This window comes from Physella acuta, unplaced genomic scaffold (assembly GCF_028476545.2).
Source record: "Physella acuta isolate Inbredline_101_S28 unplaced genomic scaffold, ASM2847654v3 ptg001046l, whole genome shotgun sequence".
In the NCBI taxonomy this organism is placed as follows: Eukaryota; Metazoa; Mollusca; class Gastropoda; family Physidae; genus Physella; species Physella acuta.
This window is the reverse complement of record NW_026732563.1, coordinates 60,803-168,697: the sequence shown is the minus strand read 5'-3', so window position 1 is coordinate 168,697 and position 107,895 is coordinate 60,803. Positions and strand designations below refer to the sequence as shown.

Sequence of the window (107,895 nt, the reverse complement as noted above, 5' to 3'; positions counted from 1 at the left end):
CTTTGTTGCTTTAAGTTGCTTTGTTGGGTTGTTGAAAACCCAAACTACTACATGAGGTTTTTTTTTTTTAGTAATAGAATTTCTACCTCACTGTCTTGTTGAAACCTAAGAATAGATAGTAGAGAATGTCCTTATATGAATATTTAAAGATTGCAAGTAAAAATTGTGCTGTCTCTAGAAGTGTTATTATCCTGCATGTAAAACAGGACAGCCAGGCTTTGTTACTAGTGCTTGTGACTCTTCCTTTGTGACAAGGCTGTGTTTATTGATTTCAAGTTTTGTTGAAGAAAAATGTCGGTGAAATGATCAAAGTTAATAAGTACATAATTAGCTAGGTTTTTTTTTTTTTTTGTTGTTACTGCGATCGGTTGTTTCTTGTTTTTCAAACAATTGTTGATAATTCTTGGATGGTGCTAACAAAGTTAGGTGGTACTGCTGGAGGCTGATTGGTTGGGTGCTACTGTACACTAAATTCTTCGGAGCAGCTAGACGAGAACGGATTCAATCAAATACAAATATTTTCTGTCATTGTTTTATGAGCGTAACCTGAAAATGTATTCACCATGTGTTTGACAAAATCTTATTTGAAAGAAGTTCTTGTGGCAGTGTTATGGCAGTGATTCTAGCTTGTACAGTCTTTAAAGAAAGAACTTGGTGGACGTCCACCTCCCATCATTGTATATAGTTATCAATTGGTTACTCATATTGCAATTATGATTTTGCTGGTCAAAATTATAACCCATAATTTTCTGTTGATTGTTGATGTAGCATTTTTTTTTTCTTTGATGGTCAGTTTGTTATTCATTACATTCTCTTTAGCCAGGCATTGTTGGATTGTTTCATATTGTTGATGCTCCTTGTTTTTTATCTACCTAGCCACTATATTTGTGCCAGTCTTCAAACCATTTTTTGCCTTAAACTTTAGAGACTGGCTGAATGAGGTCCTGGCTTCCTTTTTGTTTTCCCCAAGCTGAGGTTTGAACTCTTACCCTGTGGCTATTGCAGCCAGAGGCTGTGCCATATGAATGACTGAAATGTTTGAGTGCTGGTAGTTGCATTGTACTCCAGACAGACAGCAACCCCTTCACTATACTAGAAGTGGGTTCATGCTTTATTTATTTTCACTATAAAGATGTTACTGGGTGCGGTTGTGCCCCTTTTGTTTGTGTTTGTAAATATCTTTAGCACCATAAGATGAACAAACTATCTGTATACATATATAAATACATATAAACTAATACTCAACTTTAGAATGATGTGACACACCAGGTACTCTAGTGCTGTTATGAGAATATTTATAACCCTTGTGTCCATGCTGTCTTGTATTTATTGGTTGTCTCCCCTGTCCCCTATCCCACACTGCTGCTACTACTGATGGTCAGTGTTATTATTCCAGTGACTTATTTTTGTATAGTGTATTGGGTTCTTATATCATATTTATTCCTTTTTTTTTAGTCCTATAACTCTGGTTGGGTTTGTGAGTGTGCTTGTTTTGTTTTTACTGCCACAAAAATTTCTCTGCTAGAAAAAAACTAGTAGCTTTCTGTTAGGGAGAAGCTAATAGCTTGTTGCTCTAGAGAAGCTAGTAGCTTTTTGCTAGAGGGAAGCTAGTAAGAGATGTGGCATAGAAACAGTACAAACAAGATATTTAATGCTATTTAAAATTGATTGAAATCAAGATATGTGCAAGCTCAGTGAAAATATTGTTGTGAGATGATTAGATCTGTGACTTATGTTCATCTTAATTAGAATTGCTCAATGCAATATTTTTTGTTACATTTTGTTTACACACCATCTGTTAGTTTTTTTATAGGGGTGGGGGTAAGCTTTTAAAGAACAGAAAATATAACTTCATAAGGTCATAAGATAAAATACTAATGATAAGTGGTGATTTTTTTTTTCAATGATAAAACACTTAGTCGTCTAAAAGTTTTTAATGTGGTACTGTCTGAAGGATATTATATAGTTCCTCAGACATCCCTAGGAAGTTGTAATGAGACATTGGGTTCAGAATGTCCAACATTTAAGATTCACTAGAAACATAATGTATTTATATTTTGTATAATAAAAATAACATTAATTGAATCTAAAGTCAGTGTTTATTTTTGTCTGTTAAGTAATGGTCAAGACAGATGTGATTTTGAAACCTGTTTATTGTTGAGAAAAATAATGAAATCTGTGCTTTTTATATTATCACAAGTGGAGGAAATTCTGTTAATGTGGAATATAGTGTAGGTATTTAACATTGATTAGATATATCAAAATGTGTTATGGTTTAAACATTAATGCAACATATCTATACACAAGACGGGTGCTGTAGCCTATTGGTAGAGCATGAGACTTCTAACCTGAAAGTCTAGAGTTTGAATTCAGGTTCAAGTCTCACCCAGCTCTGAAAGGTACATAATTCAATTTAGGGAAAGTAAAGGCGGCTGGGCATAATGCTGACCACACTATCCCTTCATATGCCAAAGTCATGGACCTTCAGGTTCAAAAAGGGAACCTTACTTAAATTACGCATATGGTATACCTTTTTAATAAGAAGACAGAGCATTGTTGATAAAGCAGGATATTTTTCCTCTTAAAGCTTTGCTAGTTATCAACACGGGACAAGATTCAAACAAAATGCTGCTGACAGCCTAGTCTCTAACCATCACAGTTGCTATGGAAGGAAAAATAAAAATATGAAATACATGTTGATACACAACAATCTTCCACACTTAAATTTTGTTTTATGTTGAAGCCTGACTGCTGTGAGCATCCAGTATAAGCTTAGCACACATTCATAATGAAATTAACCAGATACTTTAAACCTGTATATTACTTTAATATAACCAATAATTGTGCAGTTATATAATGAATTACAATATTAAAAAATACATACTTTAATTTTCAACAATTGTAAGCAATGTTATTATTGAACAATTTTATTTAGCCTGCCAGATCTAGAGACACAGTTGAAAGAACAAAAGTAAGGCAGACTTCAAAGAATTTAAGGCTCCCTTGTTTAATTTTATTTTTTATTCAACTGGAATGGTCACAAAGGCTTAGAGTTGGAAGAGAGATCAACGTTAATTAATTAAAAGGACAATTTTAAGAATACTCAGCAGGATGCAACAGTGGTATCAGGTAACTAATGCTGGAAAGTAATTAGGACTGGAACAAGTAACTAGGACTGGAACAAGTAACTTGGGCTGGAACAAGTAACTAGGACTGGAACAAGTAACTTGGGCTGGAACAAGTAACTAGGACTGGAACAAGTAACTTGGGCTGGAACAAGTAACTAGGACTGGAACAAGTAACTTGGACTGGAACAAGGGCCTAGACAGTCTAAGATTACAGTGCTAGTTAATATCAGCATGAAGAGGATGGAAGCATTGCTACACATTCCCCACAACAAATCATCACAGGAGATCAGTGTAAATTGAGCAGCAGCCTTCACAATTGATAGAGACAAGGGAAATTTGTGTTGATAAAAAAAACTTGTAAAAATGTTTTAGGTGGAAGTTGAAAAAGTAGGGAAGTTGCCAATAAATCAAGAAATAGAAGTGTAAAAACTATAAAAAGTAAACACATTAGTAAAAACTTGTTTAAAAACTGAGTTACCATTAATTTAAGAAATTAATGATAAACAATGTGTTTTTTTCTTGTTAATTTTAGTAACAAGAAAGTTTACTCTTTCTGTAGATTGTTTTTTCTTCTAGGTTACATTAAACTACATTTCATACATTTCTAAATGTGACTTCATTAACATTTGGTCAGAGTTAAAAACAAAAAGTTAAAACAAAATTATTTGTTATAAATACACAATAACTGAATAAAAGTAAATAATATTTTTATGGAATAAGATGGGCATTAGTAAAGAATAATAACAAAAAAAATAATATTAACAGTAATTGCACTATGCTAATTATTGCTCTACTAGAAGCAACAAATTCATTAATAAAGGTCAAACATTATGCCAAATAAAGGGGAATTAAAAATCACACATTGAAAATGGTACAAAAACAGTAAAACAAAAGTACCTTGTTTTTTAGTTGTGTTGGGAGGTGTTAGTGCTAGAAAACCCCCGCCCCACATGCTTAAATGACTCCCAAAATGAAATTATAGCATATTTTACACATATAGGCCTAATATGTGTATATGTGTATAAGTAAATGTGTATATTTATTTATATATATATATATATATATATATATATATATATATATATATATATATATATATATATATATATATATATATATATATATATATATATATATATATATATATATATATATATATATATATATATATATATATATATATATATATATATATATATATATATATATATATATATATATATATATATATATATATATATATATATATATATATATATATATATATATATATATATATATATATATATATATATATATATATATATATATATATATATATATATATATATATATATATATATATATATATATATATATATATATATATATATATATATATATATATATATATATATATATATATATATATATATATATATATATATATATATATATATATATATATATATATATATATATATATATATATATATATATATATATATATATATATATATATATATATATATATATATATATATATATATATATATATATATATATATATATATATATATATATAAAAACATAGGCCTACATATATTAATGTAAACCACTGTATACAACCACAAATTATCAAACATAAATGGCTTCTAAAAAAACTAGATTTCAAAATAACCTTTTAATGTTATTAAAAAAAGTGTGGAAATAGTGTTGCATGCACATTTTGTAACAGAAACAGGCTTTAAAAGTCTTAAAGGCTTTAGACACTCTTTTCAAACGGTAGAGCTATCCTAATATTTACAACCAAAATACCAATATTAAAAGTACATTTTTGTAATTATGCATATTTCAACACTAACATTTGTAGAAACCCAGTATGCCATTTTGGCCCACTCTGAACCCTACAGTGAAAGATAACTCCAAATTAGCCTAATAAAATAACTTTGTATTCTCCCAGAACAAATACAAAGGTTTAAAATCAATAATTGTAAGTCACTTTGGTACAGGAGTTAAATTGAGAATTTTAAAAATGTAAACAGGTTATTCAACAGAACAATACATTTTAAACATTTTTTTTTTTAAATACTGATTTTTTTTTTGAATTGGCACAAGTAAAAGCAATACAAATTTACAAGTATGTTGTAAGCGTTGTATAAAACCCCAATTGAAACGTTTTTAAAATTAGTAGAGTTGTAAAGATGTGAAAAATTATAAGTACCATAGCTTTTTATTGGATACAGTAGAAAGTAAATTATTTGGGATTTTAAAAAGGATTTCCTTATGTCTACCGAATTGACACTAGTGTGTAGAAAAAGTGGAATCTAGACAGAAGAAAATTCATTCAGCAAACCTTGTTTGTATAGTTCAATGTAAAAGTATAACAAATATTACATACATATATTTGTTTACATACATATATATATAAATATATGTATGTTTTTAAGGTATACATATCAAGATAATTTCAGTAGTTAACAAAGTTTTACAGCAATGTTAACAACATGTTGAGAAACAACCATGCACTTGGGTTCAGCCATTGTCTACCTTTTATTATAGCCTTACTCAACTGTTATTTTAAAACTGTTTCTTATTTTTTGCATAAATCTGATATTTTAATTTCAAAACTATCTAGACTGCAAGACTTCTGAAAGGAACATTTTTCACATAGACTCCACAAACATGACAAGAAACTTTCCTCGTAACATTTTCACAAGGCCTCCACAAAAATGACGGGAAACATTCCTCGTTTACCATTGAGTCGCCCCCACCTCCAGTTGCCCCTTGTGTCGGCTATTTCCTCCATCTCCACCACATCTCCTTCCTAAACAAATCCGCAGAAAAAAATTTGACATCAATATTGAAATAAAAGATACTAATAAAAGTAAGGAACTAGATTAGAATTTTAGCAGCCTTCCTGGAAAAATCCACAGGAAAACTTTGACATCAGTATTGAAATAAAAGACACTATTAAAAGAAAGGAACTAGGTTAGTTTTAGCAGCCGTTTACATGAAGTACTCACCTTAATTGTCAGATCATCATCATTTTCTCCATTAAAGTCATGGATGACACGCCCATAAAGTTTTTCTTTCACAACAGGTTCTATAGAGAGATATTTACATACTGAATTATTCTTCAAAATTTTAAACCAAAAGAGGACGTGATTTACTCATTACATAAAATAAATTTTTTTTCATCTGGCAGTTTTTACTTTAATTAAGGTCCTTCTTAAAAATTTTCAACCAAATAGAAAATATTTGCTTCATAGTTTGACTAGAGTATAAAATCTGGCAAGATTTCAGATTTCAGTTTTACTATTCCACTTTTAGTAAACAAAAAACAAGTTAAAACCTGTACCTGGTACTGGCTCCACATGGTCAGGGTCAATGACCTCCTCAGCCACACATCTAAGAGGAAACATGCCCTCCTTTTTACCCAGCCTGCCCCTGGCCCAATCCTCCCCCACAAATTCCAGAATCTCAATTCTGTCTCCAACCTTAAATGGCAGGTCCCCCAGAGGTGGGTCGAGGTAATCAGAGATCCCACGGCAGTAGCCCAAAGTTGTCTGAGGAAATGAGTGACATGTATAATTTTACTTGGCTAAGCTAAGTGTTAAAACAATACAGTGATTGACAGCTTAAACAATTTCACTGTCAACTTAGCTATTGTTAAAAAAATTAAATAAAAATTTAAAACACATACCAGCAACACACACAAATTTCATTTGAAATGTACAAATAAACTATTACTATAAGCATATTTTTAAAAACAGAGAAAAAAAGAAACAAAAGAATACAATACAAATAATTAAAAAACTATGAGTGAACCTGCTTTATGCTAGGGACACAGTATCACAAATGGCTTTAAGCCAGTGAACCACTGGCACATATAGCTGTAAGCTAGAAACACACTATCACATATGGCTGTAAGGTAGAGACACACTATCACATATGGCTTTAAGCCAGTAAACTACCAGCACATATAGCTGCAAGCCAGCACATTTAGCTTTAAGCCAGCACATATAGCTGTAAGCCAGCACATATAGCTGTAAGCCAGCACATACAGCTGTAAGCCAGCACATACAGCTGTAAGCCAGCACATATAGCTGTAAGCCAGCACATATAGCTGTAAGCCAGCACATACAGCTGTAAGCAAGCACATATAGCTGTAAGCCAGCATATATAGCTGTAAGCCAGCACATATAGCTGTAAGCCAGCATATATAACACTTACCTCCTTAGACTTGAGAACAAACACAGGGCCCTCCACCTCCTCCTCCACCGTCTCCACTTGTTTCTCCTCAGGTTTCCTAGGCAACGGCTGACTGCCAGTTTGTCCCTCACCTTTTTTCTGAGGTAGATTTTCTCTCGTCTTGACAGCAGCGCCAGACTGCTTCATTAGTGGGAGGTTTGGTGGAACATGGGAGACAAACGATGCTGGGAACTGGCCTTTTTTACCATGACACTCCCCATAGAGCCACTCCACATTGATCAGATTCAAAATGTTGATTGTGTCCCCTGCCTATAAATATAAAATGGTTTTTAAATTTTGTTTATATTTCAAATTAAAATGGAGCCAAAAGAAATAAGGCATGAACTGTTTTTATTTCAAAAAAAAACAAACAAATATAGCATTTTATTTTTTAATTTAAAAAGTTGAAAAAAAAAGTCTACAAATGATCTGATTGACGAGTATTAAATAACAATCACCAATAGTTCTAAAATTGAATCCAAAAGTTTCTTTAATACCTGGAATGTTAGTTCTCCTTCTTCCCCATCAAAATCAAATATGGCCGTCCCTTGAGCGGAGAAAACATCCTCACCAACGCAGCCGTCAGCTGGCAGATCCTCAATGATCTCCACAAAGGATGATGGGAAGATTCCCTGACGACCTCTGACCTCTCCCCTCAGCCACTCTGTGCCCACACGAGACTGTAGCTGTACGACGTCTCCATCTTCTAGAGCCAGCTCTCCTTCACCATCACCTAGTACAAAGTTAGTTGGGTCATGATCAGCGGAAAATATCGTTAAGGAAATCAATACTTTAATTATATCATATGTATTCAGAGAATCACATGTGAGTGGAAAGTGTATGACATGTGAATGACCTGTAAATCACCTCTTTATGACTTATGAATGACCTGTGTATAACATAAATTACCTGTTTATGACATGTGTTTGACAAAAAAATAAACTATGTACGACATGTGTATGATGTGAATGACCCATGTACAACTTCTAAAAGAAATAATATTGACTTATAAGTTAATTTTTGACAGAAAAACAAAGCAAAAAAATATATATATTCAGTATTATATTTTACACTCATCAAATCAACAAAAACTAGTTTGTAAAAAAAAAATGACCAAACCTTCAAAGTCAAATCTGGCCCTACACCTCGGCCCCTCCACTGTGTCACCATCAGTTTTGTTCTCATCAACAGATATTGGCCAGTCCTCTAAAGCATCTTTCCAGCTTGCTCCTTGTGCCCCCTGTTTTCATCAGTTCAAAACTTAATGAGATTTTTCCAGGGAGGCTACTTTTGTCTTATATTCAAGGGAGGCTACTTTGACTAACATTTAAAAAACCGTTTTCAGCCAAATTTTCTAAAATAAATAAATAAATATATGAAATCCTCACCTCAACTGGAATTTCACGCTTAACCTCAATAAAATTGGCAGGAAACAGGCCTTCCTGATCACCACATTTACCAACTAACCAATGTTCGTCTTCTTTCCTCACCAGCAATATTGTCTCCCCTGCCTGATAAAAAGTTAAAAACTTTAGTGACAAAATTTAGCAATAACCAGTTCCTAACTTCAAAGATATTAATTGATTAAGTCAGTATCAATTTTCAAATTTTTTCAAAATGCTGTTTTAAATAGCAGTGTATGTAGTAGAAAGTGAGAGATTAGACATCAAAGGCTGGAGACTTCATTAAGACTTGGAACACAACATGATTTTTATTCTATAGCTTTTCAACAACACAGCTTGATGGAAGAGCCCTGGTGTGATACTAAAGTCATGAGCTGTACAGAATCACATAATAAATGATAGTGAAGACTGAAAGGTTCAACAATTCCCACATGCTTTGTATGTTAATTATCAACTAAACATAGTTTGTAATTTAATAATTAACATTACAAATTTTAGATATCAATAATAAAGGAAAAAAGTTATAATGTTAACTATTAACAAAACAAACTTTAAATGTAATTAATGAATGTAACCATCTTTGCATGCTGGTTGTCAATGAAACATGGTTGATGTGCTGACCTTGAAACTAAGCTCATCTGGCTGGTGTGCTGTGTAGCCGTGTAGTGCCACCCCATGTGGGTAGGGCAGCATGTAGTGATACAGTGGGTGGCCAGGACTGGGTCGGGGAGGTAACTTAAGCTGCTCTAAAAACATAATCATCTTAGTATCCTGCAAGTATTCTTGACTTCTAATACAACTAAAATAAGCATACAAATTCTCAGATTTAAATTAAATTTACCCAGGTCTAAATTAAATAAGCAAAAAAAATTATCTAATTCTAAAAACAAGCAGAAAAAAAAATTCTCAGCATTCAGCAAATTTTTTTAATAAAACAAAAATGAGCATGAACATTCTGAAATTTAAATTAACATTAACCCAGGTCTAAAGTAAATTACTGATTAAATTATTTAATTTTAAAAATGCGAAAACAAACTTGTAGGTTTCTGCTCTGTTGATGGTTTTACTGGACCAGTAGCAGGTTTAGCTGGGGCAGTTGATGGTTTAACAGGGGCAGTTTCTGGTTGAGCGGCAGCAGTTTCAGGTTTAACAGGAAGAGATTCTGAAGGGTTAACAGGCAGAGCTTCCCTGGGTTTAACAGAAGTTTCGGGTTTAACAGGAACATTTGCTGGTTTCACTGGACCAGTTGCCGGTCTACCTGGTGTTTCAGTAGGTCTAACCGGTGCAGCCGCTGGTTTAGCCGGTGCATTCGCTGGTTTAACCAGAGGAGTTTCCTCATGGAATGTGTGACTACAAAGTTCAAAACGTACGTCAATTTTAATTTCAGAAAAAAATTAAAATATTTTAAAGAGCTGAAATATATACACCTTAAAATGGATTTACAAAAACAATTAAATTAAATTTGAGGCCAATTAGGCAACAAAACCACAGGTTACCTGTCTGTTTTTTGTTGACCATTGTCAGCGTCAGATGAGAAATTTGATGAAACATTTTCACTTGCTGGGTGGTCCAATGGCTTGTTTGGAATAGCTGGGCCTAAAATTTAAAAAGATGAGCCTAAAATTTGAATAGATAAGCCTAAAATTTGAATAGATGAGCCTAAAATTTGAATAGATAAGCCTAAAATTTGAATAGATGAGCCTAAAATTTGAATAGATAAGACTAAAACAGAAAAATAAGTAAATATAACCTTAGATAATAATTTTTTTTATTTCTTAAGTAATAATTAATATCACTGTTACTTTTTTATTTTATTTTTGCCAAAGGTGTCAGTTCATGTCAATATTTAAAGGGAAAAAACACTTTGTGAATTTTCTTTTTTAAACAAATGAAAAATGATTTTGTCAGGGAATTCAACTTAAAGTTCTGACAAATATCAGCCTCACCGTATGAAGTAGGTGTTACAGGTGGTTGTTTACTGGTTGGTGATTGCTTGGATATTGACCTGTGGAACAATAAAAAATATACCAAACTAATAAAAGTTTTTTAATTTTAAGAAGTAATATAATTATATTTTTTATTAATTATCAACTATTTTAAGACTGTTATTAATTATATAATTTTTTTAGGATAACCAAAAACTAAATCCAAGTTTGGCTACAAATTAAACATTTGGCTACAAATTAAACATTACACACCCACTTATATCCTCATGAGAGTTGCCAGTTTGGGTCTCTGTTGGTGTGTCTGCTGTAGGTTTGGCCAGAGATTTATGAGGCCCACCAATGATTGTGATAGGTCTCTTAGGTGCAACGGTAGGAGCTGACGACTCCGATACTTTCTGGCTCTGCTCTGTATGGGCTATCATTGTTACAGGGCGCTTAGCTGGAACAGGCGGGTTTCTAGAATGTTCTTCAGTTTGTTCAAATTTGGCCAGGAAAGCTCCGGAAATAGGTTTTGGTTTTATTGGTGGAGGGCTTTGGTCTGGTTCATCATGGGAGATTGAGTTCCTTCCCTTGGTTCTAAGAATAACCTGAGATTCTTCAGAGAGGGAGGTGGGATCACCCTTGCTATCTGGACTAATTGACACACCATTTGTTTTTGTGTCTTCTGTTGGTACTGTGGGCTTCAGCTTGACTTTGAAAGGAGGTTCAGTTGGTGGAGCTTCTTGAACAGGTTCAGGGTGTGTAGGTTTGCTGATTTTGGCGTAGATTGGTGTCGTATCAACATACTGGTCAGCTTTATGTGGAGGTGACGTTTCAGTATCTTTGCTGGGTAGTTGTGTGGGTGTCTTGTGTACAGCTGTAGGGGAGGCCGATGGTCTTTTTGGTCTGGGTGGGGGTTCTAAAGATGACGGAAGGGGCTTGGGTGGAGGTTTGGCGTGTACGTCAGGGGAGGTAACTGTTATTTCTGTTTTGGCTTCTGGGCTAGGCTGTACTTCTGAATCAGTGCTGGAAGTTATTTTGTTTCGTGGACGCGGGGATGGAACAGGTGAAACTTTTTTATCAGCAGCAGTAGAGTTGTCTGCATCACTTGCTCTGGAGGACCTAGCTCTGGGAACTGGGACAGCGGTTGCCGTGGTAACGTGGGCGGCTTGTACAGAGGGTGCTGAGGCAGGTAGTGGAGGCTTTGGGCGGCTCGGAGGTGTTGGACTCTCAGCTGAGGAATGATCTATTAAAAAACACAATTTTATTTTTAGACTAACTGTTCTTGAAACATCTTTTGGTCTAAACACTTAAGTTAATAAAGTCTATGCTATAATATTTTTTTTGACAACTAACCAACATTTAATAACTAGAAAATAAAAATTATTATCTAAGTAATTATAACTATTAACTATTAAAAAAATTGATTTATATGACTAATCGGAAAAGCTTTTTAAATCTGGCAATTCTTTGGTTTCAGTGTTTTGATTTCTAAGCAGCAGTTTAAAGATTTTTCATTCTGTACCAATGTAAAATTAGTTATGATATGCTTGAGCCCCATACAACCGTATAGAATAGTTGTAGAGAGCCATGTGTAACTAGAGATCACGTATGGCCCTACGTTCACAGAAAAACAAATTTTAATGTGAAACACTAGCCTGGTGTTGTCTGTACGTTTGACTGTGGTCGTATAATCGTGGGCCGCGCAGGTCTGGGTGGCACAGCTGAGAGATTGGCATTAGCGTCCAGCGCTTTGGTGTCCTCCGGCTGGCTACTGGCTGGAATAATCATGGAAGGTCTGGCTGGCTTAGGGGGAGGAACTGGGTCATCATTATGTGGAGAGTTGCCTGTCCCTGAAAGAATAATACTTTTCACTTATAAAAAAGTCTATACCCTTATGATACATTTTTTTGTACATTTTTTAAATTTAATATAATTTTGTGCTAATGCATTTAAAAAGTTTTTTTCATGCAAATCTTGATCCTCAAATTAAAACTACAGTTACATCAAGCTTGTTCAATACTATCATCAAATTTCTCTCAAAAACCCATATCTAGTTCTCATGCCTTCAAGATATTATTGTCATATCATTAAAATAATATTTGATCTTTTGAATTAGTCCCTGAAAATTGAGTTTTCAAATATAATTAGTATACATCCAAAAAAGCATTTCAAACATGCATTACTAATTTGTTTATGTCGAAATGTTTACATTCCTTAATATAAGGCTGTTAACAAACAAATGCAGGTAGCAATGTTAATGAAAAAGCAGCAGTTAAAAATTGGTCATGATGAAAATAACATGACATACTTCCATCTAAAGAGATAATGCATGCCAGATAGTCAAAGAAAGCCAAATTTAATTTTGACAGGATATATATGCTGCCAGCATGCAGTGTTGCCATGGTTACCTTGGGCTTGCTGCTGTGGCTTATACATTGCAGGTCGCTGTGGTTTGGGTGGGGCAACCCTCTCACATGGAGGAGCCACCGGGGCATCTAACAAGGTTGGCATCAAATCGGAAACATTTTACTCTAATAATCATTTCACTTGGAATTTACAAACTTAATACTCTAATAATCATTTCACTTGGAATTTACAAACTCAATACTCTGATAATCATTTCACTTAAAATTTACAAACTAAACACACATTTCTAAATGTATCAATGTCTAAATTATATGTTAAAACTGGAAAACTTTTTCAAATTGATTCAAAGTCCTAAAAGAATTTTAAAAACTAAATAATACATTGTTTGCTGTCTTATTTAAATAAAATATATTTTAGTAACTTTACCAGAATTCACAGCTTTAATTGCATCACTTCCTGTTCCAGTAGTGGCAGCAGACACTGGTGTGGAAACAGTGCCTCCACCTTTTAGGTCTCGAAATCCTATTTCACTCATTGGACGAGCATCCACAACAGTGATTTCCAATTTCCTGTAAATTATATTGGGTGATAAGAAAGAAAACACCTAAACACCTTTAAGTATTCACTAAAACTGTGTAAAAATTAACATAATTCAGCATACAATAAATCACTCAAAATCAACAATTTGGCTCAATTTCTGAAATAACTAGATTTATCAAAGTATTAAGAGCCACGCAGCAAAAGGAAGTTTTTTTTATATGTTCCTGAAATCTGCATACATGAATTAAAAGAAGTTTATAATTATTTATAATCACAAAGGAAATACAAAAGTTATATATAAAATTAAAACTACATGTAATCCCATTCAATAATTATTATTTTTTAACTCTTTACCAGTGTTGTAGTTTTGATAAGTTAATGACAGAGAAAGCTGAAACCTCTTTTATATAAAGCTTTCAAAACTTTTCTTTTTTGTCTATACAATGTGTCATCAGTATTAGTCATAACAGCCACTTGAGAATTTGAAAGTTAAGTGAAGAAAATTTCATCTTGAAGAGAGGGGAAAAAAACATATCAAACCTTTTTCCTGTAGCAGCAACTGATGGTTTAACTTTAACAGAATTTCTAGATCCATTTCCTGAAGGTAATGTTGGTTGGTGTTCAGGCTCTGTCAAACAATTGTAAAAACATTGAACAACATTCTAGATGGAACAATTAAGATTATGGGGGAAAATTAATTTATCGGCCTCTTTATGATATAATTATGGGACAGTGTGGTCGGGTGGTAGAGCTCATGACTTCTAACCTAAAGTCACCTGGAGAATGTCCCTGAGTTCAACCAGCTCTGATAGTTACTTGACACACATTAGGGAAAATAAAGAGCAGAGCACACCATCACTTCAAATGCTGGGGTCAAGAAACAGATGAACTCTACTTCATCTGTACTATGGATCATCAGATCTCAAGGGGAAAATACTTACTTTATGTTATGCTTAGTTGATACTTTCTAGTACAATATTAGAGAAAGGAAAAAATTCCCCATGTATCCAAAATAATATGCAGGCTAATTACCTATCAACTGAAAAAAACAAGACAACTAAACGCACTATCAAAAAAATGGTTACCTGTTTTGACAGTTTTGACAGGATCACTTGGTCTTTGGACAGGGGGCGGGGGTCGAGCCACAGGTGGTGCTGGGCGCTGTGGTGCTTGTGTGGCTGGTTTGTCATTATTACCATCTTAAGATACAGCACAAGTATACATTTTACATAATATTTGAACTGATAGCATTTCATGAAATTTACTATAGTATGAAGGTTATATTTTTACACTTTTACATGAAGGCAAACTAAAAATATTTTTCTTAGAGCAAAGCTTCTTTATACCAAGTGTTTTCAAAAATCCAAATCTAATTTTTTAAACTGTATAAGCCAATATATATAAAAAATCAGGAAATTGATTTAGTTTTTAATTCAAGTGCAAGAACTTTCCACAAAAAATCTGTAGGCCCTATTTCTAATGTAAGTTTGCCAATCTTAAATAGTACAGAATGGACATCATTTATTTTGTGTACTTTATAGTCTTGCATTAAAATAATAACAAGATTTACTGAGACCAGCTGTATTTTCATTCATCACAGTTTGAACCTTTCCCCCACCCTTCCCCTCCCCAAAGATGAAGCTGGGTACATAATAGAGCCCAATTCAAATACGTGACTTGACTAGACAAGTCTTCTAACAACTATTATTAAAATAATTTTAAATAACAAACTAAAGACTAGTAAAGTATAAATTGAGTAGGCCTAATATTTTATGAATATTATTTATTTTATTAGTAATAAGGTCCTATTAAATTAAACTATCAATAAATCATTTGGCTGGTTTAGCCTGCTAGGCCCTAGGCCTGTAGGTAGCCAGAGTGAAAGAGGACAGAAAATCAGCGAACTGGCGAACTGCAACATCACAGAATAAGATTGATGACTTAAAACTTTGACTTCATCACAACTTAAGAATATATATCTAGATCTAATCTAGAATGTATCTGAATCTACCTGTTGGTGCTTTGGATACCGGTCTTATAACGGTAGGTTTGGTCCTATTTCTAGCAGGAGGAAGTGGGGCTCCTCCCACATTTTCGTTGTCACTGTCCCCCATGACTTCGAAATGGGCGGCTATTTCTTACCACAAATACCTAATAAAGTTAAATTCATTATAAAATAATGTGGCATTTTTTTTTTAGGTATAATCAATTTTATTTTAGTTAGAGTGCTAAATCTAACGTCATTTTTAAATGTTCCAAGGAATTAGTCACAATTGGGTTATTTTTTGTTTTTGTTGAAATGTTGATAGATGCGTTTCCTTAAGTAATAGGTGACAGAGTCAGCAGTTCAAAAACATCATTGCCGCACAAAACATTCGCTTAATAATAATAATTATTATTATTATTTAAACTCCTGTCGGTCGTCAGTATGTACGCCTATATAAACTACCTGGTCTTAATCGTTTCTTTAGCTCTGCCATGTTAGATTTATTAACGATTAGCCACATTAGTTCTTTAGCGTGATATAAAATGTGGTCGTGTTTGGTTAACTTATAAACTAAAAGTTGTTTAATTGGTTATCTTCATAATCTTTTCGTGAAGCATATAAATATAAAGCTCAAATATGAAGCGTGCAAACATTCAGAAAACATGAACTGTGCAGGTCAAGGCAACAGACAAACGTGGACCATCCATGACGTCATCCACATAGAAGTGAGAGGATTCGTACTTTTGTGACGAGGTCACGAAGTGTGAGGAGTCAGAATGTGTGACGTCACAGTTTTGGCTTATTAATTAGGCTAACCAAGTATGTTTCGACAGAGCTTGAACACATTATTTAAAACTGCCATTAGCAATTGACACATAAAGACTTAACATGAACATCAATGTATGATGGGCTACACAAGCTTTAGAACATTGTGTATTACACAAACATTAACACATTATACATCATGTATTATTATATCACTAACATTAACACATCATGTATTATTATTACACTAACATTTGCACACCGTGTATTACACAAACTTAAAATGTTAGCTCATGATATATAACACTAACCTCAGCACACAGTGTATTATACTAATAAATGTCATGATGTATTACACTATGTAGCACATGATGTAACGCTCTAACTTTAGCACATGATGTATAACCACATACCGATCCGAAAACATCATTGGATGGTGTGAACTTTGAACCACAGCTTGAGCACACGAAACTGGGTCAACCTCAAGGTCGTGATCCGAGCCAACAAATCGAACATGATCAAGCACAAGTTAAGTCGTGACCTTTAAACCCAGTTAATTTGTTGCTTTATTTTGTAAGTCTTCCTGGTGTCGTAGGCCTGTAGCCAATGTGTTGTTGTTACAGCATGACAAATGGCAACAGTACGGCAGTGAATGATGGAACCATCACTTCTACCCACACAATCACTGGAATCTTTTCAAACTAAGTCCAAACACCATCTCCAAATATAGCAGAGTTTCTTTCAGGCATCTTGTTGGGATACACTCCCCCCCCCCCATTACTCCGTCGAACGTCCTTATAATTCAAATAGGAAAAAAAAAATATTTTACCAGTGTCCGCCCTCTCCTGGAAATTTAACCAGAGTTTCTTCCAGGCATCTCTTCGGGGGGGGGGGGGGGGGGGGAAAGCCCCGCCAAAAAATTTTTACCGCCCCCCCCCCCCCGAACGAAATGAAATTTATATAATTTATATAGAAAATATATACTTTTAACAGTGTCCGCCCCCCCGAAGAAAGTTTACCGCCCCCCCCCCCCGAAGATTTCAAGTGCCCCCCCGGAGAAAAAAGTCTGGAAGAAACACTGAATTTAACTTCGCCCCCTCCTCCGAACTTTTCAAGTATCACTCCCTCCCTCAAAGAAAAATGTCTGAAAGAAACACTGGATGACATGTTATTAGAAAAATTGGAAATGGAAGCCGTTTCAGAAGTATTTGGGGGGGGGGTGGCGCTGGATCATGGTGTGTCATGTATTCAGGACGAGACTAGATTTATATTTCTACCTTATAACTAGAAATTGTTAATATTTTACCAGCTCAGTGAGCCCATATCATAACAATGGATTTAATGTATACTGTTAACTAAAATGTATACTGTTTATTAAAATAACATTTTTTTAATTGCAGGTTTAATTAAATCAAAATGAGCTAGAACCAAACAAGACACATGTTACTACATTACGTGATTCTCAATATCATATTTTGTTCTATGTCATTTTGTTCTACCTCCAATCGTTCTATGTTCTATATCATATTGTTCTACCTCTGATTGCTATATATCCTATGTTCTATGACCAGTATGTAATTTAAAGAACAGAAAGCGTTCATTTGGAAAGATTTATTATTTCATTCTTTGCCTTTAAACCACCTTTATACAAGGTATCCAGAACAAACAAATAATTATCCCACCAGTAGTATTGTTATGGAACAAATCATGGAATGTTTCATTAATTGAAAGGTTGTCGTCATTGAATTTGTAATCCATACATGTATAGCACCTGCTTCTGTATTGTTATTCAGCACGATTTAATTTAGAACAGGTTATAATTCTTTAACATAGGGCCTACATGCGTGCACAAAAACAAAATCTGTGGATTTTCTCAAGTGTAAAATGTTTTGTATGATAATATGGCAGAGCAAGATTGTTAAAACGAAAATATTTGGTCTCTAGTCTGTACGGCATCCCTTGGTCCACCCAGCTCTGATGGATACCTGACCATAGGACGTCACTGAGTCCACTCAGTTCTAATGGGTACCTGACCGTAGGACGTCACTGAGTCCACTCAGTTCTAATGGGTACCTGAACGTAGGACGTCACTGAGTCCACTCAGTTCTAATTGGTACCTGAACGTAGGAGGTCCCAGAGATTTTGCAGTAAAATTTTCAAATGCGTTATAGCTATTGTTTTGGGTGTTTTGGTCAAAGTAATGGTTAATAGAGATTGTTAAAGATGGGGACAGGACATTTAATTGTTTTTTTTTTACAAAAAGTAAAGTTTCCCCTTCGGACCTAATGATCCATAGAGCAGATGAAGTAGAGTTCATCTGTTTCTTGACCACGGCATGTAAGACTGTAGTGTGGTCAGCACTATGCCCTTTACTTTCCCTAACGTGAGTTCGGTACCCATCAGAGTTGGTTGGTCTCAGGGTCGTTCGACTCACTGATTGGCTTCAATATATATATATATATATATATATATATATATATATATATATATATATATATATATATATATATATATATATATATATATATATATATATATATATATATATATATATATATATACACAACATATAATGTTCCATTTTACCACCCCCACCAATTTCCCCTCTAAGCTGCGCGGTTGCGCGGCCGCGCAGCAGTTTTGAACTGCCGCGCGGGGATTTTGTAAAATAAATATATCATTGTATAAGACTTTTAGAACACTGCGCACAGAAAATACATTTTGCACATTAGCTTTTCCCCCTTAGAGGGTACATTGACCCCCACCACATATAATGGTGCTACATTGTAAACAGCTCATACATAAATAGTTTCACTTAAAAATATGTGTTTTAACCGACTTTAAATTACTGAGCACATACTTTATTAAACTATAACGTAATGACATTTTAAACGAGGCAGTTTCACATCAAGCGATTCTGATTTGTTTTTGTCATCGTTTTGTAACATCAAGCATTCAAGGTTTACGTTTTAAGTCATTAAGTCATTAATATTTTAAGTGGTGGTAAGATCTCGCTAAGATGATGTAATGGGGAGGTGGGGGGGGGGGGCAATCTTGTAGATCATGAAAGGTATAAATACGCAATCTGCAATCAGTGTTTCTTCCAGAATTTTTTTCTCGGGGGGGAGGGGCACTTGAAATGTTCAAATTTATGGGGGGGGGGGGGGTGGACTAAAATGTCCAGGGGGGGGGGGGGACGGACTGGGGAGGTGGGAGCAAAGAGGTGCCGGGGAAAGACTCTGAACGCAAAGCTGTGGTAGAACCTCATTGTTTCATAAAACTCTGTATCCTATATGCACGTGGCGTGTTAGAGGGGAATTGACACATTGATATGTGAGTATCTACGTGGACAAAAACATGTTAACAGGGGCAAGCTTACAGAAAATCAATACAAAAAACTACGTAAGGGGACCTAATTCAAGGGAAATAACCACAAATAATAACGATTTTTACATGGGAGACGGGGGAGGGTATCAATGAAAATAATACGGGATCAATACGTTTGATGAAGTAATAAAATGAAAGGTTTATTTGGTCCGATACTTTTTTAATTCATTTTTTTAAATTTTAACAGCTCTTTCAAAGTTTTACAGTATAGATTGAGAGAGACTATTTTGAAATCTGAACTAGCCAGGTATTTGTTGCAGTTATAGGTTTGTCTCGTAAACCTGTCCGATTGCCATTAAAAATGGTAACCGGAAAGGAAACGGCATACGTTATTGCGAATTATGTTGATGGAATAGTTTGATGAGGTTTTTTTTCTGAATAAAACATAAAGAAAAATGAACACACCAGCTGTCATACCTATTTAGGGATTAGAAATAGTATCTAGTTAGCCAACATTTTTTTTTACCCCTTCGCTAAACTAAAGCAATGCGTGATGATAACTATTTTCGAATATAGGCTACCGTTTGCATCAAATTTACGTTTCTGTGTAAACACGGCGTATACCTACTATCAGTGTTTCTTTCAGGCCCCCTTGTCCCTTCCCGAAGCGCACACCCCTCCGAACAAAATATAATTTATCTAGAAAAATTTACTTCTACCAGTGTCCGCCCCCCCCCCCCCCCCCCCCCCCAAGTTTCAAGTGACCCCCGGAGAAAAAGTCTGAAAGAAATAGTTAACGATAGAGTAAAAAAAACTACATTAATTTGATCAGCTAAACGCCTAAAGCTGAAATGTCTGTTTTTAAGAAAACCTAGGAATCGGAGCAAAAAAATAAATATAAGTCACGCGTGCTATTTTACTGATCATTAGTACTTAAACAACTTAATAGGTACACATATGTTGATTGTCTTCGATATAAAAATCATATAGAGATGTCTATTTTATAAACACAGTCCAAAACAATAATTTTCCTCAAAATTTACACATTTTAGCCCCCCCCCCCCCCCCCACCCCCACCTCATTCCCAAAATAAAACTCGCGGGCAGCGTAACAATTAGTAACAAATTGACTAAAGTTACGCCGCTGATGCAAACAAATGATAAAGGAATCAGGTGGAAGAGCCGTGTCTGATAGCCCACCTGTTACTGGGGGAAGAGAGGGTAGTGTGGTGTTCGGGTTTGAGGCTATGGGAACTGTGGATTGGGAGTTCTGAGGAGCTGGGACAGACGTTCTCTTCAACGGTAGGGATGTGTGCATGTTGATTCTTTTCAACGGTAGTGATTTGCGTGTGTTTATTCTTTTCAACGGTAGTGATGTGTGTATGTTGATTCTTTTCAACGGTAGTGATGTGTGTATGTTGATTCTTTTCAACGGTAGTGATGTGTGTATGTTGATTATTTTCAACGGTAGTGATGTGTGTATGTTGATTCTTTTCAACGGTAGTGATGTGTGTATGTTGATTCTTTTCAACGGTAGTGATGTGTGCAAGTTGATTCTTTTCAACGGTAGGGATGTGTGCAAGTTGATTCTTTTCAACGGTAGTGATGTGTGCAAGTTAATTATATGTGTATGTTGATTATTTTCAACGGTAGTGATATGTGTATGTTGATTATTTCAGCTGTAAGGGTGTGGCGTGTTGATTATTTTCAACGGTAGTGGTGTTTGCATGTTGGTACTTTTCAAAGGTGTTAATGATATGTGTATGTTGATTATTTCAACGGTAGGGGTGTGTGCATGTTGATTCTTTTCAAACTCAGTGATGTGTGTATGTTGGTTCTTTTTAAAGATTTTAATGATATGTGTATGTTGATTGTTTCAACGGTAGTGATGTGTGTATGTTGATTCTTTTCATGGTAGTGATGTGTGTATGTTGATTCCTTTCAACGGTAGTGATGTGTGTATGTTGATTATTTTCAACGGTAGTGATATGCGTATGTTGATTCTTTTCAACGGTAGTGATGTGTATATGTTGATTCTTTTCAAATTAGTTAATGATATGTGTATGTTATTTTCATCGGTAGTGATGTTTGTATGTTGATTCTTTTCAAAGGTGTTAATGTTGATTCTTTTCAACGGTAGTGATTTGTGTATGATTATTCTCTTTAATGTTGTTTAGGCCCTGTGTGCGCTTGTTAATTCTTTTGAAATGTGTTGATATAAGTATACTGATTATTTTAAACGGTATTTGGGTGTGCATGTTGATTATCTTAAATGGTATTGATGTAAGTTGATTATATTTAACAGTATTGGTGTGTGCATGTTGATAGTCTTCAACTGCTTTAAAGTAAACGAGCCGACCCGCGGCATATCATACGCCGCTATTTAGTTGTTTTTTCTACTTTTCAGTAATTCATAATTTGTGAATTCGACAGCACCAATGCTGCCACTGAAAATATCTGCTTTAAAACACTATCAGTAGGTCGTTAAGGACGATACTATCCCCACCCTCCTATCTCCCAACCCCTACCCTACACCCCTCTCCCCCGTGAAAGCAGCCTCCTCTTAGTTACCTCCCCTGTTTAAAATCGTTTCAAACTAAATTATCTGCCCCTAATAGCCGCACTAAACCCGGCTCTACGAAGGTAAACATTTAGCGTGAACCACAGCTCACCAGACCTAGTCGGGGCGGGGGTGGTAAGGAGCGCGCTTACAGCTTGTTTTATAGCGTCTCCCAGAAGAGAATTATATATATATATAGATTAAAGAAGATGAAGTAGAGTTCATCTGTTTATTGACTCGGCATATGAAGGGATGGTGTGGTCAGCACTATGCCACCTTCACCAACGGGATTCAGGTACCCATATGAGCTGGATGGACAGGGAAGTCTTACAGTCACAAGTCTGAACCGAGATCCGAACTCGAAAGACTTGGGCAAGCAGCCGAATGTTCTACCATTCGACCACGCCGAAATTGAAATGCCATTGTTGATTACTTTCAATGTTAAAGATGCTTATATTGATTCTATACTGACACTGGTTGCGTAATGGCAGGACGTAATTGACCGAGAAACCATTGTGTACTTATTACAAATAGTTGTTTAACACATCAATTAGCACAGACGGGTGTCGTACGACAAGGAAGAGGGGGGGGGGGGGGAAGGTTATTAGATCATTGGGTAAAATTGTAACCGACCTATGTTAAATACACCATGTAAGCAGAGTGACGCCATCTGAGAAGGTGGCACAAAATGAAATACATGAAATAGCGTATTGTAGCTGTATTGTACATCGCAGGGTTTCTTTCATACATATGGTAGGGGTGGGGATTTGAAAATCTCGGAGGGGGAATAAATAAGAATGGATAGAGTAGGCATATATACTTTTTGTTTATGGTTAGATTATATATTTTCTGTTTAAATTCAACATTTCTTCTACTTTGTCCTGAGGAAGGGGGACGGTAGACACGCTCTGCCCCCCCCCCCCCCCCCCCCCCACAGAGATGCGCGAAAGAAACACTCAGTGGCCATCATGACGAAGTAACTGATCGCTGCTAAATTATGTTAATTAAGTTTAAGCTAAACCATAATGAGTATGAGCGGTGTTAAAAGTAAAGGGTCTTTCCTTTCCATACGTAGAGTTGGGTACGGTAGGGTACCCATCAGAGCTGAGTTTAATCGTGGACGTCCGGACTCGGGACTTAAGGGCTAGTAGTGGTTCGCTCTCTTGAACGGTGTCACTCATGTGTCATGAGTATGGCCCCCACCCCACTCTCCCGTCCTTAGACGTGTCGAGGAGGGGCGGGGCTGTTGTGGAGCTGGACAGTGCAAATTCTCTGAACAGTTTGAACTGTTGATTTAGCCGGTTTTAGTTTTTTAGCACAGTAAAATCTTACGTGCCAGATATTTGAAAGTTAATTATTGTTAAATATAGATTTTATTGTTATTATTCACAACGCCCACTATAAAAATTTATAATTACACATATTTTGAGTCAGTCGCAATACAGCATACAACCATTAGTTATCTCTCACACAACAATACAATACACATTAAATTGTTTTTCTTTTTAACCTCACATGAAAAGATAACAAAATCTATTTTAATTGTTATAAATATATATTTATTTAGTGTAGACTATAACTGAGCAAATTAAGATAGTAAATAATTTAGACTTTACATTAAATTATAAATTACATGGTGTTTTTTTTAATTATCAGTATCAAAGCATTTGAAAAATAAATAATTTGATATTTAATATTCATGATATAATGTTTCAATTATTTTTTCATCACATAAAAAGATTATCACAGAAGCATTATATCAAATATACTTTCGATAAACATTTTACAACAAAATTACAATCATACATTTTCAAGCTAAACAACAGACATAAAAAGGTCGCTTACACTTCAGCTTATATTATTATTATAAGGTTCTTATAAATCAATGGACTTGCACCTAGCCCATCTATCTTTATATAAAATAGGGTGTAAAATTTTAATATACAAAAATTCAATTTAAAATTCCATAAGTAAGTCAACAAATGTTATACAGTCAATACAGATAAAACACAAGAAACGTGAAAACTACTGAATAAATAAATTAGAAATGATTAACTAGTTTCCATATTTTAAAGTTTCTAGACATCAGCCTATAGATGGGGCAGTAGAAACTCTGCCATTGTCATCAACAAACACCCTCACTCTGTCAGTTCTATAGTCAGCTGTCACCATAGCTCCCATCGGAACACGATGTACCTGTGTATTCACAATTATGGAAATTTCAAGCTGCTTACACAAGCTGAGCTACAAAACAAGTCAAAACATTGAATACCTACTTATACAGCAGAGCCCCACATTAAACTATTGATTCCCTGTTTATGCAGTTGGACCTCTAGAGTTACACAATGAATCTCTATTTATAACAATTCATATTGTGTAATACCTATGTATACATTTCAATACCATTTCAATACACAAGACTCAAGTTATATACAGCTGAACTACACGTGAACAACTGTATGTCTTACATCTTGAAAAACAATATAAATTCACAGATTGAAACATAGGAACAACAACCAACTTACTGTTACATCTGGTCTATCATTCTTAATTTTTTCTGCAGCTTCTTCAAATGTCTGTAAATGTACAGCTCACTTATATATATATATATATATATATATATATATATATATATATATATATATATATATATATATATATATATATATATTTCTATATATTTCTATATATATTTATTTATTTTTATATATATATTTATATATATTTTACTTATATATATATATATACAATTATATACAATTATATATATATATATATATATATATATATATATATATATATATATATATATATATATATATATATATATATATATATATATATATATATATATATATATCACATTGTTAGGTAGCACTGAGACTTAATAGTAGAAGTATAACACAAAAAAACAGTAATCAATAATCTTTTCACAGCAGATGTAAAACAAACACAGCTAAATAGAACATAATAAGCAAGTAGTTAGTTACGCTCGACATAGATATTCTAGACAGGTGTGTTTTTTACAAAGTGGAAGCATACATATTAAATTTTCAACCTGTTGGTTTCTGTTTTTCCTGAACTACAATGTAAGGAATGGTGTTCTTATACAAGTATTTTATTATTTAGAATTGAAAATTATAAATAATATTAATTAGTTTCATTTAATGGCTATTCATTATTCTTGCTAAACTTTATTTCTTGTTTAAAAACCATAGAGTTTGGTACTATAATGTTATTTTTACTAAACAATTATGATGTTGATTTAGAGGCAACAATATAGGATTGTACTAATTATACCTTTCCTGTAAGTTCTGGCCATGTCTGAGATTGTTGGTCAAGATCACAGTTATCACTCAGCATTTTTTTCAGTTCTGATTTAAAATATGCCTAAACATAAAGAAAAGAGGTGGGCATTGTTTTAAATATTTAAATTTTATTTTAATTAGGCTTATGAATAAAATTTGTACTGATATTAATAGAAATTAGGGGATCTGTATGTTAGCTTATACCAGTGCTCCTCTACGGTAACAAAAAATGGTGCAATGCCATCACAAACATCCACTAGATTTCCCATCTCCCTCAACCTGTGGTATAATTTAAACTACCGCCGAACAACATATTTCCCCAGGGAGAGCCACTTGCCCTCTCCAGGTATGATGAACACCATGTTTCCCCCGGGCTACATACTCAGCAATAGCCCTCCCTACGCGAAATCACATTCTCCAGCTCTAAAAGCGAAGATGAAGTAACTATGCCGATGATGGAAGGAATGACACATTACCAGGCGGCTTATATTATAGATATATGTTATGTATACACACACATATATTATCTATCTATATGATTTCACAAATATTTCAATCAATAAATAGATCATTTTTGTTATAAATTTGAATTATAGAGTAAGTAAAATCAGAATTTAGTGTTATATAACAAATAGTTAAACAGTTTAGAGTCTTAGTCTTAGATTAAATTAATTTAAAAATATTCCATCTTCTAACTCAGGGGTCTCCAAACCAGGGTTTCTTCCAGGCATCTCTTCGGGGGCCCGAAACATTTTTACCACCCCCCCCCCCTAACGAAATTAAATTTATATAATTTATATAGAAAATATATACTTTTAACAGTGTCCGTCCCCCCGAAGAAAGTCTACTGCCCCCCCCCCCCCCCCGGAGAAAAAAGTCTGGAAGAAACACTGCTCCAAACTTTTCAGTTCGAGGGCCGCATTAACTATCAAATTTCAGTTCGGGGGCCAGTTTCTTCCAGGCATGTAGTGATTTTTCTGGGCAAAGTTCCTCAGCCATCACCAACAAACGTTTTTTCAGTGGAATGCGGCCCGCAGTTTGGAGACCCCTGTTCTAACTAAAGAGCGTAGTGGCGTAGTGTTACACTGTTAGAGGTTTTTATTTTACCTATTAAAAACGTACATTTAAAATACATCATAAAAGTATTAATTGCCTTTGTTTTAGTAGATTCTATTACTATCGACGATAAATTCAAATACTCAACAGCCTTTCTATTGTGAATGTCAAAAACTAACCTTACGATCCCTAACCCCTTAAGGATTAAACCGAATATTACTAATCATTGACGGTCTTTGGTCTGAAAAAAAAAGTCACGATTTCTGTTTTTTTTTTTTTTTTTGGCTTTATATTGGAAGAACTGGCAATACACAACACCCCTTTCTTTTAGTTAGGGCCTTGAGGAATCCGTTTTGGCCTTCAGTTGCGTTATTGGCAGTGGCTGTGGGGGGAGAAATTAGATCTAGATCTGTATGATTTAAGAATGCATCAGTCCCAACTAGATTTAATATTTAATAAATAATACGCTAATCGTAATCAATGATTAAGCCTCCTTTAACAAGATCTAGAATTAACTTTATATTAAACATTTTACCGTGGTTTTTTGATCGATTACCAGGTAAAATAGTTTACTTATTGCCAAACTAGACGTACCCTGGTATATTTTTCAATGTTCGCGATTGTTTGGCCTAGTCCTACTACTTTTATTTAGTAACAAGATTTTTGTCTGCTAAACGAACCTTGTTTCTTACTCTAAATAGCTCTACTAATAAACAAAAAAACTAATACTAATAAACTACTAGATCTATTTGTCTTTAACTAGATCTGTCAACATGTGAAAAGTTATTATATTTATAAGCTTTGGGATATTACACTTTTATTCGGGGTTTGTCTCAAAATAGGAAATCTGAGTTTGCTTTGCTAATTGATAAATTATTTCGCCTGGAGTAGTAAGTTGGGATGCAAAATTTTAATTTTACATTTCAAGGGGAAGTTACTTGTGGAAGTGCGTGTCATGTTGCGAAGGCCTCTGGCCTTGCTTTTATTTTTAGTCTTTGACGACAAAAAAAAATTAATTGTTCTTGTTATGACTCCCGACCTGTCATCGTATGTATTATGTGTAGTATAGTATTATGTAGAACTAGATCTAGATCTATAATCTATGCTATTAGTAATTAATTTCGTGTAAAGTATTCACTGGTCACTAGGTGACTAGATCTAGGAATCTAGAATCTAGATCTAGATCTAGAATCTAGTATTTTCAAAATCAAAGTAGGCCTATTTATATTAATTTTGTGTAACAGGTAACAGTGACATGTCATATTTATTTGACATTTATTCCTAGATCTAGATCTAGATTCTAGCTAGATAGATCTAGATCTAACTCTAGATCTATTTAAAATTCTAAATAGGGCCTAGGCCTAAAATCTAGATTATTTTATTTAGAAATCTAGATCTAGTCATTTTTACTAGGCCTACTCCTACCTATCAATTTATTAATTTAATTTTTAATTTCTAAAAATCTAGTTCTAGACTCTAGTAAACAAGTTGAACTAGTCTAGATCTAGATTCTAGTTCACTGTTCCTCATTATAGAGTTACGCTCATCATATTGATAATAATTTAATAAAAGTCAAAAGAGTAGGCCAGGTCCTTAAAAAAATTCCATTGTTTAAAAAAAAGTTTAATTCATATATTTAATTCTATACTATCTAGACTCTAGATCTAGTCTAGTCTAAAATCTAGATTTCAAGTCAAGTCACTAGGCCCCTATACTCCTATACTTTTAAGTTTTTACTATTTAAGAGTAGATCTCATCTATATTATATTATAGGCTAATTATAGTCCTACATTATATAATATATAGATCTAGGCTATATGGCATATGGAATTATTATAGGCCTACTTATTAGGGAAAAGGGTAATCTTATAGGCTGCGGCTATTCGTACTTCACTACGAATAGCCCTCAGAAGACTATTTGTAGTGAAGTACCAATAGCCTTCAGAAGGCTATTTGTACACTGACCAATCAGAGCGAGGCATCCCCCCCTCCCTTAAACATTTGGCTAGGTTTGTACTTAGGTCCTAGCTGTAATTACATTAACTAGAGTCTAGAGTCTTTAGACTACAATTATTGAATTATTATGTATTAATTAGGCCTATATATAATTATTATAAAATAATTAAATTTAAATAAATTATGTAGGTCTATATTAAAATATATAGAAAAGATATAGATATCTAAAGATAATTCAGTATTACTATACTGTAACTATCGATAAGAATGGGGGTCTGGCATTTGCGATAATAGTATTAGGGAGGTAGAAATCGCCTTAAAATCTTAAGGATTACCCCTAACAGCTTTTACACAACACGCAAAGGTAGTGATAAAACTTTTGTCTTCTTGAAGTGCATGTTTAGTAACTGAATGTATTATAAGCTGTTGATCAAAAGTAGTTTTAAATTATGTAGTATTTTTTGTTGTTTGTAATAAAAACATGTATCAATACAAGAGATGTTGACCCAGATCAGTTGATTTTTATTATTTTTTATATAAAGCAGCTTTTTGTTTACTACACGTACAAGGTAGCCATGTTATTTGTCTCTTAGATCTGATAGATATTGTACCATTTCATTTGTTCTGTTTACTGTTAAATTCTTAAACTGTTTTTTGTTATGTTAAATAAAAGTTTGATTTGTTTGCTACTATCCAAAGCTTTAATAGCTGCCTCCAATTCTTTGTAGCTGTCAAAACAGCTACTGAAGGCAAAATGATTAAAAAATCATGACGTAGGCTACATCGTGTAGCAAACTTTCTTGTCGAGTGTGCGGCTCTAGACTAGAAAGGTTTAAACTGGGAGGGATTTTACACTGCTTTGATCGGTCAGTGTACGGATACGTTCCGATAATCTGATTGGTCAGTGTACAAATACCTACCGATAATCTGATTGGTCAGTGTACAAATAGCCTCCGTAGCTATTTGTACTTCACTACAAATAGCCCTCTGAAGGCTATTCGTAGTGAAGTACGAATAGACACTCTCATCTTATAAATTATAATCTAGGCCTATCTTTTAGGTTTTTTATTAAAATAAAATTTAAAATGATAGGCCTGCCTATATTATTTATTTATATCTTCCAGGAGTAAAATCAGTTTTATCAAGTGATGTTTAAATAATATAGCCTTAAGAAAAACTGCCTATCCTTAGTTAACTGATTGTCTGATACTGATAGCATATTTTTTACCAAGTCTTCTTAGTCTTCCATCATCTGTTTCGTGTTTTACACTTTAGCCTATGTTTTATGTGTAGGCTACTCATTTTGTGTTTATTTTTTTGTAAAATCTAAATATTTTTTAAATTTCTAAAATAGGTGTGTATGAAGTTAACAAAGTGAGTACCATCTACTCTGCTGACTCAGCACAAAAAATCTTTAGCCTTAAGAGGCTTTAAACAAAGAAACAACAGAGCAGGATAATGGCTTTGTAGCAGCCTAAGTGGAATATAAAATTGTGTACAAACTATAGGATATCCACAAAGCAAACATCATGACAAGAAAAGAAAACTGTTTTATTTTTCTGCTGGCTGTGTGTTGGGGAACAGCACTGTGTTTTGAAAGTTCATTAACAGACACACTAGCACAACAATACAATAACTATGGCCCTAGTAGAGAACTTTTACACGTCGAGGATGACTCCAACAGTAAAGAAGAAAAGGGAAAAGATTCATCTCACATGGAAAAGGTAAAGTGTAATTTTTTGAAATCAGCATTTCCTGTATTAGAAAGGTCAAGCTTTTGCCAAATATTCCTGCATAACCTTGTTGATTGGACACCAATTTAATTATTTATTTATAAGTTTGTCTATTGAAAGCTTACAAACTTAATGTTTATGAATAAATTATAGTATTTTTATTCAATATTCCTATGTCTTAGTTGTTTGTTTTTTTTAATTTTATGTAAAATGTTTCATAATGTCTAAAAACTTGCATGCAATAGTGAATGTGTAACTAACATTGTACATACAAGATGTAGATAAAACTATTGCTTGTTCCTAAAGCACTATTTGATCACGCTGTTAATGTCTCCAATAATGAGGTTTTTGTTTATACTCTCTAGACAGAAGAATCTTTGCCATCTATAAAGAAGATGAGTAAAGAGAAGCAAGGCTTCACTCATGGTTTTATAGCATCTCTCTCTGTCATTGTGGTATCTGAACTGGGGGACAAAACATTTTTCATCGCAGCCATCATGGCCATGACACATTCCAGAGTGACTGTCCTAATGGGGGCCCTTGGCGCTCTGTTTTTTATGACTTTTTTGTCAGGTGGGTTTAAAAAAAGTTTGTAAAAGGGTAAAGATTTTTGGAAGGGATTATATAGACTAAAGCTCATGTTTTTTTTACATATGCTCATTTGTTTAGTGTTAATATACTGTTAATTTTTTTTTTCATATACCAGCAATGGTCGGATATGCTACTACTGTGATCCCAAGGGCTTTAACTTACTATGTATCATCTGCTCTTTTTGCTGTATTTGGCCTGAAAATGTTAAGAGAAGGTATCCACATTTTTAATATGCTTCTTACTTGTAAATTTAAAAATTCGTAGCTTTTATAAATTATTCTTCATGTAAATTTCAATATTTTAAAACAAGTTTTCAATGAAACAATTAGGTTGGTACATGTCTGAAGACGAGGGTAAAGAGGAATATGAGGAGGTGCAGGCTGATCTCAAGAGGAGAGAAGATGAGGTAATTCTCTCGCTTTCTTATGACATTTTGCTACTCTAAGGATCCAGTTACTGTTTGACTTTTTTTGTGTCCCAATCAAGAGTTTCTTTATTAAAAAGTTTGTTTCCATTTGTAGGTCTTTATTTTTTAAATTTGGATTAAGGAAACAGGTTTTCTGATTTGTATCCTTTTAATCCCAGAATCCAGTAGGGTGATTAGGATCTCATGAATATTCATGTATTTCAGTTACTTGCACAAATGGTTGAAGAAGAGGAAAAAAAAGTGATTGTTTATTATTTTTTTTATGTTTTTTTAAAACTTTGAACATAATTTAATATTGGTGCTACAACTTAAGGCTTGGGTCTTGCTTTTATACAGCAGCTATATATGTTTTGACAATTCAGGTCACTAGTTTCTTCTATTACTGAAAATAATTTTTTCAAGGCTTAACTTTCAAATGTTTAGCTATAATGCTTCTGTTCTCATAAACACATTTACCTATCCAAGAACTCTTATTCACGCTTAATTTTCCTTATTTATTTACAAAGAAACACTTTTTGTAGAAAAATAGGGTTGTTTTTGTTTTTTTTTTTTAATAACTATTTTTGCTTTTAAAATGGCCAATAAAAAAGTATAGGTTGCAGAATTCTTAATTTTAAAAATTCAAACTTGGTATTTTTCTGATATCATCGGATATTTGTGGAATTTAAGTAGGGCATGTTGGCTTAACTTTGGCTGTTTGCTAGCTTCAATTTGACTATGTACTAACATTTGTGGAGTTATGCAGTTTGGTTAAGAGGGACTTCAAATACAATGACAAATTATCTTCAGATTTTATAACTTGCTCTACTTGACTTGAAGATGTACTTACATGTAATCTGTACATACATAAAACTTTGTAACTTGTTTAAGGTCTCTTCATTTTATGAAAACTTTGTGCGATTGTAGAACAGTAACTTTGTATTTACATTTTTTGTGACTTTTTTCTTGCATCATTTGTAGGTTAAATAATTATTTTTTCACATCACTGTCTTACAGTAAAAGTTTCATTGCCTTATAAAATGTTCAAACCCAAACCTTGAGTTCCTCTGTTTTCCTGTTCATTCATTGTTAACTTTTAGTTTGTTATTATGTTAGTCACTTAGTTAGCAATCTTATTTTCTTCTTTAAGTTACTGTTCAATATTTGTATTTAAGTTTTTGACATTTTATATAGTGCAACTGTGTTTTTGTTTTGTTTTTTCAACCATTTCTTTTAACTTTTTCATTAATTTATTCATTTAGTATAAGAAGTAACAGGTCAATTGTTTTGTTGACTATGATCTATACATAGCATTGCTTTTGTATAAACTTGGTGTTTATCCCTTTTGGCCTTCTGATCTTGTAGATAGAGAAACAAAATCTACCAACTCAGGACATTGAAACAGGAATCATTCGAAGTCCAGGAAGGAGATTTTTTTCTGGCCTCCTGTCCACAGTGTTTCTCCAGTCTCTGACGCTAACATTTCTTGCTGAGTGGGGAGACAGATCACAAATTGCCACCATCATTCTAGGGGCTAGGGAGGTCAGTTTCAAGTTTGAATAAAAGATATTACATTTTTTAAATTAAAAATATTTGTAAGTATAACTTCTCTTGATAGAAAATAATAGATTGGTTCAAAATTCTTATTCATCTGTACTTATTTAAATGAAAGTTTTAAAAAGTTATATTTTAGATTTTACTTAAACAGAATCTTTATTAATTATTTTACACAATATAATAATTTTTTATATTTTTTATACAGGATGTATTTGGAGTTATGCTAGGGGGTTGTCTTGGTCATTTTCTGTGTACAGGTCTAGCTGTTATGGGTGGGAGGTTCATCGCTCAAAGGATATCTGTTCGAACAGGTAACATTTTTAGCGCAATTTCCATTCTGGAGAATTGCGTTTATTAACTCGTCATTTCTGGGAATGGATGGATGGATGGATGAATGAATGAATGGATGAATGTGTGTCCGGGCTTTAAGTCGTATCTCCTCCTCAACGAAGCAATATCGATGACTAGTTCCAAAAGCAATTATGTTAAGCAAGTTACGAGAATGAGCATAGGCCATAAAAATTCCGGGTTTCTTTCATGTATTTCCCGTAAAAGCCAAAAAACCTCAAAAAAATGCAGTTTTTGGCCCATATCTCGGCAACCAGACCACTTAGCGACTTGAAACATGTACCAATCGATTCCTGCCATAATTTAGAACAATATTGCCGAAGAAAGTTTTCAAAAATATCCTCTCGTTTGGTCACAAATTTTAAAATTACATAAACACCTACAAACCGATCGCTCTTCTAGCTTGAACGCACCCCATCATTATACGTCAGAGCTATTTTTAGATAACATAAGGAAATTGCGCATAAATGTCACTAGACTTTTTTAATTAACTTGCGCGCCTACTGAACGTGATGGCGCAGCCATGGAACGCGATGACGCATCTATTGAACGTGATGACGTGTGTGGTGTGGTTGTATATACATGCCGGAAGTAGAGATCTATCATCTTAATGATTATCATGTTGATAATCAAGTTCAACTAACCAATGGTTTTAATAACCCTGCTCTTGATTTCAAGGTGCTTAGTTTAGTTAGTAGTTAGGTTTATTTAATAAAAAACGTTTTAATAACTAACCAATGGTTTTACTAACCCTGCTCTTGATTTACGCTACGACAGAGCTATTTTTAGATAACATAAGGAAATTGCGCTAAAATTGTCACTAGACTTTTTAATTAACTTGTTTTTAAAACTAAAGTTATGTTTTCTATTTTTTTTTATACCATCTTATTTTTTTAAACTAATCCATGCCAATTTTTTTTCGTGTTCCAGTGACTCTTATAGGTGGGGTGGTTTTCTTGTTATTTGCCTTGTCTGCTTTTTGGATTGGTCCTGGTACGTAGAAGAATCTGTTGCGCTTTAATCAAAGCCTTGTTGACGTCATCATCTGCATATAAGCTCACCTTGTATCTCTACTGGTGGCACTAGTGTTGAACAAACCATAGATAGGCTACACGTCTCTCATATTGAGGTATTGGTTGTTACTTAGCTTGGCATGTGGCTGTTTCAATGTCTTATGTAGCCTGTAGATATATGAGTCTGGTTAATAAATCTGAAGGCTTTTTTGTTCATTATAAGATTTTGTTTAAGACAAAATGAAACTGTTTGTGTGCATACATATTTCCAAAATAATTTATTTGTAAAAAAAATTAGCCTTTGGATGTGTTCTGTGAATTAATTTTGAGAATTGTCCTTAGAACATTGTTAATTTCAAGATATTTATACTTTATGAGGTTTAGTCAAAGAAAAAAAATTACTGAATGTTCATCAATGGAATTAGGTGTATCAATTCATTATAAGACACCTTAGCCAGTGCATGGTGTCATTGTATGCATACACATATACATTTTTACTGACAGCTGTGTGTATATTATGTTTTGTCATTTCTAACTCTGAGCTTAAGCATATATTTTATCTACTTAGCTGTTCTTACATTATAGTGACTAAGCTCTCTATGTACATTTTATAGAAACATCATTTTATTTACATCATGGTAAAGATAAAGCTGTTTGGAAATTTTACAAACTTTCTACCACTTAAAAACTTGACCCCACAGAATTTTTTGATAAACATGTCAGCATTGAGTTCTCTGTCATGTATGTAAGCTGCTTGTGTTGTCAAATTTGAATGTTTGGGATCATTTGTGTGGCTTAAAAGTTTGTCATGTTTATAAGCTGCTTGTCTTGAAAAATTGAATGTTTGGGATCATATGTGACTAAATAATTTGTTCTCTATCATGTTTATAAGCTGATTGTCTTGTCTTAAAAAATTGAATGTTTGGGATCATGTGTCACTAAATAGTTTGTTTTCTGTCTATTTGTAATCTGCTTGTCTTGTCGAAAAATTGATTGTTTGTATATAACTTGTCTTATTCACAATAGGTGCTTGAGATGGTGGTGTAAAGTTGTGTGATTCTGTAATTTGAAATAATTTGAAAATATATATGAACACTGTCTTGTCATTAAATTTTCCTAATGGCATGGTAAACTACAGTGTCAAGTTGGGATTTATCAAGGTCTTTTGTTGTAACATATCAGCTGATTTTTTTTTGGTTTGACTACGTTAATGAAAAAATCTGGGAATAAGCAATTTAATTTATATAAAAATACCAACCAAAAATTGAGATAATAAAATTACTGAAATTGAACACATTTTCTGGAATTCCTTATTTGTAATTAAAGAGATGATAATGTGTGATATGTGCATGTATATTGTTTTCTTGTCATTTGTATTAGCATTGCGTAACAGCTTTCGAGATGCTGTTCACCAAATCTATCCTCATGATAATAACAGAATGTACACCTTTTTTTATCACTGGGGTGATAATCACAGTTTAAACTAAATAAAATTTCTTTTTAGGAAGACTAAGTATATAACCAAAATTCAGAAAATCAAATAGTTTCTGCAAGCAATTGTTTATTTAAAGTTAACAATTTCATCTTTATTTGATGCTAATACTCTAGGATAGTTCATATAAACTTTAACAAGTCTACAGAATATAGGCAAATTTTGATTAAGCTTTAATTGTTAAAGATTAACTAGGAGTGAAAACCATATCTTAGAAAGGGACATTGGTTTAGAACTATGATTATCAGCCTAGGTAGGAAAGGTAAATACTTATGTAAATAGATAAGCTGGATCCATTTCATATAATAATTGACCAAGCTTTATACAAATTAGCCAGTGTCAACTTTAAAGTAAGTTCTGTCATTGTGTTTTGTGTTGAAAACTGGAATGGTAACTGCAGTCTACAAAATGCTAGAATGTTAGTCGTGTGTATGAAATTATCAGACAACTGTTTTACATAACTTTCTAATTCAGATATGTTGTTTTCATACTAATAGCCTGCAGCAGCTAATAAATAGAAAATAAAACTATAATTTGTTTAATTTAGATAACCAAAATTTCTTTAATTACAGTAAAAAGCAGTCAAATAATATTATCTGACTTATTGACTATAGAGTATTGAATTTTCCAAAGTAAAATATTTGCAATTTTTTAAAAATTGTTGTTGTATACATTTGATATAAAATAACATATAGCTGCTTCTGTATTATTTTTTTAAAAAGGCATTTACTCTTAAAAATTGCTCTCTAGTCCACACCACAATGCTACTGTTTGTTGGGGCGACTGTTTATTTACACCATTTCTATTAATTCTACAGATAAATGTATGATTATAAATTTGTGCTAATTAGTGAATGAGTCTTTCATTATCATTCCATCATCATCAAGTAGAACAGATCAGGGGGGTCCAACCTGCGGTCATTAACAGGTTGGACTGCCCTGATTAAATCATGAAATGGTGTACTTCTGTCCTGGTGATTTCACTACTGTTATCAACTAAAGTAATAAACTTAACATTCTTAAAATTCTTTCCGGATTCCTTTTTTTTTTGCCAATTTTTTTTTGTTGTTGCAATTTCCATTTGACTTTAGTTGGTTTGTTTACTTGAGTAACCACCCCCTCACATTTAAGCATGTGACCTTTCAGATTCTAATGACCTCTTGACATTTGCCTTGTACACAGTGTTCCAACTGTTTATCACCCCCTAATCTATGCTGTAGATAGGCTGTATACACAAGTGGTCCAAAAGCAATGTGTGTTAAAGGGACTAATCTCTTGATTGATAGCACTGTCACAAACATCAGGGCACCTACTTTAGTATTTATCAATTGATTTTTTTCTTGCCCTGATTTGTAAGCACTACCAGGTACTGGTATACCTTGACACAATTAAGTAAACATTACAGGGAGGTAACCAGGTATAACATTCCTGAATCAAGATGTGAACTGGTGTACAGCCAGTTGTTTCTACAGCTGCCTTAGTTTACACAGCCCATGTGGCTTCCACAGCTAATATGGTTTCTCAACTGACGTGGTTAACCCCGCTGATGTGGTTTCTACCTTAGATGTGGTTTACAATTATACAGCTGATGTGCTTTCCTTAGGGGATGTAATTTCCACAATGGATGTGGCTTACACAGCTGATGTAGTTATACCTTACCTTGACATACACAAACCTAAAGACTATATTCAGATAACCAAATCAATGGACCAGTCACCTAATAGGATATCTGAAAAGCATTTGATCAACAATTGTTGCTCTGAATACTTATGACAAATATACCAAACATCACAAGATGAGCAATAGAATTTACAAAATTTATTTGTAAAAAAAATAATTTTTGGAGCACTTTTTAAAAAAAAAAGGTTACATTTTCCTGACTGGAAGAAGGTAGTATTTGAAACAGATGAACAAAATGACAAACAAAATACTGAAATTTGGTTACTTTTAATTTTTTCATACAAATGTTCTAGAACAATTTTAATCAAATTAACAACCTAAAATTGAACATTCTAAATGTACTAATGCTTTAGACTTTTCACAAACTTTGTTTTAACAAATGTATTGAGACCAGGACAGACCACATTGCCAAAAAAAAAAAAAAAACAAGACCATTATTCTAAACAGAATTTTAACATTTTTTAACCAGATTTTATATAATTTAAGCCTGTTAACTACCACCTTTTTAACAAATACTGATAATAAAACATTTTTTTGGGTCAGTTGACTAATTAATTTAAATATGTATCCAATAATATATACTATTAACCCTTTGAACCTGACAATTAAAGTTACTTTAAACAATACTTAGAGAAAAATTGATAACATTTGCTGTCAGATATTTGTAATAAAACTTAAGGGAGATGGGCGAAGGAACCTAAGTTTAATTTTTTTTAGCCACAATCAAATGACCATTAAATGCTTGTGGTTCAAAGGGTCAATAGAAGAGCTAGATCTAGACTGCACATATTTATTCAAGCATTTCAATATTGTCATTTTTTTAAAAAACATTTTGCACTTAAAAACAAAAATGAGTTTTCTTTCTTGACACACACGGAATGGAAAATATAAAACAGTAGACCAGAAATCAAAATAAATGGTGTAACAAGTTTTTTTAAACAATGACACAATCAAGTAGAAAAAATAGTTAAATAATTACCAAAGAGGATTGATTTTTTTTTAATGAAAAAAATGAACTGTTTACTGAGACGTGAACTGTAAGCAATTAATACAACGTCCTGAGCTGTGCTATATAAACATATCAATGCCTGCGATTAAGACAATTATTTACACAAGGTGATTCTTACCAAGATCATATGTTGCACCTCTTATCTAAATTATTAGAATCAAAACACTAAACATTTGTATGTAATCTTGTCTGGTTAAAGTTTAATGCCTAGAGAGACAGTGTTGAAAAAAATAAATGCAACAGTATAAGAGCAAGGGAAATTAATCTGCATTAAACACAGGTATTTTAAACTAAACCATATATTTCTGACACTATACCAAAAATGTGAACAGGGCAGAAAATAACTGCACACCTAGAAGAAATAAAGAATAAACGTTTATCGTATGGCACCTACTGCATAACACTGAAAGGTTATATTTTTAGCTAAAGCCTTATTAGCTACACTATAATTTTGTCTTTACATGCAAGCTTCCAAAACCCTATATACTGCAATAATATATTAGCAAATACTTACACATTAATGAAATTCTAATTTAAAATAACAATGATCATCTATTGGTACCTTGTGGAAAAATAAGTGCCTATGACTGTTCACCGGATCTCAAAATCTTAACACTCCATAACTAAATATTGTTATGATGTCACAACTAAATCTGTTGTTACTACATTTTTAACCTTCATACACGTAGACTACTTAGACAAGCCTGGCCAAGCTGTACAGATGGGATGTGAACCATTAAATCCTCTTAATTACTAATTGTATTCAATTTGTCAACTTAAATAAAATGCTTACAAATAGGAACTAGAGGTTTTTTTTTACTTTTTAAATAAGTATTAAAAATTCATTTAAAACAAAGTCAAATAAATAACAGTACTATAAATGTAGTATTCCAATACAATTCATACAGTAGCACAGCGCAACACAAATCCAAACTGTGCATGCAGCATTTCCAAGTAGACAATAAGCTCAGTCAATACAACATATTACTGTAGAAAATAACTTCAAAATATTCAATCCTGTATTTCGGTTTTTAAAAATTGTAGAAGTTAATGTTATTAATGATAAAGTGAAATAGTTTCAAAAATAGATAATTAGTAGTGCCTAGTTTCCAGATAGCAACAGACTACGTAGTTCTTATTTCATATTGGATGGCCAGGAAAAAGATCTTGAGATTCTTGACAAACTGAAAGCTTAGATTTCAACACTACCTCAGGATTGATATGTGTTCTCTGAAAAGGGATAAACCACCTGTACAAATGAATACAAATCCTGGTCCCTTTTCTCAGAAGACTTACTTTTTCACATTCATCTATTCACACCACTTCATGTATTGTACAAACATTTAAATACAGCATAAATGAAACCAGTATCTGGTCTAGTTTTAAATAAAGACTGGATAAACAGCTGATTCTATCAAAGTTTTTTTCTTTCTTCTTGTAACTAGCGAGGCTAGTCTATATCCATCTCCTGCTCTGGCTCTTTAGGCCCATCAGTTGCTGTTGTGGCTGGCTGTTGCTGGTCACCCTCACTGTTGTTTTGATCTCCGTCAGACTTGTTCCCACTCTTATCTTTGGGTTTCTTCTCTTCTTTGGGTGGATCCACTTTAGGTTTGGGTTTGTTCATTATGGGCAGACACGTGTTTTCCAATATCTGATTCACAAAAATTGTTTAAATTAAATTATGGAGGCTTGTTTACAGTGAGAAATAAATCTTTAAAATACAATTTTTAATGGCAAACTAGATGTTTTTTACTAAGATAGATTAAATTAAACACTTATGAAATTCCTAAAACAAGAAATATTAAGTTCGACAAACATTAAACAATTTATGTTGCTTGCACACATTAATTACTGATCTCCTGATGTAAAATATTGGTACACTTTCTATTTCTGGACCCAGAAGAGAAATCTAATCATAGTGTGTTAAAAGTTGTACAGAAATTATTTAAAAAAAAAAATCAAACCTGTTTTTCTGCCCGAACTTGTGCTGCTAAAACAACGGGGTTTTCATGAGGCTTAAGCTGAGCCATCTGTGTGATGCGGTGACCAAACCAGTTTGATTTTTCTGTCCAAAGCTTCTCTACTTTGTCTACATCTGCCTTCTCAATGTGGTCATATTTTTCATCCTGCAAACATTCAAAAATAATTTCAGATGCCTAAAATTTCTACATGAGGAAGCGACTAGTCTTTCTAGTTACAAGCTTCATTAAGATTAAACAACTTGCAATTAAAAAAAAAAAAATGTATCAAAGAAATAATAACATTACAGATTATATACTTGTAATGCATCCTACTAGGGAGACCAAAAAGTTCTATTCACCAGCTATTTCATTATTCAATCACAAGTTTATTTTTAAAAATCTATGAATTGTTAAAAAATCAACTTTAAATAATTTTATAATTGAAATGTTTCCAAAATGAAAACTAGTTGTTTACATTCAGAAGGTAAGAATAAACAACTTACTTTCTGTGCCCACTGGTCTAAAAATTTTCTGATCTGTTGTAACGTAGAACCCATTTCATCCTTGGCAACAGGCCACTCCTGGGCTTCTCTATACCTGTCAACCACAGGCTGACCAAGTTTCTGAAAGATACAAAATATCAGTTTTAAAACTGTCGCTAAGTGACTAAACATTTTATTGCTTATACAATTTACTCAGCTTAGTTTAACCAAATCTGTTTCATGTTTATCAAGAAGAGCACAGATGAACGCAAGATATCCATTTGTCATATCAATTAACCAATTCAATAATACTTCGTTAACAAACAAGCAAATTGAATAGACATTTGTCATCAGCTTATTAGTAATAATTAAAAACAAAGATTTTCTTACATGTGAGGTAGAGAAAATATGGAAGATAAATAGCATAACCAATAAACTATAGTAAATAACATAACAAAATAATTAACATGTATAAATAACTACAATACATACTTTGAGTTCTGCTAGTTTGTCTAAGTAGACTTGTTTGTTTTGATCTTCCCCATCTTCATACAACCAGTTTTCTGTGTCTTCTAGTTTGAGGGAAAATTGACTGCGGTCCTGTGCAACATTAGGATTGAACAATTTAAATGCCATCTTACACTGTTCTATCTCATATAATTAAATCTTTAAATAAAATTATATAGGCCAAATAAAATTTGATGGAACATGTCAAACTACTTACATCTTCTGTAATGTAGTTTTCATAAACAGCATACAGCTTGTCTCTCATCTCATAAACATATTCCTCAACAGCATTTTTGGAATCTGCCCTTTCTTTTTCATGTTTATCTTGCATTACCATATCATTCTGCAAACAAAGAAACACCACATTGTTTAAATATGTGATTGTTTTTGGCGGATGGATGAGAAAAAAATTATTATCATTTTCATGCGCATTAATTTTTAAGAACTGAAACATTTCTCTGCATTTCATTTCACTATCACTAGAAATTCTCTCAAATAAAATGCTATAAAAATGTTTATTTGATAAGAAGGCCGTGGTGTAGCCTTAGGACAGATTTTGGAAGAAAATAAATTGCATAAAATTACAAAATACTGAACTCACCAGTCCATTAAAATTAACAATTTGGAAGTCTATCTCATACAATGATTTTCATCTTTTTTTTTTTTTTTTCATTTCCTGAATTTAAAAAAAAAACTTACTTCTTGTTCCATCAGTCTATTGATGACTTCTTTAGACAGCTGGAACACATTAGCGTCAATGGGGAGATCAATTGTTTTCACTGTCTTCTTGGTCTTTTTGGGTGCTTTCTTATCAGCAACATCCTGAAGAATAAAGTTTAAGTTTTTAAGACAGTTTCTCTGCCTAATTTTCTCCTTGTATCCCATGAGGCCTCTGTGGAGAGAGTGGTACTCTGCATTTTCCACTTTGTTTTTAATCCTCTTTGGCCTATAGGAGCCATTCATCCTCCTACAATACTTAGCTTCTCCTGGCTAGTAGAAATGCAAGATAAATCACAAGGGAATGGATATACAAATGCCCTTTCTACTGATGTCATTAGTTTTCAAAAGACAACTTATGAAAAACCAAACAAACTCAAGTGTTGCTGGTGTATGGTAAAATGTTAAATGAATGTGATTACATTTAACAGTTTAAAAACTTGAAGAAATTTATGAAAAAATAATCGTGAACAGTGATGACAGAACCAAGGTAATCCAGCCATATGTAGAATCTACCAACTTAAATGTTTATTCAACAAAGGTATGAATTAATGCTTGGATAGCATGTAATGAAATACTCACAGAATTGGGAGTATCAGCTGCTTTCTCTTGTGTTTGTTCTTGATTTTCCTCAACATTTTGCTGTTCACTTGAAGATGATTGGTCCATTTCAGTTGGGCTCTATAGCAAGAAAAATACATATAATGCTGAACTACTCATTCAGATTTATATTAGTCAAAAACCTTATCAACATCGCGTGAACAAACAACCTGTGAACAACCCACACACACAAAATGTTGTACACTGATGCAGGTCTACTTTAACTCACCTGCTCTCCATTAACCACAGCATCACCGTTGTTGGCTTCTTTCTTTTTAGCATCTTCATCCACCTCCATGCTGTCTTTAACCTCATCCCCATCCTCTGTACCATCCAGCTTCTCATACATGCTAGCAGACACAACATTAAATAAGCCATGGGCATTTATTCGGACTTTAACTTTCACTTTAGAGCTGTCACCATTGGCTTGTGAGGAGACATTGTTTATTTTAAACACTCCTGGGGAAGTAAACAATCATGATTTACCACATTGTACACATTAATTAATTAAATTTTTATAATCATTTGTTACTTTTAAAAATGCTAGGACAGGGCAGTATTGTAAGTTTCTTTGACAGCATTCCCTGCAAGAATTATAGCTTCAATAAGGCCTGCTGTCTGCATTATCAAAAATACTAAACATTTGTAACTAAACATGAACAACAAATTACTCACCAATTTCAGAATTAGGATATGGAATGCCACTGTGATTAGAATAAGTTGCAGTCAAAGTAAATGGCTCCTTTCTATAAAATGTTAGCATCTTGGAGAAGGGAACGGCATGAAACTTTGAAAACACTTCCAGGGAACTGTGAACAAGTTGTGGAATAAAAATGTTTAGTTGGAAAAGTTGATAAGCTAACTTAAATGCCACACATCAACATCATATGTAACTTCAAATAACCTACCTATCCTCATCCATCTGACCCTGTGGTTGCCAGTATAAAGTGACAGGAAAGGGTTGACAGTCTGTGATATTGAAATCTCTCACTCTAAATGTTGGTGACAAGATTGCACACTGTTGAAAAAAAAACATCTTGTTAGTGACATGATCCCAATGGTTCTTTCAACCACTGCTAACAAGGCAAACAAGTTGCCATCAAGGCACAGCTTTATTGCTGGCAAGGCCAACAACTCACTATCAGAGCGTACAACCACAGCTGACAAGGCCAACAACTCACTATCAGAGCATACAACCACAGCTGACAAGGCCAACAACTCAATATCAGAGCATACAACCACTGCTGACAAGGCCAGCAACTCACTATCAGAGCATACAACCACAATTGACTAGGGTAATAAATCATCATCGTGGCATGCACCCACTACTGACAATGCCAACAACCACTGCTTACAAGGCCCACAACTCACTATCAGAGCATACAACCACCACTACAGACAAGGGTAACAACTCACTATCAGAGCATACAACCACCACTACAGACAAGGGTAACAACTCACCATTAGGGCACAGCCACGAGCCACAGCTTCATCAGCATTCAGTGTTGTGCTGGGTTCCTTGCTGAAAACTTTTTGGACCAAAGCTTTGAAAGCTGGCACTCTGGAGGCCCCACCAATGATTTCAACTGAAGCTACATCTGATGGTTTAAGTTCTGAAAAATCAAAAGGTTAAGTTTTAATATTGTTGCTTTGCATAAAATATATTATGGCTCTTTTTGAAATGATGTGACTAGGGTAAATTTAACTCTTTCGTAATGGAATAAAGTTTGAAACCTAACAGGAAGCAGTGCAGCTAACTAGTCCATGATGATTACCAGAAAACAATATTTGAACTTACTAGCATTGTCAAGGACAGCTTGCAGTGTGTTTTCTATTCTCTGGAACAAAGGTGCAGCCAATTCCTCAAATTGTGCCCTGATGGTAAAAAAATGAAACATGCAAAATGAGATAAGAACTTAATAACCATAACATTGTCCATTCATACATTTCTTAATTATTTTAAACAGGTTTTTTCAAGTATTACATTACTTATCAAAAGATGCATATTAGAGTAGGGAAGTTAAACATAAACATACCTGTCCATGCTACCATGAACATCTTTATCATCCATAAAACATTCAATGTTGAGTGGGATGGGCTGGACATTTGCACTCATCAGCTTCTTCAACTTCTCACACTCTTGGGTCAGCCTTATGTAAGCTTTGGCCTTTGATTTGGGGTCAACCTTGTACTTTTTCTTAAACTCCTCACTCATGTAATCAACAATCAGCTCGTCTAAATCTTTTCCTCCCACTGCATGGTCAAACGATGTGGCCAATACCTGGGTTAAAAAAAAATTTTAAAATCAATCCCTAGTTCTAGCCTTTTTACACATGTAATAAAATACTAATAAGAAAACTAAAATACATGATGAAAATAAATCATCTATATATATATAATTCTCTTCTGGGAGCCGTTAGAAAACAAGCTGCAAGCACGCGCCTTGCAGTCCCCTCTCTTCCTCTCTATCGCTACCACCTCTCCCCCCCCTCACATGGTCAGGTGAGTTATAGTTCACGCTAAATGTTTAGTTTGGTGACGGCTATTAGGGGCAGATAATTCAGTTTGAAACTATTTTAAGCTTAGAGGAGGTAACTAAGAGGAGGCTGCTTTCGCGGGGGGGGGGGGGGGGGGAATAGGGGTTTAGTGTTTTAAAGCAAATATTTTCCGTGGCAGCATTGGTACTGTCGAATTCACACATTATGAATTACTGAAAAGTAGAAAAAACAACTAAATAGCGGCGTATGATACACAGCGGGTCGGCTCGTACTTTATATTGATTTATAAAAGTTCTCATGACTTATTTCATTATCAGAAATTAGAAGAAAATTTAAGTATAGTAACATAAATGAAGACTGGCTGCCACAAAAAAATATGAAGATGAAAGACCTTTAGTTTTCCTTTGTTGAATGCACATGCAGAGACTTGAAGAGATGAATGCCCAAAGTCTACAAACACAACATTCCGAGGCTTCTCTGTTTCAGCTGGAAGGTCTGTCTTGTAAATACCATATGAAAGGGCAACTGAAAAATAAATGGTTTACACAATTAAGGAAAAAAAATTCAATAAAAAATACGAAACTGATATATTTTAAAATTGAAGCTGGGTATTTTACTGAAACAAAATTAGTACATTAAATACAAAAATTTTACCAGCTGTAGTGTCATTAAGAATTCTCAGACAGTTCAGTCCAGCAAGCTGACAGGCATCTAATAATGCTCTCCTCTCAACATCAGTAAAGAATACAGGAACCTGAAATACATTGTAAAGAACATTTTTAGATCTCATAGCTTTATTTTCATTTCATTGGGGAAAAAAACTGTAATCTTATGGAAAAGTTAATTTTATAGATATAAAAGCGATACATCTTTAAAAAATTGAGACTTACAGAGACAACAACATCCACAACTTTGGTCTTGAGGTTGCTCTCAGCAGTAAACTTGAGTTTGTTCAGGAGCATACTAGTCAATTGGGTTGCTGAAAATTCATGGTTTTTACCCAGATACGACATCTAAGAAGAGAAAAAATATATCACATTTATTATTGCAAGAAGAGGATACAGTTGGAGATGATTTTTTAATCTTAACAAAGAAGTAAACAATCTTAAATTTTATGCAAACTTAAGACAAACTGCATGGTTAGAAAAACATAAGCATCTAAACTAGTTATACATAATGATTTCATGAAACTATTATAGCTTAAGATAATGTATTAAAAATGATTAAAAATACAAACCTGAAATACAACATTTCCATTACTATCTTTTGATAACTCATTAGGCTTGAAGCTTTTCTGCAATTCTGACTGTACTAAAGGATCGTCAAACTTGCGACCCAAAACTCTCTTAAAGCCACAGGCAGTATTTTTGAAGTTTGTAACAGCCTGTTGCTTGGCAGCTACACCAATTACTCTGCTTTTATCCCCAAGTGAAACATAAGACCTAGAAGAAAATATTAAATTAATAAAGGCTAATAATAGTTTGTGAGAACAAAAATGGTGGTTGCTTGAAATAATGTTCCCAGTTCATGCTGATGTAAAAATGTGGATCACATGTACAAAATTGTAAGTTACTTACGGTGTACATCTGTCACTGTATTCATTTGCAATAGTTTCAATGCCACCAGCTCGTGCTACTCCTATATAGCAGGAATAGGTACCAAGGTCTATACCGACCACAGACATTTTTTACTCAATATTTTATTCTAAAATAGAAAATTAAACGAATTCATTAGTTTTGTTAACATAACAATTAAACATAATTTTAATATTACAGCATTGTAACCAGTATGAATTTCTTATTGGCATGTACATGATAAATTATTACTCATGCCACTAAGAGATTGTAGGTATCAATCATTCACTATCATTTTTTAACTTGCTAAACATCCACTACTAAAAGTAGGCCAAATAAATTAGCCTACATTACACAATGCCTTATCAACAAAGCTAATAAATTCAAACTATTTAGTACAGATTGTTTTAAGGATTTGGATAAATTGAAATTACAACTGGTTTGTTTAAAAGAGAGGATAACATGAATGATTTAGCCTAACTATTAACTAGTGATGATTAAGTAAAAGATCTGGCATTTCCTAGGTTAGCTTGTACTTTTTCTTATTGAGGACTCTTAAAAAAATAGCAGCAGGACAACACATCGTTTTTTTAATATTATTTTGCTGGTAGAACTATTAGGTCAGGGCTATGATGATGGTGAGGCCTGTTACCAGAGTTAAACCGTGGAGAGTACTATTTCACAATCTGTATATAGGTGGGTATGTATTGTATTATTTATTCTCACTGAAGTTTTAGGTTAGAATTGGGATATACGGGTAACAATAACTGGTAACTTACTACCCAATAAATATGAATAAAAACTATAAAATAAAGACCAAGAGTATGTGCTAGTCTAGGGTAGTACAATGTTAGCAAAAAATGTACACTCCACCAATAAAAGTTAAGGGGGTCATTCATCTCTCTAGTAATAGTGTAGTCTCATAATTTAAAAGTAATAAAAGTAAAAACTTCCATTGACTCTCTATAGTTTAATATTGGATGATTGTAGTAGATAGCATTATTTATGTCTGATAAAAGACTCTTCTGAAATTAGGTGTGTTAGGTTGTTGTAGTATTGTAATCTTGTCTAGTTCTATTGATAGAAATTAGTTTTAGGTGTTAGGCTCCTAGCCAGTCCTAGCACATAGTAAGACTAGGGTTGGGGTTATGGTAAGCATTGACATCAAATACCAGTAATGTAACACCCCTTTTCGAAGAAGATTCTATCATCGGACACTGGTATACAAGAAATTTCCCCAAGTAAGTACTCCAATAGACCAAGTCTACTCTAAACTCTATCTATGCTACCAGCAAATACTGCAAATGGATAGCTCGATGTCCCTTCATTGCCTTCAACTTCAGATGGTGAGTCAACAGTAGTCAACACTAATATGTCATTTGTAACTCTCTACTCTAGACTCTCTAGCTAGATCTACCTATCTAGACTAGATCTAGATTTGCCCTCAGCTGTAATCTAGAAGTTAGTTTAAGTTTAGCTATCAGTTTATTTATCACCATATTATTAGAATTAGAGATCTCTAGATCTAGATCAGTGAACTGAACACTGAATGTCGTCTCCACTCTCCAGCATGCCTGAAAAGAAGTGAAGACTGACAACGCAATAAAAATTAAATTATTAAAATTAAATTAAATAGGCCTACAAAGAGAATAAAACCCACTAAAACTAAACAAAAACGGTTTGTTCAACGCATAAATTGCGTAGACTAAATAATAAATACTCACCTTGTAATGTAAAAATCTTATGTGAATACTGATTGACAAAGTCGAAAATTGGTTGTTAACTTTCGTTAAGTCGCGTTTGGTAATCTGCCGGTGTAAAAGAGCGATGTGCTAATAAACTATGTGTGTGAAATTTCTAGAACACGCGTGAACGGTAGGATCAGCACAACGCCTTCATTAATGTGTGATCGGTGTAATTCTAATTTTTTATTCCGGAATAAAAGTTCCTATTAAAATGAATTTTCCAGAAGCAACACATAAGGCTAGATTTACATATAGATCTAGATCCGAGTGATCGGAGTGAACTGCTAGAATCTAATAGGCCTAATGTGATAAAATTTAAAAATGTAATCGTAAAATAAAAATGTATAGGAAAAAAGTCACAGAAAAAAAAACTCACAAGAAAAAAACTCACAAGAAAAAAGTCTCAGAAAAAAGTCACAGGAAATAAGTCACAGGAAATAAAGTCAGTGTAAAAAAAGAAATCACAAAGTGTATTTGCATGGAGTTTGTTGATACTTTTGTGTATCAATTATTCAGAAAGTGAAAAATTAACATACAATTAATTAAATTCAATATAATCATTATATGTGTGTGTGTGTGTGCGCGCGCACAAGTTATATTCATATCGTTTGAATTCCATTATAATATTTAATTGAGTTAAGTAGAATGTAATAAAAATGTTCCAACTTACTCAGTTTGTTTCCATCTTGTTTAAAAAAAATGCTTCTTTCCACCGTGTTTTTTAAAAATGCTTCTTTAAAATTAGCGTGAAACTGCAGGAAGATATAGATTCTATTTAATATTATTTGCTATCCTCAACTTATCGGAACAATAGTTTAACCACCTTTACAGACCACATTTAGATCTACCTCGCTCATTACATAATAAAACATAGGTTTGGAAAAAAAAGCCGACATTAGAAAAGAAAGTCAACAATGCACGAGGTGGCCGACCGAGGAAAGGCCTACGTCAAAAGGCATACAAAACACAATAAAGTACAGACTTTAGACCCAGCGATCCATTAGACATATGAAGTAGATTCATTTATTTCTTGACCTCTGCATGTGAAGGGATGATGTGGTCCAGAGGCGTGGCGAGGGCGGGGCGGGGGTGCGGGCCGCACCAGATGACACCATGGCAAAAAGTTGCAAAATGTAAAGAAGAAAACTGCTTTTTTTGCCAGTTCCATTAATGATTAATGAAAGTTAACTAGTCTTTTAAGTACAAATCGATAATTATTACAAGTGGGTGGGGTGACACCATGATGTGAACGTGCTAACTTTAGAGAAAATAATGCAACATCCTACAACATCGTTACTATTAAGTCGGCAGTATCTAAAGCTTATAAACATACATGTACGCGTATGTGGCATATATTTAAATATAGACCTATGTATAGGCCTACCGACACATGCATACACATATATATATATATATATATATATATATATATATATATATATATATATATATATATATATATATATATATACTTTGTTTCTTTTGGGTTGTGACACCACAAAGTGCCGCACCGGGTAACACCCGACCTAAGCGACTTCCTTGATGTGGTCAGCACTATGCCCATCAGCCATTCCTTTTCCTAACTTGAGTTGGGTACCCATCAGAGCTAGGTGGACTCAATTCAGGGATGTTCTGCGGACTTAAACCCTGATTCAAAATCGAGACTTTCGGGTTATCGGTCTGCGCTCTACTGCTAGACCACGCCATCCCCACAATGATGTGCCGAACCTTTTTTTATGATTATTTTTCTACTGGGTATTCAAATAAAAATAGAACAAAATTTGTGGATGATATGTAAATTATTGTATAAAATGTTTATGTATTAAGAAGATAAAAGTGATGTTATTATCATTATAAATTAACAATAAGTTTTTTAAAGTTTATAAATATGTTACTAAAAATGCACCACCCAAATTTTACAATTCTCAAGAAGTAAATCAAAATATTTCCATCGGAACATTTTTGTTACTTTTTTCTGTAACTTTATTTCTGTAATTTTTTTCCCCAATTAAATGTTTTCCTTGTGACTTTTTTCTAGCAACAAACATACTTTTTTTCGGTAATCTTTTTGCCTGTGTTTTTTTCCGTTTACATTAAAAAGCACCAAATAACCGAAAATGCTGCGAATTAACAGATTTGATACAATCCACTATTTAACATAACATTATTGATTGAATTGGTACAAAATAAAATCAACAAATTGTCTTTTATTTAATTGGCTCAACACTCTCCTTTAAAAAAAACAAGTTAATAAAAAGTCTAGTGACAATTTAAGCGCAATTTCCTTAAGTTATCCATAACAATTTTAAATCGAGATAAATCATATATTCAGCAAATAAATAATGCAACACTAGTAGTTTTAATAATTCAAAACAAAATAGAAAAAATATTTATTAACGAGATTGACAAAAAAATGAATTTTTATCCTCCACGAAGCTTGATTTGCATGACGATCGGCTTGTGATCGGTAAAATATGCCACGTAGATGCGGCAGGAAAGCTTATAACTGTAGTGTATTATGTATAATGTAATTTTTTTTAAAATTTGTGACCGAACGAAAGGATATTTTTGAAAACTTTCTTCGGCAATATTGTTCTAAATTATGGCAGAAATCGATTGGTAAATGTTTCAAGTCGCTAAGTGGGCCAAAAACTGCATTTTTTCGAGGTTTTTTGGCTTTCACGGGAAATCCAAGAAGGAATTCCGGGAATTTTTTGGCCCAGAATCATCCTCGGAACTTGCTTAACATATTTGCTTTTGGAACTAGTCCTCGATATTGCTTCGTTGAGGAGGAGATACGACTTAAAGCTGCGGACACACATCCATCCATCCACCCAGAAATAACGAATTAATAATCGCAATTGTCAGTATGGAAATTGCGCTAAAAACCGGTTATTTCCCTTTCCTGCATAGATATACACCTTTTGCTTCTAGATCTTACTGCTTTACTAAAAGGCTGATCTGAAGTTTAAACGCTTGTTCTTAATAACCAAAATCGCCTGCCAAGCTATCAAAAATATGTTTGTAATGTTGGTGTAATGAAAATAATTGATTTTTATATTTACAAATGTTGAAATGTGCTGTAGCACTAACCTTCATGTCATCGCCAGTTGACTGATATTGGGCAGTTGCTGAAATCAAAATAATAAATAAAATTGGCATTAGGCTATTGACTATCGATAGTACCATTGCTATCAAAGCATCAGGGTTGTACCGTACGGTCCTAGGTTGTACTATGATTCAGAGACTCAACACTGTTAAGGGACATCAAAATAGAAAAATTTCCATTTGGTCATGTCAGTGTTTCATTCAGATATTTTCTCCACTAGGGTGTGTGTGTGGGGGGGGGGGGGGGGCTTGAAACTTTTGGGACAATGGTTAAAGTAAGCCTATACGTTTTTTTTTTAAATTTCAATATAATTTTTTTTTCTTTTTCGCCAAGAAGACCGTGGACATGCTCCGGAAAGAGAGGGGGGGGGGCGCTAAGACACCTCCTCCCCCCCCCCCCCCCCCGGAGAGATACCAGAAAGACAGTCTGTGTTCTTCATATATTTAGTTTAGTTGGTGAGCTTCGAATTTTCTGCGGTCGACGAAACCCAAGAGCGTACACCGAGCAAATGACTGACGGGACGACACAAAATAAAACGTGTTATATCACAAATAAGATTTATGATCTATCGCTTGCTTCCTATTCGTTATTGAATGGAATGTTTTTGAAGCTAGTTTTGAAAAACCATAATATTTAGCATGGATGTCCACTAGGGGGGGGGAGGTGGTACGTTCAAAGTGGACTCATTGATGGCGGGGGGTGGGGGGGGGGTAGTAGTTCGTTCAGACACGACTTCACGTTTTTTGCGATGATTCAAAATATTTTTTGAGGATATTACAGATAGGTATCATAAGTTTGTGCAACAGAAATTGGGCTATATTGTAAAGTAAAACAGACAGTTCGTGGTAAAATACCATTATAGAAGACAGCAGTGGCGTAGCGAGGTCGGGTGTCACCCGGTGCGGCACTTAATGGTGTCACCCCCCCCCCCCCCCAGAGGCGTAGCGACCCTTCCCGGGGACAAACTTTCAAATTTTCGATTTGCACCTCCCCCCCCTCAAACTTTCGATTTGCACCCCCCCTCAAGTTTTTCTCTATATATTTTGCTATTTTTTTGCCTTGGTGTCACCCCCCTAAATGGTGTCACCCGGTGCGGTCCGCACCCCCCGCCCCCCTCGCTACGCCCCTGGAATACAGTTAGACACAAATGCCCACTTTCATAATTTATGGTATTGGTCATAATTTGAATGGATCTCGAAAAGCCTGCAGAAAAGGAAATGGACATTCATGAGCCAGTTTTATCTATTATATCTATAGATCTATATGTGTAAGCGAATTTATGTATGTGTATCTGTGGGTTGGTCTTTTATGTACTACTTCACCGTTCCTCCGATCGCCATGAAACTTGGAAAGTTGTTAACAACACTCCTGGGGAGGTTTCTGTCGTAAATAAAATGTAAATATTAGCTCGCAATGGGTCCATATCGGAGCCCAAAATCTTTTGAAATCTAAAAGGAAGTAACCAAGCTTATATTATTTGACAAAAAAAAAATAATTGAAAAAATAAATTCGGTTGTTTCCCTTTGTCCATTAAAATACACCGCTTAACAAAAACTAAAATTTATTAAGGGCTGGATTTGTTTCACTGCTTCATTTTACTCGGGGGAGTGGGGGGAGGGGGGGCTAAGTTAAATATTATCAGAGGCGTAGCGAGGGGGAAGCGGGGGGGGGGGGGGTGGACCGCACCGGGTGACACCATTCAGGGGGGTGACACCAAGGCAAAAATAGCAAAATATATAGAGAAAAATAAAATTTGAGGGGGGGGGGGTGCAAATCGAAAGTTTGAGGGAGGTGCAAATCGAAAATTTGACCCCGGGAAAAGTCGCTATGCCTCTGGGGGGTGACACCATTAAGTGCCGCAGCGGGTGACGCCCGACCTCGCTACGCCACTGAATATTATATATATACAAGTGCGAGATGCCTGAAAGAAGGTAGAGTGTGTTGGCGACCCGACTTACTCCGCGGCTATCTAAGCACATGATTTACCCTCGTCCTACTTCGCCTTCCTTTGCCGATTTTGCTATATAGTACTGTAATGTATTATGTATAATTTAATTTTTTTTAAATTTTGTGACCGAACGAAAGGATATTTTTGAAAACTTTCTTCGGCAATATTGTTCTAAATTATGACAGGAATCGATTGGTAAATGTTTCAAGTAGCTAAGTGGTCTGGTTGCCGAGATATGGGCCAAAAACTGCATTTTTTCGAGGTTTTTTGGCTTTTCCGGGAAATCCAGGAAGGAATTCCGGGAATTTTTTGGCCCACTATCATCCTCGGAACTTGCTTAACATTTTTGCTTTGAAACTAGTCCTCGATATTGCTTCGTTGAGGAGGAGATACGACTTAAAGCTGCGGACATCTATCCATCCATCCATACAGAAATGACGGGTTAATAAACGCAATTCTCCAGAATGGAAATTGCGCTAAAAATCAAGATTTTTGCAAATTTCGACGTTTTACAGCTCCCTGAGTCGGAAAAACATAGTTTTGCAATCTTGTCCGTATGTCTCTCTGTGTGTGTGTAAACACTATAACTTGAGTACCGTTACAGCTAGGTTGATGAAATTTCATATATAAGTATTATATCAAAATCGTAGATCCGTAACAACTTTTGAGCGATTTCCGATAACCGGAAGTGGAACTTTTTCTACTTTGAATTTTTCAAAAGCCTATAACTTGAGTACTATTTCAGATAAATAAATGAAATTTCACGTGTAAGTAAAAGATCTAATTCTCTGCCTTTTATCAAATTTTGAGTAATTTCTGTTGATTGGAAGTAGTAATTTTCGCTATTTCCGATTTCTAAAAAAATGTGAATTTATTAAGTACTAATAATATCCTGCACCATTATGCACATTTTATTTGGCGTTCCCTTGTTGTGCAATTCTTTTTTCTACGAGATTTTATTCTATTTTAAAACGTTCAAGTATTTAAAATGGATTAAAATCATGTCTATATCCCGAGTTGCCATCCCCTGTTGTTTCATAAAAGAATGTTCGAGAAAGTTTAGGGGAGATCACTCCCGGTTTATTAAAAATTGTATGTGCATTCAAAAGTTTATTCTTAAAAACTAAAAAAAAAAAACTTTTGGCTAGCACTTAATCTCGCGGTAACCACTTTTTGTTATTAAATACGTTGTCAGAGATGAATGTAAGCCTTATATGTTTGGAGATAATTTTGAACGAATCTTTTGCAATGGGAGTGGGTGAAAGTTAAGTAAAAGCTTAAAAGAAAGTTAGCATTTATCCAGGTAATGCTAGGGGTCAATACACAAACATGTGCATCTCGCTTTATAAAACGATTTACATTCCCCATCCCCCAAAAATAATCACTAAGCAGAGTTTCTTCCAGGCATCTCTTCGGTGGGGGGGGGGGGGGGAGAGGGGGCTCTGCCCCGAAGAAAGTCTACCGCCCCCCCCCCCCCCCCCCCCCCGAACGAGATGGGTTTTATATAGTAAACATACACTTTTACTAGTATCCGTCCCCCCGAAAATGTTGACCCCCCCCCGAAAATGTCAAGTGCCCCCCCCCCCCCCCGGAGAAAAAAGTCTGGAAGAAACACTGTCACTAAGTATATAGCCTACACGGGATGTTTTGATCACATTTCATTGTAATTTACTAAGAAAGATATTTAAACAAAAACCGCGAAATTACTGCAACACAAATCAGTTTGTACCATTATTTTTTTAAATCTTAAGTCCAAACTCCCCTACCCCTAGGAGTGTTAGGAGTCGTATATGGACAACCCTTTGTCTCTGTTGCTTCGGGTGACTGTGAAGTTTGAGCTTTTCTCATGAGAAAGTGAACTCCAGAGGTTCTTCGTTTTCGTACATGTATTGTTAGGGGGAATTTACATGACGCAAGGCTACTAGCTTATGTTCTTGCTTTTTGTCCACTGATCTTATGGCTCTAGGTAAAGTCTTTCCCATTTGCAACAACACAGGAAGGCTATTTCAAGAATTTCTGCCTCCATAGAGCGACCATTCATCATGAAACTTTGATTGGCTGACAATCTACACATTTTTAAAGACCGAATTAAGACATAGAATATAGATTTAAAATTGGACATATACTTTTTTTTCCACTATGTAGTGCTTTTATTAGCCACGCAATTGTAACAGAATCTCCAGCACCCATGAGTGGCGGGCATATTTCTTCCATTAAAAATAAATTGCCAACTTTCCGAGCCGCACATTTATGTGTGATAAGGTTGGGGGTGCAAGATGCAGCTGCCGCCCTATGATGAAGAGGGGATGCACAGTAGAGAAACATAATCTTTGATTTGACTTTCCAGTTATTATATTTACATTTATTATCCAATCAACAAGTTGTTTTTGCATTTAGCTTTAAATACCTTATTTGTACTTAAATATTACGACCTATTGAACAGGGAAACTATTTCGAGGCTTACACCGTAGAGATATTCCGGACAAAATAAATAATGACCAGCAAAATATTTTATGAGCTAAATGTTATTTAAATATCTTTGTATTGTATTTTATTTTCAAATAGCAAAATAGCATTTTAAAACTATATAAAATCAATCTTACAAATTATTTACAAAATAGATTTTATTTAGTGCGGTCCTAAACTTGTTTTGATGCGGCGCGTTCTTTGAAAATATGGCATTGAAAGTAAATTGTATGTGGCGATGTATTGAAAATGCTGCACTATTCACTGTCGTATAATAAAGGAGTCGTATTATTCATATTACAAATATACAATTGAATTTTTAAAAATCCACTCAACACAAAAATGAATGGATTATCGGAGAGAATCGAGGTAAATTGTAGCTTAATCATTTCAGAATTAAAAAAAAAATGTCGGACTGGTCAGGGGGAGGTAACTTATCAATAAAAACAAGCTTAAACATGTTATTGAACAAAAATGGCTTGTTGACATTAGTTACAAATTTATGGTTCAAAGATGTTGGGATATTTTAGAATAACAAAATGACAGAGGACATTTATTTAAAACAAGAAAAGGATTCCTTATCTTTGGATGTAAGTACGTTTTTTAGTACATTCAACATAAAAGAAATTGTGATCATGGCGAAGACTAGTGGAGCCTGGAGAGTTACTGTACTGTGTCTGATACTGAAGGCCTAGCCTGCTCAATAGTACTATTAATAAAATTATTATTTGTAGATCTACTAGTCAATAGTAAACTGAAAAATTATGTTTATTATATATCAAACTGTTTACTGTGCAAACCCTGAGTCAGTCACTGACTAGTTTTAATTAGGCAGATTCTAGTCGGAATAAGATACGCATGCGATACGCATGCGCAATGGAGAGAAACTACAACTTGCCTTAGCTGCAATGTTTTCGATGGTACTGCGCATGCGAGTGTTTACAACCGCAGAACCCTAACACCAACCCTAATCCTATCCTTAACCCTATCCCTAATCCTAGCCCTAATCCTATCCCTAACCCTAGCCCTAATCCTCCCTAACCCTATCCCTCATTCTAGCCCTAACCCTAGCCATAGGTCACTGCGCATGCGCAGAACTATCTTTTGCCGACTAAATGGAGACGTTGGGGAGAAAAATCTTCTTCCGAGTAGACACTTCGTTTTAATTATTAGGCTATTAATATTATTAGGTCACTTTAGGCAGGGCTTTAGGCGTGACTTTAGGTCTTAGGACCTTAGGATAATAGGCCATTATACTAGGCCGTAGGCCCTGTATAATTATTAAGCCTATTTTAATGTGCTCTGAAATCCTCTTGTAAAATTTTAATTTTTTTATTTTAAATAATTTCAAGCATTGTATCTTTTTATGTTATGGAAGTAAATGGCAGAGTATATATTTATATTTTGGAATTGCTTTTATCTCTTTTTGGTATTGTATTTCAGGACTACCAAGTTCTCAACCTTCTTGGAAAAGGAGGATTCGCCTGTGTCTACAGGGCACGATCCATTAGAACTGGAATGGAAGTAGCAATTAAAATGGTGACTACAATTTCACATTTAAAAAAAAATTATAATAACCGTTAAACTGATTTCTTTATAAAATTACTTCAGCTTCCCAACAATTGCAAATCATACAGATTTTATTTCTTTGCTTACTAGATTGACAAAAAGCAGATGAAAGCAGCAGACTTCATCAATCGAGTTAAAAAAGAGGTTGAGATTCATTCCAGACTCAAGCATCCATCTGTATTAGAGGTATGAACTGGCAAACAATTTTTTCTAATGGAAATTATTTTCCTATTGAAAAAAGAAAAAATAAATAAAATGTTAATTATAGCTGTGTTTTTGCTTTTAACTTTTATAATTCATACTTTTCTTTTCTTGTCAACATTATTTGATGCTAATTTTGTGTATAGCATACCAATAATTAACATTGCTTTTGTATACTTCTTTGGCCCACCCAAACAGCATTCACATAGAGTAAATTGATAATAGAAATTTGTCCATGTTTTAAAAAATGTTCTGTTTGTATTTCAGCGTTTCTTGTCAACATTATTTTATGCTAATTTTGTGTATAGCATACCAATAATTAACATTGCTTTTGTATACCTCTTTGGCCCATCCAAACAGCATTCACATAGAGTAAATTGATAATAGAAATTTGTCCATGTTTTAAAAAATGTTCTGTTTGTATTTCAGCGTTTCTTGTCAACATTATTTTATGCTAATTTTGTGTATAGCATACCAATAATTAACATTGCTTTTGTATACCTCTTTGGCCCATCCAAACAGCATTCACATAGAGTAAATTGATAATAGAAATTTGTCCATGTTTTAAAAAATGTTCTGTTTGTATTTCAGCGTTTCTTGTCAACATTATTTTATGCTAATTTTGTGTATAGCATACCAATAATTAACATTGCTTTTGTATACCTCTTTGGCCCACCCAAACAGCATTCACATAGAGTAAATTGATAATAGAAATTTGTCCATGTTTTAAAAAATGTTCTGTTTGTATTTCAGCTGTATAACTTTTTTGAAGACGCTAACTATGTATACCTAGTGCTTGAAATGTGTCATAACGGTGAGCTCCAGCGCTACCTTCATTCTAACGGGACAGCTTTTTCTGAGGAGGAAGCAAGAAAGTTTATGCGACAGATAGTTGAAGGAATAATGTACCTTCACTCCCATGGAATAGTTCATAGAGATCTGTCCCTATCTAATATTTTACTGACTAAAGATATGAATTTGGTATGTAGTAGTTTAATATTCTCATCTTTTATTTATGTTACGGGTCAGTTGTAATTCTAGATTATTCTATCTTATTCTTATCTATCATTTACTAAGATTACATTAGTGCGCCGAAGATTAACTAAGCAATAAACTTCAGTAACCAGTTATCTCATTGCTGCAACATCCAGTTATCTCATTAAGCATTGCTGCAACATGTTGTGTATTTGAGTGACTTTTTGAAAACTTACAGAAAATTGCAGACTTTGGATTGGCAACCCAACTACAGAGCCCTGGGGAGAGACACTTCACCATGTGCGGGACACCAAATTATATTTCACCGTGAGTAGTTATTGGAGAACAAAAATTTCTAGCTTCATAAAAATCTGACAGTTTATTTTAATGTCAAAATACTGGTGGAAAATGTGTCCTCATTTTTGTTCATACTTAAAGGTTTTGAGAAGTATCTAATTCTATCTGCAGAAGATGTTCAGAATATAGAAAGTTTTGTTAGCTTGTTGTGATTTTTAAGATTGTGTAATTTGTCAATACTGTTTTAAAATTAAAACAATCATTTGAGTTAAATTTAAAGTATAAATTTTATACCTTGTTTGGTTTTGATTCTTCAGGGAAATTGCCATGCGCCAGTCCCATGGCTTGGAGGCAGATGTTTGGTCTCTAGGCTGCATGCTGTACACGTTTCTAGTTGGCAGAGCGCCATTTGACTCTGAAGCTGTTAAGAGCACCCTCAAGCTTGTTGTTCAGATAGACTACAGTTTCCCTGACGGCATTAGCCCTGCTGCTAAAGATCTCATACAAGCTCTCCTGCGGAAAAATCCAAAAGATCGGATACAGCTTAGAGGTTGGAGTTAGCTAGATGGTTAACTAGTTTATTGTGATTTTTTTTTTAAATTATAGGTAGATTAAATGCAGTTTGAGTCATGACATTTCAATTGATTTATTCCTGGTAGCAAGTATTTTATTTTTTTAAAATTTTTGTGGGGTTGTTGAAAATATTATATTTAAATGTAAAAAGTAGCTGCTATAATATTTTTTTCTTTCATTAACAGAGATTCTAGCTCATCCTTTTATGACCTGTAAAAATACAACACAGAAATTCTCACAGGTAATTTGGTTTTCTGTAGTGTTGCATTCAGAAAACATTTAGAATATCATGCAAGTTAAGTGCTTGAAAGTAATCTGCTTTTAATACAGCTTTTTTTTTTTTATTTTTATTTCCATAATTGCAGATACCTGATATGTCAATGGACAGTGGGCGCGGCACTATTGCATCAACAAAATACAGCACTTCAAATAACACATACAATAGCAGTCGAAACCAGCCTCAACCCTTTTCTCACAAACCACATCAGCCAAACTCTTCTCAAATCCTTGAAAACATATATTCAATTACAACTGAAAGAAGCTGTGGTGGCCAACCTCCCCCTCCACTTCTTCCCATCGCTCCAGCTCGGCCCCATCGACCACATCACAGCCAAGACTCTGTTCTGTCGGGGCAGAGTGAGTCAGACTTCAGCCTTAATGCCACCAAAAAAGTTCTCACCTTTGACTGTGAATCTCAAGGCAGCAGCTTGCATGAATACAGACCTTACCATCAGCAAAACACTCAGACTCAGGAGTTCACCTCAAAGGTCCAAAACTACCTCAGCCAAATGTGCGTCACTGACACTGGGAAAAGTGAGCAAGCTCAGAACTCTTCACCACCTGTATATATCCATGAAGGACAGCCTGTTCAAGTAAGATTAATGTTCTTACATCCATTGAACAAAATATTCTGTTTTCTGCATTGAGATTTTACTGATACAATTTACTGTGCAATATCCAGTTTATGTATTTTAATCTCTGACAACACCTAATCTCTCACTGAGAAATGAGCATGTTTTTTAAAATGTATAGCGTCATAAAAGATACTTTAGTACAGTATTACTGTGAAAGGCTTAGTAGCTAAAGTATAAGAATGTTTGGTCACCACAGTGCCATCTCAATCTTGTCAGATGCCCTGAAAAATTTGAGATCAGAAACAAAACTGTTATGACCAAGTGATGTTTAGTAAAGCTCCCTTTCAAAACTGATGGTTATGGGGCCAGTGAAGTAGGTTCACCTGTCTCTGTGACCTCGACATATGAAGGGATAATGTGGTCAGCACTATGATCCGCCGACTTTACTTTCCCTAACATGAGTTAGGTACCCATCAGAGCAAGGGACGTTCTTCTGACTTGGACCCGGATTTGACCCGAGACCTCGGGTTAGCAGCCTAGCGCTCTACCGCTTAGGCCATGCCATCCCACTAGTGTTTAATTTAAGGCACTGGCAATCATTTTCTTTCACAGTTTGAAAATATCTAGTGTGTTGTCAAACATCTTGATTTGCTGTTGATTCATAAAATTACTTTACCAGAGACCAATGTTTGGATCACTGTGTATGTTCAAATGCTAGATTTGATTTTATCAATTTAGTTAAAGATTTTACTAATCACCACCTGATTTCACCATTTAGTTTTCCAGTCCTGCTGTGGAAGAGAAAAGCATCAGGATCACAGAGAAAGAGGTCCAGCAGTGTGTAGAGAGAGTGAACCAAGATGAAACAAGGCTACCTCTGTCTCCAATCATTACAGACAGACTGTGTGCCTTTCGCCAGCAGTCTAAAAATATTGTGGTGAGTTTCAAAAAGTTTTAATGCTGTATGTTTCTCAGCAGTTGTATATTGTAATCTGTTTTTTATTGCGTATTTTTTGCTATTTTAGTCACACATCATGGCTAATGGAGATGTTTGCTTAGAACGTATTAAGAAGAAAGGACAGGAGACTCTAGTCATGGAAGTATTATACATTTCAGATAAAGGGCAACAGGTAAATGATCCACTTTTTAAAAATTAAATTAAATGAAGTCCATTTGCTGTCCATTTTTTTGCAATTTTTAAATACTTGTTTTGATTAGTCAATATTACAATGAATTTTTTTTTTTTATAATAAGAGCTTAAAGAAATATTTTCTGTTTTTATTTAACTGTCTAAAATCATTCACTAGAGTTTATCATCAGTGTTGTGGTTATGATGATTTATTCAAATTAACTAGGCAATAAAAATCAGCCAGATTGACTTGTTTTAGAAGATCTTTAGCTTTTAATGTCTGTTTAAAAATGTGTGTTGTAGTCAGCTGTACTATTCTGTCAGAAAGTGAACATTATTTCATTTATTGTCCTTATCTTTGTCTTTAACTGTTAGAAAATGTGATAAAAGTGTGTGTTGTAGTTAGCTGTAGTCTTCTGTCAGAAAATGAACAATATTTTATTTATTGTTTGCCATTTGAGCAGGTTAAAGTATATAAACCTGGCGGAACTAAAGGTATGCCTGTCTCAGACAATCCTGCCCCTCCCCCTGATAGATGTAAAACATACACACTGTCTAATCTTCCAGAGAGATACATAGAAAAGTATCAATATGCACAAAGGTAATTGCAACTATTCAAGCTAATAAAGTAATAGAATGTAAATTATAAATAACAATAATTGAAGAAATTTAAATAATAAACAATGGTTAACATATTTTTCGAATGTTGAGTATATAAGCATTACTGCAAATGTTAAATGGTTTATTTTAATGTCGTTTTAGGTTTCTATTTAAAAAATGATTGAACTATTCATAGGAAAAATCATAACTAGTCTTGAATACAAACATTTTATATTCTTCTTGTTGTAATTAGTTGGGAAAGACCAGACCAGTTTTTGATCATAAACACAATTAATCCTTCTTACTTATTTTTTTAAATTAAAAAATGTAATGCGCAATTAGTAAATACTTTTTCAAAATAGCCAGAATTCTTTTTTTTAAACTATCATTTCTGAGGCCATATTACATTTAAATGATCATGGTCTGTCCTGACTAATGAACACGTATAGCTACTGTTTCTGTCATCAGTCCACCTATTTCTATAAGATTTTAAATTTTCCTCCAGATTTGTGAAACTTGTTAGAGCTAAAACTAACAAGGTCACACTGTATACAGACCTAGCAAAGTGCACTCTAATGGAAACTAATGTGGATTTCACGGTGGAGTTTTATGATGGTTAGTTCTAATGTTTTTATTTGTTTAGTACTCCTTAACTATAGAAAATGTGATGTAAACATTTCAAATGAACGTTAAGTGTTGATCTATAAAATATTACTTTATAATATTCATTTACCCACAACTTTATTATGCATATAAAAGATTGTGTTCAAAAACTAATTTTTTTTTTTTTCACTTTGAACATCCATCAGGAACAAAGTTTACCTCTGGTTCTAGAGGTGTCAAGATTATAGAGAGAAATGGAACTTTCCTTAGCCTTGACTCTGCTGAAATCAACCCCAGGTTAAGTCCTGAGACTAATCATGTACTAGAGTTTGCCAAACAGGTCAGATCTTATTTCATCATAGTCCACAAAAATTGTCATAGACTAATAAACCATTACAATTTATTACTCATTCATTAAATAACTGTTTGAATATATACTGTTCTTTTATAACTACTCTTATACTAATGTTCAATTTTTTTTTTATGTAGTGTCATAAGCAGTGTGTTCTGATTGATCAAGCAATAACAGCTCTCCAGTCGTCTAACTTAGGCTTTAACTTGTTCCCTATAATTGTTGGCAGGTAAAATATCACATTTATCATGTCAGGCTTGCTCTAGAAATAATTTTTTTTCTTGTAACAAATGCAAAGTTTTTGAATATTTTTCTACAGGCGTCCTGCTGGGAAAAAAAATAGAAGTCATCCCAGTGATCCCTCAAGTGATGTTAGCTCACCCACTGGTAGTAACACTAACATATCACTGATCAAACCTGAGGTATGATTTTGTTAATTCATCAACTTATAAATTGATTTAATACTGCTTGACCATTATCTGCTTAGTTAATTTAATTGTTCTTTTTATCAGCAAACATGTGACATGATTTTTTTAAATCATTTGACTTTAAAATGTATTCAATACTGTTTTAGAATTAGCTGTGTGGTTAATTAAATTTTCTTTTAATGCTAGCAGATGACCTTTGACGGGACGATCCTCAACTCAACTGTCAATCAAACATGCGACAGCACCTCTAGACCTCGGGTCAAGCCCCCATCATCAGTGGCCTCCTCATCTGGGAGTAGTGGAGCCAGCATGTCCGCGTCCAGCGCCACCAAACAGCTGTATCAGCTGTTTGTGCCGGACATCGGCTGGGCCTCAAAGACTGTCAGTGGGGAAATTTGGGTCAGGTTTCTAGATGGTACACAGATGGGGATCAAAGCTTCGGCGAAAAATGTCGTTTATGTGGACACCACAGGAAAGAGTTTCAAGTGAGTTTTTTGTGCATAACAATTTTTTTAGTCATGTATTACAGAATATTTGATCTCACAAAAAAGTCAAAGATAAAAAACTTTATTCAAACACTTTAACTAGCGTTGTATCTCTATTAATTCACATGGTTTTAAAAGCTTTCATACAAAACTTGAAATTTATATCTTTGTGCTTGAGCACTATTCTAATATTAGCAAATAGGTAGTGAATAGAGAATTATTCGCAACCATTTTATACAAGTGTTGTATCAACTTTTTAAGGTCTAGTTGTCTGGGGTATTTGATAGTTGGGGCATTAACATGCTAGACTATCTATTTACTTGTTTGTCTGCTAGTTGGGGTATTCACATGCTAGACTATCTAGTGATGTATTTACTTATTGTCTGTTTGCTTGTTTGGGTATTTACTTATTTAGTTTTAAGCCTGGTAAATCCTTGTTCCCTGTGTATGATCCAAGATGTTGTTAATTATTTTTAAAAGTCCATTTTCAATCTTCAGCTTATAGACTATTTTTAACTGTTATTTTTTTTTAATTTGTTGGATTAGTTGGGTTTTATTTCATTGTGCTTCTTCATCCTAGATTCCTGATGCGTTGTTAATAGTTCAATGTGTGTAGATTTTTGCTCTTTATTCTTATCTAGGGCAGTACATTCTTCATGTTTCCACTTAAGCCACTAGGATTAACGAATCCTGTGTAACCACTAACACACAGAACTTTAATCTTATTATTTTTGCTTACTTGCAGTTACAGCCAGTCTGAATATTTGCCTGATCATGTGAAAGCTAAGCTCAGCAAGATGCCATTGGTGCTACAGGCCATCACAAGGCATGATGAGAAAGGTCTTGGTTCCCCGGTCCCTTGACACTCCACACAAACATGCTTTGGTCACTGTTACTGTTTTTTTAATGCATTTATAGAAACATTTCTTGTTGAGCTTCTCAAGTCTTGATTGTGATATTAATTAACTTTTGTAAATGAAAAGTATTTATTTTTTTTAATGTCAGTTATTTAAAATAAAACACTACAATTCATCAGTTTTTATCCAGTTTTATTTAACTTTTTACAAGTACTGAATTAAATATTTTAAATTTTTATAAGCTAATAAACCATGACCCATACACCAAATCTGAATGATTTATAAATCCCATTTTAAAATAAAAAGTTGATATGAAAACCTTTTAACCATAGAGTGAAAAGGTAAGTTTATTTTAATTGTTACTCTAATTACAGCTCTGTTCCTACAAATTCTGTTGATCTGTTAAAGCCTATCACTGCCTATCTCACAAGTGATGCAGTGACATCACGTACTTGCGTTACACTATTGTGAATTTTGTATATAATTGTATATTGGACATGGTGCCTTCCCATTGTTTGTTAGCCCACAATGGCAGCTCTTGTACAGTTTGTAGCTAGAACTCTTGTGTTCAAGTTATTTTTTTAATCTAATAAAATAGCTTTTGTTTCATTAAATTTTTTTGTACAAAATTCTTCAAACACCCATTGATACCAATACCATCATTTTCTTGAAAAAGGGAAGATTGTTTAAACTTTGGTTCCTGTAAGATTTTACACAATTGAAAAGCAGTTTTGTAAAACTTGTTAGGTAAATTTTTAAAATGTTGAAATATGAGGATTTAAAAAAATTATGTATGAATTACAACTTCCAGTTGTTTTTTTAAGCTAGCAAAATTGTTACTTCAACCTCATGTATAACTCCATTTTGCACACCCTCGTTTATTCCAAAAAATCTTCGACTACTTTTCAGTATCAACTCATACTAATGTAGATACAAATCTTTCTCATTTTTTACTCTTTGGAAAATAGCTCTTCAATTATGTCAATATTTGTTTATGGACAAAATATTTTTTAATTTGCTGGAATGTGTGTTGATTTGGGAGTGCTAGAAATTTAATGATACAAGAAAAGGAAATAAGTAATTGTGATTAACTTGAGGCCTGGGTGTTTAAGTCATCTTGTATTGCTTTTTTTAAATAATTGTTCTAATAATTAATAGAAACTACTATTTTTAGTAGGCTAATTTAAAACAGCAGGCATTGTTTGATATCTATAAAGGTTAGTCAGTTGGCATTGAAATAGTCAGAAACCACCATAAATATGTCAATGAAAATTTTCATTAAAATAACAATAAAATTTACTAAGAAAAGGATATGAAACTAATTAAAACATTTTGTGTTAATTTACATGCACTTATGATGCTTAGTATTCACTTTAGAAGACATTTTTTATAGAATAGAATTTGTACATTAATTTTTTAAATGCGTTTACATAGGACAAATTTATATATTGCAACCCAATGTTGTTCTGTTTTCTGCAACTCTCGGATTTTATGGTGCTTCGATTGCATGCATTTCAATATTTAATGTTAATAAAGGTAAAAAAAATGAAATAGTTTGATGACTTTTTTATTTTCATTTGTAATATTCTAGTTAAATTTTAGATACTTTAGTTAAATGAAATACTAAGAGAAATTCTCTTAGTATTTTACTACATGAAATCCTAAAATATGGAAATATGTTGATATATTGCATACTCTTCTGGGCAGATAAAAAATGATTTTGGCAGTAGGTTCGCCTTTTGAATAAACTACATTTAAAGAAATTTTTAAAAGTAGATAGACATTAGTGGGTAGAAAGTTAACCGGCCCATTTCTGCCAAAATGTGGACTTACAAGACATAGATCAATGTGTTTAATTAAAGAAAAATAAAAGACTCAAATTTAAAAATATAATTTATTATCCTAAATGTTTTATAATACAATTTGTTTTAGCATAAATAGTTGTATAATGTACAAAAGTAATAAGTCAAAATAATTATCACAAGTACCAGTAATTGTTAATTACAAGTTTTGAAACCCTGTGTTGATGAAACATTGAGCATCTCTTTATTAAGGTCTAAACTAGTAGAATTTTTAATATTTTCAAACAGTTTATTGTCTTGATAGCTTGAATAAAGAAAATAAATGTTTAAAATAAACAAGTAAAAGTTAAGTAATAACCAAAATTAATTTTTTTTTTTTAAATCCATGAAGTCATCAAAGAAATCCACATGAGTGAACACTGTCTTCTAAGATGGTTCACAGAAAAAAAGAGCAGCTGAAATATGCGAAACTGAAAATTGTACACACAGAAAAAAGCGCATATACAAACTCATTACACTAATATAGGTTCATTTGGTCATATTAATGGACATTTGTTATATTATGCTGCATTTTACACAGCAATACTTTGCTAACAACTTTGAATTATTTATTTTAAAAAATAAAATTTCCATGCGCATTTTTTGTGTGCAATTTTCTGTTGCTCTTTTTTTCTGAGTACCCTATGAGAGACATGCTTTGTAAAGCTTGAAAATTTTTGTTTAATACACTTTGACAAATGTGTATTGATGTTGTTTTGACTTGGGAAAATCAAGCAGAATAAACATAAATAAAAATGAAGTCTAATTTAATATTTGTTCTATGTTTAGTTATAGGGGTTAAGTAATGGTATCAGTACAAGTTTGCTATTTAATAAAATTTGCATCTAAACTACATCTACTTAAATAATAAAAGATAAAATGAGAATTTTATTTTCAAAAAACTCAGTTATAATGACTTGTTATTTTTCACAAATTTTAAAAGTAATTAAATGCAACAATGCTATAATAGTTACTTAATTTAATATTATATCCAACATGTAATGAAAGATGCTATCAAAGTGTAAAGTTTTGACACATTGGAAATATATTTTTTTTAAAAATAGTTTTAAAAGTTGGTCCAGATTAGAACATTTCAACTTAATGTTCCTATTGTTTTGTTAGTTAAATAGAAATAATAATCTGTGGCAACATCATTGTGAACTTAGTCCTAATGTGTTTTAAATAACTAAATGGAATGGAAACCCAGCTAATCACACCATGGTTAAAAGCTGAAATCTTGGATTAGGCCAAGTAGATCATGTTCATATGCCCTCTCAGCACATTTGGGTTCTAAGCCTTCTTCAAAAAAGTAATGTTTTAGGTATAGTAAAGAATTTACATCAAATAACACTTATCTTTTACTTTATAAATGTGTTGTTGAAGTAAGGATTGAAAAAACAGGAAAGATAAATATTAATTCATCGCTTCACTTTAAACTTATAGTCCATTGCTTTTGTCTATTCTTTTTCTTAACCTGTATAAAAACATTTTAATTTGACACATCAATTAATTTAAATGTTATGTACAATGACAAGTAGGATGTATTTATTTATGAACCAAATGCTTCATAACTCTACAAAAATAAATGTTTACATAAAACTAAAAATTTTAATAAAAACTTGTATTTGTGTTTGATATAGAAATACTCATTCAGATGAGCAGCTGTCCTAATTTTGTCTGAATTCAGAGTATTAAACATCTGGATTTATATGGTACTTTCTTATTCAAGTTATACTTTTTATAAGTATATTAAATAGAAAAAGATATAAATTCTAGTACTTCTCTATTATTTGGTTTAAGAAGTTAAAAAGAAAAAATTTCCCACTTTAATGACATTTAGATTCATTTTTAAAAAATACCATATGTTGGTGGTATACAGGTAAGTAAGTTTGTAAACATTTTACATTTACTCAGAATTTATACTTTAAACTCAATATGCTAACACAAAGATGGTGAAATAAAAACAGAGCGGCAAAAAAGTTAAGATTCTCCTTTTATCTAATTCAATTCCTTATTTGGTTTAAAAACAGCCTATATTGTAATCCCTGAGACAATATGTAAAACACCTAAGTCACCACAGTTCTATTTGACCATAATATTTTTCATATAATTATCAATCATAATATAAAGATATACAGTTGTTTATATTTAAATAAATAATTTGGACGGAAACGCTGAAAAAATAACAATAGTAGTAATATCATGAAAATAGTTTGATTAAGTTTGATCATTTTAAAATACTTAAGTGTTTAATTTAAATAAAATTTAAATATAAAAATCACTACATTGTTGGTTTTTTTTGTAAATATAAATTTATATAGTTCAATACATCTGTGCTAATGACACTTAAAATTATAATAGTAAATATAGGTTTTTAAAAATATAAATTATTTTTCAATAAAATGCCAAGCAAGAGACAAATTTGGAAGTCTGTGAGCATAAAACAAGCTTAGTAAAACTGCAGGTAACACATAAATTGCTTTAATTTAAAAATTGACAATTTCTTTAAAATCACCAGTTCATTGGAAATATGACTATAAATTGTCAAAAGTTAATTTCACTCCAAAAAAATTGAAGTGTTTGTTATCACATATGAAATTTACTTCATTACTTGAAGCAAAAAACAAGTTTCAAACCAACCAATAATTTAAATTGTAAAAAATAGCCCAAATCTGAGAGTGTAAAATGTTTTGTGCAAACTTTTGTACTTCTAAAAGATCTGTGTCCCGCTTGTAGCTGTTATTGGTGGACTTTTCATGAGCATATCAATTATCATCGGAAGCTTTTCTAGTTTGATCCGAACAATCTCTGGAACCACATCTGTATTTTTATATCTGAAAATATAATATAAACTTATTTATATTACAAAATTACTTTATTGTTGATTAAGATGCAATAATACCATTATATTTTTTAAAAACTTAACATACATGATTCAAAATTGATTTTTAAAAAAAAGAGGTATTGTAAAAACTCACTTTTTTTGGCTGCCATCTTGGTCAACATAGATTAAAACAGATTCAGCAGACTTGATGCCTAGTTGAGTTCCATCATTGTACAGAATCCACACAGCTCCAGTGGCATAGAAAGATGCCCAACCAGTATATGGTACAAAAACCTGGCGAATCGGGTCACTGCCAGAGGATGGGGAACTGCTTGGACTGTCACTGTAATAGCTGGAAACTGACATATCCAGGGAGTTCCGAATTGGGTGTTGATGATCCAAAGCACCCTGGTCATGACTGAAAGATGGCCTCAAGAAAACTTTTTGTGGGGATTTCCCACAAACAGGCTCAGGACAGCTTTGCCAGCTTGTATTATTTGATGACACAACATTTTGCCCACTAGATTCTTTGTTTACTTGACTTCCATACAAGAACATTTTTCCATTACAGTCTGATAAGGCTTTTAATGTTTCCACTGTAATGGGTGATTGTTTATAAGGCGACAAACCGGCAACCTTTCGAACTGGTGCTCTTTTGACTGGAGAAGAAGAAAATTTTGGAAAAATCATCCCATCTACCCAATTATTCAAATTAGTTTGATTTCCTGAGATAGAAGATGCACCATTTTTATCTAAGTTGGAATCATCAACTGGTTTAGAAGTCCCAGGTTGGTTTTCTTGTAGCGTAAAAGCTTCATTGTTTGCGGCAATACAACAAGATAATTCTAACGATGGTGTTGGTTTGACGACCATGGCGTCTTGTCTGAAAGACTGAAGCTGGGATATTGGTAAAATTTTGGCTGTTGGCTCCTCTAATGTTGGTTCAAAAAATAAATTCTTTCGCACATGTTTTAGCTCCCTTTCATCAACAAGAGCTCCTAAGGTGAGACTGTACTTATCCTCACTTTCTCGAAACTTTCGATGTCTTAAAGAATCCACACTGTAACATTGCGGCATTGGGTGAGGAAAGTTGGTGGGTTTCTTTGGTGTTTGAAAGTTAGCTTGCATTTGATTTAGGTATGGGAGATTGGGTGTATTATCAAGGCTCCTTTGTGTTTCTCCACAGTAAGAGTCATTGCCACAATTTTGGCAGGCAGTGGAATAAGATTTGCCAGGTGTGCTGACCTGAGGAGTGGAGCAGCTACTAGATAAAGCATTGTTATGCTGCACTGGTTCAAAGGTGTTGCACTTTGCTTGAATGTTTTCCTCAGAAATCATAGATGGATCATGTTCTGGGGTGTACTGATAATTGTGGGACTGTTCATTCACAAACAGTATTTGATCACTATGTCTTCTGAAATTTGGCACTTGAGTAGAATTTGGCACGTATTCACAACAATTACCTGGCACAGATTTGTTAAGTATTTCAGCATCTGATGACCAACTGAAACTACAACTACTGTCCCCACTGCTGTAGCAGATTTGTCCATCTTTGGCTTGTGTGTGACCTTCACATTGGGCACTTGTATTTTGGCACTGGGTGGAAGAGTTTATACACAAACCATCATTTGTTGAAAGATTTCTGACAGAACTTTCTTGCCAGAAAAGTTTTGAGTTATTTCTTTGTTCAAGGTGCCAATCACTTGCAGATTTCAGCAAACAGCTTTCACTAGCTGACACATTGTTATAATCATAGCCACTGTTTGTCAGTGGTTTCTTATATTCATTTAGCTGACTGCTGGAGGTAGACCTGGTCAGCTGATGACCATCTGGCAACGTCCTGTGATATTCCGACTCACGTCTTTCAAGTGGGGACGTCACTGAAGTGTGATCCTCTCTTGGTGAAGGAGACCACTGGAAAGGTGCACTGGTGCTGGATATAAAATAAAAAATAAGACACTGGATTGACAACCCAATTTTTCTGATTAACTTACTAAACACTTACACAATAGTAAAACCATGAACAAAAATAAATTCCTCTATTTAAATCCTGTTTAAATTGTATGATATTTTTTATACCATGAATAAACTAGTTACTTTATTAAATATTGTATAAGCTATATACAATTTTTTTAAATGAGCGCCTAGTTTTTGCACAACTTACCTTCCCACTGTGATGGGGAAAAGGTGCCGACTCGGATCCCTAGCTTGAAGCAGCACCACCGACTTCTGGATCTCAAGGCACTGAGCATGGCACTAAAATATTTTTAACGCACAAAATTACAAACCGAACGCCTCATTTTTTAATTGATCTTGGCACTATAAAATTAATAAAATACACATAATCTATAATGTTAATACTGAAACGAGTTTCAAATATGTAGTAAAATATTAAAACTGAAATAAATGAGAGAAAATATATGCCATTTGTTATGTAAACAATCATGTAGGTCTACCAACCTTTCGAGCGAACTCCACAATATCGATTGTTTGTGAACTCACATGGTTGTTGACCAGTGCTGCATCAAAAGACAAACTACTTCCATCCTTGTCCACTATTGAAATCTTCGACTCTGTCAAGGTTACTCTGACACCTACAAATAAATTTTTTAAAATCCTGTAAGTTAATCTAGATGAATTACATATTATAACCTATACTGGTGAATAAATATATTTGGCAACCTGATTTAAAGAAAGTCAAATAATAAATGACATGATGGGTTGTGTGGTATAGTACATAACAATTTAGAAGATTGCACAACATAAACATCCATGTTTTCAATGTTTTTGACGTGTCATCATTTGATTTTACATTTTATTTTTCACTTCCTACTAACCATCAAGATCTATAGCTTACAAGAGGGACTTTATACAAAAATAGTTTGAGAATCCTCCCCAAAAATATACTAACTGGAGTGGCAAAATGCAGTATGCTGACTGATATAATTAATAACTACAGAGAAGTATAGATTCATACCAACAGATGTACGTACCATCATTAAACACAGCCTGAAAGTCTGCACAGGGTAAGTTTTCCATTAGTTTACATTTGGCTCTCTCTGTTACAAGAATAACTTTTGGTGTCCTTGACTTGATTGCTTCAACAAATCTGAAACAGTTTTTATTTGTAACATAATATTAATTTGTTGCACCAAAAATATTATGAACAGTTTTAATGGGTTAACATTTACAGTTGAAAAAAAAGGTTTTAAAATGAATTTAAATCTAGAATCTAGTAACAAAAACCAAAAACAACAGAGTAATATCATAATAATTTATTGAATAACTTCTTTTTTTTTTTTGGCAAAGATGGAGTGTCCTCACCTGTATGCATGCTGATACTTTCTCCACTGTTTCTCAGGCATGTATGGATACGTGTAGACCTTGGCGGGTTGGCTTTGTACCGGGCAACCATCAATAGCAGCAACACCTTCAGAACTTTGGTACACTTCAATCTTATTTGCAAAAACAATCGTTTCATTAGTATGCTGAATGTCGTTAGTTAATAATTCTGTATGTTTAGAAACGTAACACAAAAAAAACACGTATATGAATATTCTTTCGAACGATCTCCTTCAACGGACTCGTCTAAAAACTAAGGGGTGTTAGGTTGTTTGTCGTAATTTTACTTATTAAATCATGTTGTTAAGAAAGGTCAGTGTTGACAACAGTACGTAATAGGCCTATATTAGTTAGTTCTAACGAATAGTATCACTAGAAAGTCCACACCCTTTTTAGAAAAGTTGATTATTATATGCATAGGCTTGAAATTTTCTTACTCTTGGATGAAAACATCCCTTAGTTGTTAGTCATAAACAAGAGCGCAACCCGTGTGACTCATCGAATCTTCAGCTTATAAAAAGTAGTAAAGCCATTCTTTTTACCGCGCATTTGGTTTGTCCAGAATGGGTAGCACAAAGATTTGCAAGCTGGGATAAGAGCCTCCATCCCTCACGCCCCCCCCCCCCCCCACCATCTCAATTTAAAATAAGCTCTGTTGTGATTGTTGCGGGTCGAACATTTGCAATCGGTCAAGAATTTATGTATACATTTAAAACAACTAGGTCTAATCTTATTTAAATATTCATTTTGAAAACTCACGTTTATTCCATCAGGAGAGACGTGAAATAATTCTTTGGCTATTTCTATCACAGCGCCGTCTTGCGGTGTCGTCTGTTGACTCATTACTTCCAACGAGACATGACCACTCTCTGTTATCGTCATCTGCATATACAGACAGACATTGCATTTCAAGTAATGCAGGCTGACCAAAAAGAGGGCATTTTATTTTGTTAAAGCGAGTTCGTTCGAACTGTTGTCTCGACACAGCGCAGTCAAGAGTCAAAACTAATTAGAATATTATAATAACTGGTAAGGGGTCGCCCATCAATGACGTCACACTCTAAGGAGGGAGGGGGGGGCGTAATTTTGTGACGGTGTGTGGGGAGGGGGAGGGGTCAGATGGTTCGACGTCACACTTTTGCATTATAAAAAAGCAATGTTAGAAAGCGAATTTTAGACGTTATTTCGCGTTTTAGATAACTGTTTTAATAAATTGTAATAGAAATTGATTAAAATACTCTATTTTGACTGAGTTCAGACAAGATTTTAGAAATATATCGATGTTTAAAAAAAAATTCAACTGCAATTTTGAGGGGGGTTGTAGGCTGAGGTGTGACGTTATTTTAGGGGGGGAGGGGGTCTGGCTTTTTGTGACGACGTGTGACGGAGGGGAGGGGGGAGGTAAAAATCGTTTTAAAAAGCGTGACGTCATTTATGGACGACCCCTAACTGCTAAAATAGAAGTAATAAACGGGCCAAGAAATGTAGAATCTACTATTTATATTAATGGGGAGATTGTTTAAATTCCTCCTAAAGTAAGCTCCTGCCTACCGCTGTCTAATAATGCATTGAAATTTAGACCTATACAAGACCTGAGGCCTGTAGGGCACTAATGACCTGCTTCGCTGACCACACCATATATTAAGTTTGTATGGCCAGCTCAAGGCCCAACCAAAATTACATTTACAATTTCTTTTCTAGCACCAATAATCGTATGAAGCCCTAAGTCGAGAAATGACAGGTAATTAAACCTGAAAATCTTTGAGCGATCAAGACCACTATTTGTTCTTAACGTACGCACTGTTGTTAGAAGTACTGAAGGTTCAAGGTTAGGATCACGGCTATGGTTTGATCACCACTTGAACCCTAACCTTTGAGAAAAAATAAAAACTGAAGAGGAAGGCGTGGGGATAATGAAATGCGACTTAGTTTAGTGACGTCGTCTTAGTGATTGAGTGGAGAGGGGTGACTAGTTTTTGTATCGTGTAAGTACCGGGTAAAAACATCGACATTTAATCATAGTCAATATACTGTAAAAAAAACAACAACAAAACCATGTACCACTATGCATGAAATTTAACACCATGCTTATTCATGGTAAAGTCAATAGAACCCCCCTCCCCCCCCACATCAATTTTCGTGACAACCAACATCGCCAAGACACTAGAAAAATAGCCCCCCCCCCCCCCATTCACTCACTATCCATTACACTCAACATAACGGTTAAGACATTAGACCCCTCCACCACATTCCCTCCCACAACACATGACATTCAACATCATGGTTTTACACTAGAACTACCCCCCCCCCCCTTTTCCTTCACTCCCACCCATCCCCCACCCCAAAGACATTCAACGTCATGGTTAAGACACTAGAACCCTCCCCCATACACCCCCCTCCCACTATCCATTACACTCAACATGACGGTTAAGACACTAGAAACCCTTCCCCTCCTCTTGTTCACCCTCCCACTATCAAAGACATTCAACATCATGGCTTAGACACAAGGCACCCCCCTTCCCCCACACACCCTCCCACTATTCAAGACACTCATGGTTAAGACACTAGACACCCCCTCTCCCCACACCCCCCCCCCACTATCCATGACAACGAGCCTATGTTCGACTGACCACTGACTTACAATGAGCCTATGTTCGACCACTGACTTACAATGAGCCTATGTTCAACTACTGACTTGCAATGAGCCTATGTTCGACCACTGACTTACACTATGTTCGACCACTGACTTACAATGAGCCTATGTTCGACCACTGACTTACAATGAGCCTATGTTCGACTGACCACTGACTTACAATGAGCCTATTGACCCGTTGTCTGAAGGGCTTCAGACGTGCAGTGTTTATAAGCGGACACTGGGGCGTCGGTCCACTCTGTAACGTCTCCATTACCGAGACTAGATCGTTTTTTTTCCTGTTGAAAAAAACAAGTTATTATTTGCATTACGTTTGTGTATTACTTTGTTGTATTGCTTAAATTACGTTAGTTAGATGCCATGTATTATTGCTTCAACTATTTGGAGCCTATCCCCAAAGGATGAAACTTGTTTTTATTAATCGGTTTTCCGTTAGAGATGTCGCGCTTTTGAAACTATTTTTACCTTCCCACCCAATCGTTACACATCGTCACAAAGGCCAGACTCCCTCCATAAAATAACACCATACCCGCCTTCAAAATGTTTTTTTTTTTAAAAAAGGCGAATTCATTCTAAAATATTTATTGAGCTCAGTATTGAGTTCAATGATAAATTTTACAGTTCACAAAAAAAATAATTCCTAAACTCCTGTTTCTAATATTATTTTTAAAAGTGCCGTCACACTATCCGAACCTCCTCCCTCTCTCCCCTAGTCATACATTGTCACTAAAGTCAGAACCCAACCATTCCCAGTGAGTGTGACGAGATTTATAGACAGTATTTCTTTCAGGCATCTCTTTAGAGTGTGCACTGCCCCCCCCCCCTCCCAAAAAAATAACAGACATATATTCTTCTTACACTAGATTCCGTCCCTCCAGGAAATATATCCCCCCCCCCCGATAGTTTCAAATGCGCCACCTCCTCCCCCCCCCCCCCCCGAGACATTAAAAAAAAAAAGAAACACTGTTTATTGACGACCCCTAACTAGTAATTTTCCACCCGAATTCGTCCTTGACCACTTTTTTTGTTAACAAAGCTGATGATAAAATTCCGTGTTCTAGCTCCTCCCACTCGGATGGGGAAGTGTCTTGGGATTTGGGAAATCTGATTTTCAGAGCCTCCCATTAGCTGGCGGGGGCGCGGACCGCACCGATTGACACGATTCAAAATAAAAACTAGCAAATTTTTTTGTATCTGCTTATCTTTCCTGTTTTCAAAATCCAAATATACCTAATAGCATAAGGCAAAAAGGGAAGCTTTGAAAATTGACTCTATCTATCAACGTGATTTACCTAAACTATCCGTTAGCCTTTAAACGGAGAGTTCACAACAGGCGTTATATGTTTCCTCCATGTTTTCCCCTTCACAATCATCTCGGCGATGTATCATTCCTCGTGATGAGTAGACATAATCAATAATGACATCAGTCGCGGTTGTTAGATGTATTACGTCCCTTTGGTGTGTTTACCTCCCCTGTTGATAGAGAGAAAATTCTGTTGCCGTCTCTTCGTCACGTAGCTTGTAACATACCTATATTACAATATGATATGTTGTTATTAATATCAATTTAAGTTTATATTGATGTTAATAGTTCAGAAAATTGTGTTCTAGATTTAACGAAAACAACCCTTCAATAATTACGAAAACTTTAAACATGAACCGTACCGCGTAAATTTACCTTATTATAGCTACTCAACCCTAAACTGTATTCACAATATTTAAAACAATCTTAACCTTATAAGATGTTATCAAGTCAATTCTCAAATAACATATTCATTGATTTTATTTTCTATTTAAATGGAATTATTCACACAAAACTTCATCATTTACTGACCATTTATCAACTCAACAAACATTAAAGTGATATATATATATATATATATATATATATATATATATATATATATATATATATATATATATATATATATATATATATATATATATATATATATATATATATATATAACGACTAAAATTATTAAACTTTTAATTTAATAGTAAATGTATAGATATGAACTGACACGAAGAATCGCAAATCTAAACCAGATGAATATATTCTTTAAAAACAAAACAAACGTAATATTACATGGCTCTACTTTAATTTTAACAAAATGACTCAAACCTGCGCTTGTGTAATCCTCATTATGCTTAATCCCGTTAATGAAACTGTATTAAAGAAATAAAATAAAACCGAATAAACTCTAATGTTTCATCCATTGTTTAATAAATCTACGTCTGCAGCTCTGCCTGGGAAACATGTTTGCGCGCTCGTCTGTTGAACACAGTTCCAGCACGCGGCGTGTCGTGACAGCTCCGGCACCGCTCTGTGAATGACAGGTGTGACCCACTAGGGAAATCCTGCCAACCTGGTTTATTCCTCGGGCCACTCTCGTGTGCTCGATCGGGCCCTGGCGCTCGATAAAAGTCGTTTATCGGAGATAATACGAGTGATTGGAATGTAGGCTGGATCGATGTGTTGAAATAGATCTATGTGGAACATTTGAGCCGGGGCAAGCCTTTGAGTGTCGATAAGACGAGGGAGGAGGGGGGGGGGCTAGCGCAGGTATTGATTGGTGGAGTTTATTAAGAACGGCTTCGTGACTGGACATGTCTGGTGTGTAGGGCAATGTCGTCATTGGGCGGGAGGTGAAGGGATTACAAGTCTTGGGTGGCGCTTAATGAAAGTTAATGGCAGGGGTTTAGGGGAGAAAGTACATGGGGGGAAAAGAGCAGCCCAGTGGTTCTTAAAATTATATATAGGCCTATATATATATATATATATATATATATATATATATATATATATACATATATATATATATATATATATATATATATACACACACCAGTGGCGTAGCGAGGTCGGGTGTCACCCGGTGTGGCACTTAATGGTGTTAACCCACAGAGGCGTAGCAACCCTTCCCGGGGACAAACTTTCAAATTTTCGATTTGCACCCCCCCCCCCCTTAAAATTTGATTTGCACCCCCACTCAAGTTTTTCTCTATATATTTTAATTTTGCTATTTTTTGCCTTGGTGTCACCCCCCTAAATGGTGTCACCCGGTGCGGTCCGTACCCCCCGCTACGCCTCTGACACACACACACACACATATATATATATATATATAATCCTAAAATGCCGACTCGAGTCTGCAAGACGTCCCAACATTTTCCCCATATGTCTCGTGATTTCGTCTCAATACGTCACATAGATCTGCCCTAAGTAAGACGCTTGGTTACTTGTTAATATGTCCCGTTTGGCTTGCCAAAACACCGTAAAGACAACAATTATAGTTGAAACTATGAGCACATGATTTGAAAGCCCGAGTAAAAACTAGGACTAAGTGGTCTTGAGAGGGGGAATCATTTAAAAAGGTTGTGGCAAGATGTTGTGTGTGTTGACCTATTTAAATTTTTATTTAATTAATATTTATCTGACGACGTGTACAAAGAAAAGAGTCACCAATCATTAATTTGTGGATCGTTCTACCTATAAGTAATCGAGGAATACACGGTACAGTGATACTAGTCTTACAACACAGACTCCAATCCTTTTTCTGTACCAAAGAAGTTTAATCAATAGTTTAGTGCCCCGGTAAGAGTTCGTATTGAAAACATTGTTCGAATTGACATGAAACCAATAAAATATTTCGCACCGCTAAGCAATTAGGCCTAATATCTTCCATTTTTAGTGCAACCAACTAGCACGAGTAAGGAAAACTGTTTTTCAACCAGGGAGAGTTCACAGGCAAAGTGTGTAAGAAGAGAGAAAAAAAAAATTCCATTTAAGATTTCGTAGGCCTTACATGTTTGAACACATTTTGTTATTCTCATCCCTATACTTCGGCAATTAATTCTAACAAGACATTTTGGTTTACCTAAATAAACACGTTCTAATAGAAATATCCACCGGTTAAAAAAAGTGAAGGAGGGGCACTAATCGAGTATGTTTTCATCAAGTAGATCTACTCCTTTAGCCTACCAAACCACATGGAAATGTTTATTAACTATTAGTCTTCCGTTGGCCCACTAGCCATTGTTATCCCTTCATATGCAAAGGTCACAGAAAAAAAAGCGTTTTTCTTTAATTACTTCATTTGTCCATGCACCGGAATTACACTAGCTCGCTGGTGGCAAAATGTTACCTAGCTCATTCCTTAATGGTAATTTTCCACCAACAAAAGAATTAAGTTATTTCTTTAACAAGTTACTTTATAAACTAGATTATGTATTTAACAGATTTAAAATCTTTTTCAAAACATAACGAGTCACACCTTTGGTAACTCAAATAAATTATATCAGTAAAAGAACAAAAAATGTCTCCACCAAAATTTTATTGTCTCCACAGACTAAGCAGTTATGTACAAAAAGCTCAAATACATTGATGAGCAGTTCAATGAAAACACTTGGCTTACAGTGTTTGCTCTCAGGTACCATACAACTGATTTTTACAGCTATGAACACATCAAATGCACAACTATAAATATATGTACATCTATTTTGTTTCTGAATATGGGCAATTACAACTTTTTTTACAAAAGGAAAACTCCAAACCAATACATTAAATATATACAGTAAAAAAAAAAGAAATCATTTGCTGTGTGAGACTACACACCCCAAGTAGAATGAATTATTCAGAGAAAAAAAAAACCCAAAGAAAGACAAATCATTGGAATACAATAATGGACAAATCTCTCATTTACTGCTCAATATTAAACAAAATAAGTTGAAAGCCATAATCTAATGTAAAAATTACAAAACAAGGATGCTCTATGAGCCATTTGCAATGTTCCATGGTTTTATCAAGTGATCTGGCTCCAATCCTTGTTCATAGCGTTCCCACATGCGTTCAAACAGATTTTCCAGGTTGTTGGCATAAATCTTGGTATTAAATAGTGGACTTGTGGTGCGAGCTTTCCAGACTTTTGCCTTCATGCCTTGTAAACTAGCAAACAAATATGAAATGTTTTAGAATGTTGTAACAAGTTATGTTTAAATTATTGGATGAGCCTAATTTAAAAGTAAACAGCAGTACATGTAAAACTTACTACAGTTGGTCCAGTCCTAGTCTTACAGCAATTTTAATGTATTCTTCTCTTGTGTCAGCCACAAGTTCAGGACATCCCAATGAATGAAGTTGACTTGAGGCCACTCGGGATGCTAGGGTTTCAGCTGTTAAATATAGAAATAGCTATGAACATTCACTTACATTTTAGTTATATAAGGTTAGTTATATAATGTTAGTTAAATAATGTTAGTTAAATAATGTTAGTTATATAATGTTAGTTATAAAATGTTAGTTATAAAATGTTAGTTATAAAATGTTAGTTATATAATGTTAGTTATATAATGTTAGTTATATTTTAAAGCCAGGATAAATCATTTTGAAACATACTTTTATTACCTGGGAAAGTAACCATGGGTATACCAGCCCACAAGACATCCATTCCTGTGGTATGGCCATTACACAGAGGTGTATCAAGACAAACATCAGCAACTTGACCACGTCGAACATGTTCCTCCTGAGAATAATAAGCCACAGAATTAATAGATAACTTTCAAGAAAAATGTCTAAGATTAACATACATATAATTGTAGCAAAATGCCTCACCTTGGGTGCTACATTGGAGAAGACGATCCTGCCAGGTGAAAGACCATAGTTTTGAGCAGTTTGATGAATATTTGTTTCACCAACAGCAGGAAACCTCAGTAACCATAAAACACTGTTTGGAACTTGTTTGAGGATCTCACACTAAAAAAAAAAGTAACACTGGTCAAACCATGATGTAAAGAAACCAGCATCTAACTTAGACAGAGGCCAGAAGTGAAACCTGTACTCACCCACATCTCTAAGGTGGCAGGATCAATCTTGTAAAGCTGGTTGAAGTTGCAATACACAACAGCTTCATCTGGCAGTCCATACTGTAGTCTAGATGACAAAATGACACAGCGTGGTATCTCTTCACCAGTGGCAGACTTGTTGTTAGTCTAGAAAGGTAATAACATAAAAATTTATTATGCTACTGAGTTCATCTTAAGTTTAATATGTACTAAAAAATTTTTTTTTTAATATTTGGTTATGAAAACTACATACCTGGTTTGTAGTCAGACCATTCTGAATAATAATGTTGTTCACCATGATCTGTGCCTGATTAGAAGCAATCATTGTCTGAAAGGACTGAACAACAGAGTGTGGCAGCTCAATGATGGTGCTTGTGATGGTAGCTGGACTGCCATCAGGTTCATCTGTTGTAGCTCCAGGAAGAGCTGTGTATGTCACTTCCTGGAGGAGTAACAATATCCAGGTACAACAAATACTAGAGAGAGAGAGAGAGAGAGCCTAATTTATATAAAGTAAATTATACTAGCTTACCTCTACAGCATTTGCTAAAGATTTGATTGGCTCCAGATCAAGTGCATTCAAATACATGATTGACTTTGTAGGTTGTCCATTAGAATCTGTTACTCTCAACACCAAACGGTACTGCATATGAGGGAACATGTTCATGTGATCACCTATGAAGAAAGTGTCTTTCATAAAGGCCAACTTTTCAGAGTATTGAGAGTACAGCTCATATGGAGATGTTATTTTATCTGTGATGATATAGTCCATGAAAGAGGCTCCTGATGTTCCAGGATACCCAAGCCACATTACCTGTAATTAGTCAAGAAATAATGTTCATGACTTGTCAAGCAGTAATGAAATAGAGGAAAAGGGAAATAAATCTTACAAAATAAGAGTGGACAACAAAATATAGAAACTAACCTGGATAGGAGCAGGTCTCAGTGCAAACAACTCATTTCTTGCACCTTTAGTGTAACCATTCATGTTGACTAGGATATCAATACCATCTGCATGAATTTTATCTGCAGCTTTGCCATTGCATGGAATTTTTGACAGATCAATGAAGTGCTCAGCCTCTTGAGAAATCTTTTGTCTGAAGGTAGTGCTGTCATCTGGACTCAAAGAATAACAGAATATCTGAAAGAAAAATTCAGGAATTGAAGTTATAAAGTGGTGCTAAATTATCCACTGACTGAAAAAAAATCAATAAGTACAAAATAAAACATGAAACTATCACTGACAAATCAAGTTTTTTTTTCTTTGGGCGGAAAATTATTTTCATATTCCTCAAATTCGTTTTAATTAAAACAATTTCAGTGGTGGATAATTTTACTGAAAGAGAAATATCTGAAATCACTGGTGTAAGCAGGATTTACGAACCCAAAATTTAAACAATTCAGGTTATATGCCACCTGCTAAATTTGATATAGAATCATTTCAAAACATTCCAGCTACTAGACAAGAAGATCTGCAATGATTCATTAAAACAGCAAGCTATCAAACAAAATTTGTATCAACTAACCTCAACTCTACTTTGGTCATGGTGGCCTGGTATACTCTGCATGAGGTGTGAGGTAGGGTGATTTCCAAAGTCAGAACTGACATAGCCAATGCGAAGACGCCCACCATTTGATAGACGCTCTTTTTGATGATGGTAAGGAGGTTTATGAAGGACATTGATTTTCTCTAAACACAGACTAGCATGTCGAGCAGCAATAGATTTTCGCATTGAATGAGTAAGTGGGTACAGCATACTATGGTGGGGATGAACAGATGGGAGGCGATTCTTCTCGAGCTGGTCATTGACAATTTGTACCAACCGCTTCATGCGACTGGGATAATCAGTCCAATCACAAACAATCTGAAAGACAAAAAGTATATACAATAATACAGAAAACCAGATAGTTTCACCATGTTAATAAAAGATATGTAACAAATGTACCTGTAAACAATGTGCAAGATTGCAATATGCATCTGGAAAATCTGGCTTTAGCTTTAAGGCAGTTCTGTAAGATGCAATAGCCTCAGGAATGTTGCCAGAATCCTATAAATAGAAAAATAAATTGAGTCCTTATAAAATAATACAACGGAGTTAATTTTAGCTTTTACACCAGAAAACTAAGTTACTAATGTAATGTAATGTTTTTGACATAATAAAATTGAGTGCAGGTACAGACTTCTGAAGCGCTTAATTAAACAAAGCCATTTTGATAGACTTTACATGCCAAGCAATGGCTGATTGTCAAGTTAATTTTTTTCCTGCAACCTTAGCAAATGAAAGGATAATGTGGTCAGTACTATGCATATCCACCTTGACTTTCTCTTACAAGGGGCTTGATCTAGAAAAAGTTATTTAAAATTAACCATTTACATTAACCACATACCTTGTGTATTGAAGCTAAGTTACTGTGAGCATCTGCAAAGGCTGGGTTGATTTGTATAGCTCGTGTATAACATTGAAGAGCACCCTGAATATCTTGCATTTCCTTAAGTGTGTTACCCATGTTGGAATATGCATCAGCAAAAGTTGGGGATATTCTAGGAAAAGTTATTTTTAAATTAGAAAAACTAAATTGAAAAAAATATATGATATTCTCAAAAAAGAAACAACCCCATTTCATACCTTATGGCTTCTTTATAATGCATTAATGCTTCATGCAGCTTTCCTTGTTGCTGGAGAACACTTGCAAGATTAGAATGGGCGACTGCAAACTCTGGATAAACCTGAAGTGATTGTTTTAAAAAGTATTTTCATTAAAATCAATGGTGTAATTTGAGAAATAAAAGACAAGTTTTAAAAAAAAAAGTGAAAATTGTGTGTTCACTAAAATTCACACAACGAATGATCTACTTTGAGAAATATTTTTAAAAAATACCTCCAATGCTTTTAGGTAGAGTTTTACTGCTTCTTCTGTATTGCCCTGTTCACGCTTTATGTTTGCAAGATTATTGAGTGAGTCTGCATGAGTTGGGCTAAGTCTTAATGCTGTATTGTAACATTCTTCAGCTTCTTTAACCTGAAATTTAATTTTTTTTTTTGTAATTTTTTTTTTAAACTAATGAAATATGAACAAGAAAGTTAAAAAAAAAAAAAATTTAGAACGTACCTGTCCCTTTTCTTTTAATGCATTTGCTAAATTACAGTATGCATCTGGAAAATTTGGTTGAAGATCAATTGCTCTTTTGTATGTATCAATAGCTAGATCAATGAGCCCTTGTTCATAATAAACACAAGCTAAATTTCCATGTACAACTGCATGATTAGGACTTAGATTTAAAGCTCTTAGGTAAGCTGCAACAGATCTGAAATTAAATTTTTTTTATTAGATTTCAATTATACAAGCTTGATACAAAATAATCATTTACCTATAGATATATAAGAAAATTGTATTTTAAATGAGAACGAAAAATATTTAAACCTGTCAAAAATTCTTGCTTCTTTCAGGACATTACCGAGATTGATGTAAGCATCTAAAAAATTGGGGTCCAAAGCAACAGCCTATAAATTCAAAGATGCATATCAAAAGATTAGTTTCCTCAATAACACCACTACAGAATTTTTTTTTATATAAACTACCTTTAAATCAAAATAAATACCTTTTCAAAATGATGAATGGCCAACCATATCTCCCCTTGAGCATTAAAGACACAGCCTAAGTTACTCCATGCAACAGCAAAATTTGGACATGTTTCTATGGCCTTCAGGTAACAAGCCTGAAACCGGATGAGGGGGAGGGCCAAAAAATGACATTATGCATTTGGAACATTAAAAATTGCTTTGCGTATGCTGCCGCCGCTTTATTTGCCGCTGCTGCTGCTTGCACGCTGCCATGCTTGACGCCTATCGCATCGCATATGCCTCGCATCGCCTATGCACGCGCAAAGTGATATAAGAAACTTAAAGGTTGACAACTAAAAACAAGCAACCCTTAAATTCCTTTAAAGTATGCATCACTAGACACCTTGTCCTTCGGGTGCACCATTTTTCTGTACAATGTTACATGCTTATTACATTCTCTTTTATAAGTAAACCGATTCAAACTTAGACAAAAAGTGAATTTAGATATTATGCTACACTGAAAGGACATGGCTCGCGCTAAAGCTTCGCAATCGCGCAATAACTGACTTATTACACCTGGATAGACAAGACTGAACAATACCTGGGTTCTATAATGATGGCGCTTTTCAGACATCTTAGATAAAGAAAAGGTTTTTGATAGAATGTGGTATGAATTTTGTCATTCTTACCTGAATCTCTACAAAGAACTAAAAAAAAAAAGCTTGACTTTACAGAAGAAAATTAAGCTAAAGAAGAGCCTAGCTAGAACTTTTAAAGAGGGGAAAACACTACAATACAATACCTTGATGAAAATAAACCATATAATTTTATTATCATACCGAGCTTTAGTTCCATCAGTACTGGAGTGATAAATTCCAACGATGCAACTCTGTGGAGGCATTGCCGAACATGAAGTAAGGACCCTCCATCTATTTATAAACCAGAAATTAAAAAGTAGAAGTCATTAGCCAGTGACTTAACCACAAACGATGCCCAGATTTTATAAAAATCCAAACCCTTTTCTCTGAATGATTTTAGTATGAGATCAAGACAGTGTGAGAGGTAAGAAGTAATGTTAGAACAGAAACTGTTTTAATGAAAAGTATATGCACCCTATGAATTTTTTTTAGCTTGTAAGCATTCCCAAACATCTTTACTGAGAGCTCAAAAATTGAGTTAAATGTTTTGCAATGTGAACAGGTTTTCAAATCAATTTCAATAATGATATTGTTTTAAATATTTTGAGCTCTCATTAATTAAGAAAGACAGCTGTGAAGTGAAAGCAAATATAAGTGGGAGCGCTGAAAACAAAAAAATAAAGTGCCAAACTTTTTATCCATTCAGTTAACATTTTACTTTGCGATGACCCAATATATTGTCTCAAACAGTTTTCCATAAATTTTAATAAGGAGCAAGATAAAAATCAAAATACTTTAAAAAAGGTTGGCAAAACAATTTAATATCAGGATGGGGAATATAACTGCATCAACTGCCAGTTCTTCTTCTGTAAATTTTAACAAAACAAAATGTTCATGACTATGTTGATGTATATTAAGAGCTTGCAGTTAGAAAGCTGAATAAAACCAAACCACCCTAAATTTACACAGTATCAATAAGTGTGAACAAATTTGTTTTTTCCTACTATATACAGCCTTTATGTCTAAAGCTTATCGAAAAACATTTATAAGCTTGATATACAACTCAAAAGTTCCATCAACATATTTTTCAAAGCTTTGAAAACATTTTATGACACAGTTTTTAGAAATTAAGGAGCCAATAAAATTGTTGCGGATTTATTTCTTTCACTTTTCATAAAAAGTGTGCCATTTTCATGAGCATTTTGCTTTAATATTAAACCAAAGAGATTAGCAGTATTGGGAATGCTTAGCATGGGCTGAATATGAATACCTCCCTGTTAGCATTAAGAAGGATGACATTTTGGAGTCTTGACTACATGATAATCTTACTTTTGCTTCATCCAAGCGACCAAGTGCCTTTAACAGATTTCCCAAATCACTCCTGACACAATATAAATCCTGAAAGAAAAATATGTACAACATCAATTTGATTGAAAAAAATTGAATTAAAATATATACCTGGCACCTTAATATATCTGAACATGAATTTCTAATAATTTTCATATCTAGTACTTACAGGATTGTACTGTAATGCTGTAACATAAGCCTGTACTGCTTGCTCCATGTCTCCAGCAGCCACCAAAGCAGCAGCCAAGTTGATGTAGCCATCTATAAAATCTGGTTTCAGTCTAACAGCATGGCGATAGTTTTCTAAAGCTTCAGACAGTTGGTTGCGTTCTTTAAAAACATTTCCTAAATTTGAGTAGGCTTCAGCTAGCATAGGGTTTTGCTTAATAGCAAGCTGGCTAAAGTAAGCGGACCTAAAATTTAAAAAAAAAAAAAATATTTTGTGAACATCTTAAAAATTACTGAATTATATTAATACAAATTGTAACATACTGCTCCACTTTTTGATCTTGAAAGTAATTTTCTTTTTTTAATTTCAAATGCTTGGGCTAAAGCTCTTGAATAAACCTTTGAAAAAATGTAGGCTATTTCATTACTTATGAGTAACAAACTTGGCATTGGTACACCTACTAATACTAGGCCTACTCATATATTAGTCTATTAAGACCAACTAACCTATAGGCCTATTTCTTATATCTAAGAAGCAGTTTTCAGTTTTAGTTTAATAGGCCAAATAGTAAAAAATTTAAACCCATTTTTTTACAGAGCATACTTGCCTTTCTAATCTCCTACACTGAAAATGTATTGAGCTTAATAAAAGGAGAACACCAGTATTATCAGGTTCTTGGCGCCAAAGCTGCATACAATGTTGTTCTGAACGTTCATAATCACCAGCCTGATATTCCCGGTGAGCTAGTTCTGCAAGACCTACATTTTAAAATATAAAAGTGTTTGTAAGACAAACAAAATCAAAGCAAGTAAGTTTTTATCATACAAGTCTAGATTTCATGTTCAGTGTCAAGAAAAGAAAATTAAAAAGGCCGATTCTAGTCCGAAAAAGATGTGCATAGCTCTACAATTACCTGGTTTATCCTATCTACATGTTCTCTGATTGGGACTATGATTAGACTTAAATGGGACAGGGATAACAGTATATTTAAATACTAATAGGCTATTAAAATAGATTTTAAAAACATTTTATACTTGTAGACTAGAACTCTTTGCTAGCTATACTATGTCTATAAACCCTCAAACCCTTAAGACCCGCTCACAGCGCAATTGCTAGACCTCACGGTACATAAAGTGTTGTCAGAAGAATAAAGCTAAAGAGTAATTGATCCCATTACGCAGCTATTAATTATTTAATTTGAGCCAATTGCACAGATATTAAGGTTATTGCATTTTGCATATTTAGCAGGCCAGATTCAATTGCACTTGGTTGACCACTAAGGGATTAGGCTTCACAAATTTACATTTTACACTAATAATTATAAAATTTAACAAAAGTTACATAGATCTAGATCTTCTAAACTAAAACATCTGTTATACTTCTATACTCATACTGTTAAATCTGAATGTATTTCTTCTTAATAGATCTAGATCTAAAATCTCTGTTAATATTAGTTAGTTAGAATGTTAGATCTAGATTTCTAGACCTAGATCTAGATTTAAGTTATAAAGTAGATCAAGATTTAGAAATCTGGTCTAGAAGCCAACCTGTCGAGTCCAATTGCTGGGCCATCGGCATTCTTGATTTTAATTGATGTTGTATATCTAGCTCTTGTACAAATTGAATAGTGACGTGGAATAATGAAGGGCAGTGTGTTCCTGGTTCACCAGCTAACTGAATTTCTCTACTTAGCCAGTCTTAGCTAAGGGATCCAGTAGGCCAATATTAAAATGTTGGCAAGCTTCAAGTCAAATAAAGTGGGTTATTCTTTTTCAAATTTACTGCAGGAAGAAGAAGTATTAACGTCTTATGAACAATTTAAATTTATAATTACAACATGAGCAGACCAAGATTTGGGGTAGACTACAAATACAATGTCTGTGGTTTTGGCAAACACAAGCCAAGCTTAGAAGGCAAACTCCGTAGCTCGGTCTCGAACTCGGCTGTTCACAGTTGTGACCGGACTGAAATTGTTACGCTACCAGATGCAAAAAAGAACACAATGATCCAATAATGCATTTCCGAAGTAAAACATCCTTCCAAAAATTACGGAATGTCCAATTAAATGTTTTCAAGCTAATTTTACCAAGATCAAGTTCCTAGTTTACTGTAATAAGCATTTTCAGTGATATATGAATGCAGTTCTTTCTTCTGAACACAAGTGTATTATCGCCGTTGCAGGAACTACGTCATGGGTATCATGTGATATATTAGCATAGATACTTTAAAAAAAAAGTTAATAACTATTTCACTTTTGTTTAAAAACTTGAATAAAAACAACACATAAGCAAGAAATTTTATAAAAAATGTAATTAAATAGATGAAAATATAAAAATATAACAAATAATATATTTAACGGCTAAGCAAGTACAATTTATGGAACAGCGACATTTACGTCACAGCCCATATTGGTAATGGAAAGCTGCCACTATATGGTCACGTGGTAAAAGCAGTGGAAATTTTTGCTGCCTTTCCGATGCGTGACTCTTTCTAAAAATACACTATGACGTAATTTTAGCTTCATGCGTTTTATACGACTACTATGTTATCAAAAGCAAACGGACTTAATTTTAGCAATCAAAAGAAACAACAACTGTAAATGCATTCAGGTGTATAATATTAATAAAACAATTTCGATATTTTGTCGGAGTGTATGTCTATAGTGTATATAGTAATTCCCCCTATTAGGGTACGTCCATACATAACATCACACTCCTTGCCCTTTGGGGGGGGGGGGGGGAAGTGTGGTTGGACTATTGTTACGGTGTGTGACGATTGACGTTATAGTGGTGATAAGAAAGTGTGAGTGGTTTCAGAAGCAAATATGATGAAAAACACGCTTTACTGTAAGTTATGAGGCATTTATTATGACGTTCTTTTAGGGGGGGGGGGTCTGGCTTTTTACAAGCTTTTACTTAACTTATGCTTCATCATAATTGCTTTTGTCGTGCTTCGTCGTTGGTCGAAAATGGCGAGCAAAATTACGACCTGACACGATAGTCAAGATCCGATGCCAGTGTAATGTGAAATTAAATTTGACTTCATTGGATGCTTAATTTAATTGTGAGTGCAACTGGTTTTTGTCATACAACTCTATGGAGGGGAGAAGGGCAGGCTAGACACTTGTTAAAGTATACATTTTTCATTCTCTATATGAACTATACTTTTTTCTATATAGCCCGGAATGAGGTGAGGGTTATGCTCTCAGGGACGGAGAGAGAAATGACCCTTAGAGTCAATTTGTGTATCATTTATACGCTTCTTTATTTTTTGCATTAGAGGACCCCAAAGTATGCCATAGATTAATCATTCGAAATTTCGTACTTTACCTGACAACGATACTCATTCCACCCCCAAACACCCCTTAACCTCATATGAAGCACCCCCCCCCCCCGCGAAACTGAAAAATGTATAATGAATATTATATGTGGTCAGCCATAAATGATGTCACGCTTTTTTGACGATTTTTACCACTCACGTCCACTCCGTCGCCTATCATCACAAAAGTCAGACCCCCCCTCTACAAACCCTCTCAAATTTGCAATTTGAATCTTTTTTAAGACATCGATATTTAAAAAAAATTGTCTGAACTCTGTCAACATAGAGTCTTTTAATTAATTGATTAAAACAGTTTTCTAAATCGCAAAATAACGGTTAAAATTCGTTTTCTAACATTGCTTTTTATTTTTTTTTAATAATGCAAAAGTGTGACGTCACACCACCTAACCCCCCCCCCCCCCCCCCCCCTCCCCCTTTCCCCTCGTGACACACCGTCACAAAATTACTATTTGGGTGACGTCATTTATGAACGATCCCTGCATAGAAAAATATAAACTTCAACTAGTGTTTACCTCCCCCTGGAAACTTTAGTGCCCCCCCCCCCCCTACAACGTTTCAAGCGTCCCCTTTGCGAAGAAAAATGTCTGAAAGATACACTGGCTAAGTCTATCCCATTTTGTACCATTAGTATGGATTGTTTCCATTATAAATACCGATATACTTGTACGAAAAATATTATTTGTACTTATAAATTGATGGACAAACGGTGATTTGCTAAATACATAAAGGTAGTTTACCAGACGGAAACAAAATTACTTACACAAAATGTAATCTCTTTAGTAACTTGTTACACTGTATTATTATTATTTTTTATTCAATGGAAAGCAACACAGTTTTAATTTTAATAACACATCAACCAAACGAAGAGCCTAGTATTGTGGTAAAAGTACTTAACTCACATTTTTGTGTTAAACCTAGCAGCAGTATTTCTTCCATACTTTTTTCTCCGAGGGGGGGGGGGGGGGGGGGGGGGGGAACTTGACATTTTCGGGGGGGGGGGGGGGGGCGGTAGACTTTCTTCGGGGGGGGGGGGGGGGCGGACACTGTTAAAAGTATATATTATTTTCTATGTATATTATAAAAAATTCATTTCGTTCGGGGGGGGGGGGGTAGAATTTTTTCGGAGGGGCTTTGTCCCCCCGAAGAGATGACTGGAAGAAAATCTGCCAAGCAGAGATCTTTATTTCTCTTGTATGACTTTATCTTAGATACAAACACATAAAATAAAACTTTATGTTTTATAGCCAATTTAGAATTTTAAACTCATTTATCTCAAAGTGTTTTTTTTTGTTTTAAGTAGTTTGAGCACTAAGGCCTTTAAATTTTAGCCAACGTATTGCTCTTAATTATTTTCCACTTTTAACCAAATGCGCATCATTGTGGACATTTGGACATTTTCTTGTTTTTGCCGTTGTTTGCGGTTTTAAGTCCAAGAGATTAAAATACAGAATCTAGATTTATTTTAAACTAAAATTGATTTTATTGTGTTTTTTTAAATTACATTTTGATAAAGCTTGTTTTCTTTTTACTTTCATTTGTGTTTTTTTTCAAATGTGGGTTGTTTATTAATTTTAAAGTGATACATTATAATTTTGTGTTTGTTTTTAAAAATTGGACTAGATGATGTTATTTTATGTTTTACTATATGAGATTTTAAAATTAATAATTTTGTTTTCATTTTATTTTACTATTGTAGATTTTTAAAATGTTTGGTTCTGTTTTACTATTGGTATGTTGCGTTATTTCTTTAAATCCCCCCCCCCCCCCGTCTCCTGTATCACTAAATTTGGCCTAAAGTGTGCATTGTAATCAGTATGCCAGCATCAAGTTTTACAAATTTGGGCAATGCATGACCATTAATTAGCAATACATTTTTTTTGTGTTTAGTTACCAAAATATTAAATCTTCCATTCTTTAGTAAGTTAGGCCTACAACAAAAAATCAAACAGCTAGATTTTATAATTACATTTACTTTAATAACATCGTAAATGATTTTTAAAATATTTAATGGTCCTTTCGAAGAATTTCGGCTGTGGCCATTATTTTTACCGTTGTAGAGTAATGTAGAGTTACCGTTTATTCAAAGTATCAACAGATAACTCTGATAACCACAGAGTCGCCAGTTTAAACCGGTTATGCCCCATGTCAACAAAGTCAATTTATTGGGATTTTATTCTTATAGATAGGCGGATTCTAAAGGTAATAGTAAAGGGTTTATACGTAAGTGACGCAAAACCATTTAAGATGATTTTTAAAATTGTAGACACTTCCCTCAACATATCGTCACAAGAACCAGACCCCCAGTGGACGCCAAAGCCCCACCCCCGTCCCCTCACATTAAAAAAATAAATGGCGCAGAATCTCTAACTGGGTAAACTTTAACATATATGAAAGGCAGTTAAAGGAAAAAGGGCAGCACATTCCCTTGAATCGGCCAACTTTCCCACATTCCAAAAAAAAAAAACATTTCTTCATATTCCACTCAACCGGACAATTTCTTATGTTCTCCCCTGTAACGGACAACTAAAACATGTTTCCGAGTAGCGGACAACCCAAAACATGTTCCCCTGTAACGGACAACCAAAAACATATTTCCGATTAACGGACAACCAAAAACTTCCCCTGTAACGGACAACACAAAATATGTTTCCGAGTAACGGACAACCCTACACATGTCCCTCTGTTACGGTCAAACCTGTTCGTGTTCCCTAGTAATGGACAACCCTAATCATATTCATATTGCCTTTTAAAAGAGACCCCGTGCATGTTCCCTTGTACCGTAGACCCCCGTACATGTTCCCTTGTACCGTAGACCCCCGTACATGTTCCCCGTGTACCGGAGACCCCCGTACATGTTCCCCTCTACCGGAGCCCCCGTACATGTTCCACTCTACCGGAGACCCCCGTACATGTTCCCCTTGTAGCAGACAATTGCCCCTTGTGTTCCCTGCCACAGACCTAGCAGGTGGGGAATGAATCACCCTCTCTATTTCCTCCTCGTTATCTCCCCCACCCCCCACCAACGGCCCCACCCAACCGGTACATTCACACGGGCCGGCTAGACTGAACCCCGTCACCTAGACACTGCACACAGACACGTCAGATTTTCTCGTCCACTAAAGGGTTAAGGCTAGTTCAGTCCACTAAAGGGTTAAGGCTAGTTCAGTCGAGCAGATTGTTGAAGTTCAGTTCAGCAGTTTTTAAACAGGTGAGACCAATTTCACATTTCACAACTTTCTCTATCTTGTCGATTAGCCGTACCCTACTAGATCTAGTCATACAGCCTTCATATCTCTTGTTTATATTTGTACTAAGCTTAGTACTTGAGGTAAGTAGCTTATGCTTCAAGTATCAGTATCATCAAAAATAAATGGAATATATATGTACAGTATGGCTAATCGACACGTTTCCTGTTTCTTAATGTAATTTACATTGTAAACTTTATAACATGAACTATAACATGTTTTGTTATTCTGCACAAGTTTTGAGTACAATTTAAAACCAATATGTAATAGCAGTAAAAAAAAAAAGTTTTATTGCATGTTGAAGTTATAGGCTTTTAAATCCCCCTTTTTTAAGTGGTTGGCGATAGACATATCTTAAGTACTGAGCTGAGAGTGTCATTCGTTCGTTTAATTTCAGCTTGCTGTCTGGGTCATACAGTTAAAAAAGATCTAGTCTAGATCTAGTTCATTGCTATTGCCCATTGCTAACCCAAAACCCCGCATGGTGGTTCAATTAAATATTTTATGTCGCGTTAAAATGGCTAACGTAATTCAGTGCTTGATGTTGTATGAAGTATTTCAATGACGGAATTCGATTGTATTGTAGCAGGGAAATCGTGTTGAGGGCAGTTTCTTTTAGGCATCACTAGGGTGGGGACACCGCCTACCCCCAGAACTCGCCCCTCCCACGGTCAAAATAAATAAAAAAGTATATTATATATATATAGAAAATAATTAGCCTATATACCTTAACCATTTTCGCCCCCCTCCCCGGAAGTTTCAAGTAAAATAAACACTGGTTATGCCCCTTGTATAGAATGTATACTATTGTATACCCTGGTTCATGCTAACGACAACATAACAACGATGTGTTGTACATCGGGCCACTAAAAAAGATATATAATGTACAATACATGCACACTTGTAGTTATGAATTGGGATGTATAGTGTGTGATTTGTGATGAATGGCACAAGTTGTGTGATGCACAGCACACGGCGTATGATGTGCAGTGTATGATGTGTAATGTATTGACCAAGGCCAATGATTTACGGTACATGTATATGCTGTATTGTGAACAACACATAACGCTGATGTACATCACATATTTCACGTTAAGTATGATGTGACTATCACATAATTTGTGATGTACAGTGTTGTGTGTATCATGAACATCACATGATGTATGATTACATCCCATATTTGGAGTAGGCTTATAGTGTATGATGTGTGGTGTGCAGCATATAATGTATGATACTAAGTATGATTACAACACATGTGTAATGTGTAAATTTCGTCATCTGCTCCAAACAAATTTGTAGTGTGTAGTGTAACATTTCATCATCTGCTATAAACAACACATTTGTAGTGTAGCATTTTCGTCACCTGCTACAAACAACACATGTGTCGTGTGTAGTTCGCCATTCCGTCAAAGTAAACAACTACAAACACACTGAAACCAGTCACAGTGAAACATATCTCTTCCTGGTCATCACAACACCTGTTGCTGATTGTTGCTGTTGCTGTTGCTGTGTATGTTGTCTGTAGGTGTTGAAGCGACTCATGTTGCAGTACCACACAGCCTACACGTGGCATCAGTTAGTACAAGGATGTTGGATGCAGTCAGGTGTAAAGGCATTTAAAAACATTTCTATAGTTAAGCTGGTTTCAGGTTCTGTTAATAGAATACAACCATCGTACCGTGAGTGGATGTGGGTATCGCTGTTCTCTTCGTATGGAGGGTGAGGGTTGGGGGTGGGTGGGGGCGGCAGAGACGGAGCGACCTTTTTTACCCCCCACTTCCTTATTTATATAAAGTTATTCAAGTTGCCGAAAAAGCCCCCCACCCCTTCATCCCAGTCATTACTATCCTGTAACAATATTTATTTCGGTGTCACGTAATTGATGTGGAAAACAGTTAAATCAGTTTGTAAAGCTATGTAGTAGTCTATTTTCTTTACCCTTGACTGTGTATAGTTCAGTAATGTAGCCCCATCCGCCCTCCCCCTCTCCCCCTAGCTACGCCTCTGGGGGTATTACTCTTTACATGTTGTGTGTGTTGGCATATGTGTATGTGTGTGGGAGGGGTGCACGGGCTGTGTGATCTTCCTCGCAAAAGGCCAACACCAACGAAATATGACATGTTTTTATATGTTTAGCCACAGTTCAGAAGGTTTACAGTTTTCCCGTGGTGACGCCATGACTCACACCCCCCCCCCCTCGGGCGTCCCAGCTCTCACGGATCACTCACTCACAGCTTTCTTATGGTTATAGTCTAACCCATTGCCGTGGCCATATTTCTTAGGTCATCTAATGTGATGACCACATTTCCTATGTCAATGCCATGGCCACATTTCCTATGTCACAAAATGTCATGACGTATTTCGTTTGTCACCTAATGCTAGTGTGAGTGTGTGTGTTGGCCAGGTGTTTGTGTGAGTGTGTTGGCCAGGTGTTTGTGTGTTGGCCAGGTATTTGTGTGAGTGTGTGTTGGCCAGGTGTTTGTGTGTTGGCCAGGTATTTGTGTGAGTGTGTGTTGGCCAGGTGTTTGTGTGTTGGCCAGGTATTTGTGTGAGTGTGTGTTGGCCAGGTGTTTGTGTGAGTGTGTTGGCCAGGTGTTTGTGTGAGTGTGTGTTGGCCAGGTGTTTGTGTGAGTGTGTTGGCCAGGTGTTTGTATGAGTGTGTGTTGGTGAGGTGTTAAGATCGTTGTTTCTTTGTATCTCGCCAGTTTTATAAGCCAGCCCCCCCCCCCCCCCATCTCGTCCCACCGGCTCAGCTAGGTGTTGATGCTGACGTTCAAGTCTTAAGTAAAATCCTTCACTACACTGTTGTCTTGTGATACCGATACTTGTATTCAGATACCCAACCATGTTGCTGTGGTCTATCCAATCAACAGTCTAGGGAGGTGGTTCTCAACATTTTTGGTGGTACCGAACCCCGCGGTTTCATACTGGAAATTTACCAAACCCTACTTAATAGTTCTATGGTCCGCACTGCCAAAATCCGATCGGGTGTGTCTCTTGACCTCCGCCGAACCCCTGAGACTGACTCACCGAACCCCGAACCCATAGGGTTCGATCGAACCCAGGTTAAGAACCACTGGTCTTGGACTTATAACACCCTAATCAGAGACGTGGCCGGCGTTGAGAAGTGGCACCCCCACCCAAAAATACAACATAACACATCAGAGCTTTGATAGGTTATTGATAAACAACAACAACAAAAGGTTAATAAGGGTGCCGAGCGCCACTCGATAATGTCCTAATGGATTTATTAGTGCTTTGATTTTTAAAAAAAATCTTTATTTAATTGACTCTTCCGATTTTTCGATTTGTTATTTTTTATTGCTATTTGTTATGACCCTCGACTCTGTTGGCATCGTTTCCTCAGACAGCCCACTCCTGACCTAGGGTGTCACAGCCCCCCCCCCCCCCCACAACTATAGGTTTATACTAAACGTTTTGGTGTCGCTCTGTGCCCTCTCATGTTTGTAGCAGACTTTCTCGTTAAAATTAGCTACGTTTTGTCTTGCCCACCCCCCCCTCTATGCACCCTGTTGTGATCTATATGGCTAGCTCGGTGCTAGAAGACGTGTTTTCGCCACCCATTCGCAGAAGGAGGACAATCACATCTTTTGGATCCTAAAATGGATCTAGATCAGGGGTCGGAAACCTGCGGCTCGCGAGCCGCATGCGGCTCTTATGATATCAAGTTGCGGCTCTCCAGCTCCTTGAACAAATACTACTAATCTTAATAAAAAATAAAATATTTGAAATAAAAAAAATGTTAGTGTCTCTTTAAAACCAGGGAAATTTTGAAAATTGTAACCTTTGGCTCTTCCGCTTCAAAAGGTTGCCGACCCCTGATCTAGATCTAGAATCTAGATTATGGCGACCAACATTCAACAAAGCTTGAGTATTTCTGAGAATCAAATTGAATAAAAATTTTTTTTTACATTAATATATTTTTATGAGGTGTGTTTTTTTCCAAAGTATTGTACTTTTAAATTACGTTAAATATTTAATATGAAGAATTATTTGTTTACAAAAAAAAACATCAATTTAATATCAATTCATTTAATTAACATGTTTACAGTAATTTTTACGTTACGGAATAGTCGTTCGCCCCTTTTTGACATGGTGTAAAAAAAACGAAATGCTGAAGCAAGCAAAAAACAGGGGAAGTAAACAGGAAGGCTAGAGAACTGCTACAGAAGAGAGTTTAACCGAGCGTCACACAAATGCCGTGTTGCCGAAATATCCCTTTGAACGAGATCTGTTGAAAGAAATATTTTTTTTCCTAAATAATTTTTCCCCTTTTACGCCTCAACGAGCGTAGCAGACGTAGACAGTGGCGTGGTTTTAACCCCCCCCCCCTTCTTCCCCCCCTCACACACACACAGGAGGGTATGGTGACGGTGTGTGGGCGTAAACGTCTTGACAAGATGCTTCCGTTAGTCCTTTCAAGTGTGCTGTTGAATAAAACTAAGGCTTAATTTTTATTTCCGTCGTGTAATTTTCTTGACTGGGGTGTTTCAAGCAAATATTCAGCCTTGTAGATTATCGCCTGTTGCGTTGGAACTGAACTCTTTTGCTTGCTATGACACCATGGCGAATACCAATTCCTGTTACTGTCTCCATGGCGACTAACAATTTACCCGAACATTTCACCATGGCGACTAACAATTTACCCGCACATATCACCTTGGCGACTAACAATTTACCCGCACATATCACCATGGCGACTAACAATTTACCCGCACATATCACCATGGCGACTAACAATTTACTCGCATATATTACCATGGCGACTAACAATTTACCCGCACATATCACCATGGCGACTAACAATTTACTCGCATATATTACCATGGCGACTAACAATTTACCTGCACATATCACCATGGCGACTAACAATTTACCCGCACGTGTCACTATATCAACTACAAATTTGACCACGTATCACCAAGGCGACTGTTACTTCCAGTCACCATGGTAACTGCGTGTTCCGCGTATTCGTAATTCTAGCGACAATCAGTGCCATCGGTGTCAACCAGTTCCCTACCTAAAGATTCTAAACTAATTCTATCACCATAGCAACAGCTGTCTGCTGAACTATTATTAGCCGCAAACAATACAAGGAAAACGATCAAATACAAAATCTAATTATTAATTTACTCCCCATGATGTCACTAATTACTGCACATCTAGTTAAGATTGTAACACACAACACATCGACTACATGGGGGAAGCAGCTTATACTGTGAGAGAGGGGGAGGGGGGAGACACGGAGACTGACGGAGGTGGGGAGGAGGGAGAGAAGGGTTGAGGGAGAGAGGTTGAAGTCAGGGAGATGGAGTGAGAGATGTGAGATGGAAGGATAGAGGTTGGGAGAGAGAGGTGAGAGGTGGGGGTGAGAGTGAGGGAGGTGGGGGAAGAGAGATGGATGGACAGAGGTTGGGAGAGTGAGGTGTGAGGGTAGGCAGGTGGGAGTGAGAGAAGGGTGATAGAGGTGGGAGGTAGGAGGGAGGGAGGCGGAAGGAAGAGGTGGGAGAGAGAGGTAGAACTGAGGGGTGTAGGTGGGAGTGAGGGAGTCGTTAGGTGAGGGGAGGGAGGTTGGTTTAGAGAAGTGTGTAGGGAGGTAAAAGTGAGAGAAGTGTGTGGGGATGTGTGGGGGAGGAAGTTGGGTTTGAGAAGTGTGCGGGAGGAAGGTAAAAGTGAGAGAAGTGTGTGAGGGATGTGTGAGGGAGGGGACCCAGAAGAGGACCTGCAGTGTCAGTGTGTGGCCCACATCTATAAAGCCGGCTCATTCTTCTCTAATTACCCGGATGTGTAAACACGTCGGTTAATCAACGCTAATCGCTTTCAGCCGGGAAAGCCCCACCTCGACTGTGTGACTTGCGACTTGCGACATTCTAATCTTTGAGACACACACACACTCACACACAGATGCACACACTCAAGCATAGGCCCACACATACACAATCTCACTCATGCAATTATAAAAAAACCAATCCTTCTGATTCCCCTACTAAACATCACAACTCTGAAGGAAATTATCATTATTCACGCACTAAAAAAAAAAAACAACAACAGGGACGCTACTCTTCCACGAACTGCATTGTCTCCCATTTCATTAAAACAAAACATTGTCTCGGTCTAGATTCGTCCTATCGATTTTCTCAAGAGCTAGAACAATTCAGTTTTAATCAAATTTCCGTTGTCATCTTCTGGGGTGTTAGTAATCTCTTCTTATCATCAAGCCTGAGCCGTTGACTTCGAATGTGTAAGATATTCATCACAAAAGCTGTGTAAGATGTTCATCACAAAAGCTGGGTGATGTATTTTACTGTGACTCGCACAAGTGCCAAGGGACGACGTGGTCGGATGGTAGAGCACATGTCTCGAGTTCAAATCCCGTTTTCGAATCCGTCACTGAGTCCACCCAGCTCTGATGGGTACCTGGCTCACGTTAGGGAAGGTAAATGTTGACCCCACTATCCATTTATATACCGAGGTCACAGAGACAGGTGAACTCTACTTTATCTGCCCCGTGGACCGCCAGGTCGTAAAGGGTCACTTAAGGACGTGTCAGAAAGGAACTGCCGAGTTTCCCCTCTAGATATCTCATATCTCAACCCTTTTTTAATTCACATATGTGAAAATCTTAATTTTCAGCACTGGTTTTGTTATCAAAGTCTGTTTAGTGGCCTGGATGTTATCGGTATCTGTCGTGTATGTTATTATTACTTTTACATTTCTAAAAATGTAGACGTGTTTATTCATTTAATGTTTAGTGCTGCCCCCCCCCCCTCTCTCCCTCCCCCAACCCCACCTTTGGCCAGCTTTCTCAGTCGCCCTGTAGTTTGATCTGCTGTCCTCAATTCACTCTATACTTTTTGTCGACTACCACAGCCTCCTAAACAACAACAACAGCAGCAGCATCTTGTCAGTAGAAATCAATTTAGCGAGACAACAACTGCATTATAGTTAAACAAAATGATAAGATCTACAAAAAATTTGAATAGTGTAGATAAAAAGATAAACATCGGTTGACCTGATTTGACGTCCCTCATTCGACATGTCGCTCGGGGCATTTTTCTTCCCCCCCCCCCCCATCCGCACACCCCTGCGCTCCGCCACTGCGTTCGTTGCTCTCTCTCTCTCCTTTGGTCGTCGTTTGGTTTGGACTGACCTGACCTGATTTCCTTGTCATGCTTGGCTGAGTCTAGGACGATACAAACACGGGGTCCATCCCTGAGGTTTAACACGGGCTCCGCTTGGTGTGTCACACGTGAATAGACAGCTTTCACGTGTACGTGTGTGTGTATGTGAATGGGGGGGGGGGGGGGGGAGAGACATATAGCCACCGTGGTAGTACATCTGACTGTGTTGTAAGTTTTGTATCTTCGGTTGCATAAATTAACTTTCAACCACCAACACAAACCCATACAACACAGTTTAGTGCGGTGTTTAGGACCGCCTAATGTAGCATTTAATCTTCTTCTTCTTCGTGTAATATTTGAAGGGGATTCACATCCAACACAATTAAGTATAGAGTCCTTGCAAACACGTGACCTAAATCACGTGATACCTACGCCCGCCGCCACAGTGGTGTACATCAGACGTAAACACAATCAGCTGTTCGCCAGCGCTGGACGTGTTCACCAGCGCTGAACGTGTTCACCGTATGTAAAGAATCGCGCCCGCGGAAAAGGAAAAATATGTTAAAAAACTTGAACTCTTAGGAATTGAAGATCCTTATACAGTTATTGACAGTTTCGTGGATAATATAAATATGTGGCCGAAATTTCTAAATAAAAATACTGTTAGTAATACCGTTTGCGTTTAGAGTTTAAGTAGACGAAGCTGATCAAATGCAGTAATATATTATAGGTTATCTACTGTAGCAAACGTGAGACCACTTAACTCCTACAAAACCCACACTACAACGGCTAATATAATCCATGGGTAATAACCAATCTGGGTAGCATGTTATACAATTTAAGACCCTTATAATCCAGCAGGGAAGTAATCAGACACATTAATACTGACGTTCAACCTTCATGATGGCTGCCCCCACCTGTATCTAGCCCACAATAAAACCTAAGAGGAATCTGCCCTCCCCTGAAAATGTCTCACCTCCGTGATACCCAGCCCCACAGAGATAGTATTTCTTATATAATTTTGACCCTCAGGGCCCAGCAGGGAGAACAAAGGGGAAAGTCCCACTGCTCTCCCCTCAACACTTCTCACCTCGGTGTCATGTTATGTCATTTATAGCACACATGGCTTATCAGGGGAAAGCATTAAGGCATTAAGAATCTTAACTCTGGACAGCTACACACTAGTATACTAGCTACACACTAGGTGCCTACTGTAAACTACTAGACTGTAGGCCCTATGTAGACCTGCAATTGTATCAATTGTAGACTGGGTCCATTGTTATTATTCTAAACCATCTCACTTATAATGTTTCTAGCTTGATTTTTTTCTTTTATAAACAGTGGATTTTTTTTTTTAAAAAATTAGCCTAATCATTAACCAAATAATAATAATGTGGTTATTTGTTGTTGGCTGGTATGATCTAGATTGTACTACTAGGCTACAAAAACTTAGTAGACCAATTACTAGATATGAATTTGAATTTAATTAAACTCAGTCCAGTATCAGATACATATTGCTGTAAAAAGACAACAAAGTAGGTAGGCCTTAGTAATTTATTAAAGCCTTCTACTACAATAATATCAACTACATGCTTGTATAAAGTTTTTACAATTTAATTTAAGTAGCAGATTCTAGATCTAAGTCTAGTCATACTAGAATTTCAGAAAATTTCGTTTGCTAAAAAAATGATTAGATAATAGAGCGAGATTTTAGATCTTAGAGACAATTAAATGCTTTATTAGGCCTATTATGACTACTTTTGATTTATTATGGGTGTATTTTGAATCGAATGTAGATCTAAAGTAATTAAATTTAAGTAAAGAAGTAGATTCTAGATTCTATGTCTACCCAGCGGAGCCAGGTATTAGGCCTACTATTAGATCTTATTATTCTTATTATTACTTTTGACTTTGTCTTTTACTATTTGTATTTGTGAAGGTCGAGCATATTTGTTTTATTAATAGTTATCTTTTATAATTAAAATGGAGTTTATTATTTTACTGTCCTTACCTGAAACAAAGTATCGAAAACTGCATTTGATCAGATTCGGCTACTTTAACTCTAAACGCAAACAGTATTACTAACAGTATTTTTATTTAGAAATTTTGTCCACATATTTATTTATACGAAACTGTAAATAACAGTATAAGGATCTTCAATTCCTAAGAGTTCAAGTTTTTTAACGTATTTTTCCTTTTCCGCGGGTGCGGCTCTTTACATACAGTGAACGCGTCCAGCGCTGGTGAACACGTCCAGCGCTGGCGAACAGCTGATTGTGTTTACGTCTGATGTACACCACTGTGGCGGCGGGCGTAGGTATCACGAACGGACGTGACGTCATATGAAAGGACTCTATTACGTATCAACATGTTAAGCGTCATATGGCCCGTGGGCTCTTGCTTTTTTTTTCTGGGTTTGCTTCCATAACCTTTGTTCAACCAACAATAAACTGCAGTTCAGCAGTTGTTAAATTGTGAAGTTTTCTAGATGGGTTGCTGTCCCCAGCTAACGAACCTCATCTGTCTTGGGTTCTGAACTTAGAGCATTTGGAGTTTGCAATCATAAGCTCGCCGGCCCGACCACTCCGTCCCCGCAAAGCTTAACACTCTTCAATATGGTATTTAGAATAACCAACTGCATCATTGCTTAGCGTGGTGCCACTAACCAGAGGCGTAGCGAGGGGTGCGGGCCGTACCGGGTGACACCATTAAGTAGGTGACACCAAGGCAAAAAAATTGCCAAATTTTCAGAAGAAAAATGCTTTTTTGTCTGTAATTAGTAAGTACAAATTAGTAATTTATATAGATATATAGATATATACGTTTTTTAGGGAGGGGGTGACACCACAAAGTGCCGCACCGGGTGACACCCGACCTAGCGACGCCACTGCTACAAACAACAACACATGACTGTTTAGAAAAATCACATAAGATTATAAGAACTAGATCGCGTGGTCATTTAATAGACCAAAGTCAGACAACCATGGGGGGGGGGGGGGGCTCTACTGCGTAGGCCACTTAGAGAAGTAGGTTCGGATCCATACTAGAATTCCCCCTTCCCCCCCCCCCCCCCCCCCTTACTAGATCTACAATCTGTCAAATAAGTTCAGTTTATTTTTAAAACAACACATCCCATATTTAGTTCTCAAAATGAAATATATTATTAGCAATGACAAAAAAACTAATTTTGCTAATGTGATACATGGCATGTCGCTACTAGCCAATTGACATCTGCTGACATTTGGTTGCTACTTGTCATCTAGACATACGTCGCTGTAAGGTGGGCGTTGGCAGCGGTACACGTGTCACGAAGGTCGTTGACCTCTGAGGGCATTTTCCTTACCCAGAATCCAACTTGCTGTACGTGTGTTTGTGACGCATCAGAGCGTATGACCATTATCTTGTAATGACATTACTTTACATTTAACATTACTGTATAGTTCTTTATCTTAAGTAATAAATTAGTCGCACTTCCCCCCCTCCCCCCGTCCAAAAAATGCCAGGTACCCATCAGAGCTGGGTGACTTAGGCACGTCTCAAGGACTCAAGCCCGAACTCGAGACTGAAGTTATCAGTCGTGGCGCTCTACCACCCGACCACGGCGACCAGAGTTTCTTCCAGGTCTCTCTCCCCCCCCCCCCCCCCTGGAAAAAAGTCTGGAAGAAACACTGACGGCGACCAGTATTGACTTGTAGAGTGACATAATAAAACATTGAGGCTTCGTGTCTATTCAATCTGAACTGTAAATAAAACAGAGACCTCTGGTCTGTCAGTCTTTTTGCTTACAAAATAGATTAGAAGCCTCAGCTCTGTCAGTCTGACCTGCCGACATAATAGATTATAGATTAGTAGCCCTTAGCTGTCAGTCTGACCTACCGACATAATAGATTATAGATTAGTAGCCCTTAGCTGTCAGTCTGACCTACCGACATAATAGATTATAGATTAGTAGCCCTTAGCTGTCAGTCTAACCTCTCAAGTAGTGTTTAAGCCGATGACGTCAGGGCCGCGTGACTTAATGAGGAAATTATCACCTGTCTTATTTTATGGCGCTGGTCTTGGCGGTGCAAAAATGGTTGGCGAGGTGTGATCGAAGGCTGGGTACCATTGGTTGTTGTAGAGTACAGTCACGTGATAATTTTAGCCTATCTTTGGCTAGCTGGGGAATAAAGACTTAAAGACTAGGTGATCGTTGTTAGGCTGTTACAGAAATCCATGTGTCCAGTTAGTGTTACAGAAACTCAAATGTCCAGTAAATTGACCTAGGTTGAATGACCAGTGAAAGTCAAATGTCCAGTTAACTGATCTAAGTTGAATGCCCAGTTATTGAAAGTCAAAAGTCCAGTTAACTGACCTAAGTTGAATGTCCAGTTATTGAAAGTAAAATGTCCAGTTAGAGATGGAGTAAGTCAAATGTCCAGTTGATTGATCTAAGTGAAAGGTCCAGTTACTGTTGAAAATCAAATGTCCACATAGTGTTGTAGTTTTAAGTAGACTATGTAAGTTGTAACACTCGAAGGTACATGCCTTCAGTATAGAGTATCTTTGTTTACAATTTAACGTACTCTTGACACCACGACCTATCAGTAACATGCGCCTCATGTACCTTACATAACACGTGAAACAACACTGTTGGTAGTGTAAACAATGCGCTATTAATAGCTCGTGACGTAATATGTTCTGTTTGCGCCGATCACGTGACCACAAGGATTGGCGTTGTTTAAAAAAAAAAGTTCACTTGTCTTAAGTTCGTGGGCGTGTGTGTGACGTCTGTTGTATTACTCAGTAGGGGAATATTTTTGGACACTAGACGTGCCGTGACACACCACGTAGCACACACGTGTAGCTGCGACACAGCTGGAGTCTTGCGCGAGATAAATCGACGTCAGCATCGCTCTCCAAGCGTTGTTTTCTTTTCATTAAGTTGCGTTACTCGTTGATGAAATTAGAATTATAAATTACTTTAACGTTTCCATAGATCATCACTTCTCATAATTATTTACAATTTCTAAGACCTCACACAAACATCAACATACGTGGACACTTATACCAAAATATTATAAAATCCTATTCCTAATAATTTTTAAAAATAAACCCCGCTTGCTACTTATTCATTCAATCAATAACTAAGTCGTATATCGAGTTCTGAGACATCGAATAAAAACTTTGATGTAGGGCATATCTATAATGTACTGTCTTTAATTTGTGACGTTACTAAAACTATTTAAATTATATTTTAATTGAGTTTACTGCACCTGTTTCGTATATTATTTAAAAATAAAGTACTTTTTTTTCCCGAAACAATAGAAACAGGTTTTTGTAAAATGTGTGGTCTATCACTATCCGTCATTTTATTTACTTGACGAGGCTTAGTACTGTCCCCGCTAACAATGTAAAGGGGAATTACTGTGACAGGAATTAATTATGCCCCTTCTAGGTAGACCTAGGTTATTTTCCTTACAGGAAACGGGTTGTTGTTTGTAAGTTGTAAAATATGCGACTCATTTGTTTCATTTATTTCTTGCGAGTCATTTTGCGTTTAGTTTTAATTTTAGTGAAGGCGGTTCTTGTTTAGGGATTGGGCTGGGGATAGAGGTGTGGGGGTGACTGGATGGATATAGGAATGTACAGAGTTTCTTCCAGGCATCTCTTCGGGGGGGCAAAGCCCCCCCCCCCCCCCCCGAAAATTTTTTACCGCCCCCCCGAACGAAATGAAATTTATATAATTTATATAGAAAATATATACTTTTAACAGTGTCCGCCCCCCCCCGAAGAAAGTTTACCGCCCCCCCCCCCCCCGAAGATTTCAAGTGCCCCCCCCCCCCCGGAGAAAAAAGTCTGGAAGAAACACTGGGAATGTACTGTAGATAAACGTGGGATAATTAAAGTACTGTCGTTTTTTTCAATTGTGTTAGTATGTTAGGCCCTTATCAGGCCTTATGTGATGTTTGTTGTGTATTAGGTCCTTATGTGATGTTTGCGATATGTTGGTTCCTTTTGTGATGTTTGTAGTGTTAGGTAATGTAGTGCTTTGGCATTTAAAGTCTCACCGGATTATTTTGTGCGTAAGTCCTTGTGATGTTACAGAGGCGTAGCAATGAGAGGGAGGTACATATGTCCCCGGGTGCAGGTATGGGTCGCTACGCCTCTGTGATGTTATGGTGTATTAGATCTTTATGTTTATGAATTGTAAATCCTGTTGATATGGTTTAATACAGCTCAATACAGATTTTGTGTTTTCACTGCTCCTTCGGCCTTGTTAGCTTTACGTAATACCTCTACACCGCTCTTATGATAAGACCGATTCTAAAAAAAAAAAGTTTCACATTGCAACAAAACAATCCACCATTTTACACCCCCTCTTCAGCGAGGCCTTTGGTGACTGTAGGGCCACTCCGTACCCCTGGTATTTCGCTATCTCCACAACCAGCCCATTGTTTTGACGCCCACCTAAAGACCCATGCTCTATTGAGCTAAACCTGGCTAACATCATGCCACCCTTATCAGCTGACATTAGCCGGCTTCGATTTCTTAAAAAAAAATCTGTTTCCTTTTGCAAAGATTAAAAACTCCTACTTTTTTTCCAGATCATTATTTCTATATCCTAAATGAATCCTTCTTCTTAGTCTAAATTTCCGTCAACTACCCCCCCCCCCCCCCAAATAAAAAAATTAAAATTAAAAAATACTAAAGGCCTTGCACATGCGCAAAGTTGACAGTGTAGTGGCCACTTGCCTCCCTTGGGCTGCTACTACAATCACAACTCTCCACGGCAAGTGCCTACACTTAAGGTCCTCTATTATCTGTTTCCTCTTTACTCCTGGGCCTGGATAGGTCTCTTCTTGGTCTCTTCTCATTTGCATTATTTTGTTTAGAAGAGTGCGCCCCCCTCCTGTTTCTTATAAACCGTGAACGCAAGTGTGTAGAGACTTGAAAGCTAGCTTAGTTTAGTTTCGTAAACTCAAGATCTCTAGTTCTAAAGCCTAGGCCTAACCTAAATAAAGCCCTTGTCCACCCAGTGAATTTAAACCTG

General features: G+C 35.2%; 6 protein-coding genes across 8 annotated transcripts; 2 read left to right on the top strand and 4 right to left on the bottom strand.

The window, feature by feature from the left end:
• Positions 1-4,738: 4,738 nt before the first annotated feature.
• On the bottom strand, positions 4,739-15,921 carry LOC131955004 (SH3 domain-containing protein 19-like). Its single transcript, XM_059318881.1, has 18 exons — positions 15,611-15,921; positions 14,685-14,798; positions 14,140-14,227; positions 13,486-13,628; positions 13,101-13,187; positions 12,348-12,542; positions 10,963-11,935; positions 10,711-10,769; positions 10,261-10,360; positions 9,801-10,114; positions 9,386-9,510; positions 8,750-8,872; positions 8,481-8,601; positions 7,859-8,094; positions 7,344-7,631; positions 6,469-6,676; positions 6,134-6,213; positions 4,739-5,934 (listed from the first exon to the last, which is right to left on the bottom strand). Exons 1-18 carry the CDS (start codon positions 15,711-15,713, stop codon positions 5,821-5,823), a joined length of 3,471 nt encoding a protein of 1,156 aa, XP_059174864.1. The 5' UTR covers positions 15,714-15,921; the 3' UTR covers positions 4,739-5,820.
• An 11,045-nt stretch (positions 15,922-26,966) lies between these two features.
• LOC131954997 (transmembrane protein 165) lies at positions 26,967-35,553 on the top strand. Of its 3 annotated transcripts, none has more exons than XM_059318872.1 (9): positions 26,967-27,160; positions 29,912-30,281; positions 30,656-30,863; positions 30,997-31,095; positions 31,211-31,287; positions 31,513-31,548; positions 32,653-32,829; positions 33,050-33,155; positions 34,123-35,553. In XM_059318872.1, the coding sequence occupies exons 2-9, from the start codon at positions 30,087-30,089 to the stop codon at positions 34,191-34,193; spliced, it is 969 nt and encodes a 322-aa protein (XP_059174855.1). In that variant the 5' UTR covers positions 26,967-27,160; positions 29,912-30,086; the 3' UTR covers positions 34,194-35,553. The 3 variants fall into 3 exon arrangements, with proteins under 3 accessions (XP_059174855.1, XP_059174854.1, XP_059174856.1); XM_059318871.1 differs by lacking the exon at positions 26,967-27,160 and adding an exon at positions 27,535-27,648; XM_059318873.1 differs by lacking the exons at positions 26,967-27,160; positions 31,513-31,548 and adding an exon at positions 27,535-27,648.
• A 2,074-nt stretch (positions 35,554-37,627) lies between these two features.
• Positions 37,628-48,626, bottom strand: LOC131954996 (heat shock 70 kDa protein 4). The gene is made up of 19 exons (XM_059318869.1): positions 48,449-48,626; positions 46,728-46,854; positions 46,388-46,592; positions 46,041-46,163; positions 45,805-45,904; positions 45,542-45,675; positions 44,689-44,933; positions 44,451-44,527; positions 44,114-44,265; positions 43,561-43,670; positions 43,328-43,461; positions 42,882-43,111; positions 42,635-42,733; positions 42,035-42,157; positions 41,553-41,678; positions 41,321-41,428; positions 40,850-40,969; positions 40,350-40,511; positions 37,628-40,036 (listed from the first exon to the last, which is right to left on the bottom strand). The coding sequence occupies exons 2-19, from the start codon at positions 46,832-46,834 to the stop codon at positions 39,836-39,838; spliced, it is 2,556 nt and encodes an 851-aa protein (XP_059174852.1). The 5' UTR covers positions 46,835-46,854; positions 48,449-48,626; the 3' UTR covers positions 37,628-39,835.
• A 7,821-nt stretch (positions 48,627-56,447) lies between these two features.
• On the top strand, positions 56,448-66,447 carry LOC131955001 (serine/threonine-protein kinase PLK4). Its single transcript, XM_059318877.1, has 17 exons — positions 56,448-56,582; positions 57,436-57,531; positions 57,652-57,747; positions 58,516-58,743; positions 58,976-59,064; positions 59,352-59,584; positions 59,793-59,848; positions 59,973-60,479; positions 61,240-61,398; positions 61,487-61,591; positions 62,055-62,191; positions 62,696-62,805; positions 63,000-63,133; positions 63,283-63,374; positions 63,465-63,567; positions 63,763-64,058; positions 64,804-66,447. The coding sequence occupies exons 1-17, from the start codon at positions 56,532-56,534 to the stop codon at positions 64,919-64,921; spliced, it is 2,610 nt and encodes an 869-aa protein (XP_059174860.1). The 5' UTR covers positions 56,448-56,531; the 3' UTR covers positions 64,922-66,447.
• Positions 66,448-66,656: 209 nt separating this feature from the next.
• Positions 66,657-75,846, bottom strand: LOC131955002 (uncharacterized). Its single transcript, XM_059318879.1, has 8 exons — positions 75,736-75,846; positions 73,682-73,804; positions 72,905-73,035; positions 72,574-72,689; positions 72,041-72,174; positions 71,745-71,836; positions 69,735-71,513; positions 66,657-69,590 (listed from the first exon to the last, which is right to left on the bottom strand). The coding sequence occupies exons 1-8, from the start codon at positions 75,826-75,828 to the stop codon at positions 69,467-69,469; spliced, it is 2,592 nt and encodes an 863-aa protein (XP_059174862.1). The 5' UTR covers positions 75,829-75,846; the 3' UTR covers positions 66,657-69,466.
• A 4,049-nt stretch (positions 75,847-79,895) lies between these two features.
• On the bottom strand, positions 79,896-89,328 carry LOC131954984 (UDP-N-acetylglucosamine--peptide N-acetylglucosaminyltransferase 110 kDa subunit). Its single transcript, XM_059318853.1, has 20 exons — positions 88,684-89,328; positions 87,744-87,894; positions 87,137-87,380; positions 86,950-87,018; positions 85,021-85,137; positions 84,843-84,922; positions 84,531-84,726; positions 84,300-84,440; positions 84,047-84,147; positions 83,808-83,961; positions 83,366-83,467; positions 82,946-83,284; positions 82,345-82,560; positions 81,952-82,233; positions 81,673-81,861; positions 81,420-81,566; positions 81,190-81,330; positions 80,983-81,100; positions 80,627-80,750; positions 79,896-80,523 (listed from the first exon to the last, which is right to left on the bottom strand). The coding sequence occupies exons 1-20, from the start codon at positions 88,712-88,714 to the stop codon at positions 80,349-80,351; spliced, it is 3,117 nt and encodes a 1,038-aa protein (XP_059174836.1). The 5' UTR covers positions 88,715-89,328; the 3' UTR covers positions 79,896-80,348.
• Positions 89,329-107,895: the final 18,567 nt, after the last annotated feature.

Excerpts from the sequence above, each read along its gene's own strand:
- LOC131955001 (XM_059318877.1), top strand. The coding sequence starts at position 56,532 with ATGACAGAGGACATTTATTTAAAACAAGAAAAGGATTCCTTATCTTTG. Across the intron at positions 59,585-59,792 it reads AGATCGGATACAGCTTAGAG|AGATTCTAGCTCATCCTTTT; the intron begins GTTGGAGTTAGC and ends TTTCATTAACAG. Across the intron at positions 64,059-64,803 it reads ACCACAGGAAAGAGTTTCAA|TTACAGCCAGTCTGAATATT; the intron begins GTGAGTTTTTTG and ends GCTTACTTGCAG.
- LOC131954996 (XM_059318869.1), bottom strand. The coding sequence starts at position 46,834 with ATGTCTGTGGTCGGTATAGACCTTGGTACCTATTCCTGCTATATAGGA. Across the intron at positions 45,905-46,040 it reads TTGTGGATGTTGTTGTCTCT|GTTCCTGTATTCTTTACTGA; the intron begins GTAAGTCTCAAT and ends AATGTATTTCAG. Across the intron at positions 42,158-42,634 it reads CAGCTGATACTCCCAATTCT|GATGTTGCTGATAAGAAAGC; the intron begins GTGAGTATTTCA and ends TTTATTCTTCAG.
- LOC131954984 (XM_059318853.1), bottom strand. The coding sequence starts at position 88,714 with ATGCCGATGGCCCAGCAATTGGACTCGACAG. Across the intron at positions 81,331-81,419 it reads CTGCCACCTTAGAGATGTGG|TGTGAGATCCTCAAACAAGT; the intron begins GTGAGTACAGGT and ends TTTTTTTTTTAG. Across the intron at positions 80,524-80,626 it reads CTAGGACTGGACCAACTGTA|TTTACAAGGCATGAAGGCAA; the intron begins GTAAGTTTTACA and ends TTTGTTTGCTAG.
- LOC131955004 (XM_059318881.1), bottom strand. The coding sequence starts at position 15,713 with ATGGGGGACAGTGACAACGAAAATGTGGGAGGAGCCCCACTTCCTCCT. Across the intron at positions 10,115-10,260 it reads GGTCAACAAAAAACAGACAG|TCACACATTCCATGAGGAAA; the intron begins GTAACCTGTGGT and ends TGAACTTTGTAG. Across the intron at positions 8,095-8,480 it reads GGCCAGATTTGACTTTGAAG|GTGATGGTGAAGGAGAGCTG; the intron begins GTTTGGTCATTT and ends ACTTTGTACTAG.
- LOC131954997 (XM_059318872.1), top strand. The coding sequence starts at position 30,087 with ATGACAAGAAAAGAAAACTGTTTTATTTTTCTGCTGGCTGTGTGTTGG. Across the intron at positions 31,288-31,512 it reads TCAAGAGGAGAGAAGATGAG|TTACTTGCACAAATGGTTGA; the intron begins GTAATTCTCTCG and ends CATGTATTTCAG. Across the intron at positions 32,830-33,049 it reads TCATTCTAGGGGCTAGGGAG|GATGTATTTGGAGTTATGCT; the intron begins GTCAGTTTCAAG and ends TTTTTTATACAG.
- LOC131955002 (XM_059318879.1), bottom strand. The coding sequence starts at position 75,828 with ATGGAGACGTTACAGAGTGGACCGACGCCCCAGTGTCCGCTTATAAAC. Across the intron at positions 73,036-73,681 it reads TCTCTCCTGATGGAATAAAC|ATTGAAGTGTACCAAAGTTC; the intron begins GTGAGTTTTCAA and ends TTTGCAAATAAG. Across the intron at positions 72,690-72,904 it reads AAGTATCAGCATGCATACAG|ATTTGTTGAAGCAATCAAGT; the intron begins GTGAGGACACTC and ends AAACTGTTTCAG.